This window comes from Bombyx mandarina, chromosome 25 (genome assembly GCF_030267445.1).
Source record: "Bombyx mandarina strain Sakado chromosome 25, ASM3026744v2".
Taxonomy (NCBI): Eukaryota; Metazoa; Arthropoda; class Insecta; order Lepidoptera; family Bombycidae; genus Bombyx; species Bombyx mandarina.
The window spans coordinates 7,225,742-7,369,920 of NC_143231.1; the positions used below are offsets into that span (position 1 = coordinate 7,225,742).

Here is a 144,179-nt window from a genome sequence, read left to right on the forward strand (position 1 = left end):
GCACCTTTTTCGGTAGATTCTGCCATTCAAATGCCTTTCTAATTTTATCAACTTGACCTCTCTAGTAATTGAACTTCTTCTGGTGAATGTAGATGAGGATGTGGATGATGCAGGTGAAGGTGATGCCAGTGATATTCCACGTGAAGGCCCTGGTTCCTCGATTCCCAATAGCAGTTTTGTAATAATTTCATGCCCCCTCAAAACTGTTAATTTGTTGTTTTCATTTATGTCATTGAAAATAAGTAGCGAATTTATAACTGCTATCGAAATAAGCTCAGCTGCAATCTTCGTATACCAGATGCATGTTTTACAAACTAGTGAGTTACAGATAGCTAACTGATCAGCAATATCTATACCCTTTTTGCTTTGATTATTCCAACCCAAAATGACCCGCAGGTGGGTCATGGGCAGTGAACGTGTTAACATTCTAACAGAAGATACCTATATGAAAAAAAAAATATTTTCACCTTCTACGTAGTCGTGGATAAAATTTAGCATTACCAAAGTATTCCACGCAGACGAAGTCGCGGGCAAAAGCTAAATCACTACATAGTATAAAACAAAGTCGCTTTCTCTGTCCTTATATCTGTCTGTCCATATGTATGCTTAAATCTTTAAAACTACGCAACGGATTTTGATGCGGTTGTTTTTAATAGATAGAGTGATTGAATAGGAAGGTTTATATGTACAATAACATCCATTAAATAGTGGAGAAATTAATAATAAATTACAGTTTGCGAAGCGAGGGCGGGTCGCTAGTACGTTTAAAACTTGTGGTCCTTTGAATTTATGACACAGAACTATATAGTCGACACTTGTGTTGTGGTTAACGTTATTTGCATTGAGCATTTTTTATTATTTTTCCTATCTATTTTAGTAACCTCGAGGGGCTATTCTAGATTCACCGAGCCAGTAGGTGAGCTCACGGGGCTCAAACTGGGGGTGTTACATACGGTACAAAATACAGAGAGAAGTGAAATCCCTCCGCGGACTCAGAGGTTCCAAACGATCCGTGAGAATGGGGTTATCGACAATCCGAAAGGCCTTCTTCTGTATGGAGTCAAATGGAAGTAGCTTGTATTTAGGAGCCCCGGCCCAAAGGTGGGAGCAGTACTCCACACGAGGCCGGACTTGTGCTTTATAAAGAAAAAGTCTTTGTCCAGGCGTGAAGTACCGCTTCGCTCTGTTGAGGACTCCCAGCATTTTGGACGCCAACTTAGCTTTGCCTTCCAAATGACTCCGAAACTGGACATCGCTCGAAATGTCTAACCCAAGTATCCCGATACTCGTGGAATGTTTTATTTCTTTATTTTTATTGCTTAGGTGGGTGAACGAGCTCACAGCCCACCTGGTGTTAAGTGGTTACTGGAGCCCATAGACATCTACAACGTAAATAATGCGCCACCCACCTTGAGATATAAGTTCTAAGGTCTCAAGTTTAGTTACAGCGGCTGCCCCACCCTTCAAACCGAAACATCTTACCGCTTCACGGCAGAAATAGGCGAGGCGGTGGTACCTATTCGTGCGGACTCACAAGATGCAGGGATACTCCTTGGAATTGCGGCACCATGATAAAGGGGTCTTTCTTTCCCAATTGAACTCATCCCACCCCAGTCGGAGACTCGCCCCAGAGAGTTCTCCATTTCAGACACAAGTTTTGATCGTCTCCGTTGCACCACGCTTCGAGATAAACTCTGATGGCCGATATATCGCGCATCCCCCGTGCTGTCATCCGCATAGCAATGCACGCCATCAAAAGACAGCATATCATCCAATTCAGTTACTGTAGGATAGCCGTCGGAGCATCGTGGTACGTGAGGAATATTGATCTTCACGACGGTCTAAGGTTAGAACCGATACGTAAGTATCGTAAGGTAGCATGAGGTACACGATAGCCCTCTTATCGTGGCTGTCGCTAATTACATATCCGACCCAGGCGACGGGGCAAAGCAAAGCCACAGTCGCCTGAAACATGTCAGATCCTCAAATCCTCTCTCAAAGCTTTTAGGCTCTTCAAGCACCGGTCACTCTCCTTGTCGAACTAAGCCATAGATACCCTCTGATTCCACGACCAGTAAGATTGTTGTCTTGGTCTTAGTCTGTGTCTTGGTTGAAAACGCACGTTTCGGACTTCATCAGAGCTGAAGACTGGCCGTCGTCTAGTCCCGATCTTAATCCGCTGGATTATGATTTATGGTCAGTTTTAGAGAGTACGGATTGCTCTAAACGCCATGATAATTTGGAGTCCCTAAAACAATCCGTACGATTGGCAGTGAAAAATTTTCCCATGGAAAGAGTGCGTGCTTCTGTTGATAACTGGCCTCAACGTTTAAAGGACTGTATTGCAGCCAATGGAGACCACTTCGAATAACCTTTTTATACTTTAAATTGTTTTATATTTATGTATTAAACTAACAGACTGTCAAAGTAATAAATGTTATTTGCAATAGATTTTTTTTTATTTTTAATTGTTACAGTATTTATGGCCAGACTAAATATATATGTCCACCAGACAACTATTTTAAAGCCTCTTACAAAAAGACAGACCGATCCAAGGGGCCAATCATCCCCTAAATTCAATTTAATATCTCTGTGGGTAAGAGCGCGAGGGCATTATCCACGCGCATGAGACTGAGTGAGACATGTACTAGGATATATTGACTTCTCTGTATCTCTGTCTCTCTATCTCCCTCTTACACTTGACTCAAATCAATTAATTATTAATATTAAAGAAAATCAGTTAAAAATTGAATAATTAGGTAAATAATTAATCAAATTATATATTACGCGCTTACCCACAGAGGTATTAAATTGAATTTAGGGGATTTTGTTATAAATTTGTTTATATGTGTAGTAAATAAAAGTCTGAAATAAATACCACTTACATTTATTTAGTAATTAGATCCCAAATACAATGACAAAAAATTACAACAATATCAATGAAATTCAGAGCTTTTCAGTTCGTAGTTTAATTAAGCCTAGCAAATTAATTTCATATAGGTTATCTGCGGTCGTCAACATCTGCAACAAACCAAATTAGACAATGAATAACAAATCGAGATCTCTAAAATCATATAGTACCTAAATAACACTACAACTTTTTTGACGTGACAACGTCTTATAATTCGATGGAGCCGGCTGCACGCACGAAAAAACATGACTCATGCGGCGTTACCTCGCTCTGAGGCGCTCCATTTAAGGCTTAAAATGCAAGCGAGAGCGCGCAACGAGCGACAAAGAGGCACAAGCGGCCTCCGCGTTCGGCAGCGTTCGACATCTGTCTCTCTCCTACTTGAGTGAGCGATGCATCCGCGTGGACAGCTGCTATACAATAACACATATTTTACATGTTTTCGTCCAGTATGAAGTTCAGTGAAAAGTGAATGACAATGTGGTGTCAATTGTTTATAGCAACGATAATGGCGGCGTAAAGGTAATGATACTTTCGATATTAAATATATTATGTTCAGTGATATATTTGTCGAATATTTGTGCTTTCATCATTAAAATAAATAGCATCCGTCCGCTCGTGCAGCGATTGTAGGTTATGCTATAATTGACAAAACTATAACAATAAGTTAACAGAACTATTTCACGATGAGTAAAAAACCATTACATCAGTATTTTCTTATGACGTTGTCACGTTCAACTATCGTCAGTAAACCGACTTTACAGATAACCGATTTTTTTTCCTTCAAAAAGCAAACGAGCTTATGTACATTGCCCGTTATTATGCACTGGGGACTGGGGTATTAAATCTGTAGCACTTTTCTGTAATGAGATTCATGTGTTTGTTTGGTTCACTAGACCCTTTGTATTTTATAAGGCCAGCCTGTTGCTGCGGAATTTGTCATTCTGTATATGGCTATTAAGGATGTACCGCATAATTTTACTTGAATAGTGTTGTCAGATTCTGGAGCCTTATACAACAGTACAGTTCCTTGCAATACTCTTTCCAACGCTCTACTACCTTTCCAAGATCATTGATCGGATTCCCCTTTCCGCCGCCCAATAGTGTGGTTTAAAATGGCGAGTTATTCTGCGGATCTTGTAAAAGAAAAGATCTTTTTTTTTTATTCCTTTGTAGGCAGACGAGCATACGGCCCACCTGATGGTGAGTGGTTACCGTCGCCCATGGACTTCAGCAATGCCAAGGGCAGAGCCAAGCCGCTGCCTACCGCTCTTGAAAGAGCTTGGTATTTTTGGGAATGCCTCTCCACAGTTATTTTCTATAAAGAGGTTTTTGTCCTTCCCACACTCTGTTGTTATCAATTTGAGCAGTTACAAGTTTTGTTGTTGTGCCTCCGTCGTATTTTGGATCTTCAGTTCTTTTCTCTTGGTTATCCCATGTCTGGTCAGATATAAACTATTTTCTCATAGCAGATTTTTTGTCTAAGATATGAATGACTCTGATTCAACTGTGAGAACAACAGATATGATGGGATCATCTCAAACAATTCTTTAAAACATTTCCCATGGTACATCAGTTCAAAATACAGAGGGCACCATAGCGTTTACGATTAATGACAATCTAAATTGCGCCATTTTATGTCAAATAGGAGTAGACGGTGGTACATTAGAGCCAAAGTCCACAGAGAGGCAGTACTACACTCAAAGTTGGGCCTCTGCAATGTAGTGCTTAACTTTTTGCTTACACTTGAAATACTGCATTGAGCTGTTGAAGATTCATCCTTTTATAAACAAACTAGCGACCCGCCCACGCTTCGCTTCGGAAACATTAAAACACACATGAAACCAAAAATAAAAAATAAAAAAATAAATTAAAAAAGTAGCCTATGTTCATCAGGGACAATGTCGGCTTCTAATGGAAAAATAATTTTTCAAATCGGTCCAGTAGTTTCAGAGCCTATTCGAAACAAACAAACAAACAAATCTTTCCTCTTTATAATATTAGTATAGATTTATTTTCCATTTTATTTTTTTTCGTTCCGGGGCCGAAACTTCTACGAGTTCCACGCGCCTATGGGGCACGCGGGGTATATGGGATTGGTCCGCGACTGCGAACCACGAACCCAAGGATGTTTTTAGGGCCCTACCGCACTAAACGGCTCCCCTGCACTCTTACACCCGACGTCCGGTCTCCGTTCGGGGGGTTTCCGCGGTCCATCCATGATTTTATGGATCCCACGTGGCCATGACGGGGAGGAGACTGCGTCCTCACAGGGGCCGGGGCTGGACGAACGCCCTCCTCCGAGCTCCCGACTCGGCGACGGCAACACGGCATCTAGAGGGAAGAAGAGCTTTCCCTCTCCCGTTCTGCCTTGCAAAGGTCGAACATCGCCTACCAGGACTCGTCGCTGCCGAGCATCGTAGGCACGACGATCGGAAGCGACAAGTCCGGTATTTTTGTAACGAGGACGTGGCGCTGCTCCGCGAAATCGGAACAGTACTCGAACGTGTGCTCCGCCGTGTCCTCGTTACATTCACTGCAGTGGCTGCACATCCGCGTCGGCTGCCTCCGGGCGGCGAGATGCAGGTAGAGACCGAAACAGCCGCGTCCCGTATGCACCTGCGTCGCTCGGAAGGTGAGATGTCCTCCATCGCGATTCACCTAGTCCGAAAGGACCGGGGGGATCGCCTCGACGGCCAGTCGCCCGTAGACGGGTCCGCTAGGCGGCGAGGTCATACCTCGAGCATGGCGCACTGAGACTGAAGCTTCCGCGCTCGAACTTCCGCCGTGCCGGGACGCGGCTATCCCCCTGGAGCGAAGATCGCATCGCCACACATCGCAGCGAGCGCCTCTGCTTCCATGTCCTAGGGAGGCGTCCCGACGCGCACGCACGCCGCCTCGAACGAGACGGTACGGTACTCGCGAACTGCCCTGACCGCAATCGCGCGCAGCGGACGCCACAACGCCACGACGTTCTCACGGGTCACGGCGTGGCACCACACTGGAGCCCCGTAGAGTGCCATCGACCACACAGAGATTCCATATGACCCAAGTTGAACACCACTCAAGATATTGACCCCAACAATCCCAACACTCTTGAACAATTGGAGTATAACTCCTGGTTATAAAAGGAACAATTAAAAAATATGTAGTAGTACTTGTACCAAATCAAGGACATCTTAGTTTTCTGTTTAAAGTTAGGATGTTTTTTAATTAGGTGGAAGTGACTGTCAACTTGTAGGTGCTGTCAACTCTATCTTTAGAGTACTGTTGTAGTGACTTTGAGGTCAAGCCTGAAAGGAGACTGAAACGATTACATACATTTTTGGTCCCGAATGTAACGTGATGAAACTAATATGAATTAATAGATTCAGATTTATCAGTACCTTGCTGAAAACTATAAAAGTTTTCTCAATCTGAGAGCCGAGTTAATAAAGATTTAGTAAAAGTTAGGTTATGTTACAATCTCTTTAAAAGAGCTGAATAATAACTTATTTAAGCATAAGTAAATGTTTATTATATCCATTGGATAATCTTTTAAATGTCATATTATGAATGAATATCAATGATATATATCAGGTATGGAATATGACATTGCTATCCCACAATTCGCACAGCGATCCATAATTTCAACAGTATCCAATGCAACAATTTCAAGTCAAACGTGTGAGCGATCTTCGGTGTCCAGTGTAGAAGCAATTGTCGTACAAGGCTGGCAGAGTTGGAATCCGTAATAATAAAGCAGTGATCATTGAAAATATAAAAACAGCCTGACAGATACACACTCAAAATGCGTCGAAGATACAAAACGAGTAGAGCATAAAAAACCAACAAGCGCCAAAAAATAATAGTATAATCTATGAACAAACGTCATGTCAGCTTACTGTCAGAGCTGTCATCAAAAATACAATCGATTTTAATCGATTTGAAATCGATAATTATATTACTTTGCTAAGTAATAATAGACTTTTTCTTCATTTATGTATATAATCGCAATTAAATCCGGCGCATACCGCACTTGTATACAACAAGTATAAATCGCTCATTTAATTACTTTGCATTAATTACCTAGTGCAATGTTTTTCTTTTTATAATCCTGTAATCGATTAATTAAATCGATCACACCGTTATACCGACAAAAACTAACTTTCTCATTTTTCTCCGGTCCCAGAAAGAGGATTGAGGTGATTTTTTATATTCTTATATAAAAAAATATGACAAATTTTTTAGACTACATTCCAAGTTATTACATTTTTGGCCCACGATTTTCCGTCTCCTTTGGGCAGTAGGCACAGTGAACTTTGAGCAGATATCAATAGTGAACGAGTCAGTTAGGATAAGTAATTTTATTTGTAATTATAAGACACCAGAAGGAAGTTAGTGCAGTTTTTTTTTAATTAAGCGATATGTCAATTAATTGCTCCTTAAATTAGAATCCGTAATTGTTCCACATTTAACACAATTAGTTAATTTAAAAAAAAAAATTTTCTATAAAACCTAAAATATCCATATCCATCCATATTAAAAAAAACATAATTTGGCAATATTTATAATAATTAATACAAAAAAAATATTTGCATGTAAATTGTTGCACTATGACGTCATCAGTGGTAATTGAATCCACTTTACACAATTTAATTAAAAATTAAGTAATAGTGATAAACGTGGAGCAATTGGGTATTCTAATAGAGCATTTAAAGAGCAATTAATTGGCATATCGTTTAATTAAAAAAAAAAAACTACGCTAACTTCCTTCTGGACTATAAGACTGCAGTTTTTTTACAAACACAAAATTGTAATTTCAGATCGATTATTTTCCATTAATCAACACTTCTGATTTTTTCTGTAGATAGATGTTGATGAGGATATCATTCATAGGAATGAAAGATCTAAGATGTTTTGTTAAAGTTCAAGTTCCATCCACACTACTTATAATGCAACAATACCCTAAATATCAATTAATTGTGCAGCCAGTTTTTCTTCACTTTGCTAACAGCATAGAGCTCTACTTTGCAAGTGCAGAAACTCAGAACAATAGCTTACCATTGCTCAATGTATAGACAAACAGATACATCACATAGATCTGTTTTTCTGTCCTCTGAGCACTTATGGTTCTATTGAACAGCCTAATAATTTTCCCTCCTATTTAAATATTATATCAAAAAACCCTAATTTCATTTGCTTTAATTAAATTTTGATAACATACTCACTTTTACCATCACATGCTACTATTTTAACTTTTTCCACCTTGGCCAATTCTTGTACTTCTCGAAATTCAACATCATTCAACATAAAAGTCCATACATTATCACAAAACCTGCAATAATTAGTAAGAGAATGAATAAAATAATTACCACCCAATTAAAATTAAACCTGGTTTTTTTTTTAAATCTAATAATGAGATCCAATACCGAATTGTACTCTTCATAAGATTAAGATCCATGTTAATGTGATTTAAATTTGGCATAAACTTGTTTCATTTGGTTTCTTTTTTTAATGCCATAAATATTCTGATCATAAATGCAATCTTGCACTTATTTGGTTGCACAATCTAATCATATTAAGGAATTTAACTGGTTATATTTAGAGTAAATCTAACTACCCTATAACTGGTTGAATATTATGATCCAAATAACTAACAATTTGAGTTGTGACTTTTAAAACTGTAAAATTTATGAAAAGAAGTCATCTATTGAAAATGCTTTTATATTTAGATAGTTAGGTACGGTAAAAAAATTTAAACTTACCTGTATGTGTTAAGTTTTCCTGCTTTAAAGGTTAGCCTAGACTTTACTCTATTGGACAGAGCCTGATTTATAGATTTGTCGAATTGCAGCAAAACTTTTACTGCTAGTGCTGGTGTTATTTGTCCATACTGAAAATTAAATATAATTATGGAAACTCATTAGATCACAAACTTACAAGTGGTCACACAAATGATCTCACTTGGATCAGCTCGTCTAGGCTTTCTTGAAGTGTATTACCAATAGTGGTATTTCTGTATAATTGATATGACATCACTGTTTAAATTACACTGCAGTTAAATAAAAAATAAAAGTATTTCGTATGTTTTAATACACGAAAAAGTAACAAATTAATGAAATTAATAAATAATCACTGTTGTCAATCAAAGAAGCCATAGATTATTATTTTTAGAGATTTTATGACCTGGTAACTAAGACCTTTAAGTCATGTGTTAGGACTTTTTGGCGGGAACGCGAGGAGTGAAGTTGTGTGATTTTGTTTTATTTTGTCTAATTAGTGTTTCTTCAGGTTTAAATGTGTGATAACGGTGGTTTATTAACCGTTTAATATCTGTGAAAGTGCACAAATGTGGGAAAATGAAACAAAGTTGCTGAACGTAACTTCTCGGGATCTTCCAAAAAGTCCATTGAAAAAGTCTCAGTAAATGACCACCATTTTACTGAAATTATACTTCATCTCATATCATCTCATTTCATTTCGTTTTGTTTCGTTTTCATTTCATTTCATGCCATTTTTCATAATAATCAAATTCATTTCATTTCATAATATCATATTTCATATAAAAAGTTATCATTAAAATTAAAATAAGACTTGACCTAAAGGTCTTAGTTACCAGGTCATAAAATCCCTTAAAAAAAAAAGTCATGTCTTATTTTAATTTATGTTCTTATTTTTATGAAAAATGATAATATGGAGTGAAATGAAATGAAACGAAGACAATTAATTATTATTTGTGACATTAATCAACTGGGATGAAATTAAATGAAATGAGATGATATGGAATGAAATATAATCTTAGTAAAATGGTGGTCATTTACTAAAATTTTTTCAGTGGACTTTTTGGAGGATCCCGAGAAGTTGCGTCCAGCGGCTTTGTTTCATTTCCCCACATTTGTGCACTTTCACAGATATTAAACAGTTAATAAACCACCGTTATTACACATTTAAACCTGAAGAAACACTAAATAGACAAAATAAAACAAATCACAAAACTTCACTCCTCGCCTTCCCGCCAAAAAGTCCCGTTCCCGCCAAAAAGTCCTCGTACGGCATAGATAATACATAGTATATGTATGTAGAGTATAAACATGACTAGACAGAATGACCTACAGACTAACTGCTGATATAAACACGAAGATACAAATTTAAAATCTCAAACCATGCTTGTTAAATATAATTTCCAAAATATTTGTTAATCATAGAGCATTTTTATAAATTTTAACTTAAACCAATATCTGAATGTCAATTAAAAAAAACAATTGTGGGAAAATTGTAGAATTTCAATGTTAGCAGCCGAATCACTTTTTTCTTTGCAAATGTAAGGACATCACCTCTCTAACCCACTTCTTTGACTCAAGGAAGTTCTCCCCCCGGCTTCCATGGCCGAGTCTGGAGTTAGACCTTGGGTACAGATTTTCGAGATCCGCACGAGTAGGTATAATTTCCGACCCAACGGAATACTGAGAGACTTGCCTTGCTGAGAACGAAGAGGTGTCGCGTAGTATCGCTCCATCGTGTTGCTGAACGAGGGTGAAAGGTAGTTGAACCGAGTCGTCACCGCCCGCATCGTCTAGTATCTGACCCGGACTGGGCCTGATCGGTTTGCTGAACAGCACGGCTTCAGAGAGGGTCATTCTATCTTCGATGCGAACATATGAGTACCGCGTATGTACTTTCTTAGGCGAAATGAATCGCCTGGCGCGGAGTGGCTCTTACTGTATCCTTGGACATTGCCAACGTATTCAACACACTGCCCTGGTCGATAGTTGTGGGGGAATTCCAGTATTACGGCTTACACGCGTATTTCCGCTGGCTAAATGAGTCCTCTCTAGATAGCAGGTCGGTAATTTCCACTGGTGACGGTGGTGTGACTGGCCGCTTTCCGGCCGAGCGTGGTGTTCCACAGGGGTCGATCCTTAGACCTCTGTTGTGGGACATTGCCTACAACTGGATCCTGCAGAATGCCCTTTACGGACCTACGTGAATCGTTATGCAGAAACGGTGGTCTTGGCGATAGAGTATAGGTATCAAAAAACTTTTATTACCAATAGCTTTTAGCGACATCTACACAATGCTTAATCAGTCATTACCAATTGTCATTATGACGTATCATACCGTACCTATACCTACATACTACATAATCTCGTCAATTCTCGTCGAGTAATTTTGGTTTTACTTATATATAATCTTACTCTATGGTTTTACTTCTGTGGAGTGAATTGAATTTCCATTTGTGCGTAAATTATAATATGATGACTAGTAAAATAAGGTTTCAATCCGCTATTAATGAATCGAGAGTACTGTAAATTTAACATAAGAAAGAGTTCTCTATTTTTCTATTTTGTGCTTTTTTTAAAACGGATGACTTAAATCTGCGCAGTGACTTGTACTTTTTATAAAAAAAACAGTGGGAAAATAATTCACAAAATGATACAGGACGATGAATATGAACTTCTGGTAACTACCCCAGAGCGAATTAAAGCCCTGGGGTTCAAACCTCAGAAGGAATTTTTGACGAATCACTTATTGCCATATGCCAGTGAGCTTGACGAAGAATCGACCAGATTTTTAGAACAAGTGAAGATAAACTTGGCGAAGTCTGTTATGTTACGAGAGATGAAGCCAGCATGTGGAGTTTGGCTTTCTAGATTAATGAAGTATGTATGTTTTTTATATTACTGTTAGTGTATGTTAGCCTGCACTGGTAGTTGCCACCGCTATGCCCATTCTTACCGCGAAGCAGCTACAGTTCCAAATTGCAGAGAAACCTAAACCTTAAGTCTCAAGTGGGCTAGCGATAATCACATTGTGATGTTTATAGGCTCTGGTAACTTAAAACCAGGTTGGCCGTGAGCTTGTTCACCCTTATATGCAAAAATTCTTGTAGGTTAAACTCGTAATAACTCGTCTTGTTTGTAGACGAAATCACATTCAATATATTACAAAAAATGAGTTTAGTTCAAAGATAAAATTATTGCATTCGTTGTTTTGGTGTTTGCGCAAGACTTTAATATATTGTCTGATAAGCAGTATTGGTGACAATTTTTTATTCTATTTATTTAAATGCATGTACTTAAGAGTATAAAAAAAAACATAGAAGCTCCTTGACTGCTGAGCTAAGGCTCTTGGCCTTGACACTCACATCTGGGAAAAAATATGTGACAAATAAGTTTTTTGTACTGTTTCTGGGTGTCTTACTTCTGGTGGTAGGACCTCTTGTAAGCCTGTGCGGGTGGGTACCACCGCCCTGCCTATTTCTGCCGTGAAGCAGTGATGCGTTTCAGTTTGAAGGGTGGGGCAGCCGTTGTAACTATACTGAGACCTTAGAACTTATATCTCAAGGTGGATGGCGCATTTACGTTGTGGATGTCTATGGGCTCCAGTAACCACTTAACACCAGGTGGGCTGTGAGCTCGTCCACCATCTAAGCAATAAAAAAATATATATTTATATATATAATTATAAACAAACATTCTCTCCTCCTCGCGTCGTCCTCACTGCTGAGAGTCGTGACCATCAGGTTTAGACAGGATTTAAATTTCCTAATAACTTTCCAGCAATTCCAATCATTATGTTAACTGATTAAAAAACAATTTAACTGTGTCAATTAAGATAGCCTTTATGGAATATGTCTATTGTAATAAAAGAGGACTTTTATTGTAAGTCCTAAATGTAACCTACTAATAGTAAATTTTTTAAAACAATTATATATTTTTCATAGGTAGCAAAGTTTTCAACAGAAATACCTGTCTATGTAAATTCATTAGTGTATTGAGGTCAATTGTTAGAATATAAAGTTTGTATTTAGGAAGCTCTGGGTAACAGCCAACATGTTGACACTCAAAGAGTTGCCAAAGGTTAAGTCATACCAATAAACTATTGCGTGGTTACAAGCAAATTAACAAATTTTTTGTTCTAAATTATTTTATATCATTGCACAAATAGATAACAACATTATAGCTTACTTTGCGTTAGAGGGTTCGTGCCAGTTTGATAACTTTGTGCTGTTTACTTCATGGAAAACATAACAAAATGAATGCTGCCAATCTTCTAGAGACATAGGATGAAAAAAATCATAATATTGTAAAATTGCTACCGAACTCTTCAAACCGGTACAAATGACTGCTCCGCAGAAGAAATAGGCAGGATGACGGTGCCTACATTTGAGTTGTTGATGGTCCAATGGATAAGGAGCCTGGTGCATTATATGATATTCATAAGCAGGCATAATTTTTTCTAATAAAATACATACTTAATACATGTTCTCGAGCCACTTTCTTAATATTTTTTTTTTTATGATGAAGATGAAGTGTTTTGTAACCAAATTATACCTGCAAAAATTATAAATTGCATACTTACTGATGGTAGGGCGTCCAGTGGGCCGTTATGGGTATGCTCTTCCGCTCTGTTCATTTCTGTTTTCGTGGAGCAGCTATTGTTCCAGATTGAAGGGTGGGACTATGCTTATACAAAACAATATAATTGAAACTTCAATCTTAAGTCTCATGGTGGGTGGCGACTATCACTATTGTGATATCAATAGGCTTTGATATGCTATAAATAACTAGTCCTAATAATAAAAAACTGTAGTCCAATATATATACATATATATTTTTATGATTGAAGGCTTACTTTTGGCCCTGAGGCCTTTCCAGTTTGACTAGGACAGTTAGGCGAGCAACGGCTCAGTCAGGAGTCTAACCTTTGTAAACTTCATAAATAATAGCCTATTCAAAAATTCAGCACAAATGGTTCTATTTTCATTAATATAAAGTTTGCTAGTGAGAGCTCTCAGCCAGTTGTGTGTTTGAAAAAGCGCAAATTTTTAATAATTATTGTGTATTTTTGTGTGTCATTGTAGTTTGTGGTTGTTGTAATTTCCACAAACTCAACAAAAAAACTCATTACGAAATAATAATGTACAAGGTGGGCCAAAAGAAATCATCCTATTGGAAGATACTCTTATTTTTGCAATTGGCTGCCAATGTCAAATCTGTTTTGATATTTGTGGACTAGACAGGTGCAGAATACAAGTGAACAAGTCATGAGCTGTACACTTCCCAAGAATGCAGAATAATCGTGTCTATTTTTTTGCGTAACAATTCGTGCCTCGAAATTAGCCATCAGTCGGTCGTCACTAAGGCGAATTTTCCTGTACAAAGTCCAGTCCGTGCATCAGCTGCTGGTTGTCGACCGCCAAACGCGTGTAATCTACGCCCAAGCCATCCTCAATCTCGAGGACGAAGTGGACGATTTTTCGCCCAAAATCATATTGAGCGATGAGTGACAGTGCGTGCTATAGGGCCAATTAGGACTGGAGGACATGTGATTCCAACAGAACGGAGTAATGGCACACACTGCGTGAGCCACAACCGATATTCTGAAGGCGGCGTTCCCGGGTCGCCTCATCTCTCATTTTGGCGATTTGCACTGGCCCGCAAGATCGCCAGATTTAACCATTCTAGACTCTTTTTGTGGGGTTTTTTGAAATCCCGCTTTTACGTGAACAAGCTCGAGACCCTCAAGAACAACATTCGACACGAGTGCGAGAATCTGTCGCCCGAAGTACTTGCCGAAGTGATGAAAAATATCATAAAACGAGCCCATAAGGCAATCAATTGTGACGGCGTCCGTTTGGCCGATATCATGTTCTCGACTTGACCAATCAAATTCTAAAGGTTCAAATAAAGATAATCAAAAAACAGAATCGAAGTTTTTCATTTAGAAAAAAAAAAGAGAGTCAAACAATATCGGATGACTTCTTTTGGCCCACCTTGTACATACCACTTTTATTTATAGTTAATCTGTATATTGTGTAGTTAAATAATTAAGTTAATTAGTTTATAATTAAGAATAAATTACTGTCTTTTTTTTTATAGGTACATAAGAATTTATGGACTAAAGTTCAGTAAAGCTGACCACATAGACCTCATCAAATTGGCATATGAGCTTATTATCATTCCAGATCTTGAACCTAGCAAAGTTCATAAGTTTAGTACAATGTTCATTATGCTCACAAAGTAAGTAAATAAAACATAGTGTATAAATACGAAATAGGAAAAGAGTATCTTTATTTAAAAATAAATATAATCAATAAAAATCAAATTATTATCAATATTTTATTAAAGGCATACAAGCTATATTTAGTGATGGTTGCCTACGCCTATAGATACCGGCAATGGCAGGGCGACATGATTTCTTAGGTTCCTTTTCTGTTTATTAGCAAATTGTTTATCCAATGGAGCTTAAGCTAAATAATTTTTAGGATTACAGATATTCTGCCTAAGTATGCACCATGAATTTTTGACAGGGCATGTAAGAAATTTAAACAACTTTGTATTTAATGCTTGGCCAGATTAATCAATATAATACAAATATAACACTTGAAAGATATATGAAAAATCATTCAGAATGATAAAAAAGGACTAATAAGTATGGACGTCGCGAATCGTAAATGTATCACAAATAGCCTAAATAAAGAAATTTGAGTAGTTATTCTAAAACTCCTTTGTTTAGTCAGAACAAAAAAATAATTGTCACCTTTTTTTTACCTATACTCAGAAAGAGACAACTGATTTCACCAGAAGAACTGAAACTTCCCTGGAGACCTCTATATGACTTAGGACAAAGAATATTTGATAAGAATGCGCTTCATGTTGGAATGTTTCATTATATTAGGTAAGAATTTAGCAAATATGTGACCACTTTAAATTAAAAACTCCAGAAACACATGACAATATAAAACATAAATATTTTATTAACATTTTACGAAAGGATACATAATACTAAAAATTCTAGTGTTATGCTACAGTTTTATGTTTGGCGTCTGATATTAATTAATTTAAAACCTCAAATTACTTCAAAATAAACCTGAAATTCCCATATCATGCATTTGAATTATTTGCGAGAACTTTAACCGATTATTAATCAATCAATATATGAGAATAGATCAATAATATGTCACAGCATTAATTATTATTTAAGAAATATATGTGAGAGAGTGTTTATTAATCGAATTAGTCTCTGGCTTCTACCTCATATTATTATTGTGTATTTAACATACAACTTAACTGTATATTATATTCAGGCCTGACCGTAGTGGCAAACAAGGATTCGATGTTTTCGATTTGATTCGCAAACTCCTGTCGGGACATGGGGTTGAAGATGCACTACATTTGTTTGGTCTCTCAATCTCGGACAAAAGTGAACTGCCTACGTAAATACCGTATTTATGTCTTTTTGTAAGAACTAGCAGGACCAAACGTTCATAAAAATATATGTTTATATAAATGTCTATAAAAATAAAACATATAAATATATGTCTATAAAAATAAAACATAATATCGTCTTTTCGCATTAAAAGTGTACAATTTCCAAAAATATTCGAAATAAAGTTAACATGCGGAATCATTTGGTATCACCAGTATTTTTCTCATAAATACTATCGAAAGAGCGTAGTTTAGTTTTTTTTTTTGACTACTATTAACAAAATTAATACATAATTTTATCTTACTTTAAAATACAGATAATGTAACTGGTAAAAAATAAAAAATAAAAAATAAATCTTGCCAAGATGATTAATATTAAAAATATCACATGTTAAACCTTTAAAACGCTCTCCTGTAAAATTAGTGAGTTTTAAAATTATACAGTTTTAATGCGAGAAGACGATGTGTCTAATACTATTAAAATGTGAATTTGCTGAAAAGGAATGTGTTAGTTCTTATGGGAAGAATTAAATGGTCTCTGGAAGCTTGATCAAACCATTTGGTGGCAGATGGTGTGGGTTCATTTTTCATGGGTCCCATGTGTTCATATCAATAGACCAGGTTGCAGGGGTTTCTTACTCGTTTTACAATTGTTTTCATTTTGGATAATTTAAATTTAATTTGTTTTCCCACTTTCAGTTCTCTGGAAAGTTCATACGTTGCATTGGTGAAGTGCGCAAGACCGTAAGTGTCCGAAATAAAATCTAAAAATTAATAAAAAATATAAAATCTAGAATATAAACAAAAACCCGCTCATTTAAATTGGAATTTAAGAGTAAGCTACCTGTTTTTTTTATGTTCTAACCAAAATTAATGTTAAGTAAGCTTCGTTCTCGTCGAACCCGTCGCTTGCGACGAAGGCCTCTGCGAGTAAATTAGCCCATTGAGTTTCTCGCCGGATCTTCTCAGTGGGCCGCGTTTCCAATCCGGTGGTAGGTTCTGCGAAGCACTGCTCTTGCTAGGGCCAGTGTTAGCAACGTCGTCAGGTTTGAGCCCTGCAAGCTCACCTACTAATTCGGTGAATCTAGAATAACCCCCCGTGGTTACTAGAAAAGGTAGGAAAAAGTTTAGTAATATATTTTATTTTATTTAGTTTGAAATATCTAAAAGCAGTTTATCTATCTCCGAGAAGGATTAATTTTATAAATATGGGTTGATATCATGTCCTTTTCAGATATTTCGAATTGAGCGCAACAAAGGAGATATTAGACTTGTTACTACCTCGAATCAACCCCTGGACCGCGGACTCGTATGTATTGAGTCAACTGGTAGTATTTCTTCCTGTTGCATTACATCCCCGGCACTCGGCGTTAGGTCACGAACTTTGGTTTGAGAAGCTGATGGTTTTATGGGACACTTGCTACAATGCTCAGTGTGGAGTTTGGGTTAGTATAATCTTATCTTACTAAAGAATTTATAATATTTCGATATTATGGTATTATATAGTACGTATTTATATTATTATTTTTCTAAAGATTTTTTTTTTCTTTTCAGGATCTGATGATAATATTTACTGGTCTGGCAAAGAGAAATCCCGGTGTGATAAACTGGTCACAGTATGCTCCTAGAATATTCTCGAGATTCCTTCATGCATTAAATCTTCCCGTCAGTTATAAAGATATGCAAATTAACAATCACTACACTCTTGGTAAGTTTTATTTAATTTTATTCTTCTTCGTTGTCGGTAACACTCTTGACAGAGTAGTCATTATTACAGTGTGCTTACTGCGAGTTTTTTAACGTTCTCGATAGCGTAAAAGTTAACTCAACAGTTGGAGCAGCGCCCCTAGCGGCACACGTAGGTGAACATTCCAACTCCATACAGCTACGAGTTAACTTTTACACTATCGAGAATGTTAAAAAACTCGCACACAGGTATCAGTGGCAAACATCACAAACACGCCGCCACTCTTCTACGACGGCCGTCCTCTTCGAGCATTCATGTAGTGATGATGAGCTATTTATTTACTGCCGCTTTTATCTGGTCAGTCCACATCATAGCCGATATTCTTTGTGGCCTCGTACCTTACCCTAGACCACAAGTTGCTCAATAGCCACCTTCTGATTGTATTAAACAGTGATAATTGTTTTAATGAATAAGATAATAATTAGGTCTGTTACTACACATTATTAAACGAGGTTCGATACACGAACACCTATATATACAGTCGTGGTCAACTAATTAGGGACATTCAAGATAGTGAAGGGCTATAACCGGTTATGTACATTTAAATATAAAACCCTATTGATTTCTCAGCACCTATTATTTGCATAATGTGGTCCGATTATTATGCTATAAATGGCTGTAAATAAAAGATTTAATAAATAGAAAAAGTATTTAATATCAAAGATTAAACATGTATTAAATATTAAGGTACAATTCTGTAGTGGACATTTAATTAAGGACAGTAAAGTATAATGAAAAATACATTTACACAAAACTTATAATCTTCAGTGTTATAATATCTTTAACAGCTCATTTTATTACGTGTAAAATCAGTACCCAGTAGCAAAACCTTTGTTAGTAATTACCGCTTGACACCGATGTGGCATATACATTATCAGTTTCTGACATGTTTCGACAGGAATGTTTGCCCATGCCTCACAAAAAGCTTCATAAAGTTCATCCAAATTTGTATTACGATAAGTGGTAAGTTTTTTCTTGATTTCGTGCCAAAGGTGCTCAATTGGGTTGAGGTCCGGGCTATTTGCTGGCCAATCTAGCACCGATACAAACTGGCTGGTAAGAAACGACTTGACTGAATGGGCGGTATGTTTCGGGTCGTTATCCTGCTGAAACGTCCATATAATAGGGAGATGCTCCTCAGCATAGGGAAGCATAGTTTCTTCCAATATTGCCTTGTATTGATGTTGGTCTAAGTTACCCTGAACTTTTCTCACAGGTCCCACTCCACGTCCAGAAAATGAACCCCATATTTTAATGTTTCCACCCCCATGTTTCACCTGTTTTTTTGTGAATCTTGGATTCATTTCCGCTTTTACAGGACGCCGTACATATTGCCTTCCATCTGAAGAAATCAAATTAACCTTGGTCTCGTCAGAGAAAAGTACATGTTGCCATTGGGCGTAGGTTCAATGTCCATATTTACGTGCAAATGCCAAACGAGCATTTCTATGTTCTTTCTTCAACAACGGTACTTTGCGAGCCACTCTTCCGAACAACCCTGCTTCTACCAAACGTCGTCGAACGGTCCTCGCAGACACACCGGCTCTTTCGTTTGCCCCAAACACTTCGTGTTTAATTAAAATAGAGCCTAGAAACGGATCTTTCTTAGCTAACCTGGTTATCATTCTATCTTCTTGCGGAGTCGTTTTTCTCGATATTTTTGTTCTGGACACATTTAAAGCTGTGTTATAGCGCTTGAAATGTTGCACTGCATTGCATACCATAGTTTTTGAACAATTTAAATGTTGTGCTATCCTTCGATATGACCAACCACGCTCGACAAACCTCATGATAATTTTTCGTAGTGTTGGATCGCAACTTTTATTTTTGCCCATTTTTCTTCAAAATAATTCTCAAAACTTAAAATAAAAAATCTGGATTGCCGCTAAAACGACCACTAAACAATAAGAAAAGAAACAAAAAAGTATTAAAATTCCAATTTTGAAATTAGAACGCAATACCTCAGTGTCCCTAATTAAATGGCCAGCCAGCATTCTTTGAACCAATAGCACTATGATATTGTATCAGCTATACTGTAAAGAGGTTTAATGTTTAAGAAGTTGTTATTGTTTGTATAATCGCGCACATAAATGACTAATTACACTTACATCTAAAAGATATGGAATATTGCTAAGACTCGTTGGAAAAAAAAAAAATCACAATTTGGCTTAACTAGAGATTGTCCCTAATTAGTTGACCACGACTGTATATGAGACAAAGTAAAAGCAACTGACAATTTTTTTTAACAGATACAAAACACATGGCCTCGTGGATTGTATGGAGTATCTGCCCCGATGGAGTGGTTCTTAAACACCTGCGTTGTTTTATGGGAGGCGTAGAAAGTTACTTGCACAGTGCAAACTCGGGTCGATGGTCATATAAACTTAGGGACTTTCTAAAAAAGCTTACCAAAGAATTCCTAAACAGGTATTTTTACAGCTTATATTTAATTCAATAAAAAATTAAATTTGCAGAAGAATATGTACATACATAAGATGATAGTATAATAATTAAGTAAAGGCACATTTATTTTAAAATACTGAAAGTCCTCGGGGGTCATACATAAATAGTCCCTTTTTAAGATTGAGTACTGTATGTTATGTCATGTTGGTTAAATTTAATTTCACTTAAATTTGTCAGGTACCGTCGAGAAACTGAGCACAAATTTAAAGAGAGCTGGGAGAATCAAGTACCTGAACATTACAAACTGAGAGAAGAAGATATAACTGAGTTCATAAACATAGTTTTAGAACCTACATTGCAAGCTTTGTATAATCGAGTCGACAGTCTTGAAGTATCATTTGCCTTACAAAATTTAGCTACACTGCGACCTGCTATCGTTATTCCACCACTGCTGGAAAAATTTAAGACTTCCTTGAATTCCCTGACCGAGCCCCACAGAGTCACGGCCGCCATGTCCGGCCTGGCCGCGGTCGCCAGGCCGATGGTGCGAGGTCCCGACGCCGGCTATTCGGAAGGTCCCACTCATATCGTCCACATCCTGATGGCCGTGCTCCCAGGTCTCGATCCGAACGATATCAAGAAAACATTGGTTTCCCTTCATTTTATTTTGTTCTTCAGTTGGATGGTGCCGTTGATAGATTGTAGTTCGGCTCACGAATACTGGCCAGATCTGACAGAGGAGGAATTGCTGACGTGCGAGTCGACCGCGCAGATTGAAGACTTCGTTTTAGTTTTCTTTGAGAAGATTTTCTCGATCGTAGAATCCAGTGTACTAGAACACGTGCGCTTGGACACCAAAGAGTCAGACGGGAAGCGAAGTAAGGCTGATGCGGTCATGGAGGCAGCGTTGTCTTCTGCTACAACTGCTGTGCTAATGCAGTGCTCTCCTAAAATATTTAAGGAGGCTCTGAGGAAGTTCAAATCGTTCGCCACGCAGACCACGTTTGAGACAAATGTGTCCGGTAGTATGGTCGGGGTGTTGCTCCGTGTGTTTGCTCGAGTCGACTCCGAATCGACATTAGCCGCATTCCTGCCTCTTCTTTGTGATGAACTCGACGAGTTATTAGCGAGCGACGATGCTCTCAAGGAAGAGAATCTCCCACGAGACCTGATGTACAGACTAGTTCTATTGATGCATTTAGTAGAATGCGATGGGACGGTTCTATTAAGGTATGTCCCCAGAATTATTCCTGTACTGGATCGGGCACTTAAAATTCAAACGTATTACGCATTGAATCGGGCCTCCGAAATCCTCGCCCACATGCTGATTTCGTTCAACTGCATTGAGCTGAAAGAATGGAAGAGTTCGACTAAAGATTACAGTGCAGCGCCTCAAACGTGGCTGCCGGTCAGGGAATGGGGCCACGGCTGCAAGCTCAAGGACCTTAGTTTCAAATGGCACGTCCCCTGCAAGGAGGAGGCCGAATGCGCCCAAATGCTTTTAGATAGATATATGAAGCCCGAGATATCGAAGTTAAAGCAGTGGGTAAACGGTGACTGCGAAATGAGCCGCGAGGAGAGATGCAGGTGTTTCTATGTTCTGGTGGCTGTGTTATCATGCGGGAATTTCTTACCGCAACCCAACGAAGAGCCAGTGTTGTTGTAAGCATCAGTTTCATGAGTTTTATTATTTGAATAATTTATTAGTGCACTAGACGAATTCACAGCCCGCGTAGTGTGAGTAAGATTATAAGAGGGGTGAAAAGCTATTTGGTTTTAACCTTCATTTCGCTTAATACGCTGCATTTATCTTTGTATTTAAAGGTCCGTTTTATTTGGTATTAGCATAACAATTTGATGTTTTAAATCGAACTTCAATTAGGTTTAAACAATTAAAATAGCTGAAGAAGTTGTTTTTTTCATGATATTTTTTCTAATTTGTAAACTTTAAATAGCTCTCCTGTAAAGTTGTTCACCCCTCGATTTAATATTATATGAATAGTTCAATTCGACGCTTGAAAGGTAAACGTGGCTAAGCGACAATAACTGCTTTGTACATAAATAATAGGCAATAATATATTCGATACGCAAAAATAATATATTTCTAGGTCCATTAAAATCATTTCAATCCTACAGCTAGATTCGTTAATATATAATTTTTTTCAGGTATTTCAACTTTAAATTGAGTCGTCTATTATCAAAGGTGGCAATCTGTGCATTTGGACAAAATTTTTTTATTGATATGTCAATACAGATTGATTTGAATATAATCGTCTCCTTCAAAGAATACGGTTCAAAACCTGCATTAAATAAAGGTTAATAGTTAACCTGTTATTTATCTAAGATGTCGTTCCGAAGAGTTTTGTGACTGCCAATGGAATACAAAGTCAATAATTCGTTTTTCTGATTTACCAATCATTGTCCAAAAGTCAGATTGTCGGCTTTGATAATAGTCGACTCAATTAGTCTACTTTAAAGTTCACGCATTGTCGCTTAGCCACGTATGCCTTTCAAGCGTCGAATTGTATGTAAACTGATAGTTGATTGAATAACGATTTTAGATTGGAAACTCAAGTGCCGTCGACGAGTATACCGTACACGAACGGAGTTAAGTTTTCTATAACACTGGACGGCGAGAACGTTCGCGTCGCCGTCACGCGGCTGCTAGTCCGAGTGCAGGAGCGGATGCTGGCCGACAAGTCGGACGACACGCGCGGCCTCGAGCTACTCACGAAGGTACCTCCAATACTCCAGCAGAGGCCTAGCCATCCAACCACCAGCCACCCGAATCTATCGTCCATGTATCCTCACATTGTTACTGACACAGAAATTGACACATGAAATAGAATTCTCAATTGTACTGCATAAGAGATCTTTCATCGTTCAGCGTTTTTCACTGCAGAAATAGGTAGAACAGTGGTACCTACCCACGCTCAGAATACGCCCTACCAGCGTTAAAGGACCTTTGAATGACATTTATGAAAGTCTTCGACTTTGTCTTTATTAAGTTTACCTTAACGAGTACATTTTTAATTTAAACAAATAACTCAGAAGCTTAAATTTCCCCCTGACATTCACTGGAGAAATAGGTAGGACAATGATGTAGAGTAGATGGTAGAGCGTATTGTGAGCATAGGTAGGTCTATGCTCACAATACGCTCTACCAGCGTTAAAGAACCTTTGAATGGGTTTTTTTATTTATTGCTTAGATGGGTGGACGAGCTGACAGCCCACCTGGTGTGAAGTGATTACTGGAGCCCATAGACATCTACGACGTAAATGCGCCACCCACCTCGAGATATAAGTTCTAAAGTCTCAATTATAGTTACAACGGCTGCCCCGCTCTTCAAACCGAAACGTATTACTGCTTCACGGCAGAAATAGACAGGGTGGTAGTACCTACCCGCGCTTACTCAGAAGAGGTCCTACTACCAGTAAAAAATCAATCAAAATGCCTTTATAAAGTTTATCTTAACGAGTAGTCCCGCAGTGTACATTTTTAATTTAAAAATAAACAAATAATGCAGTAGCTTGAATTTCTAATTGACAGTTATTTATTTTTAAAGGTATGGGAACGTGTGGTGGTGATGAAGGGTTCCAGAGTCGGTCCCAGTCTAGAAGAGCGTCTGATATCGTATGGCGCGCTGGACCGCGTGCTGGACGGACGCGGAGGGCCCACTAATCGGTTCGGAGGCGCCGGGACCTCCAGACTGCGGATGTTGACGGCCGAAGCGGCCAGGATACACGACGAGTCGAGAGTGAACCTGGTGTGCGAGGCGGGGATCACGCCCATAGCCCTGAAGGCGCTGCACGCACTGGCAGAGTTGTCCGTCAACACGTACACTTCTGTGAGTAGCTATGATCTCGTGAATGCGCTTTGTCATCGTTCTCATCGAACCCGAAGGGAAGGAATTTCTCGCCGGATCTTCTCAGTGGGTCGCGTTTCCAATCTGGTGGTAGATTTTTCGAAGCACTGCTCTTGCTAGGGCCAGTGATAGCAACGTCGTCACGTTTGAGCCCCGTGAGCTCGCCTACTTGTTAGGTTACGCTGACATAGCCCTCTCAAGGCTATCAGCTTAGGTAGGAAAATAAAGTGAATGCGCATTATTTTGTATTTTCCAGGCTTCCGAGGATGTATAAAGCGAAATGTTAAGTTATGTTGTTTACGGGAGGTAGCGGCTTGGTTCTGCCCCTAGCTAAAGTCCATGGGTGACGGTAACCACTTAACATAAGTTGGGCCGTATGCTCGTCTGCCTGCAAGGGCAATAAAAAATAATCTCGGATTGATTTTAACGAATTTTTATTGGTTGACTTCAGGCACAATACGATTTTCATGAACGATTTTAAATCGGAATTCGTAAACATAATACCGAAATGAAAACAGTTTAAAAAAATTTAAATTTCTTGCCAAGAATTCTCGAGAGCATTTATCACCCGTAATAAATACTCGAGATCTACCAGAATTCAGCTCAGCAATTTTGTATAATGTTTGGCTCGCCGTATATATGCGAAGTTAAACTTTAATCTTTATCACTAGACATTACCGTGTCAAACATTTCCCTTACAGTCTTATATAGTTTTAAATATATGTTGTATAGATGCTTGGACTAGAGAAACGTTTATTGTCAGTATTCAGAGTCATAAAAGGGTTCACAGAATGTCGTTCCGTACTGACTAATATCCAATACGCTATTCCACTGATGTCATACACTATCGTCGTATCGTTTATCTCGCTATTACTTACTTACCCCCCTAATCTCCGGATCTGGAACCCAGTCGGATCTTCCTGAATGTTTCTCGATGCGATTTCCAGTAAGTTCTGGATCGTTCTACGTCAAGATCTGCACAATAGTTTATTACATATCAATGAGTTCCAAACATCTATTGACAGGTTCGAATGCTCTCCCAAATCAGACTGTACTGGATGCTCAATCATTATCCTTACTCCTACCGCACTCTGGTGCCAAAGTTGGCTGAATTGTTGATCAAAGGCGGCGAAGGCGACGAATGGCACGCCCGTCACAAAGGGACATTGTACATGATGCTCGGTCCGAGGAACGCACCGTTGATCGCTAAACAGGACTGGGAAGTGGCCAGAACGTTGTGGCCTGCCATACTGAAGGCCCCCCTCAGCGAGAAACCAAGTATACTAAAGTGAGTTTTTAATAGAGGTCGTCCAAGTTTTTTTCTCAACCTTAGTCTTTTAACACATTGACTGCCATGTAGGTCACCGGTGCCCTACGCGGCGCCCTGAAGTAATTATGTCGATTTATGTCTTCGATCTTCTCACTAAGACGCCGGAATATCTAGTAGACTCTGGGAAAGACGAATCGAACGAATAGAATGAATCTATTTCTAAGAGACCTAAATGACCAATACATACGTTAACAAACAATAGAAGGCAAAATTAGGCAATCCAGGCTCTTAGTAACAGAAAACGACATCATACAGTATCGAATTCAATTACACTATAATTAATTGTTGTGCAGTGATTAATGCATTCATTAAAAACGGAGGCGTCATAACGCATAAGTAATTATACAAACATCAGAACGTGAAGTTCAGATCATTCATTATCGAATTTCGTTTGTTTGATTGAAGAAAAAGAAAAGTTTGAATTCTCTTCTGTAGATATAATTACTTCAGGGCGCCGCGTAGGGCATCGGTGACCTACATGGAAAAGTTCAAAGTGTTAAAACTTTTTTTTTGCGTTAAAGGTTAGAACAAGCATTCGGCGATACCATACATCGTAACTTCCCAGCGGTCAACACGCGTTTGGTGATACCGCAATCGGCAATAGATGCGGCTGCCCGCCTCCTCACTGAGGAACAACTCAACGATGCCGAGTTTGTCGAAATGCTGAAGGAGGCCAAACAAAACGAAACAGCGTTTTCCGACCGAAATGAAAGATTGTACAATGAATTAATATTGGAACTGGTCGATTTAGCGGAGACGCCTAACATGTGAGTTTTTTTACTATATTTGCTACTAGTGTTAATGGCGTATTGTGAGCGCGGGTAGGTCTTAATAGTGTTACGCGCTGGGGTTCGGGATAAATAAAATTTCACCAAAGTATAACTAAAAACTGTATTCAATTCAACAAATACTTTCAAAACACTCAAGAAACACTTTAAAACTCTCAATTCGCTTGTTCTGCTTCGCTTCAGGTGATCCGTCCGCTGTTTCGCATCGAGTAGTTCCGATTACTGACTGACTGCGTACCATCCCTGCAGCGCTTTTATAGCCGATACCCGTCCCTAGAATTATGAGAATATTTCACACATCTCTAGTATTGTTTCCGCTATCTGACAATAGATAGCGTTGTACTTCACTAGCGTTCTGAGTTCTACTGATCCTTCGATATTTGTTCGACTGTTTGGCGATAGATGGCGTTACTTACGTTACCGGCGTAACAATAGCTTGCCTAAATCTATTTGAAGTTGAGGGCAAGTGTTCAGTAGAGATCGGTGGCGGAATCGGCCTAGTAAATGTGTTTGTGCAAGTTAGTATGGTGAATGATCTGTTTGTCCGCGCAGACCGTGGCGGCGGCTGGAGCTGGCGTTCAACATGGCGGTGTACTGCCCGTCGCTGCAGACGGCGTACCCGGCGCGCGCGGTGCGGCTGGCGGCGCGCGGGCTGCTGCACGACGACGTGGCGGTGCGCAGGTCGGCGCAGCGGCTCGCGCACTACGCGCTCAAGCAGCGCAAGCGCCCGCTGCACAAGATACACGTCGACCCGTACGAGCTGGCCGGCCTGCCGCGCCCCGCACAGCACATACCCGGTATCCTCACTTTCTAATCGATTTACACGTGTGGTCACTATCACGAGGTTCCATACGTCCAGTGTCGGTTGCGGATTTAACTGCATTGCTACTTTTTTCTCCAGCTGGTGGTTGTCTGGAACTGATCGCTCTTGGCTAGAAGACCGCCAATTGTACTTTTTTGTTTTTGTATTTCGCATTTTTTGTTTATTTTGCGTACAGGAAAGCATACTCTCTCTTTCTCTTTCTTTTTCTCTATCTCTATCTCCCTCTATTTTGACGCAATTATGAGAAAGACTGCGACATTATCCAGCAAAAATACAGTTAAATGAAATAAATCTATTCATTATTATACAGGTTACAGAAAAGATGTGGAGTGGGTCATGTGGTCTGAAGATAGGATACCAAAGAACGATGAAGAATGGGATAGACCGTGGCTGAGAAGTCCTTCTTTTGGATTTTATCAGTGGCCCGAGAAATTGGTGGTAATGTCTTATGTTAATTACGTAATGATACTCAATGATTCTCTTCATGATCGTTGTAAAGAGCGAATATTCCAGATGGGCAGCAAGGAAAGTGTTAATTTCTTTTTTTCCTTTCTTTCATTCTTCATTAGAGCCATACACCTATTAGGTTAAGTTGGCATAATTGATGTTTGACTTTTGCTGCCATGAAAAAGTATTATAACAGAATTTTCGGTTTTTTTAAGATTATTAATCCCAAAAGAAATTAACAACCAAAACCTTTTTAATGCTGTTCAATCCTATTTCTGACTTACCCTACTACATTTACCTGTCTACTACAAACGAGTCTAAGAACTTCTAATAGTCATAAGAAAATACTGCTCAATTCAAAAATAAAGTTAAAATTTTGTTGGGGAATTGCAAATAATATTCCTAACTTGGTTATGAGTGCCAAATGATATGCGAGTGGAACATGTCGATGACTGTCCTGCACTACGCTTTAATGATGACCTCATGAAACTCATTACGAACTTTTTTAAGGTTACCTAGTTACCATATTCTATAAAAAAAGGCATTTTTCATGAATAAAATAACATTTTTCTACTACCTACGCTGAAAGTTCGGTTTTCGTCCCACTGTACAGGTAAGAAAGTGTAACTTTTTCTCCCTGGGTACTGACAAGTGCGCATGCGCGTTAGTGTCTACGTCTGCTCTCACGCACCTAAATTTCTCCGCCATTGTTGTGCTCGGGTAATTTGCAATATTGTGTTTAGTGTAAAAGTAAAATAAACAAAGGCATTAAAATTTAATAGTGAAGTATTAAACAAAGATGACTTAGTTCATCAGACAGTTCTCATTCAATTACTAGTGGTTTATTTAAAAATTCAAAAACAGATAAATTGATTTTTTTATCGGCTCGGGTGGCAATTTTACACGCGGGAGGAAATGTCCAACTTTTCTCCCTTGGTGCACAATGTACTATTTTACATTTTGGCATATTTTTAGGTAGCCGCTCCGATAAGTCAACAGACGTGCTGTAAATTCCCTCCTCCTGAATGTATGGAGGAGGGCGAACGCTACCTTTTCGAGTTCTTCGATGACGACGAAAACGTTAACAAACTGGTCTCGTTCCTGACCGTCGAGGAGAAAAAGGGCAAGGACAAGTTCAGCGGCGTTCGATTCTTGTTCTTCAAGGTTGGTCCTTAAATAAATTATTATACTTTAGTTATCGATGGTAGGACGAAGAGTGGGGCAGTTGTTATACTATACAATTAAGATATTGACTTCTCCTCTCAAGATGGATGTGGCATTGACGTTATAATGCCGATGAACTCCGAGTATCACTGCAGATGAGTCGGGCCGTAAACTCGTTCCCACATCTATCCAATTAGTATGCGATTTGTAACGTCATAACGAGATATATATTAAATATGGAAACGTAGTCTTTTGTTACTTTTTGTAGTGAAACTTCTAATGCGACTACCAACAAGGTTGCGTTAAACATTTAACGCTACCATGGAATAGAAAGAGACAGAGCGAGAGTGAATGCGCGGCACTCGGACGCATGCGCGTAGTATACCCGTTATAGGCCAGCGCGAGCGTTAGCAACGACTAGCGTCCAGTATTTTAATGAAGTATTTAAAAAATATATATATGTACTTATTTTTCTATCTATAATTTAAAATATATAAATGTTGAAGATGTCGCATCTATTATACAAAGCATTTACTATTATAAGAGAAATCTGATTTAAGGAGGAAAAATGAAGAAAACCTCAATACTACATATTTATTTATTTATATATTTATTACACTTCATGTAAAATTTACATTGGCGGACTTAATGCCTAAGGCATTCTCTACCAGTCAACCAAAGGTAGTGCAGAGTGAATATATCGAAAAAGAAGTTTCACTTCATTCACGTGCACCAAGTTGTAAGCGCATCGTTTATTCTTGTAGTTTCTTTTCGATCATTTTATATTAATTATATTTATAACTAGCGACCCGCTCTCGCTTCGCTTCGGAACATCGATATATTACCACTAGATAACGCATCATATACAAAAACCAAACACAAATATGGCATCGACTAACTGATCTGACTACACCATCAAGTGGACAAAAACGATGTATAATATAATAATTGTAACCTAAAGTATGTCTTTTCCCCAAGCAATAGAGTGCAGTTTAGATTATTTTAACATTCACTTACAACCTTACGCCATGAATGACAGAAAAATATAGTTTTTTACAATAACTTTTATTCCAAATTTAACCTTATCTCCTTAAAAATAAAGCAAAAATTTACACGCATAGCATTTTACTTGCGCCCTTTTAAACTTACGATATTAAGACTTTACTGCTCCGAACAGAGTATTACGGAGTCGCACTTTATACTTTTTTTGTAAGAATATTTTGAGTAATTTATTTTTTATTGTTTTTTTAATTTATATTCATTCATTTTTTTCAATTTAATTCCTTATGATTAACAACAAATATTGTATAACTATAGATAATTATACCTGAGTTAGCTATATTGTACCTTGCACATCGATGGGGAAAATGGATAAGAGCTTTTTAAATCACAACAACACAATCCCCATCAAATTGTTTTATTTATTAAATACATGTCAGATTCGGTAAAATGGTCTGCACAAACCACACTGGAGCAATTAGGTTTGAAATAATTGTCGCTTCTTTTTTCTTTTATTACTCTGTTATTAAATTTGTAAAAATGTAAAAACAAATTCCAGTTTACAGATTTCACTTCGCCGTCCGTTGTACAGACGTTTGTTGCATTCGTATCTGATCTAGCGATACACGGGGTGTTCGAATCCCAGGCGGGTACCAATTTTTCTAATGAAATACGTACTTAACAAATGTTCACAATTGACTTCCACGGTGAACGAATAACATCGTGTAATAAAAATCAAACCCGCAAAATAATTTGCGTAATTACTGGTTGTAGGACCTCTTGTGAGTCCGCACGAGTAGGTATCACCACCCCACCTATTTCTGCCGTGAAGCAGTAATGCGTTTTGGTTTGAAGGGTGGGGCAGCCGTTGTAACTATACTTGAGACCTTAGAAGTTACATCTCAAGGTTGGTGGCGCAAATGCGCTGGTAGCGTAAATACGCTGTAGATGTCTATGGGCTCCAGTATAACCATTTAACTCCAGGTGGGCTACGAGCTCGTCCACCCATCTAAGCAATAAAAAATAATAAAAAAATAAAAAATTATGTGACTCCACTACACTTGTTCTCAAATAGCCCTATTTTATCCTTGTCTTGCATGTAACCGTTATTATGTGTGCGAAAGAAATAACTGCGAAGCAAAATAATAGGATTTAATTTCTTTAAGTACTAATTTGGTAAGAAAAACTGATTTATTTCAAATATTTATCACTATCTGTTAATAAAAATTATAAAACTTACCAAAAATACTAAATTTCATGTTGTTTTCTCTTTATAAGCGTGTTTTTTACATCTTTTTACAGCGCATTTTAGGATCGTTCCACTCGACGGTTGGCGTGACACTGACGGCAAAACAGTGCTTAATATGAATCTAAGCACTGTTTTGTTTGGTTAATTTTGACGCCTTTACGCGGGATCTAGTGGTAATATATCGATGCTTCGGAAACATTAAATTTTATCATTGATTGATAGGCGAAGCCCGCCATGTTGCGCGCGGTACGACAATAACTGCGGGTGACGCCGCGGGGAGAAGCTAGTCTAAAAAAAGTAGCCTAAGTTACTCCTTATATCATCAGCTACCTATTAGTGAAAGTCTCATCAAAATCGGTCCAGTCGTTCCAGAGATTAGTCGGAACAAACAGACAGACAGAAAAATTGTAAAAAATGTTATTTTAGTGTATGTACCGTATGTATATTCATATGCATGTAGTAAAAAGAGTTAATTTCAATACTACAAACAGACACTCTAATTTTATTTATATTTATAGATAGAATTAAAATAAAGACTTTCTATAATGCACGAAGAATTAATAATATTTTCGTTATTATTATTTTTTAGTTTCTTTTCGCTCATTACGGACCTCGTATAGCGGACAAGTTCACGGCGCACGCGCTGCGGTGTGCGGCGGAGACGCGCGAGGCGCCGCAGCGGTTCGCGGCGGAGGTCGCTTCCGCCGCGCTGCGGGCCGCGCGCTACTGGACCAGAGATGACGCTCTGAAGATGTACAGCGACACACTAGAGATATTTAAAGCGGGTCAGTAAACGTTAATTAAACTCAATACATTAAATTTTTTTATCAATTATCATATTCATTAATATATCTATATATTAATACGTGAAGCAAAAACTTTGCCGCAAATTAACCCTCAGACACAGCCCACTGAGTTTCTCGCCGGATCTTCTCAGTGGGTCGCGTTTCCGATCCGGTGGTAGATTCTGCGAAGCACGGCTCTTGTTAGAGTTCGTGTTAGCAACGTCGTCAGGTTTGAGCCCCGTGAGCTCACCTACTAGTTAAGGTTCCGCTGAAATAGTCTCTCAAGGCTATCAGCTTAGGTAGGGAAAAAAATCGACAACTAGTTTGAATAAATACGCTGTAATGGATTTATCTATTGAGTGTGTCGTGTCTAATATGTAGCAGCAGCCTTTGTTGTGTAATTAACAGTAATTAAAAAAAATTGATCAAAGTCATTCCTACTGGTTTCAATGTTCAATAAAGTTGCTATTCCAATGCAACAGGCAATTTCACCTTCTATCCTTCTATCCCTAAATGCGTTCTGGCATTTATGTTGTTACGTCTATGAGCTTCGATAACTGATTAATAATGCTTGGTCTGCAAGTATTATGTAAATAAGACTATAGTAGATTTATTTTGTCCGTGCAGTTTGGGTCATAAAAAATCAGACCGGTGAAGCGAGTATTTCGCTCTCTCTTCCACTCACGAGCCTTATGGACGGGCATAGTGATGCGCATTATTGTTGTCGACAAGTGTTATCGATAGTGTATTTAGTTTTGTCATTTTGTGGGTTAGTGATAAAAATGAATGAAAAAATCACTAATCGAACACTTACACCACATATCGCCGCAGCAAGTTAACGAGAACGGCAGAAATTAACACTTTGTAACTTTTCGGGAACTATTCTTATTTCAGTTAACTTTTTTAACACGTTGTTGATAACAACACGTGCAATTATTATTTTGAATAAATTCTACCGTTTTGATACAAAATAAAGGAGTAGCCATTGTGTCACTAAAGAAATTCAGAGAACGAATGCATAAAAACACATTACTCTTCGACATAATGTACTATAATTTGCAGGTAAGTACAAATGACTCTTAACATAACAATGTTTCACCACTCTTCGTATGCCACCCCGCCGCCGTGTACTTGTCTTCGATGACTAATTTGTTTTTATCGATAATGACGTTGCGCTCGCGCAACATGCTAACCGCCCTAGCCAGGCTATGTTTTGTGACCCAAACTTCACGGACAAAATAATTCTACTATAGTAAGTGTATTTTTATTATGTAAGAATTTTATTTAACAAAATATGCTAATAACCTTTGCTGCTAAATGCTACTAAGCTAAACAAAATTTAACATACTTTTCAGGTCTAACATCAGTGACTCCAGAGACGATGAATGATTGGGGCACGGCTTTGGCGACCGGTATGGAGAAGATGGATCCGCTGCGGGGCGCCACTGTGGTGCAGGGGATCGTGGACCTCGCCATTCCGCCACCAGCGCCAGCTAATGCTGACCCTGATCAGAAGGCATCCTTCGTTGTGTGTGCCCGATTGCACGCATTACAGGTTAGATTATGAGCAGTGACATCTATTGATCAATATGTGAAACTGTAAGGCAATTAATTCCTTATATTCCCTCGATTGCAAAAGAGTTAATGTTTAAAGTTTAAAATAATTTAAATAAATATGAAAATGCTCGGAATCAAATAAAAATAACACTTTTGTTTTTCCTTTGATGTGTCCCCCGTCGGACGGATTTCTTTTGTTTGTTTTAAGTTTATTTTTATTTATGGATTGAGGCACTACGAAGTCTGCCGGGTCAGCTAGTAGATAATAAATAGGACATCTAACTCACAAGCTACAATATAGTTGTGAACTTATGTGCAAAATAATAATTGCACTACACAAACGAAATTTTAAATGTGTTAATACTGAGCATGCCTAGAATAAAAGTTTTTTTTTTTTAGGGAGCCATCGGGTCACTGAAATGGCGAACTGCACCGCTGTCCCAGATCCTGCTGAAGAAACTCGATGCTGCGAACTTTATACAGCATCCTTACCAGAATGTGCGGGAAAGTGTCGGAAGGTTCGATATCAAACTTACTTGGAATTCTAGATTAATTTCCTTTTACAAGAGATCTAGTGTCGCTCTCACACACAGGTCGTTGGTATTAACAACTATGAAAACAATGTTTGGCTTTGATTGACGAACAATAGAGTCTGTAATGAGAGCAAAGTTTTAATTGAGATATTTCACGGGAACATGAAAAGTCGTGTCCTGTAATATGTTTCTATTTTTTAAATACTATTCAGTCCGGCAAATTTTCAAAGGTTGTGTAATTAAGCGTGAACAAAAAGCGTGATGTTAAATAACTTTTCACAATATAGCAATATACATACTAACTGACAATAGATGGCAGCACTTTGTCAGTAGTAAACTCCAGTTATGCGTCGAACCTAAATAATTGTGTATTATCTATGGTCAGACCTGCTACGCGCCGTTTTTGTTGACCACAAATAATAACAATCAGTATACATGTTATATTTCAGTTTGCTAGCGACAATGTTCGACACGGAAGTGTTGTTCCCCGGCGGGCCGACTGGTTACTCTCTGTCTCTTGGCGACTTCATAGAATCGATTCAGCCAAGACTGGCCCCGTTATATGATGAGAATGGAGACATTGGTATGTATAGTGTTCAATAATGTATGGCTTAAAATATAATGTTATTCGTCATTTCATTTTGATTCGTTGTGTAAGTTAAAAAAATTGCGGGCTAGAAAGAAATAATACATAGTTATTTATTGTTCAATATTTTGAGATTTTTTTGATTTTTTTGTTTAATTAGACCACTGAATATTGGATGTCGTTATCGCCTCTTGCGTAGAGACCGTACTGCAGAAACGGCAAATATAACAATCGAAAGTAGAAGAACAACATCACACATAGAAACTTGGTTCTAATTATCTCTGAAGCAAAATAGCAAAATGTTTTTTTTAACAAAGCACGCAATGCTTCAAAAAATAAATTATGCTGACTGCCCGGTGAACGTACTCTAGCGACAGAAGAAGGTTGCTGATCGGTTGGCATAGTCGCTAGTTCCTGTCTATAATGACGGTAGCAGTCAAATATTCGGATGCTACTGCGATGTGTAAGTTCACAGTAATGTCTGATCTAAATATGTTATTTCGCAGTGATATCGCTGACGTCGACTACGTCACCGCTACAAGCGACGGCCGCCGAGGAGGCTCCGCAGTCGGCCGCTTCCACGTCCAGAACCAGGAACTCGTTAAGCGGACAGATACCGGTGCGCGTCGCCAGACTGTCGCCCGACTCCGCCGAAGCTTCCGTCAGCGACGACGCAGCGCAGGTTAGAGGAACACGACTGATAATGACGTCACCAGACACAGACGGCGCTACGGATGACGATTTAAAATTTAAATTGTTATTGTACCTTTGATGTTGTCGACTAGAGACAAGCTCGTTTGCTAGCTTTGGACAGGTTTCAGGTCGTCATTTTAATTGAATCGCAATATTATATATTTATATATATAAAAATGAATTGCTGTTCGTTAGTCTCGCTAAAATTCGAGAACGGCTGGACTGATTTGGCTAATTTTGGTCTTGAACTATTCGTGGAAGTCTAGAGAAGGTTTAGGAGGTGAATAAATATTGAAATGCTCGGAATTATATAAAAATAACAATTTTGTTTTTCCTTCGATGTGTCCCCCGTCGGACGGATTCCTTTTGTTTGTTTTAAGTTTGAGGCAAAAGGAAGTCTGCCGGGTCAGCTAGTTAACTTATAATTCATCGGCCGTCTTGTGTAGTGGTAAGTGACATGGTCACTACACAAGGGGGTCGAGGGTCCGACTCCCGCCAAGGGAAGATATTTGTATGATAAATATAAAATGTCTTTTCCAGGGCTATGGATGTATATTATATATATGTATGTGTATAATAAAAATCTTACATTTATTTCCGTTATCTGGTACATGTAAAACAAGTTCTTTACGAACTTAGCACGGGTCCAGTTAACGTGGCGTGATTGTTAGTAAAATATTTATTTATTTATTATTATTTAATAACTGTAGTAGAAAATCTGTTGTGTATTGCCTTAAGTTTTGTCAACATTCTATTTAAAAAAAAAAATTTTTTTTCACGATGTAGTCTGAAGCGATTGAAGGTGAAGAAGAATCGATAGGCCGTAGTCGTTTAGAGAAGCAGCTGGTGGATCGGCTCGACGCGGCGCTCAGTCTGTCCGGGGATGCGCCTGTCGTCGCGCCCCAGCCCAAGGATCACGCCCGGGCTCTGAGTCTACTCACTACCGGTAAGCAAAAGCTCGTGGCGCTCTGTTTAATATGTCATCGGTCTCACAAATAATTTAGGCATATACAGAGACACAGTTAAGCAATGCAGTAACACCAAAGATTATGTTAAAAAGCAATTCTTAAAATTTTAATTAATTAAATTTAATTAAATTCTTAAAATTAAATTAAAAAGGCTAATATTTTGAAATAAAATATTTTTGTACTTTAAGACGCTGTTTGTAATAAAATCATCTGATTATTGTGATAATTATTGAAGAAACGACAGGAACAGACTATGAATATAAATAAGCAAAACTTTTTATTTTTTATCATTGACACAATGTGGAAAGGCAAGACTACTGTTACGCCGGTAAAAGTAACGCCATCTATCGCCGAATAGCACAAAACGAATATCAAAGAAACCAGTAACATCGAGAACGCTCGATAAGTAACAACGCCATCTATTGTCAGATACCGGAAACACATCGAACCTACTTGCCCAGAATGTTGTCGATAATGTCGTATCATAAAAGCGTTGCAGAGATGGCACGAAGGTAGTCAGTAATCGAAACTACTTGAAGCGAAACAGCGAACGGATCACCTGAAGCAAAACGGAAGAAGTGAATTAAGAATTTTAAAGTGGTCATTAAGAGTTTTAAGTGTTTAATAGAGTCTTAATTTGTACTTCGGCAGGATTTTTATTTATCACGTAACACTACAATTAATGCGTTTTGCCCACATTAACGTGGTGTAGAAAAATAGATTCTTACTCGTGAGATCATATACAGAATCGGCATTGCACAACGAGCGATGGACCGCTCTATGTTGGGCTTCAATACCCAATACCCAATACCCATACCCAGATTAGACGCCAAACAAAAGTTACAAGTGCTGGTAAGAAATTAGTAGCACATCTGAAATGTAGTTAGGCTTGGACACTTAGCAGGACGAAATGGCAAAAAGTAGGTCTCACGATGGATGATTTAATCGAAACAGCGGAGAGGACGTGGATGAGAATGATGGCGATCAAAAACTAAGGCATAAAAAAAGGAAGACCCATGCTCAGTATTGGCTATTAAAGGGCTGAAGATGATGATTATTATTGTGATCAATAACAAAGGAATGAAGATAGAAAATGAAGATTTAATACATACATTTTACTAATTAAATCTTAAAGTGTCAGTGATTTTGATAAAATTTCGTTCATTGGTCGTAAAGTGATTTAATGAACGAAGCATTCGATTCATAAGAAGAAATCGTGTCAGAGAAGAAATCGTGTGAGGTACATAGGCGGCACTGAAAATTTCGGCAATTAACGAAGTGACGAAGACAACATTACTATTTAAAAATGTATTTATTGCTTTTCGAAGTATTCTCCGTGAAATTTGACACATTTTTCCATACGATGGAACCAATAATTGAAGCAACCATTGCATTCGGAAGTTGGGGTCTCCAAAATGGCCGTTTTGTAGGCGTCCACAGCTTCTTCAGGTGATGAAAATCTCTGTCCACGCAATTTATTCTTTATTTTAGGGAAAGTATAGAAATCATTAGGGCTTAGGTTGGGGCTGTACGGCGGATGGTCTAATAAGTCTATGTTTTCTTGCTCTAAAAACTCTTTTGTTCTGTGCGCGGTGTGAGAACTCGCATTGTCGTGATGGAGGATGATGCGGCGGTTGCAGTTATCTTTACGGAGTTCAGAAACGACCTGTGGCAAACAAATGCTAGCATACCATTCTGCATTAACCGTTCTTTGTCCCTCAAGAGGAGTTATGGAGACAAACGTGGCCTCCATTTTTTTTGCAACACTCCGTGAACGAACAATTTTTGTTGGCTTTAACTCATTTTCGAACACCCAAACTCGTGACTGGTTTTTTGTTTCGGGTTCTTACGCGTATATCCAGGATTCGTCACCTGATACAATGTTGTATACAGCATTTGAGGATCCTGCGTGGAATCTTTCGAGAGTTCTGACGCACCAAGTAACGCGAGCCGCTTTTTGCTCTTCACGTTCAGCATCAACGTTTTCTTGGGTGACTGCAGTTTTTGGACGACCTTGACGGGGATCATCACTGAGCTTGACACGTCCACGTTGAAACTCAGCAAACCAGCGATAAATTGTGGTTTTGGATGGGGCTTCATCACCAAATGCAGAAATCATCCGGTCAACACACTGTTTTTTTGTTAAACCACTTCGAAAGTCATAATAATTCATCGCTCTTGAATTTTCTCGAGTCAATTCCATTTTCTCAACGACTAAACAAGTTTGACAAAACCTCGTGACAAGACCGAGATTTTTTTTAAAAATAAATAAATGGTATTCGATTTTTAAAACCAAGGAGTTTTCAATTAAAAATATTTTAATATGACAGGAACAGTGGAAATATTCCATTCCCAATACTTTTAGTGCAGCCCTCGTAGTTCGTATACTTAGTTAAAATTGTATATGTATCTCTTTATGTGCTGCGTCTTGCGACCTGCGGGTCCACATACAACTGTGCTTAGTGCGTGTTTTTTAACGTTCTCGATTTTGCGTTTGCCTACGTTTGCCGCTAGGGGCGCTGTTCCACCTGCTTACAAAATTGGATTAACTTTCACGCTATCGAGAACGTTAAAAAACTCGCACTAAGCACACTGAGCTTCATATAAGTACAACTTGTCGTTACGGCAGTGATCCGCGCGAGCACGGGCGTGTGCGTGCGCGGCGTGAGCGCGGGCGGCGTGGGCGGGGGCGTGGTGCGCGCGGCGTGTCGGTGCGCGGCGCGCGGGCCCACGCAGCCGCACGACGAGCTGCCGCGCGCCGCCGCCGCGCTGCTCGCCGCGCTCGCCGTGCAGACGCGCACCGCCGCCGGCTTCGACCGCACCTGCGACGAACTAGACCTGCTCGCCACAGGTACGCACCCATCTACCTACCAGCTATTATCTCTGTGATTAGTAGGCTGCAGAGCTTACAATAAACAATATATTATGTATGATATAAGTAAAAAAAAGCCTTTTGTTTTTTATTGCATAGATGGGTGGACGAGCTCACAGCCCACCTGGTGTTAAGTGGTTACTGGGGCCCATAGACATCTACAACGTAAATGTGCCCCCCATCTTGAGATAAAGTTCTAAGGTCTCAGAATAGTTACAACGGCTGCCTCACCCTCCAAACCGAAACGCATTACTGTTTCACGGCAGAAATAGGCGGGGTGGTGGTACCTACCCGTGCGGACTTATAAGAGGTCCTACCACCAGTAATACACCTTGGGTTATATTATTATAAGAGGTCCTACCACCAGTAATTATGCAAATTATAATTTTGCGGATTTAGATTTTTATTACACGATGCTATTCCTTCACCATGGAAGTCAATCGTGAACATTTGTTAAGTACGTATTTCATTAGAAAAATTTGGTGCCCGCCTGCGGGATTCGAACACTGGTGCATCGTTCAACACGAATGCACCGGTTGTCTTATCCTTTAGGCCACGACGACTTCAAATTTTAAATAAACTCAGACAAAAATCGCTTTTGCATGACCGATTTAACGTTGTTTCTGTTTTCTCTTGCGCTGCGTAGGTAACTCGTGGTGGGCTCGACTGGCGTGCTTAGACTTTGCTCAGCCGTTCCTGTTTTACGGGCTCCCGTTTCTCTGCGATAGTCCGGACAGAGCTGTTCGAGCCGAACAGTTCGCTTTGAAACTCATGCGGGACTCGCGACTCGAGGTGATGACATTTTGAATTCATTAATCAATCGTGTGAAATTATTAAAGGGAAATAATCATCTACTGTAGCCGGTAACCGTTCTCCAAACCGTAGATTGGTGGATATGTAATTAGTGTACCAAAACTATTAGAGCAGATGAATGATACGCGGGCCTCTGGTTCGTGTCCGTCGCATAGATGGCACTTGCGTGGGATTCAAAAACAAATCCGCGGTAAACATCCAGCAGTTTATTGAAAGGCGGACAGACAGTACAATAATACCAAAGATATATTATTATAGAGGAACTTAAAGTACGGCGTGCAGACTGTGCGACGGTACCGAGATAAAAGGGGAGAGCGAACCATAGACAGCTACATTTATAAACAGTGCAGGGAATTGAATTACAAGCCAAGATTAATTGCGTAACATTTTTAATAAAAACAACAAATTCGCTACATTATAAATGTTAAAAAAAGTTGCAATTGGAAAATATTGTTGCTGTTCATTGCGCTTAAATATCAGTTGACGCTCGGGGTCAACGCTCTTATGCGATCTGAAAACTACCTTCGTTTCATATTAAAGGTTCATAAGTCGATGTAAAGATAAAAAAAAACTATTCATTAAATATTTGTGTTTGGGCTTGGTTCTCTAATCTTTTATTTTTAAATTTAGTGCGAAATCGATATGATACTTGGTAATTTGTTAGAAACTCACCGTAGGTCTGTGTCTTTGTAGTTATAATAATATTTTCTAGCACTACCTTCCTGGAGTGGCCACTCCTGTCTTCCTTCATTTTATCTTGATGAACACTTTCAGTTGTTTAAGTAATTAATTAGCTTCACTCAATATTCACTAATATTTTTCGCGATCGCACAATTTTGATGCGCACGATTCAAACCCGACTTTATATATGACATTGATATAAAAGGGGAAAGGGATGGGACTATATCGATGCGCTCTCAATTACGTTCAAAAATATTACTGCGATGTATTCATTGCAGATAGCGTAAACAATTTGTCTGCCTATTATGTTAAGGTTTTCAATGTCATTTGCAAAATCACGTAAAATATTTTCACAGGTTCGACAGTCGGCTGCTAAGCTGTTGACAGGATTGATGCACTGTCGCGCTCTACCCGACGAACAGAGGACGTTGCGTTTGTTGATTCGCAGCGCTCGATCGAAGCAACTGGTGGAGAGACATTTCGGGGTGCTCGGCATGTGCGCCTACCTGTCCTCTCGACCGTACAGCATCGGGTCCAAGTTCGGCGACGTGCTGTCCGAGCTGTCCCGGCACACGAACGCGCCGGACCCGGTCCCCGCGACCATACGACGCGCATTAGCCGACTTCAGGAGGACCCACCAAGACGACTGGCCGAAACATAGAGATCAACTCTCCGAAGACGAACTGGACATGTTGGCGGATCTCACTTCCCCCCCTTCGTACTTCGCTTAGCTTGCCAACGTCAGCTACGTAAATCAGGACCTCCCATTTATATTGTATATTGTTCAGGTTTCGTTTTAGGCTGGCGACAGGCAGATCTGTGCAATGTAATCACAATCCGAGCTTTTTTATTTTTGCCAGAACAACGGAGCCAATTGTGGATGCAAATATCCGTAAATTTCGTTGATAAAATGTTTTTAAGTCAGTTGCCAGCTTAAAATAAATAAAAGCCGATATATGTAGGTAGTTTAAAGATTTGAATTGTTTGTAGAAATGTAGCAGAATTTAATCTTGATAAAAAAAACGCAAGAAAGCACAACAGACATGTGAGAAATGACATTTGGCTACATTGGTAGCTCGCTGTTTCTTCTACGGTATTCTGCTCGTTATAACGGGTTGCGGCATAAATAATAATTCTATTGGACGTTGATATATTTGTTTCTGTGGGATGTTTTGGGTGAAGACATTTTTATTGGGATTGGATTTTTTTTATTAACCATCACCAAAATTAAGTTAAGATTCATAAAGTAAACAATTCATTTCGTGACTGACCCGAAAATTATTTTGTATGATTAATGCATATAGGACGAAAAGTTGCTTTAGTAATAAACTTATTTCGTATACAGAAAATGTAATGTTTGGAAATTACATTTTTAGAACGGTCATAATTAATAGTTTTTCATTATTTAAATTGGGAATAAATCGTAATTATGTGGAATATTCGGTGCACTGTTGGTTTATTGTGCAGGGTTTTATTGAAATGTAAATTTTTAGCTCAATATTCTTGAAAGGTCATTGGGAAATCATAATCATTATATATATTTAAAGTTTCTAATTTTGTGTCGATCAACTGTAAAGAAAATTAATTGTTATTTTTTTGTTATATTTATATAAATATGTACCTTATATGTTTGGAATATTCGTCGCTTTGTATAGATAATTTCAGTAATAGTGAAAATGATGCCTGAACATTTTGACATGACATTTTATCTACTGTAAATAAATAAATGAACAAACACAAGTGTACATTAACATGTACAAAGCAGTAAATTCATTGACAGAAATCATCACCGAGCCTAAATTAAAGAAGTACCTTGATTCAGAAGGTTGGGGAACTGCCGTAGAACTAATCTGACGATATTCTGTGTAAATAGATGTTGTTAAAATTTTATATTTTAGGAAAATAGCTCAATTTTTTGGCCTCTACTAATTTATAAGATATGTATTTTTTGCAACACACAATTTATGTATAGCACTGCAATTAATTATGAAAAGTAAATTTTATTAAATCAAAGAAGTACACTCTTTGTGACGCAATAATCTTCAATTTTGTCTATGGTTGAACCGCAATTAATAACGTACGTTTTTTTTGGGAAGCCCTATCTTCGATAGATTCAATAATTTTCATAAATATAATTATTTACTGCAACTAACTACAAATTTCTGCATTGCGAAAAATTAAAAAAACAATGATCTGTAGAATATTCCCTTGTAAATTTTGTTTATTTATTTATGTATAATTGTGTATCCATTTTACATAGATCTGGTAAAGGAAGGTGATGAGACTGTAATTAATGTATCATTAAAAAAATTAATGAAACAAAGCTTCATATTTGTGTTTTATTATTCAAATGTAAAAATAAAAAATAATTTATCGCTACATAAAATTTAATATAGCGGCAGTATGGTCGATTATGGTTATAAAAATCACAAATTAAAGTTGTACAAAATATGTTTTGTATTTAAAGGTCTGATTATTTGCTATATACATTTGAAAGCGTTTACTATTTGAAATTAACATCCCTATATCTTTAAATATTTTATGGTATAGTCTCAACTGAATTTGCTGTGTAACTGTGTTTGATGAGCCGAGACTAATATTGTAATCATAATTTTTTTGGTTTTCTACTCATTTCATAGTTGCAATTCCACAATAGGAGATCGGACAGCAATAACAATAAAAAAAAATCAATATAAAGTTTTGTGAATTATGAATTTTAATTTACGAAAACTGCATAAATAAGCCAATTTTCGTTTGAGTACCCACGCATGACTATCAGGCTTGAAATATTATTCTGCATGGTTTTATTTAGTTTCATGCCATGTTGTCCGATTTCCTATTTCAATTTTAGAGTTTTACAATTAAAAGCATTTAAAAAAGGTATTTAAATTCATTAGTTTTTATTACGTATTCAATGCTTCTTTCTGGGTTGTATACAAACTGGCAGCGAACACGATATCTCTCTTTATAGATGTAGAAGCTTCCATCATTTTCGACTGAAGTTTCGGATCACCGATCGCCACGGATGCGTCTTTCACGTCTACCAGTAACTGTAATATTTTATAAATAGTTTATTTTATAATTACTGGTGGTAGGGCGTCTTGTGAGTCCTCACGGGTTGTACTGTTAAAAGTGAGATCTTACAAGGTCTACCTCAAGATGGGTGGCGGAATTTACGTTGTAGATGTATGTATATGGGCTCCGGTAACCACTTATCACCAGGTGGGCCGTGAACGGGTCCATCCATCTAAGCAACAAATTAAAAAATTCAACACGTTTAAAATTAAATTTACTGTAACACGATTGCGAAATAAAAAGCATTCTGAGGCTACATAAAAATATTGTATTCAGTTTAGTTGCTTTAAAATACTAACATATAAGTACATCTAAACGATTTAGCCTGCGAAAGAATGAGACAATCCTTATGAAGGTTTCATTTTTAATAGTTGTGAATTGTACACGGTTTTATTTTTTAATTCGAGTAAATGTTCGTAAGGGCGTCAGTTCAATGCAGGTATTAATTAGGAACCAGAGTATAGTAACCGGCAAACATCTTGAGCAAATGACCTTGACTGCACAGAACCGAATTTTAGATCACTTTGGTGGTGAGGGTGAGGCGCGACGGCAGGGGAAATCGTATCGAGCGCGTTATTGGTAGATCAGTCGAACCTTGCGTCCCGCACCGCGCCCTCTTTCCGCTTGCTCCCAAAAGTACGCTTGCGTACAGTGGAAAGTCTATCGTTATTAATCGTTTTAGTTATTTTTTATAATTGCTTGTTGATTTTGTTGCCATTGCTATTTGTTGAGTGTTTGTTGATTTTTTATAAAAAATACACTATGCAGTGACAAACTGGTGTAGTATTCAAAAGAAAGGGTAGAAAATTTGTGTACGACGTATATTGCTTCATTATAAAACAGGGGAAGAATGATATGGTAAAAGTAAAACAGACTTCGGAAGCAACAAAAACATCAGTGAGTACTGTTAGGTGCATTATTAACGAAGCTAAAGGCTCTGGCTTGCTCGCCGTGTTTCGGACTCCGGGTAAGAAAAGATCAGGGAAGAAGAAAGTTACCGGAATGGATAGTTTCATTCAATCTGTAATAAAAAGATGTAATCATAATAACTACATAACAAGCAGCGAAACTCCGTACCGTAGAAAGGTTTCGAAAAATTTAAAGAAGATATAAATTTTAATGGCTCGGAATGAAGTTTACGACGAATTATGAAAGAGCTAGGCTTCAGATGGAAAAAAAAAACAGAAAATAATCGGAACCTGGTAATTGAAAAAAGTTACATTCGATTACTACGAATCGAATATCTTCAAAAAATAATTAATTATAGACAAAAAAGAAGACCGAACCGACCGAGTTATAAACTACACCGATGAGCCCTATGTCGACTCATCACGATGATAGCGACTGGGGTGATGAAAACAGTGATGATGATGATGGTCAAGATTAAGATAACGAAAAAAAAATTACAAATACCAACTTCGCTTCAACTGAACCAAGACCTGGCAACAGCTCTAGTTTTTACTTAATAGAAGGAATATCTATTTTACCCCAAGATTCAATTATTAAAATTATTAACCTATATTTTTTGTTGATGTTCTAATAAATATATAAATAAAGACATATGTTGATTTTAATAATTTAATTGCATTATGACGCAGAGTAAATAATGTTTTTGCACGTGAGTGTACCATGCGCGAACTTACCCCCACTACGTCAACAAATGCTCAAGAAGTTTGCCGGCTATTATACCATCAATATCATTGATGCCACTTATTATTTCGCGACGTAGGGCTTGAGTATCAATTATATATTTAAATTATTGCTATATAAATAATAGGGGCTGTTCTAGTTACCATACTAAAATCAAAATAGTCATCAAAACCTCAGCACGTTGAGTTTTTTTTTCTGATAATCGAAGTAACATTTCGTATAAAAATTCAATTACACTTACCTCATGCAACTGCTGTATACATCTGACAATGATCCCTTCTTGAACATCCGTTAGGTCCATAATCTCTGCGAAAGGTTTCTCCAAAGCCCATTCATACACTACCCTTACAAGGCCAAAGTTCAACCTCTCTGCTTGCCCTTCGAAGTGACTTACCTGAAATCAATGTTAGTTTATCAATGTTAGTTTCGTTGTGGAAACGCCAAATATTATTACTAATATTATTTGCACTCCATCGTCGTACGTCGATGGTACTATATCCGGAATGGACCCTGAAGTACCAATAATTATAAAGTAATCTAATTGGACCAACATACAAACAAACAATCATCAAGTAATATAAGTCAAAGGAAAATATATTGAAGTTTTCTTTATCTTATTGTTTAGATTGGTGGACGAGCTCACAGCCCATCTGGTGTTAACTGGTTACTGGAACCCATAGACATCTACAAGGTAAATGCGCCACTCACCTTGAGATATAAGTTCTAAGGTCTCAGACGAGAGGCTATTTAAAACGGCTGCCCTGCCCTTCAAACCGAAACGCATTACTGCTTCACGGCAGAAATAGGCAGGGTGGTGGTACCTACCCGCGCGGACTCACAAGAGGTCCTACCACCAGTAAGGAATTTGTTAATTCGACTACAGAAAATTTAATATATTTCAAACGGTCAGCAGTGACGATCATTCATATAGTATTTTTATTAAATTAAAGTCATAAAAATTACCTAATATCAAAACTATTGTTTTTCCTTTTTCATGTTTTTTAAAATAAATCACTATGTTTATGTTTAGTGGAATTGTTTATTAGTAATATAATCTATAGCATGTCGTTTATTTGCTCCCAAATGACGTGGAGTGTAATAAAGTTGTGTTTAGGTAAGTTTTGTAAAGTGGCCGTAGTAATTTTGAAGAATCAGCGCTATCGGTTTGCCTATTGGCTACAAAAAATACTCACTAAATATTTAGCCTCTATAGACGCGATTTCGGCATCGATCTCCTCAATGGCTTTGACGCCTTCAGTCAGTTTCTCTGTGAGCGGGTTCGTGATCTGGGTCCTGGCTTGGAACACGAAGCAGCTGAGCAGCGCGGCAATTTCTGCCGGGGTCTTGTCGGCGAACACGTTCCGGAATATCAGCTCCGATATGATCAGTTCGTTTGTTCCCATTCCGCACGCCACGCGACCTGAATTATAGTGAAGTAATGGTAGTATATATACTGGGTGTTAGGAGATCGCTTCCCAAAACGAAGACAGACGATAGTACCGTTATGCCGGTAGGAGTAACGCCATCTATCGTCGAATAGTCGAACGAATATCGGAGGATCTAATAGCACCTAGAACGCTCGAGAAGTACAACGCCATCTATTGTCAGATAGCGGGAACACAATACTCGACTTGTGTGGAATGTTCTCGATAATTCTAGGGAAGCGAATTGAGAATTTAAGTGTTCTGTTTGTGTTCTAAGTGATAAATACAGTTTTAATTTATACTTCGGTGGAATTTTATTTATCCTGAGCCTCAGCGCGTAACATTACTATCATCTGTCTTCGTTTTCGGAAGCGGTCTCCTAGCACCTAGTATAGTTGTAGTAACTTTAACTAACCGATTAGACCGATTTAGATTATTCTTCATACCTTTCAGTATAACGCTATCGTGTTCGTCGATGTAGCTCAGCTCCCTGAGGACTAGCAGTCTCCGTTGGTAGTCGGGGTAGAGAGACAAGTTTTCGAACGACAGTAGACGTTTATATTTATCTCGCTTCCTCTCAGCTTGTTTGCGTTCGTATACCACAGCGAATTCAGACTTGAAGTTCGCTATATCGGTAAATTTCTTGTGGGCCTCGAGTTCAGTCTGAAATATATAATATTATAATATGTACCTACACGTTTAAACAGTCATGCGTTTTGATCAAAAGGGTAGGTAAACGCCTTTTTTTTTACTGGGACGGTTTTTTCTAATATCTTCTTTGCCACTAGAACTAAAAAAAAACATAATAATCTTAAGGTTTGGTTTTTCATTTATTTCTATCATATTCCAAAATGCAATTTTAAGATTGCATTCAAGTGTAATAAGGTTCAACATAACGTCTTTTCTTTTATTAATTTTTTCCTACCTATTCTAGGAACCTCGAGGGGTAATTGTAGATTCGCCGAATTAGTAGATGAGCTCGCGGGGCTCAAACCTGACGACGTTGCTATGACTAACCCTAGCTAGAGCAGTGCTTCGCAGAATCTACTACCGGATTGGAAACGCGACTCACTGAGAAGATCCGGCAAGAAACTCCACTTAACACCAGGTGGACTGTGAGTTCGTCTACCCATAAAATTTTTTTTGTCTAGTTAAGGTGTATACATACGGCTAGTGTTTTTAGCTTGTCTAGTGCCTGCAGTATCTCGCCGGTGGAGATGGCGAGGGAGTGCGTGAGGTTGATGCGCTCGAGCTGGACGGCGCCGGCGCGGGCGGCGTGCGACATGCGGGACAGCTCCTGCACCGTGCTGGCGCAGCTCGCCCCCACCGGAGCGTCCTTGAACCTGACCAGTCAAGCACACTTTACGGTACGCCTTAACCGTAGATCGGAGGGAATAGGGACTAGGGGTAGAATAAGGAAAAATCAGGGTTGTCACAACGCTTTTGTGAGATTTCATTTTGTTGAAACTAAATTTTAAATTTATTAAAATGAATATTGAAACATGAGAAGAAGGAACATTAGCAATATTAAAACGTTTTTGAATATTGAAATATAAACAAAACATACAAATCTGGGTTGTCACAATGACTTTGTGAGATTTAAATTTGTTAAATTAAACATAACTTTTATTTAGTCTTTAAGAATATTAAATAGTTTAATTCAGTCGTCAGAGTTTTGTAACTGATTAAAGATATTGAATAGTTAATTACCTAAAGGTAAGTCCCTACTTAACAACTAAACAGTGCCAGCCCTCTCGAAAAACTCTATTTTCCCCATATGTGACCCGATTCACCCCAAAAGCCAAGGTGGATCAGGTCAAGCTAGTTTTTTAAGTTTTTATGTATATTTTTCAATGAAATATGAAAATTTAAACCTCGGGAATCTTCATTTTATTGGTATTACCCTAAGAAAAACCGCTGAGAATTTGTGTTGGAATTGGAAAGTGTTCCAATTCCCCTCCAATCTACTGTACTTCAAATATATCTTGACATTAGTTACGTGTGAACCCACCGCGGTATCTGCCGCTGTTCCCAATCTTGTATAATGCGAGTGACGTCGATTTTTAGGTTCATTTTCGTTACCGCAACTATGTTCCTTGGCGCGATACACAATACTTTATGATCCATCGTGCTTTCCTCTGTACCTGAAATAATCAAATGTTCCGTCGGGGTCACCAGCGTTGAGTCTCTATATCGGGCAAGGATTAATAAGACACGTATTCGGTTAAGTGACTAACGTATGTTGGGATTACAATCTAACGTGCTATCGACAGCCCGACAATCCCGAGAGTCGGGATGGCCTAAAGAATAAGACGTCCGGTGCATTCGTATATAGCGATGCACCGGTGTTCGAATCCCGCAGGCGGGTACCAATTTTTCTAATGAAATACGTACTCAACAAATGTTCACGATTGACTTCCACGGTGGAGGAATAACATCGTGTAATAAAAATCAAACCCGCAAAATTATAATTTGCGTAATTACTGGTGGTAGGACCTCTTGTGAGTCTGCGCGGGTAGGTACCACCGCCCTGCCTATTTCTGCCGTGAAGCAGTAATGCGTTTCGGTTTGAAGGGTGAGGCAGCCGTTGTAACTATACTGAGACCTTAGAACTTATATCTCAAGGTGTGTGGCGCATTTACATTGTAGATGTCTATGGGTTCCAGTAACCACTTAACACCAGGTGGGCTGTGAGCTCGTCCACACATCTAGGCAATAAAATAAAAAAAAGACTGACGTAGCATCACTGCAATATAATTATCGCGAACACGTACATATAATTATTAGTTGCTATGGGGTCATTTGTGGTCCCTGCAATGTATTTATAATGAATAGGCAAATTGATGACCTCGCTCTACTTGGAGAAAGAAAGCAGCACGTTATAGACGCACTCAACTGCCTTCAACAAGAAGCCTCTCGGATTGGCCTTCGCGTGAGCCACGAGAAGACAGAATATCTTCACATGCGTCGATATAAAAACATAAGACGGAAGCGAGAAGACCTAGTGGTGGGAAATACGAGGTTCAAAGGAGTGGCTAAATTCCGGTACCTTGGCTGCACTGTGACAGACACCAATGACAGGGAAGATGAAATCGAAATTCGTATACAAAATACCCTACGATGCAGTGCAGCCCTACACCCGGTTCTCTCTTCGAAGCTACTAAGCAGGCGCACCAAGATTCGGATATACAAGACTCTAGTCAGACCGATCCTATTGTATGGATGCGAAGCATGGACGCTCACACAGAAAGAAGAGGCAAAACTTCTCGTGACGGAGCGAAAGGTATTGAGAAAAATACTAGGACCAGTTCGGAAAGAAGACGGTTCTTGGCACGTCCGGAAAAATAAGGACGTGGAGAGGCTTTTTGGTGAGCCAAATATTCTGGGGGAGATGAAGGCACGGAGGCTCGGATGGCTCGGACATGTAGTACGTATGGAGCAGGATCGGGCTGTGAAACGGGTGTACACGGGTGTACCGGAGGGACGCCGCCCCGTAGGGAGGCCCAAGTACCGCTGGTGTGACGCTGTGGAAGGAAATTTACGGGAGCTCCAAGTGTCGGACTGGCAAGGTGTTGCGCAGCGCCGGGATGAATGGCAAAGTTTATTGTCGGAGGCCAAGACCCACTTCGGGGTCATAGCGCCAGCTCAGTAGTAGTAGTAGTAAATTGATTGTCAATGGTAATGACATAGTTTCTTAGCGTTTATCAATTACGTCTATACCTTAATAGTATCAATAAACTGCAACTATTTATTAACCTTTACATGTCAGATTAAAAAGGAAAATTCGGTTTTTTTTATTGGCATCTTAAGTCAATGTTTTCATAGCTCACTTCACCAAATGTGGTAGATACTTCTGTGAGCAATGCTGAGCAAACATCAGACGGCACTCGCGTTGTTTTTTTGGCTCATTAAGCTTTCATACTGTAGTGTATTTATTTAATATCGAATAAGTATAGTTACATTACGTACCTATGGCATCGTATGTAGCAGAGAAACTGAGCATCCGGTACCAATTTTCGTCGATTTCGAAGTTATAACGCGACGAGTCTTGGATCGGCGTGTTCAGTACTAAAACCTTATACGGAGTTTGTCGTGGACCTAAAAAAAACATATTTTAAAATTAAAAAATTAACAATTTAGTTGTTCAACCCAATAAAGAATACAAGTTTAGGACGCTGGATTTTACGCAATTTAAGTCTTTTTTTTTTTATTGGCCTTGTAGGCAGACTAGCATACAGCCCACCTGATGGTGAGTGGTTACCGTCGCCCATGGACTTCAGCAATGCCAGGGGCAGAGCCAAGCCGTTGCCTATATGCTGTATAATATGTTTTTGTTACATTATTAAACATTAAAGACTCACCAGTGCTATTCAAATACACGGCCAGCTGATTGATATAAGGCCCGGCGGAGACGATCAGTATCTTCCCTGCGTCCAATTCCTTTGCCACCTTCGATTGGTTCAGCAGTATGGGCATTATCTCGTTGAGCACGTCGAGGTGGGCGGCCGCGGTCTCGTAGAAGGCGGCGAGGGGGGCGAGGTGCGCCGCGAGGGGGGCGCTGCACTTCTCGGAGTACTCCTTCTCGGCGACCTCGAGCTGCCTGCGGTAGTTGTCCGCCTGACAGATCTGGTTGAACTCGCAAAACGAGCGCTGCATCATGCCCTCGACGGAAACCGTGGCCGCTCTGTGGGACAATAATTCGTCTTCTCGCATTAAAACTGTACTAGTGGTCCCTTGGTAATCAAAATTTGACTTTTTATTTTTTATTGCTTAGATGGGTGGACGAGCTCACAGCCCACCTGGTGTTAAGTGGTTACCGGAGCCCATAGACATCTACAGCGTAAATGCGCCACCCACCTTGAGATATAAGTTCTAACGTCTCAGTATAGTTACAACGGCTGCCCCACCCTTCAAACCGAAACGCATTACTGCTTCACGGCAGAAAGGCAGAAATAGGCGGGGTAGTGGTACCTACCCGTGCGGTCTCATAAGAGGTCCTACCACCAGTGAAAAACGACTATAATTAATTGAAATTATAAGTTTGTATACCACTATTCTGATTCTATTGTCAAAAACTATTATACTTCTATAATCATAGACTTTGCCAAAAATAGACTTTAGAAAAATATTAATAAAGACAAACAATATTTAATCTATTCTCAATTTGACCACAGACCTTACGCTATAAGAAAAGTTTGACATTAAACAAATAGTATGCATGCGTGTGTGTGTCAAATACATGGTATGTAGTGTGTGTAATGATTTTTTATTGATTTAATGTATTTTTTATGCATATTTTAAAAAACTATTATCATTCTGCACTCCTTCCCTATATCTATATATTAATACGTGAAGCAAAAACTTTGTATCCCTTTTTACGAAAATTGCGCGGACGGAGGAGTATGAAATTTTCCTCACTTATAGAGAATATAGAGAAGAAGTGCACAATGCTAATATTTTTATAAAAGAATGCATAAAAGATATATTAAATCAATAAAAAAAACATTACACACAATACATATCATGTATTTCACGCACACACGAATGCATACTATATATTGTCAAACTTTTGTTCTTGACGTCTGTGGTCAAATTGAGAATAGATTAAATATTGTTTGTCTTTATTAATATTTTTTTATAGTGTAGCCTTGGCAAACTTTATGATTATAGAAATATAAAATACAATCATAATAGTGTACAAACTTACAATTCCAATTAATTATAGTCGAATTTCGACTACTGCGGGACCTCTAGTTCTCTATAAGTGTGGGAAATTTCATACTCCTACGTCCGCGCAATTTTCGTAAAATGGGGGTACAAAGTTAATATATAGATTTTCCAATGACACACGATAAAGACTGACATAACCAAATTGTAAAGGTTTCGATCGACCTAAAAACGAGCGCACGTACCGTAGTAAGCTTAGGATCATGGCATATGTAAGTCTGAACTGGGAGGAGAGCTTCTGCGGTGTTCCCAATAACATTCCTTTTAGCGTCACCAAATCCGGAACACTTTCTTTGCAAAGTATTATCACTGTGCCGGTGTCGTCCAGACCTGTACCAAAAAATATTACTTTAAATTATCGCATCGATGGTATTTTCATGGCAAAATTTTCTCTTAGAGGCGATTGACTTAACCGTTATGAGGTTCGTTCAGTTCAACTTTGAGAATAAAAAAAACACGTATAGCACTCGGGGACTGCCGCGGTAAAGCTATTGCATAACATTTTTTATCATCTTATGCAACTATATAATAATTAAACAATTATAATTTAATATTAAAACAATAATGAAATAAGACCATGCTATATTTATAAACATTAACAAAAGCAAAACATTAACTGTCCCCTTTACACTCATAAGCTAGACCGCGCGAGAGAGAGATGGGCAGACTTTTCATGATGCGCATGCAGTGCGACGTCACGCCGCGCGCTTATTCACAAACACTACACAATCGCAACGCGTGAATGTGTTGAACGCGAGCTACATGGTAGGCGGAGTGGAGGGTGTTAGGTTTTATTTTCGTTACAGAATTTCTTGATTCGGTTGCCACGCTCAAAGCTATGCAATAGCTTAATATTTTAATAATAATTAATAAAAAAATAATGTTTATTGCTTGTTCCGACAATATACATTTAAAGCGTTACAGTATTGATGACCAATAACAGGTTTTCATATACAGGCCATACGCAGGAAGGATTCTCATCTCATTAAAGGTTGACCGTATTTTCTCGAAACATCGCTTTGATTTAGATTTTTGTGTTATTTTTATTATAGGAGTTACCGAGATACACTTCAGCATTTGTTAGTTAAATAAATATTATTCTCCAAATGTTGCTAGAGCGAGTTATATGGTTTATTGAATATGGATACTCGGCGGCCATCCTCGTTGGCGCGGGTTACCTCTCCGTCCAGCCCTTCCCGCCATTTGTATGTATTCGGCCGGAGCGAGGGTCCTGCGCTCGACCCCGTCAAACTTGGTGATCTCGTCGAAGACTACCGTCCTCGCCGGCATGTTCACGCCCATCGCGAACGTTTCAGTCGCGAACAATATTTTAACCTGGAACATAGTAAATTAATCAATTTACGCTGCTAAAAGTCCTTAATTAATTTTTCGAGTTTGGACGATTTTCATTTTTTATTGCTTTGATGCCCATAGGCATCTACAACGTTAATGGGCCACCCACCTTGAGATATAAGTTCGAAGGTCTCAAGTATAGTTACAACGGCTGCCCCACCCTTCAAACCGAAACGCATTACTGCTTCACGGCAGAAATAGTCAGGGTGGTGGTACCTACCCGCGCGGACTCACAAGAGGTCCAACTACCAGTGAATTTTGCTTAAAGACATGCTTGAAGTCAATTATACTTGGAATTCTGACTCTAGCTCAATCTGTCGCTCGACAATATCATTTCCAAACATTAATGCGGTAGGTGAGGTAAGTTATAAGGCAACATGACGCTCCCGCTTCAGATAACGGGATCTGATAGTGGCACCGGAAGGTCGGTACGTTATAATAATTTTGTGCAATTCTTTTTCGTGCAAATGGCAACACTGAAATTCCATAGCTGTCAATTATGACTTTGTCGATTGTTATGAGAGCGCTAAACAAAAAAAACAACAAAGCGTTATAATTTTAACGATCCATTACGAAATAGGGGAAAATTACATCGAGACAACATCTATCAAGAACTTGGCATTCACACTTCAAGAGTCCCTGATTTTTCGGGATGTTGCAAGCGCGAAAAAATCAGTTGACCCTATTTCTAGTCCATTTTTGGGCGTTATCACTGCAAATCGATGGCTAGAATAAAAATCGATATGATATCGACAATTGGCTATTTTTAGAGCGAACAATTAAAATGTTTGAGGAACTTACGAAACCGGTCTGAAATAACATTTCAACGATTTCCTTCAGCAACGGCAATATACCGCTGTGATGCACGCCGATACCGTTTTCTAAAACTCTTTGTAATCTTAAAACCTGAAAATATAGTAAGTTAATACAAATGAACATGCATATTATACCTTCTAATGTTTTTTTATTAAAGAGACTAAGAAGGCTCTCGATTCCGTATGCCTTCAAGATTATTTTTTCGCAATTTTTACATTAATTTGACCTAAATGATTGATATTATATATGTATTAGATATTATGAGTCACTCAAGTTTTAAATTTTAAAACTAAATGTTGATCTAAATCAAATCAGAACAACTGAAATGGATTTGTACATATATCGGCTGTGGTATTATTCATAGATCGTCACGGCTCTAACGATATGACGGGAGTTAACATCTCCCTAGCAGCTACCAATGATTTTAAGTAAAAACAAGTGATCACAAATTACTTTGATTGGTGAAGGACATCTTGTGAGTCCGTAAGGGTAGATACCGCCTTTTTATTTTTATATTGGGGACCCCAGTTTACGGATACCCGACCCGTGGGAATCAGGCCGGGTTATATGGGGCTCCAAACTGACTACCGACTAAACTCCATTGATCACTCTCTCCTAGTCTAAGACGGAACTCTTTCAGGGTAGGTAGGGGGGATCTCACGGTCAACGTGCGGAATTATTAAGGTCCAGAACATATTTTTTTGTTTTTTTTTTTTCAAATTAAAGAATGGTCATTATTCAAATGCACATTGGGCAGCCACAACCTTGGTGTCTATGGTCAGCAGTGGCCGCTCTATCTATTTATCGATTCTATCTATCGTCTATATGCTATGTGAGCCACTAAAAAGATGTACCCATGCAGGTTTAACACGCATTTAATTGTGGGCTATATATTTCACATTTACCTCCCCTTCATGAGTCTGTGTAATGTTTTTTTCAAACGAGGTTCGAGGAGAGTGGTCAGAGATAAGCTGTGCCCACAGTATTGCTGACAACAAGAGCGAGCAAGAGGGAAGAGTGACCAGTTCGTAGGCACTAAGGCAATAAATAAATAAAAAAGATGTGCGGTGTCGTGGGACACTGGATAGGAACGATGTTCCTTATTAAAAAAATATTAATTTTAAGATCTTTAAGGTATAAAGAAAATAAAACTGGAGGTTTCGCAACAACCTACGGTCATTCGGTAACGTGCGAACTTATTGTGGTACACTTCTTTCACGTTTGTTTGCATAAGAGTTAGTGTATTGCGCAAATGAACGCTCTGAGATCGTGGTCAATGAATTATAAAAAAATATTTTATCTTTTGTACGTTATTACAAAGTTAAGTCGTACACTAATAAATAATAATAAATAAATAAATCCGTATCGTCTCATAAAGAACTTCGTTCCAAAAACTGTACTTTAATAGCTGTTCCGACAGCATAGATGGTAAAAATACATTACTTGCGGCAATTTACGGTCAGGCTCCTTCAATCGCTGCAGGCACCTCTGAAAGAATGATCTAATGTGACTTTTCTCTTTCGCCGTCGTCAAATCGACGGACATCAAATTTTCCGCGTTCTGGTCACACCTAAAAAAAGTGTTCAAATTAATTTAATTATTACAGACTTTTTATTGAAAATTAATTTAAAAAAATCACTGTATTATTTATAGAGCAATGCGAATGTACAAAAGACAACGGGGTTAATGTCCGATTTTAAAGACAAGCTTACCTGTTGCGTGATAAAGTGAAAGCCACAATTGGAAGTTTGTCGTTTTGCTTCAAGTGATCAATGAAGGCGACCCACATCGTCTGTTCAGCTTTGGGGTTCATGTATTGTTTCCCACCTTAAAACATATTATTTAAAGCTTAAATGGGTGCACGAGCTCACGGCCCATTAGGTGTGATGTGATTACCGGATCCCATAGACATCAGAAGGTGAAAGATGTCGCCCACTTTCAAACATGAGGTCTCAATTGTTATTGTGTGACGCTCATTCCCATCCTTTGAACGTATGTATGATTCGCAGAAACAGGCAGTCTAATGGTGCACAATACCAGTGAATATTGTTTATCTGTCACAATACAACGGTACAATACTTCGAGAATGTTATTGTCCGTTCTTCAGTATATCCCTCAGTCGATATTCACGGGAAGAGATAGAGTTTTTATTGCCCTTGTAGGCAGACGAGCAAACTGATGGTGGGTGGTTATCTTCGCTGATGTACTGTTACGGGGTGGGCCCAGGAACTCTTTTTAAAAAAGGAAACTGTGACTGACACTGAATTTATTTTATAAAAGAAATAGTACAAACGATGTGTGTTTTCGCGCTCAAGTCAATTCTGTTCTGCGGCGGTTTTTTTTCCTACCTATGTTGATAACCTTGAGAGGCTATTTCAGCTTCGCCTTAACGTGTAGGTGAGCCCACAGGGTTCAAGCCGAAGTGTTGCTAGCACTGGCCCTAGCAAGAGCAGTGCTTCGCAGAATCTATCACCGGATCGGAAACGCGACCCACTGAGAAGATCCGGCGAGAAACTCAGTGGGCTGTGTCTGTGGGTTAATGCCGCGCTTTAGCAATAAATCTTCTTTATATAGAGATGATGCATTCAGGAATGTCTTAGTCTGCATTATTATTTATATTGCGTTATTATTGAGGGGCATATGTAACACAGTATGTCGGAAATGACAGGGTCACAGCCATGTCGATGACTACTATGGCAACCCTGACCGACACCATCTATGCTAAACTGTGATTAATAATAATAACAAAAGAATAGCTGAAGAAGATGGGTGGGCGATGACAAGACAGTACAGGCAATCTTTAAGCAGAAATAGGCATAGTTTATGCTGTAAGCCATTGAGAATCGATGACTGGTAGTCGTTAATAAATAGTTTTTCCAAATTAATTCATAATACTTTTTTATTGATTTATTAAGGTGTTTCTTTGATAAACATTATGAGTAGTGAACTGGTCTATGTACCGGTCTCGAACTGATAAATACTGTTTTTAAAATTAAATAATAACGAATAATCACACAGACCTTTCGGGCCAAAGTTTTTCTTGTAATCGTTCTCCCTGGACTTCTTAGCAGCGAGGGCCTCATTGTATCCACGGAGCAGGAAGTTCCCTTCTTGATCTACCACTTTGAATCTCTCATTCTTTGATTTACCACCGCTGCCTACCAAAATACAGTTTTATAAATGATATTAAGACAATATTGTACGGGGTTTAGAGTATCTCGTGTATTTGGTCTAAGCGATATTTATCATTGCAGTTAAAGGTGTGTTTTATTTAATATTAGCATCAACGCAAGCGCGTAACCATATTAGCGCTGAGGTTCGGGGGAAATAAGAATTCTACCGAAGTACAAATTGGAACTGTATTAACATTTAGAACGCTTAACGAGCACTTTAAAATTCTCAATTCGCTTTTTCCGTTTCGCATTAGGGGAACCGTTCGCTCTTTGTTGAAGTTCCGATTACTGACCGACTCGTGCCATCTCTGCAATGCTTTTTTAGTAGAGACGACATCTCTAGATTTATGGAGAACGTTCTGGGCAAGTCGAGTAGTTTCGATGTGTGTTTCTGCTATCTGACAAAAGATGGCGTTGTACATCTCGATTTTATTACGTTTCTGCTATTTGGTGATAGATGGCGTTACTCTTTATCGGCGTAATTATATTAATACCTGTGTACAAATAATGGCACAGCGGCACCGGTCGTTTGGGAGTTGATACGACGAACACCTTCCGTTTTTTCGTTCGTCCGACCCAGTCCGCGAACTGCAGCGTGTTCGGTACGGTCGCGCTCAGCATCACTATCCTCACGTGGGACGGCAGGAGGATCAACACCTCTTCCCATACGTAGCCGCGCTGTGGATTAATTATGAAACTGAATTAAAGTTAATCGTGGATTTAAGCGGATCGGTTCCCTTGTTCAGTGCGTATTGGAAAATGAGCTTCATTAGACTATTATGAGACCCTTTGAACTGTCGAAGTCTGCCGGCATGCCCAAGTGCTTTAGGAATTATTAATTTAGGTAGACATATAGTTGAGGATACAACTGTTACCGAGTGATGTTTGGTGCACAATAGCTGTAGCTTGAGATGGCTAGGATTACAAGCCCGTATGTGTTTATTAATGACCAGACTAGCGTCATTAGAAATCTTTTGATCTTTAAAAACTTTGACATAAAATTATGTCACTGTCACAATGATATTTCATAGCCAAGCTATGAAATCTTCTGCTGAAAGTTATTTACGGACATTTTGGCGGGAACGCGAAGAGTGAAGTTAACTGATTTGTCTTATTTTGTCTATTTAGTGTTTCTTCAGGTTTAAATGGGTAGTAACGGTGGTCTATTAACTATTTAGTCTCTGTGAAAGTGCACAAATGTGGGAAAATGAAACAAAGCCGCTGAATATAACTGCTCGGGATTCACCAAAAAGTCCACTGAAAAAATCTTAGTAAATGACCACCTTTTTACTGAGATTATATTTCATCCCATCCCATTTAATTTAATTTCATCGCAGTTGATTAATGTCTCAAATTAATCATCTTCATTTCATTTCACTCCATATTATAATTTTTCATAAAAAAAAGAATATAAATTAAAATAAGACATGACCTAAAGGTCTTAGATAACAGGTCACAAAATCCCTTAAAACAAAATTGTATCATCGTGGTACTACTTATTAACCAGTCGACTGTTTGTATTCAAACAGCGATAAACGCCTCACCTCGACATTATTGATATAATGTACTTCGTCGAATATTACAAACTCCAGATCTCTGACAACATCGGAGCCGCAGTACAGCATCGAGCGGAGGATCTCGGTCGTCATCACGAGACAGGATGCGGTGGCGTTGATTTGCAGGTCTCCGGTCAGCAAGCCGACATCGCCAAACAACTTGTTGAAATCGTTGTACTTCTGGTTCGATAAAGCTTTAATTGGAGACGTGTAGATGGCCCTTGAATTTGTTAAAGATATATTTATATATTGTATAAAGTTGTTATAAAGAAAATAAAAATCCTAATAAGATCCCAAGAAGATTTGGAATACTTGAGGAAATGTTGCCAGCTTCTTGAAATGGTAAAGCTGCTTTGGACCTATTTTTGTTACACACTCTCATACTCTTTTTTATTTTCTTCTATAAGATTTTTTATTTCTTACCTATATTACTGAATAGTTTCACTGAACAGCCATTTTTTCAAGTGCTTTAAGTTTATATATTTTTTTTTGTGAATTTAATTTAGTATTAAATGAATGTGCATTATAATTCAAACTTAATATAATACATTACCGACGATTCAAATTGGCTATGACGTTGTAGCGAGTATAGACAGGCATTGTCATATAACAATGTGTGGAATGAAATTAACTACACAAATACTTAAATTATTAAAATTAAGCTGAGTGAAAGATAGATGGGCCATAGTATTCATGTACAAAGAAATTCTGTCCACATTCCTTTCATGAAGATGGTATAGGTACCTTGTGTAATTTCTTCTTGACATCGCAATTGCATATTCTGCGACCACCGTTTTACCAGCAGATGTGTGAGCAGCGACAAATACATGATGACCTTCTTCTAATTTTAATATTGCCTAAAACAATCATAATATATTTAAAAAAATGTGTACTTTTTTTTTAAGTGAAACTTTTGAAGTGAAACTTCTTTAGATTCGTTGTGATTTCAAACTCGATGAAATGAAAAAATAAGTCCATAGAGACACAAACACATAAATGTATAGGATTCAGACGGCGAGAGAATGAGATAGAACACATTAGCTTAGACGTTCTCAGTGTAGTGTTTTTTTAATACAGCGCCATCTATGAGATTTTTTAATACTAACGTGTGTATGAAACCACTTGTAGTGAATTTTAATTTAGGATTATATAATACGTGAAATATCAATTCACATAGGGTGCTACCTCATACTATAAAAGATGATTTACAATTATTTACTAATGACATGATTTTACATATACTTAGACATTTAGGATAGTTGTATTTTAATTTTTGAAGGTTTCTACCACGCATGTTTTTTTTATTAATTTTGAAAACATGTAACATAATATTAAGATTTACTAACTTGCTTCTGGAAATTATCCAATTCAAAAGGATATGAATGAGCCATGTCTTTAATCTTGTCTCTAAATTCTGGTACAGGCTTCGAAACATCAATCATCTCGGCCCATTCTGTGGAAGTCACTCCTAATTTTCCCACAGAACTGGTTATGTCCAATACTGGTATTTCTGGCAGTTCTACAGGAGGTTTGACGACAGTTTCTTCCAGGAAATTTTCGTTTTCTATTTCATCTGTTGCTACTTCAATATGACTTGGTGTTTTAGGTTTTTGAGGTTGTTCACTATCATCTTTCCATAGATCTGTAATTTTATATATTATAAAAAAAATACATAAATTTCATTTATTAGGAAAGTTCTCTTTTGTAATAATAATAGCTAGGTAAATAACCAGATTCGATTCCTTTTTTATTCTTTTTTTAGTTGTAGCAAAATGACAGTTGAGAGTTGGGACAATTTTCTAACGTAATTTAATGTAGGCTGTTGGTTTTTTATCATGTCATGATTACTCATGATCAAAAAAGATAAGTCATCACAGCATGTCAACTGATAAATTAAAAAACGTCATGAAACCACTAATGTGTTACATTATGTCTAGCGTGGGTAGATCTTCCCAAAAGATGGACCAACTACCTATTGAAGTTCGCGGGGATCTGCTGGATACAATTACTGCAGGGTCGATCCTTGTGGCGAGGCTTGGGGGAGGCCTATGTTCAACAGTGAACGTCTGTGGGCTGATAGAATAGAATGTCTAAAATTTTTTGACTATAACGAAAGAAACTTTACCTACTAAATGTATATTGTTTTCCACTATCTCTTCCAAATTAATCTTGATATTGATGTCGACATCCTCAATGTCATCAGGTTTGTCTTCAGGTTTGCCCTCATTGAGCAATGTAAAACCATCCTCAGCAAACAATACACTGTCCTTACAGCCTGGTGCTACAGTTAATATATCTGTAATGACAGGAACAGTTGACTCATGTTTTAAATTTTGTCCTAAACAGCAAAATGATTACAAAATTATAGTTTCTAACAGATTGTTTATTTATTTACAAAGTAAGTTTCCAAGCAGAGCAGTGTTTTATAAACTCTATTTAAATTTACTCAATTTTACTTGCCTGACTTTTTAGACTGTCTGCTTTAGCATTTAATATCAAGGATACTATGTACATGGTGATTTTCATGTAAAATCTATACCAGCGGTTCTCAACCTTTTAACTCAGTGATGCACTATCATACAAATTTGTGACACTCTTTCTTACATACAAAATTGTGTATAGTTGAAGTGAAGGTTGGAAGATGGGTAATTATGAGGGATAGGTATACTAGTGATAGGTGTACTAAAGTATACATCATTAATCTATTAAACTTAGTTGTACAATTAACATCTAGTAAGCAGCTATGTATTTACCCCATATGTAACATAGAGACGAAATTCCTTTGGGATACCTTAGATATAAATATAGTACCTATTCGTAAATTTGTAGTCCACGTGATAGGGGCTTGTGACTCATCTGACACATCAACGCATAGTGAGACAGTGGTTGAGAGCCACTGATTAATACAACTGAACAAAATTGAAAAGTCTGGTAATAAATTAAAGGTTAGAGTATGTCATATCTTCAAATCACACCTTCACCCAAAAATTTTCCAGGTACATCATTCTCTGTATTAAGGTTGATTTCTATCTGTTTTTGCTGCTCTTCTATCATCTTTTGAAGATCTTCTTCAAAACCAGCTGGTAAAAATGGACTCTGTGTTGTAGTACCACGGGTGGCAAGGCTTGGAGGCAGTGGTGCTCGAGCCATTGATAAGTTTTCCTCGTCATCCTCTGTTGGTATGCAGATTTCTTCCACTCCTATAATCTCACCTGTTAAAGGATCTCTAACTACCTAAAATGACACATTTAAGAGAAGTGTTACAATTTGCATATTATTTTCGAAATTTGAGAGAATTTTAAGAGAATTTGTGTTGTTAATTTATATTTGCTTGATGAGTTTTCTTACACTTGTTGGTTGAAGGTTGAAGTCTAAATTTTTTTGTTTGACTGGCTACACTTCAAACCTGAATGCATATTTAAGGAGGGATAAACACGAAAACATTTCTACATCTACATACTGTATATATTGCTAGTAGTGGTTGTTTTACTTGTTCTGCAGCTTTATAAAATAAGTTTTGAAAGAACAAATTTTCAAATTTCACAAAATCTATTAAATGAACAATATTATTATATAGCTTAAAGCAGAATAATAATAAATCCTAGTTTAAGTGTTTTGTTCAGATTTCGTGAGTCGTAGGCTCTATTGAAACCATATTTACGGTGGTCACGGATGAAAACTGTCAAATGAAAATAATAACGCAAGATTAAGCTGTAAAATTTTAATTAAAAACTACTTTAGTGGTAAGGCAACCTTAGGTAGGTCTTACTTAGTCAATTATCAAAGAGTAAAATGATCTCAGTAAAGTTACATATGTAACAAGTCAACTACTGCCTAATTTAGTAGCCATCTGATTTTCTTCAACATAATTACCTCAAGGGTTGTGTCCGGTTCGTTCTCATCATCATCATCTAGCAAAAATAAGGAATCTATATTGGGTTTTCTATGCCAATGCGTTTGAGAACGTTCCCATTTATGTATTTTTAATTTTTCTGGCTGTAGCAAATAATCTTGCACCCAACTATTCACATCTTCTAATATAGGAGGAATCTGGAACATATTGTAACGTGAAAATTTTATTGAAATTTCTCAATTAATTTATTTTATCTGGAATCTAAATTACTGAAACATCGGAGAATTCGTCTTTGGTATCTTGCGACATTATTGGTTATTATTAAATAAATTCTGAGCAATATAAAAAAAATACACAACTTTAATGTGTTTTGAAAAATTTGAACATTTTGAAGTTTTGAACTCTCAATTTTTAATGTTTGATTTTTCTATCGAGCGGGCAAAGGGAACATAGCCCATACAGTCAAGTATTTTGTAGAAGAAGTCATGAGTGTTGTATAAAAGGTATAATGGAACGTTTAAGATAACAACATAGCTGTTGGGTGAGACGAAGTGGAAAATCCTTTGAGAAAAATGGACACTTCATGGATTTTTTCGTAGAGTTACTGAACAACTTTCCCAGATGCTATAAGATTAATATCAATCAACAATAAACAACAATCCACACAACTTAACTCCTCGCGCTACCTCCAAAAAGTCTCTCATAATTTACACATTACAATTATTAACTTTTACCTGATGTGTGGACGAGCTCACAGCCCACCTGGTGTTAAGTGGTTACTGGAGCCCATAGACATCTACAACGTAAATACGCCACACACCTTGAGATATAAGTTGTAAGGTCTCAGTATAGTCACAACGGCTGCCCCACCCTTCAAACCGAAACGCATTACTGCTTCACGGCAGAAATAGGCGGGGCGGTGGTACCTACCCGTGCGAACTCACAAGAGGTCCTACCACTAGTAATTACGCAAATTATAATTTTGCGGGTTTGATTTTCATTACACGATGTTATTCCTTCACCGTGGAAATCGATCGTGAACATTTACTAAGTACGTATTTCATTACAAAAATTGGTACCCGCCTGCGGGATTCGAACACCGCTGCATCGCTAGATACGAATGCACCGGACGTCTTATCCTTGAGGCCACGACGACTTAAATTTTTATAAATATTAAAATATTTCAATATTAATAATAAAATATTTCAATTGTGAACAGGGAGGATGAAAAAGGGAAACAAATACTCAGTATGTTAATGCTTTATTATCATCAACTAACGCATTTTTTCACTGACAAGAAATAATAATTACTAATTTTAACACATGGTAGGTAATAATTGTTTGCGAAAGTCTAATCTAATCAGTTGACAATAAATGTCGACCTACAAAATATGTGGAAATGAAATTGTCATTGACATGACTAGGTAATCGAGAAAACTGCTATAAATACTTATAAATTCTTATTTTATTTACTTTAGAGTAATATTAGGTATATATGTAAGCTCGACTCGTGTGACACAACAATCCTTTTATAATGGCCGTCCCAAACTATATGTCTGATGCAGACGACCAAAGGATAAATAGTCGCCATCGCCCTAAATACGTCATTTCGGATCCTCCCGATCCACTCTCGATGCTTGTAAGTAGACATTCCAAGCACTGGACACCGTTCCCGTTGAACCCGTCGAATGCGGCAAAGGATTTGTCGCACTTAACCCACAGCCCACTGTGTTTCTCGCCGGACCTTTTCAGTGGTTCTTGATTCCAATCCGGTTATAGCGTCAGCGAAGCACTGTTCTTATTAGGGCAGATGTTAACAAAGTCTGCCAGATTGAGACCCACGAGGTCGCCTACACATTCAGTGAAGCTAGCATCATAAGCTTCACTGAATGTGTAGGCGAGCTCGTGGGGTCGTCTCAAGGTTACTAGCAGTAAGTAAACAAAAAAATAACGGACTCATTCTCAGTTTGGCTTAAATAGCCATAGATGAGTAGAAGCTTACGGCACACCTGATTTGAAGCGATTACCACAGCTCATTGATATGTACGAAGTGAATCTCAGTGCATGAATTTCCAACAATAAGAGGTACAAAGTTTTAACTCAATGCAAATACTTTATTTAGATACGTTCAGCCACGGAGAACTAAAAGCAACTAAAGAAACAAAGCCTTTTTTATATTTGAAAGAGTCCTCACTGTTATTTATTTAGAACGTAGTTTTCTCTTCCATGCTTAGAAAGTAACAGATAAACGGTTCCTATTTAACTCACTTAGTATACATAATATAAATATATGTTAACAATTGTTTTCTGGTGGTAGCCTAGGTGGTGGTAGTACGCTTTGTTCATACCACCTTATTTATTTCTGGCGTGAAGCAATCATGGATTTTGGTTTGAAGGGTGCAAATATAATTGAGACTTGGATTTCATATTTTATAGTGGGCAATGCTATTCACGTTGTGATATTTAGTTTGGACTCAGGTATCAACTCGGCTGTTAGTGCAGGAACATCCAGTCTGGACAATAAAATATAAACTAAATGTAGACTTAAAAAATCCTGATCTCCGTAATATAAGAGAGATTAGAGTATTTAAGGTAAGGTTTTATTAAGTATAATTAACGATATTTAATTTGTCAATTAAGCTTACGAATTTCTTTAGACTTCACAAGATATATGCATATTTAATGTATGCAACGATATGATACGTATGTGAGTCAGTGAGCCGCGATGGTCAAGGCTAGAAGTGGTCCCTTCCAGGTCCTCATGCGGATCAGTGTGCACTCTCAGTTCATTGAGTTGCCGGCCGACAAGTAATACACTCGTTTAATTTATATATTTTTTTAATAAAATATTTAATGGTGTTATGGACAGTGAACTTAAGAACACAATGTATTATTACGTGACTCTATTATGCATGTTCAATATTCTCTTTGTCAATGTGAACGGATTGACTCTGGTATGTTGTTATCCTTGTTTTTTTTTGCTTATTTTTTTTTTTTAGGTAGGTTAGGTTTGAGGTTTTCTTTTCAGCGCGCTGGCAACTACAATTTTATATGATTCTGTATTTAGTTTCAAATGTATACATACCAATTGGGAATAGTACATACTTTTGTTCTTTTGTTGGTGATGTTGGACCGATTGGTTAATACTAATTTAATTGTAGAAAGCTTTTAAAAACTTCGTCAATTACGTGTTTAAAAGAGTTATTATAATTTTCGCGGCATTCTTTTTTTATTCTTTAAGCGAATAACTTGTTTTTCTTTTTTAGGATTACTTTAGTTATATATGATAATTTTGGTCATTTTCCTGTTATCGCAAATAGTAGATGTTAATATATTAAAGCACACACATAATAGATACAGAAGCAACCACTTTTTTGATAGATTTGTTTATATTGTGTTTGATTTTTTCTGTTGTTTTATTTTGACATATTATAAAGTTTTCACCTATTTACCGAAACAATAAAACGAATAACTGTCGCGATCAAAAGTGCTCTAAGTTGTTTTTGTTTCTGTCATAATAAAATCACAATGTTTATCCGAGATACGTGCTGTTTTTCTTCAGTAACTTTGTTAGTAAAAAAGTGATATAAACAAGGAAATACTTAACAATTCTGCTCTTATTTTATTCATAAAGGCCAGCAGTGCTTCAAATTAGGTCATGAAAATGTTGAAGGCAGTAGAGTTTATTATTGATCATTTAATATCAATAAAATGATAAATAGATTGAATTGGAAGTCGATAGAGTATAAATAGGAATAGAGAGTAAATTATTAGTTACGTAAAGTATATGTGAATATCGATTGATAGATAGATTTTTAGCAAGGAAGAAAAGCTTGAAGAAAGAGAAGACGTCTTCTAAAATTGGCACAGATATGACATACTATGTTAACAATATTTCTCAGTCGGCATATTTTAAAAAGATTATTATCGTTCTGCATTACTGTACTTCAAAGCTGGTTAGACCGTCTATTATTTCATTTGTAGTTTACACTCGACTGTCATTTAGATGGGATTTAATGAAAGCAAAATAGTTTAAAGTCCTTGTTTTTTTTTTGTGCAGTTGGATTTTTATCCTTGCACTATTCCAAGTCTTGCGCATTAACTACAGGATTTTTTTGGTTAGTAATGTCTTGACCATGTGAAGTGTTCCTTCACAAAAAAAACGACTTTTTTTAATTAAGTTTGATATTTTTATTGCACAGATGCGTGAAGTAGTTCGCGATCCAACTTGAGTTAATTGGCTGTCGGAGTCCATAGGTAACACAACGTGGATACCGCATTTTAGCTTGAGAACTAAGGTTGAAGTTTCAAATGTATAGTATAAGTATTGGTACGCATTGCTTAAGTCGTGTGCTTAGACATTATGGGGTGGCGCCTACCACTGGTGTGCTTATAACACGCTCTCTTACTAGTCTCAAATATACCTGTGGAAACAAATTGCTAAACTTGTTCATAGTAAATTTCAAAAGTATATACATATATATCTTCAAAATGCATTCAATGAATCTCGAAGAACTCTAAGTGGTACTCAGAGTTCTTCATGACCGTAACATGAATAATTTAAAAAACAAAAATATTCTATGACTTGTTCGTTACTAAGCTAACTAGTTTAAAACAGAAAATAATTAAGTTCTCGTTAGTTAAATAAGAACGAGATATGTAGGAAACTATAATTAGTGATTGCATAACAAGTTGTGCTTTTAAGTAGGTACTTATAAAAAATACCTTGACGACTTTAAAACAAATGAGAAATCTGATTTGTTTTCTCTTCTCACTTGTTAATCTATCATGTATTCGCGTGTGCTTACATTTGAAGGCATCGGATAGAGGTGACAGAATGAAGACCCATCTTTTTTTGCCCTTATAGGCAGACGAGCATACGGCCCACCTGATGGTGAGTGGTTTCCGTCGCCCATAGACTTCAGCAATGCCAGGGGCAGAGCCAAGCCGCTGCCTAAAAGATTACTCTCTACAAGATCTCCACGCTTAGTGTATTTTTTTTAAGGGAAAATAATATAGATATTCGAGAACACGTTACACTTCATCATCTGGCCCTAAGACATGAGTCCTTCTACTATGGGAAACAGAGACTGATATATAGAGACCTATAAGTAGATAGAATCAATATGCGGGTCAAATGTATAAAGATAAGGGATATAATTATTTTGTTCTTAGGTATTCCCGATTCATCATTTCGTTCTTATTATGTTTATTTTATAATTTCAGATTGATATTAAAATTTCAATGAAAAACATGCGTCATTGATATTTGAATATAATATAAGAATATTATTTGAATAGAATATAATGTAAGCGTTCTGTGTCTTCTTAATGGGGGACTTTCACATGCACACTGTGTAATGCATCCAAGTAGGTACTCGAATACAAACGCAGACTTTCGTAACCAACCGGCCACCGCTTAGTACTGATATACCTCTGTATAACTTAAGATTAAGTTGATGTGCCATTCATTGAATTCAGTTATTCTTAATGTACTTTACGTGCCCACGGCTGATTCTCTAAGCATCGGCACGTCCGACAGTATCTAGGGTAATTTATTTATAAACATTAAAACAGAGTGAAAAAATAAATAAATACTTGTTTTATTGAAGCTTCGTGAAAACGATTTGTTGTTTATAAATAAATTTAGCTTTGAATTAAATTATATTAAAAACTAGCTGACCCGGCAGACTTCGTAGTGCCTCAATCGATAAATAAAATAAAATAGACTTAAAACAAACAAAAGGAATCCGTTCGACGGGGGACATATCAAAGGAAAAACAAAATTGTTATTTTTATTTAATTCCGAGCATTTTCATATTTATTTTAAACCTTTTAAACCTTCTCTGGACTTCCACAAATAAATCAAGATCAAAATCAGCCAAATCGGTCCAGCCGTTCTCGAGTTTTAGCGAGACTAACGAACAGCAATTCATTTTTATATATATAGAAGATAAGCATTGCAATGTCTAGTTAGAAAAATTAGAACCTGCCTCATAAGCGCGTAATAAGAATTTCATCGAGTAACTTATCTATTAGGCCACGGACGTTTCTTTTTGTTGTTTAATTAACAGATAGTATTTACCTCGTCTTGACTTGCTATCTTGTGTGTTCGGGTGGTGTTTTGTAATTGAAAGCTGCTTTCCCGAATATTCTGAATACAGCTCAGACTGGAGATCTTAGATAGCGACGTAAATGGCGCCGTCTACCATGAGATATGAGGTCGAGGTGTCAGCTGTGTTATAAAATTGTCTTCAAACCGGAATGCAAATTGCTTAGCGGCAGAAATAGGCAGGAACATCTACTTCTGCGGACTTCACGATATTACAGTACATTTTTAAAGCTATTATCTATACTTATATAATATTATAAAGCTGAAGAGTTTGTTTGTTTGAACGCGCTAATCTCAGGAACTCCAGGTCCGATTTGAAAAAATTTTTCAGGGTTAGATAGCCCATTTATTGAGGAAGGCTATAGGTTTTATATATAAAATCACGCTAAGACCAATACAAACGAACACCAATAAAGAATGTTTCATAATCGGAGTTTTTTTCCCTTTTGAGGGTAGAGAAAATAATGTATGAATTATCAGAATCGGTTCGAGCATTCTCGAGAAATCGGAGAACATACATAGATAAAAAATGGTGGTCGAATTGATAGCGTCCTCTTTTGAAGTCGGTTAAAAAGCGTGATTTTGGCTAAATAGGTCCTTAACATTCTATTATTCAAAAATATTTTCACTTTCTACGTAAATGAAGTCGCGGGTAAAATTTCGCGTTATGCCCAATTAACTATTCCACGCGGACGAAGTCGCGGCCAAAAACTAGTATAATTATAAAACATTGTAATGGTAATCGAAGCTGTACTGGCGAGTCGTGTCATGGACGAGCGATTACTTAGCGGCATTGAAGCACGGCTTCATGGGAAGATGATCACAAGTGACATGATAATACCTTTGTATTCTTATTAGGTAATTTTCTCCATCATATACAATTAAGATGCTTAAACGAAAGGTTGGCTTATGTCCTGGGCTGAGGCCTCCTCAACGTCTTTGTCAATGACCTGATAAAGTGAAGGGATCATTAACTCTAAAAGCTTTATTTTAGCTGACGATATAATAGCATTCTAAATTAGATCAACGTTTGATTGACATAGCCGATAAAAAGATATAGGTCAATTGTTTCAAATTTAGACAGCAGAGGATGATAAAGGATCTTTAGTGGTGTGAGGGGGTCTTGTGAAGCATTGCGTGGGCGTCTTGGAATCATCACCCTGCCTATTTGTGCGGGAAAGGAGTAATGCGTTTCGGTTTGAATGATTGGGTAGACTTTGTACTATAAAACTGAGATTTAGAACCCATGTATCAAGTTGGGAAGCGGCATTTACGTTGTTGATATGCCGTGAACAAAAAAATTTACAAACAATTAACTAGGTATACAACCAGATTACCCAATACAAAAAAATAATATCTCTATCAATTCCTATTTAAGCAATAATCCATAAGGTTTCTAAATGTGGGGTTCGAGATTGCAAAATTGTTTCTTATTAGCTTTGTGTTTGATTTGGTTTTGTAAACCTTTTTTTCATTTTCGCACGCTGTAATTATTTATAAATAGAAGTTCATGCAATCAATGACATATATTATCGATATAACATTACCAAATATTGGAATATAAATTGGACATTGTAAGTAAATTAATAAAAACATCATGTATTCCATTATCGACTAAACCAATTATTTAACGGCTTCGACTTAATCAAGTTATTGCCCAACAACAAAACTATTCGCGGATTCGTTGTGTGAATATGTTAACAAATCTATAGGTTGTGCTTGGAAATCTAATCGGCCTGTTCACTTGAATTCGTACGCAAAATTGTACCTTACAAGGCTATTGCGTTCTCCTGATTTGAATACGAAAATTCAATTATTAAATGTATTTGAATGGCTATGGTTTTTTTTTTGTTACCAATTCATGAATTTTCGCTAACCAATTATAAAGCAAATGACTGAATTGTTATCTAACAATGTGCGAATCGAATTAATTAATCGCCAAGAGTGACGTGTGGATCAGGCCGTTATTGATTGTAGTCGTCATCTAGGAAACGAATTAATTGAAGAATGCTGTTAATGTGAACGTAGCTTCTTCCGCCCTTTGTTCACTTGGTTTTACCTTACTTCTATTAGCCGTTGCGAGATTTATGACCTTAATCCATAAATAAAAAATACCAGAATTGTTCTAGAAAAAATTTAAAAACTCGCATAGTTATGTAATTAGCATTTATATATTATTCATTTATATATTTGAAAAGTAAGTCTTATTTTAGCGCCAAGAATCAAAGTATCACTGCTAATGTTTAGTCACCTTGATGTCCCGCATTGATCTAGATGAAAACCAGGCTAAGCCACCGTGGAAAAGCTGTTTTGCATGTTAATAAATTTAATACGAACCTTACCTTATTGGAGATTAAATACAACCTTTGTTGTTGTGTAAATGCAGGTTATGGAACCTATTTTTTTGGTAATCAATTATTTATTTCTGGTATTTCAATATTTGTTTTTTGTTGGATACTATTTTAATGCTTTTTGTATAGGATATGATAACGAAATAAGTGAACCAATAATGGATTACAGTCGAGCTGATTTAATAATCGTAGATAAAAATTGAGACCCCACCAAGTTCGCGTTACTGTTGCGTTACTTCTTCTATAATACTATCCACAGTAGCAATATCATCACTTATTTTCCTACCTAGCTTCCTAATTCATAGCGTCCTAAAAGAGCTCATGTTTATAATTTAACTGACTCGGTGGTGCAATAGTTATAGTGCCTTTAACTGCTAGACTGCAAATATTCGTGTGAAGAGCATGATTATTTGTTCTTTGTCTGAATGCTTACGATATATCCCATAGTATAAGAAATCCTAGGGACTACATGTCCGTGTGTGGGTTTTTATTTTATTGCTTAGATGGGTGGACGAGCTCATAGTCCACCTGATATTAAGTGGTTACTGGAACCAATAGACATCTACGACGTCAATGCGCCACCTACCTTGAGATATACCTACGTTCTAACGTCTTAGTATAGTTACATTATTATTACCGGGTTATTATTATTATAACACATACTTGCAGTGGTGGTTACCAATATAAGTGGAACCTCATTTTTGCCTTAAAAAATATGATGCGAAGTCGTCGACAATTGAATGAGACCCAAAATAAAGGTTAAAAAAAATTTGGATTCTATGCGTCAAAATAAAAAAAATCAAAATTCAAAGTATGTTAAAGAACTACTTTTAAGTCTTGTGCAATGCAAAAAGTACTTGAGAAATTGTATTCCATCGAGATCTAGTTATCGTATTCGGAATTACAAGCAATACTTTAATTACTACAATATTATTTGTTTTCGGCATGTTCTCCATATTTACATTTACGGCAACGTAATTTTAATTTTTTCATTGTTTTTTTAATTTCACGACTCACTTTTATTTGATAAATACAAAATCATTCTCAATTACGCATCCAAAAATTCCAATGTTCCTTTTTCTTTTTGAATTTAATGAACAGTTTACACATAAAACAACAACATGTATTTAGATATCAAAGGAGTTCGTTACTTCCGATTCTATTAAGTAAATTCTAATGAAGTTAGTACCTACTAGTGAAAGCCTATAAATATTAAATGGTTGTTGCAGAAAACTTCGCGAGCGTGCATCATCGGCGCTGGATATTCAGGTTTGGGTGCAGCCCGCTATATGAAACAGTATCACGTCAACTTCACAGTTTTCGAAGCGACTAGAAACTTCGGCGGCACTTGGCATTTTGATCCTCACGTTGGTACAGATGAAGACGGCCTGCCAGTCTTTTCTAGCATGTACAATGACTTAAGGTAAATGGTTTTTGAAATTACTTTTCTGCGACATTTTCAAATTCGCATAACTGGTAAATAGTTCTTGATTAAAATAGGTTTAATCAAAGTTAAGTCTATTACGCGTGCTGGTTTATTTTATGGAAAGCATATCGTATCCTAGAGAGTTTTCCCAGCCAATGACAGCAATGAATAATTAAGCAGGGCTTTATTTAATCTATATTATACTATTACTTAAATATTTTTCGGGACTCGTCGAAATAAACTACTTTTACGATACGATATTGCATATTTTATTTTCAATATATTATTTGCTGTACACGTGCAGCTTTTGGGCTACAAAACTCAAGGCTCGTACCGCGCCTTCAGGGTTCAGTATAGTATCGCTTTCAGGGGATTCGTGGGCTTGCCTCATTTCTGTAGCGCTTATGGTATGTTCGCGGATGCACGTGTCTTCCACTCTACTATGAGAAAGAGGTATGCAGCCCAAACGCCCTATTGAAATGATTGCCAGTAGGTGTTTAGTGTGTTATAAATAGTGTTTATGTGAATCGCCACTGCACCGTTTCTCATGGGATAGTGTAGTATTGAATCGTATATATTTTTATTTAAACGATTTATCTAGTATACATAATTCTTATTTTGATACGAATTTAGTTTTACGAGATATACTAACATAACGAGTCCTGGCTACTTTAATAAATGTTACTAACATTATTAATATTTCCGACCTTTCGAATAATTTCCAGTTTTCGTGGGCGCGACCGATTGATCAGTAAAAGTAGTTGTAATTATGTTACTTAATAATAGCTTATCTGGTTTGTTAATTAAAAAGTATAACGGATTAGCGGCCCCGAGATGACGGACTACCTAAAACTCCAACTACTGTATTTTTGTTACATAACTTAGCTTACGTCTTATAACGATTTAGTGGGCTTTGAGTTTCGTAAACTTTATCTATGTCTGGGAGTAAGTATGTAACTATGTTTGGGAGTGGTTGTAGCCGCAAGTCGCGTGGGAGTAAATTGATATTATAGCGGTTTTTTATTGCTTATATGGGTGGATGAGCACACGGCCCACCTGGTTTTAAGTGTATACCAGAGTCTATAGACACCGACAACTTAAATACCGCCACCCACATTGAGTCATGAGTTCTAATGTCTTAGTTTTCACAGTACAATTACTACCTCACTGAAATAGGCAAGGTGGTAGTACCTACCCGTGCGAACTCACAAGACGTCCTACCACAATAAATATTTATATTTTATCAAACGTGAATATTTTAACCCTCAATTTCAGGATTTCCTTGCCTATATGTTGTGCCTGCTTACAAAGTGGAGTAATCTAAATAATGTTTTTTTTCTTTCTTCGCAGCCAACGTTATACTATTGTTATATTATTATATTACGATAATATGTTTTTGTAGTTTATGTTTAAATGCTAAAGTCAAAGTGTGTTCCGATGCAATACTAGGGAAGGTGTTAAATTGACGCCAAACATAACAGCGACGTTATTTTAATATTGACTTAGCGAAACCGTCTCTTAGATAATAATAAATAATGTATAATATTTAGACTTGTATCGTCACTTGTCCTAGTTTGCAGTAGTCAATCTTATTCGATTACGAAATAAAAGAAATTCCAACATCATATGCGGTATGTGCATGTTTGTCATTCATCTTAAATGAAATGTTCGACATTATTACGGAACGATCATGAATCATATGATAGGTTCACAAGATGATGACCGAGCTTTGCTCGTTTTTTTTTGATAACGCCATCTTGTTGTGTCTTTAAAGCGGTTAGTTGCCCTCAATTAAGAAAAATAGTATTGTTACTCGCCAATAGATGTCGGGAAGAGTTGATTATTGAAAACATGAATGAAACAACATTTTCTGAAAATAAATCGTAGCTAGATCGATTTATCGACCCCGAAATCCCCTGTATACTAAATTTTATGAAAATCGTGGAAGCCGTTTCCGAGATTCAGATTATATACATATATATTAATATACAAGAATTGCTCGTTTAAAGGTATAAGATAAGATTAGGAAAATCAAAAGTTTCGTAAGCTGTCGTCGTCCGTATGCGACCACAAAAACTACGAAATATCCGAAGCGTAGAAAACAATATAATAACAACAAAAAACGTGAGATTAATTCGCAGAAGTTGAGTCAGTTAATATTAAAATCATTTATTATTCTCATATAGCTCTTCACAGGCGCTTTCAAATCCTAATGACCTCAGTACCTACCGATTCCAAAATTATAATTTGCGTAATTACTAGTGGTAGGATCTCTTGTGAGTCCGAGTAGGTACCACCACCCTACCTATTTCTGCCGTGAAGCAGAATGCGTTTCGGTTTGAAGGTTAGGGCAGCCGATGTAACTATACTGAGACCTTAGAACTTATATCTCAAGGTGTGTGGCACATTTACGTTGTAGATGTCTATGGGTTCCAGTAACCACTTAACAAAGGTGGGCTGTGAGCTCGTCCATTCATCTAAGCAATAAAAAAAACAAAAAAAACCTACCGATTCAAAATGGGATTTTACCACTTGTCTAGTCATCACCTTGAATTTTACTTTTGCAATTTACACTGGTAAACGTGCTTATCTCACTCACACGCTTGCAACGTTTGTCATTTCATTTCCAATACCTGGAATCGTTCATCTGTAGTGCGTTTCAGAGATAATTTTAGCATCTATCATCGAGCTCTATAATGAACCTCAGTACTCGTTGTGCCCAGAATGGTATCGCTCCTGACTTCTCATCTGATGAGCGGTAGTCGGCGTCAATTGTAACTAGAAATAATAAATTCAGGCATAATAATATTCATAATAAAGGCACGTGCGGTGTGCAGGGCTGTCGTAATCACCTATTAAACGACTTTCCTATATCCTCGTCCTAACGTCCTATCTCCACCCGAGACAGAACCCAGCAGAGGTAGGAAATGTGACCGTGGTCAATATTGATATCAGAAGTGCAACCCTCTCGAGAACGCCTGGTTAGGGGAGTCGTCGGTAAACAATGACCTTACGACTGCCTTTTCGGTTGGTGGCCAATCCGCCCAAGCGGCACTGTTGGTGTTTCGGTATATCCCGCTGGACTGGAACCAGGCTCCTGAATACGATGCGTCAGAATGTGATATACCTTAAATCAGTCGTACTTCTTTTATGTCAACAAGGGGGCGCGCCGGACCCCCTACAGCGGGCCTTACTGCTCACACAGCGATTTTTCATTGCCTAATCTGAAACAGACCATGGCTAAACAAATTTTAGGTAGTTATCGGACCTCAAAGAAATGATAACGTAATGCCACATGAAAAAGGTCAAGTCTATCTATCTATATATATAAAAATGAATTACTGTTCCTTAGTCTCGCTAAAACTCGAGAACGGCTGCACCGATTTGGCTAATTTTGGTCTTGAATTATTCGTGGAAGTCTAAAGAAGGTTTAAAAGGTGAATAAATATGAAAATGCTCGGAATTAAATAACAATTGTGTTTTTCCTTTGTTGTGTCGGACGGATTCCTTTTGTTTTTTTTAAGTTATAATTAAGTTTATACAAAAGTTTAGGTCTTTTATTTATTGATTGAGGCACTACGAAGTCTGCCGGATCCGCTAGTCTATACTAATATTATAAAGAGGAAAGATTTGTTTGTTTGTTTGTTTCGAATAGGCTCCGAAACTACTGGACCGATTTGAAAAATTATTTTTCCATTAGAAGCCGACATTGTCCCTGATGAACATAGGCTACTTTTTTTTATTTATTTTTTGGTTTCATGTGTGTTTTAATGTTTCCGAAGCGAAGCGAGGGCGGGTCGCTAGTATATTATAATTTTAAAAGCTGTCCCACTTTTCAAATAGATCGCATTACTGATTCACGGCAAAAATAGGCAGGGTGGTAGGATCTACCCGTGCACCTTCATAAGACTTCTTATAATCGGTGATATGTCAGATGAGCTACCTGGGAAAAGATACCTACCTACCTTAACTTCGAAACTTTGAAAACTCAAAAATATTTTTCGAAGTGCTTTTGCTGCTCGAACGTGTATAACAACGTTTGTTATTTAGTTTAGTTTATTTCGTTTTTGTGGCTTATTAAGTATACGTATGTAATGTTGAATCATAACAGATCGATGTGGATCTGTTTCAGCAACCATACTATCCTATCCACAATACTATATGGATTCACTAGCACTTAAGAAAATTTTCTTTTTTCTTTGTATTCACATCGCAAAATCAGACTACGTGTGATTTTTGCAATATATCACTGTAGTATCAATCAAAATAACTATGCAATGAAATAATTACAAAATCTATTCTCATTACCTCCCGTTTTTTCTTTACCGTGATTACCGAGCTACGTTGACCAAAAGTATAGATAAAATACATATCGTGCTTTTATTTTTTTATGCCGAGACTCAAATTTTAATTGTAAATTTTCGCGGTCACGTCTACAACATCTGAAGGTTATGTATATCAACACAATAACTAGCTATGTTTGGCTGTTTCACTTTTTTTTTTTTTCTTCGGAAAGGGGCCTTACGAGGTAGCCGCGCCTACTTTACGCACGGGATATGCTAGACTTGACGGTCTGCAGATTTTGAAAGCAGACCGTAGGCCCAAGGATGTCTAAGGGCCCTCCCTACCCACCAAACGACTCCCTTTGGACTCTCCCACCAAACATCCAATCTCCGCCCGGGGTCAGAACCCAGGAAGAGTATGGGGTTTCCCGCGGTCAGCACTTAGCGTTTCACCTGCGTTGATTTCGTCATAAGTATTTCGAATAAGCTGAACAACCTTAAATTGCTTGCAAACTTAAGCTTTCAAACTCAAACATGATTATCGATATTGGTCCAGTAATTTGTTATATGTTTCTGACCATACCCCAATAGGGTTGCCCCAAAAAACATTCGTGGATATAATTGATTTAAAAAAAGACTGACTTGGTAAACAAATCAAATTCTAATGGAAAGCTTACAAGGTATACAATATGGAGCAGTATGCAATATGCAGTGAGCAAATGTTTGAAGTTCGGCTTACTACGGATTTTACATTATTAGTAGTATTATTCGAAATTATCTTTAAGAAAGGACTGTGGATGAGCCCAATTTGTGTGTCCAGGTAGTTAAAATGAACTCTGCTTTTGTAGTGTATGGGAAACAATTAAACATATTATATCAAATTTTAGTGTGAAAATCTATGGATACCTCCGTAATATTTTGGCATTCTATATATCTTCAATATATGTAATATGGGCGAAATCTGTAACTGTTTAATTTAAATAAGATAAAAATAACAGTTAGGTACCTATATTATTGCTTTTATTAAATTAGGATTTTTACATATTTTGCCAATAAATGTAAATCAAACCACAAAAAACATTGGACTCTATACTGACAGTTTTATGGACTACTTTGTATGGCAGGCAGTTTGGTAAAATTTCCTTCTTTTTAAAAGTCCTCGGTCATTATTCGACTTTTATATCGAAACCAATCTCTTGGTATCGTTTAAATATACAGTTAATACAAAGTTGTTTATTTGAATTGATTTTTATCTATCTAATTTATTTCGTTTTAAAAATGTTACTAGAAATCAATGCTTCAAAATCGTCTTTGTCTTCATAGCTGTAGAGTAGGACTAGGAATGTCAGCATACGTTTTTGAATGGGTACAGATTAACAATTGTTTTGAAGTTTAAGACTGTAACGACACAAAAGGTTATTTTATCAACGTGCTTGTGAAAACGTGTCTACGCTGTCATTCATGCAAAATCGTTTGAAATACGCTAACTAATTGAAGCAAATTACACGTCACATATATGTACCTATTTCGTTGATCCTATGCTAGATCTTTTCAATGAGCATCAACAATAGCTGTACAATATGTAATACATAATAATAATGCATAGATTTTTTTATTTCTTTTATGATTCAAGGATTACTGGTGGCCCGAAGGCCTTTCCAATTTCACCAGGACAGGTGGGCGAGCAAAGGCTCGGCCAAGAGGGGTGGGATTTGCTAACAACTGCCCGAGCACCTCCGAAGGAGACCTAACAACTCAAGAGCAATTGCTTCGCGAATGAATCTACTACCGGATCGGAATCGCAACCCGCTGAGAAGATCCGGCGAGAAACTCAACGGGCTGATGCATGGGTTAGGTTGCACGTCGACATCTTTCGAAGTCGACATCGAAATGCATAAAATACGAAAAATCATAAACTATATATACGTAAATTCATTTTTTAAATATTTACGCGCATGGAGAGAAAATCTTAATAAAGTTGGCTCAGTTTGAATTGTTTGTTACAGGACGAATACGCCACGTCAAACCATGGAATATTACGACTTTCCATTTCCCGAGGGAACCCCGTCGTATCCATCGGCAACGTGCTTCCTCGATTACTTAAAATCATTTGTGAAGCATTTCGATTTACTCAGTCATATTCAAGTAAGTTGCTGGATCATTTTTTCTTAGGACGTTTATCTGAATTATCCTGAACTGACTTGCGAATGCACCTCTTGATTATGAACGGACTGGGATAATATTATAATATTAACCGTATAATAATTTTATTTAGTCTAAAATAGGATAGTTTACTGTGGACGTTTACTGTTTTATTCAAGTATATTGAAAACTTTTTTGATTACATGTCATTGAAATGTTTACAAAGATATTTTTTAATTATATCAAAATGGTACGTTTGGCTTACCTAGAAACTCTTCTAGATTTGTCCTTGAAACCAATTTACCATTTTTATCAAATCAAGGATTTTTGCTTTGGAGCAAGCCTATGACGGTCCATCTGGCGTTGAATTAGAGCGGAGCGTATATATCAAAAGGTGAATGCGGCGACTATCTGCCTTAAAACTTAAGGTTGAAATTTCAATTGTATTGTAACGGCCCCTACCTATTAGGTAGGTAGGATTAACTACACGTGTGGCAAGTTGGCAACTAGAAAAAAAAAATCACTCTGACGAACAACAATTAATTAAAAGTAATTACCGGTAATTTTGCGAATTTGGTTCTTTTAATGAGATTTTATTTCTTCGTCTTTTAAGTTATTTTAGAGCATGTATTTAATATTATATTTAGAAAACTGTCTCCGACATACTACTCTGAGAAAACATACTACTCTGAGAAAATAACGTTTTTTATTTGAAGTCTCAATAGATTCTACATTGGTATGACATCGTGCGATAAAAAGGTTATAACAATGCATTGAAATGCACACCAAAGGAAACGCACTTTGGAAAGCTAATAAGTCTGAAAAGTTAATTCTTAACACGTTTTGCTTTAGCTATAATAAATAAAGTGCATATTGCGTTTGTCGTATTTCGAAAGAATGCGTGTTTTAACAATAAATGAAGTTTCTTTATGCGACATTTTAAAATAATTATAGTAGTTATTTATGCGTATTTTCTGTAAATACAATAAGTAAATCAATTAATTATATAGTTAATTTAAAGTATATTTAATTTAAATAGCTAATTATTTTTGATGAGAATCATAACTAGTTTATTGTAAATATAATTAATTATTAGAATATTATAACTGATTTAGTAATTAATTTGTAATTAGGTTTAACGATTCTTTTTTTTATGTAGTTGGTTACCTTAGGGCCCCTAAGTATTTAACAGGTTACAGAAGTTCATAGATTTCACGCCGTGAACGCTGCCCACTCTAACATACCTACATAAGTTTTTTTTTCAATCTATTCGCTGGTAGCCTAACGGGCTATTCTAGCTACATACTGGTAGGTGAGCTCACGGGCTCAACTTGAGAATGCTGTTAACACTGGCCCTAGCAAGAGCAGTGCCTCGCAGAATCTACCAACGGATCGGAATCGTATCCCACTGAGAAGATCCAGCGAGAAATTCAGTTGGCTACGTCTATGGGTTAGTTCGCAGGTCGAACTCAAATGACGAATTCGACGGGTTCAAAGGGAACGGTGTCCGGTGCTTGGAATGCCTAAAAGCAATAAGAGTGAATCGGGAGGACCCGAAATAACATGTTTTGGGCGATGGCGACTTTACGTTGCCCCGTCACCTGGTCCAATAAGAGGATTGTGTCGCGCCGGTTTTTCCAAGTAGCTTTCAACGCTTCCTTAAGATACTTACGTAACGGAGAGAGTTAATGTGTGTACGGACCACGAAAGAGAAGACTACGCTTCCATAGGTCTCAAATTAAGTAATAACTTGCTTTAAAACCGCTACTAAGCCATATGAGGTCGTCTATTCAGCAAAACAAAAAAAACGAAGACTTTCAAGATTTATTCCCTTAGTGATCTTGAAATAAATCGTTACAATGCAAACAAAAAGGTTTTTGTTGAGTTTTTTTGCCTTTGCGATGTATGTCGTGATATGCTTTGACTTCGATTGCAATCAGGGTTACTGTGTTATGCTGAACTACATAACAGGAATTTTGAATGTAATACCTATATTATTTTTCCTATATTTATTTATTGAATTTCATGCTTCGTCTATTTAAAATCCTTCACAAGTAACTAGCTTCCCATATAAACTTACAACATACTTATATGAAATTTCGCACATCATTCAAAATTCGGTCACCGTCTTCGTCAAACCCGTCGCTTGCGACGCAGGGCTCGACGAGCGAATTAACCCCTATTGGGTTATACACAGCCCACTAAGTTTCTCGCCGAATCTTCTCAGTGGGTCGCGTTTCCGATCCGGTACTAGATTCTGCGAAGCACGGCTCTTGCTAGGGCCAGTGTTAGCAACACACTCGGTTTGAGCCCCGTAAGCTCACCTACACGCCAAGGAGAGGCTGATATAGCCTCTCAAGGCTATCATCAGCATAGGTAGGAAAAAAAAAACATTTCAAAATATGTTTTACATCCACACAACCTTTGTCGTTTCAATTCTTAAAATATGACGCTTGTAGCCTCGGTGGTTTGGGCTCTGCGTTGATCTGTTGAATCAGACAGTGCGTCAGTCAGAACAATTGATTATATATGGTACGTAATTGATAAAACATAAACAAAAACAATAATATTACAAACGACACAGTCACGACTTAATGTATTGTGTCGTTGTTATATGGCTTAAAGTATAAAAGCAACATTTATCGAAGAATCACGATTCATTATGTATTTAAAATCAACCCATGACTTTTAAGGAAACCTGCTCATGGCTGTCGAGTAATATTACAAAAGATTCATCTTAATTTTCCGATTTCAAGAATTCTCATTGTCATTTATTTTTGTGGGTCGACACCGAACTTTACCTTATGGGGAAAGCCCACACGCGTCTGATTACGACAATGATGGTTTAAAAGGTGCATAGTATAATTAATGTAGTATGAAGAAGACAGCCATGGTTGCTTGTTACGTAACACCGTCGCTTCAATGCGGTAGGTGTATAGACAAACAATAATTATTGTATACGTAGTTGGTGGTGGATTTTTTTTCATTTTCAATGGTAAACGAATACCTAGTTATTATTAAATCTGAGTTCAGTGACATATTCAGCGTTCGTCCATTTGATAAGATTAAAATAATATAATTACGAATGGGTATTTCGAATATATTGAATTGAACTAATATTTTTCTAACACACATATCTGGGAGATTATGCAGGAGACCTAACCAGGAGCCGATGTTAACTTATGAAACTTATGTTGACACATGGAAGTTTTTTCTTATTCCGAAAATGCTTTGACTTTTCATAAAATAATAATCATAAAATTATAATTAAAGAACTTTAGGTCTGAAGTTCTTAAGCCTGAAGATGGGTGGCAGCAATCACGCTTATCTATTTATTTAACAGCAGATGAGTCGTAAGCTGTTCGGTCGTCTATGCAATAAAAAAAAAAGATGAAAAATTTAAATCACTAGATACTACTGGTGGTAGGACCTCTTATGAGTCCGTGCGGGAAGGTACTACCACCCTGCCTATTTCTGCCGTGAAGCAGTAATGCGTTTCGGTTTGAAGGGCGAGGCAGCCGCTGTAACTATACTTGAGATCTTAGAACTTATATCTCAAGGTGGGTGTCGCAATTACGTTGTCTATGGGCTCCAGTAACCATTTAACACCAAGTGGGCTGTGAGCTCGTCCACCTAAGCAATAAAACAAAAAATACTAAACTAAAACAACTTTTAGTCTAATGTTCAAGCTAAAAAATAATAATAAAAGTATTCGAAACATCATTGAGAACTACTTACTCAAAATAAATTCATTAATGTCTCTGTAAATGTCCAGTTTTAGCATCGATATATTACCACATGAGTTTTAGTATCGATTTTTTTTCAGTTGCGCAGCTTGGTCACATCAGTGAAGTGGGCGGGCAATCACTGGAATCTTACTTACACAAAGACGGACACCAAGGAAAATGTAACTGAGACGTGTGACTTCATTGTGGTAGCAAATGGCCCTTATAATACTCCTGTGTGGCCCAAGTACGACGGAATAGAAACATTTGAAGGTAAGGTATTATATTCGAAGGTATTATATTATATAATGTATTATAATATATATTATATAAGATATTATAATTATTATATTCGAAGGTATTCGAAGGTAAATTGTTAGTCAGTACAACACTAATTTCAATCGAAGTTTAAATGTTTTAATACGCTACATTAGCTATGAGCGTCGTTAAACAAACATGAGACGATATCAAAGTCTCAATTACATAGAAGTGGGATAATCTACTCTCACGTACCTATTTCTGCCGCGAAGGATTAATGCGTTCCGATTTGAAGGGTGGGTCAGCGGTTGTATTATGGAGCTAAGAATTAATGTTGTTGATGTCTATGGGCTCTGATAGTTACTTAGCACTAGTTGGGCCGTGCAATCGTCTACCCCTCTAAGCAATTAAACAAAATCATTAAACTGATACTTTATGTAAGGTTTCTCGCTCATCTTATTGTTCCAGATTTATTCGGACCTTTTTTTATTAAAAAGTACTTTTATAATATTATCAGCACAATCTTCTTGCGATTGAGGTTTATCAGTTCGAAACATACGCATCGTAAAAAAAACAAATGAGGAAACAAGTTGCACAAGTAATTCCATCCATTTATGGGCATCGTACGATTGCAAACTTCTACTACGAGTAGCTTTGGTTGTGAAATACTGTTTAGCGTGTAGAGCCATAAAGTTTGAGAAGTAGAAAGAACACTTTTCTAATTACGTAGCGATCTGTCTACATAAATATCTAATGGGGGGAAATTGGCATTTGCGACGTAAAATATTAGTATTGGTTATTAAGTCTAATCACAAGTCAATCCAGTTTCGTAGTCGTTTGAAGGGCAAAGCCAAGTTGGCGTCCAAAATGCTGGGAGTCCTCAACAGAGGGAAGCAGTTCTTCACGCCTGGACAACGACTTATGCTTTATAAAGCACAAGTCCGGCCTCGTGTGAAGTACTGCTCCCATCTCTGGGCTGGGGCACCCAAATACCAGCTACTTCCATTTGACTCCATACAGAAGAGGACCGCTCGGATTGTCGATAATTCCATTGTCACGGATCGTTTGGAACCTCTGGGTTTACGGAGGGACTTCTATTCACTCTGTGTTTTGTACCGTATGTTCCATAGGGAGTGCTCTAAGGAATTGCTTGAGATGATCCCATCATCTCGTTTCTACCATCGCACCGCCCGCCACTGGAATAGAATTCATTCATACTACCTGGAGCCACTGCGTTTATCCACAGTGCTTTTCCAGAGATCTTTTTTGCCACGTACTATTTGGCTTTGGAATAAGCTCCCCTCTACGATGTTTCTCGAGGGCTACATTTTTTTTGTTGCCGTTCTCGTCTACCTAAAAATACTAACTCGTAAAATGAAATAGTTGTTGAACGTCTTTCTTTTTTTTTGTTACTTTTTATATCTTAAATATGCAAAAAATATGTGCTTATTTGTAGAACTTGTTCGTGTCTTGTTCTTAACACGTTCTTTTTTTTTGATTGGCAGTGCAGTGCATTCTGTGAGGTTATGCTTTTTTTTGATTGCGATAAACGCGAAGAGTAGGCTCGGTAGGTATTTTTAGTGATGACCGAAGACCATAGCATACAATCTTGAGACATGCTTTCGCCCTCCCCTCCGATTAAGAACGCATGACTGCTTCGCAATAGAAATATTTATGTACATATGTAAATATTATCGGTGGTAGAGCGTGTTGTACCAATGTTTTTTTTATTGCCCTTGTAGGCAGACGAGCATACGGCCCACCTGATAGTGAGTGGTTACCGTCGCCCATGAACTTCAGCAATGCCAGGAGCAGAGCCAAGCCGCTGCCTACCGTTAAGTACTCTCCACAAGCTTCGTTTGAAGAAGGATATGTCATAGCGCTCGGAAAACACCGACTGAATGGTTGGAAACCATAATTTTTCCTATTTCCGGATCAGAAAAGGGGATCGATCAAAAATAACGAGAGTCAATACAAGTGTTTATGTTTCAATTCCGATTTTCAGGCAACATGATCCACAGTCATGATTACAAAGATCGGAAGGCGTACAAAAACAGAAAGGTGCTTATAGTAGGAGCTGGAGCTTCAGGCTTGGATCTCGCGATACAGTTGTCCAACGTGACCGCCAAATTAGTTCACAGCCACCACTTGGTGTATAACGAACCGAAATTTTTCGATGGTTACGTGAAGAAACCAGACATAATGGCGTTTACTCCTAAAGGTGTTATTTTCAGAGACGAATCATTTGAGGAATTGGATGATGTAATTTTTTGCACAGGTAGAAGGATGTTTAATTTTAATATATAAGTTAATTTGCTCCATGTTTGTCCAAACAAGTATGGAATTGTCAATACAATTTGAGTGCCTATTAGGCTTCGGTAACTGCCTCAAACAACCGGCGGGCTGTTGTGAGATAATTTGAAAATTTGCTTTATCTTGCGTTGTAGGTTATGACTTCAACCACCCGTTTCTAGACGAGAGCTGCGGTGTTACCTCAACTGCGAAATTTGTACTGCCTCTCCATAAGCAGCTTGTCAATATAAAACATCCCAGCATGGTATTTATTGGAATCGCCAAGAAGATTATAACAAGAGTTTTGGATGCTCAGGTATTTTTTAACGTGCTTACTAATTAAATGTTGACGGAATCTTACCGTATACTTTGCCTGAAATGTCAACTACGTAAAGGCTATTGTCTGTCTTGTGACGTCACTAGATAGTAAAATCCCTTTATCATCTGTGCACTTAATCTTATAAACAACACGCAAGTGTGTAAATTTCACAAACTATTCAATAAAATTAGCTTTTAAACAACATAAATTTACAAATGTATATAAATAGATTGTTTTTTGTTCAAGCTTTATATTTGTAGTATAATCAGACTACTTACTACAAGTTTGAGGAATTGTTCAAGAGAAATAACAAGCATTCATTCTAAATAAATTCCTTTATAGATTTTGTACATTTTCTTAATATAAATATTTAGGGCGTGTTCTCTTCATTTGTTTTAGGCTGAATACGCAGCACTACTAGCTTCGGGTAAATTGAAGCTTCCATCACAGGAGGAAATGTTGAACTCTTGGCTGAAACACATCTCTGCCCTACAGGTTAAGGGCATGAAAATTATCGACCTAAACGTAGTCGGTTCGGAAATGGTAAGAGTCAAATTATTTATCAAAGAAATAATATGTATTATTCGCTTATTTATTGCATAAGCATCTTTCTTAGTTTATAGTTAACTATAAATCATCAATTATCAGGTTTTAAATGATCGACTCAGTAAACAAAATTTTAAATTTGTTTGCCTTAAAGTGAAGATATAATGCGTTCATAGTATAGTTAGGAACACCAGTTTCATTATTGAAGAAACAGGTTATTCTTAAAACTGGATCGTGTTGTTTACCGGCAAACTCGGAGTATTAGTGATGACATCTGGTTTGAGCATGACGGAATAGCTTGAGGCGTTGCTTAGTGACAGAAAATACTAATTGAAATTGCCTATGTATAGGCTTTTTTATTGCACTAGATGGGAAAGTGCTAGCCGTCTCCGTGGTTTTAGGTGATTACCGGAGCCCACGGAAATGCTACGCTAATGCTCATGCTGACATCCACATTGAGACGAGATCGAATTGTCAGTTTTATTGCATAATGTTTGTCCCACCACTTAAACCGGAACGTTCGACTATTTATTGATAGATTCTATATATTTAAAACAGGTAGGATGGTGGTACCCAACCACGAGGGTTCGCAATGTGCGCTAACATCAGTAATTACGCAAATTTATAGATTTTATGAGTTTGTTTTTTATTACTCGATATTATTCCTTCATCTTCGTGAAATCCCTCGTGAGCATTTCATTTCAATAATTGATACCTACCTGAGGGATTTGAGCACCGGTGCAATCCCATGGCTTGGTACCAGTACACAGGACGTCTTATCCTTTAGGTTACCATCGATTATTATCTGATTCATATCACTAAATACTATAGACTGAGTAATAAATAAATAAGAACATTTATCCGCCTTTAGGGTACAATCGATTACTATGTGATTCATATCACTAAATACTATAGACTGAGTAATAAATAAATAAGAACATTTATCCGCCTTTAGGGTACAATCGATTACTATGTGATTCATGTCACTAAATACTATAGACTGAGTAATAAATAAATAAGAACATTTATCCGCCTTTAGGGTACAATCGATTACTATGTGATTCATATCACTAAATACTATAGACTGAGTAATAAATAAATAAGAACATTTATCCGCCTTTAGGGTACAATCGATTACTATGTGATTCATGTCACTAAATACTATAGACTGAGTAATAAATGAATAAGAACATTTATCCGCCTTTAGGGTACAATCGATTACTATGTGATTCATATCACTAAATACTATAGACTGAGTAATAAATAAATAAGAACATTTATCCGCCTTTAGGGTACAATCGATTACTATGTGATTCATGTCACTAAATACTATAGACTGAGTAATAAATGAATAAGAACATTTATCCGGAATTAACTCAACTATGTTTTTTTTTGTTTTATTGCCCTTGTAGGCAGACGAGCATATGGCCCACCTGATGGTGAGTGGTTACCGTTGCCCATGGACTTCAGCAATTCCAGGGGCAGAGCCAAGCCGCTGCCTACCGACTACGTCTGCTTGTTTATGATAAATTTATACATTTTAAGGATCAATATTTCGGCAATTTAACTGAAGAAGCTGGTGTGGTGAGAGTGCCCCCGGTACTCACGGAGATCAGGGACTTCAACGGCGTCAACCGTTTGGATGATTTGCTCAACTACCGCGAATATGACTATAGCATTATTGATAATTTCCATTACGAAAGAAAATATAATCCAAGGCAGAACATGCCTTGCCCTGTCGAAGTGTGATATTAACTTTTTAAGTACTCTAATATGTAATTATAGTTAGCCGAAAATATTACAAAGTTGCTTCAATAATGGAGTTGGGAAATGAACGGAAAGGTTTAGTACATTCTAAGTTTACAATTGACGCGTCAATTATTCTGGTTGTGCGAGTTTTTTTAAATAATAATAAAAAAAACGACTTGTTTATTTAGTAATAATTAAAATTATTTGTTGGAAATGTGTATTTTGACATTCATTGTTAAAAATATAAATGCAAAGTAAAAAGCAATTAATTTGAATGAAATAAGTTCAACGCTAAAATCCGCATTTCAACGCTTTGACAACTTAGTACTTAATTTTAAAAAACAAATAAATTTTCGAACAAACAATTTTATTTCTTCTCAACGTTAGCATAGAGTTTAATTTTATTTTTGTAACCACATGAATGATTAAATTATACCGTTATCGTATGTAGCTGCCGATATGTATCCAAGTAAATTAATTTCGTTCCGATAATTGCCATATTGTTACGTTGAGATACACTATTTGCGTATTAGAAGCGATCGTGATTTTCTTAAAATAATTCAAGAATTTATTATGGCTAGTGGTCGCCGAGCAGTCGAAATTTAAATATAATTATTAATTTAAATTACAAGTTTGAACATTATTATGGTTCTATTGTCATTACTTCTTTAATCACAGATTTCGCCAAGGCTACATACACTATAGACAAGTAATATTAAAGACAAACAATATTAATCTATTCTCAATTTAACTACAGACTTTAACAATAAACAAAAGAGTATACACATATGCGTGTGTGTGTGTCAAATACATGGTACTGTATGAAATGTTTTTTTTATTGACATAATGTATAGTTTACGCACAATTAAAAAAAAAATTAGCATTCTGCACTCCTTTATATTCTCTATAAGTGTGGGAAATTTCATACTCCTCCGTCCGCGCAATTTTTATAAAAAGGGATACAAACTTTGTGCTTCACGTATTAATTAAAAAATTTAGCTTAATGTAGATTTAGTATAATACTTCATTTTAATAGTTGGTTCAATTATTATTGAGTAAATGTATAAGCCTGGTACCCGTACATAAGAATTGGTCTAGTTTTATAGACTCGAATCTTAGGTGGAGAATAAGCGAATCTTAGCTTGTGCGTATACAAAATATATGTGGTGTGTATGCTATGTAAGAATCTGGTCTCCAAACTTCTCAGCAGAATTAAGTAGTCCTCAAAAATTGAAATGAAAAAAAAAAACACGTGTGGCAATCGGGGACTGCCGCGGTAAAGCTATTGCATAGCATTTTTTATCAACTTATGCAATTATAATTAGACAATGATAATTGAATATTAAAAAAATAATAAAATAAGACCACGCTATATTTATAAACATGAACAAAAGCAAAACATTAACTGTCCCCTTCAGACTCATAAGCTAGACCGCGCCAGAGAGAGATGGGCAGACTTTTCATGATGCGCATGCAGTGCGACGTCACGGCGCGCGCTTATTCACAAACACTACACAAGTGCAACGTGTGAATGTGTTGAACGCGAGCTACATGGTAGGCGGAATGGGGGTGTTAGGTTTTTATTTTCGTTACGGAATTTCTTGATTCGGTCGCCGCGCTCAAAGACGGCGCTAAAAGCTATGCAATAGCTTAAAACATATTGCCTATGGTTTATAGGAAAGTTTTAATAGATTTGGATCTATGTTTTGATCATACCACACATTTCAGGAATACAAAATTAAATTCAGGCATTTTAATTTAATAATAAACAGAAAAGTCATTGTTTTTTTATTACGACGCAAGCCGTCTTCCTCTTCCTTGCGTCGATAATCCTTAATGCCGAAGGTCGTGGTCTCTCTAAATAACTTTCTCCTGGATTATCCTGCGTCAACTGTGTCTTATCTTCTGCTGCGTAGATAGGCATCGTGACTTGAGGTGTTAAGAGTCGAGCATGTCTGGTTCGATCATCGCAGTGGTTTTCTGTTCAAGCGCATACAATTAATTCTAGAGCAATTCTTCCCTTGCCAGAAAGAGACGGAGCATTCCACTCGATTTCCATCACAAACGTTAAATGCTCTATGTTTGAAAACTTCTTATACTCCGATCTTCTTCTTACAAAACCGATCTCAATAATTTCTTATATTCATTATGGGTTTTAGTTTTTTATTAACTAAATACTTATGGAAACTACAATTAAAACGCAGTCGGTTCCAAGGAACATCATTTCGGTTCGTAAATGTATTATTTTAACTTTTATTAGAGAGACATCGAACACGAATGTTATTTTAAGAAAACTAAATTATAATTTTAGGATGACATTTATTTTATTTACTTCAACGTTACCATTAATTATAGTTTTTTGTTTACAACAAAATATTGTATAGTAATAAGTACAAATAAAATCAATTAATATTTTTCTGTGTTTAATTTTAATACCACCATAGAATAAATGTTGTTGATGTTATAATGGAAGCAAATAATGTTGATGAGAAGATATTGAACAAATTCATTATGACTGTGTTATTTATAACATGAATAAATACTAGGCTATACAGGCACATAACACTGTGTTATATTTTTTTGCGTTTCTTAATCCTTAAGTAATTGAAATATTATTTAATGGCCTTCACTGAATTTCGAACTTAATTTAATAACTGTAAATTGAAATATTATATGTATTGTAAAAACTGTAACTCTAAAACAAAATTGTAAAAACTAAAACTGTAACTTGTAAAACTCAGTTCTAGAGTTTTGTAATTGTTTTGTAATTTCTTCTTTCTCTAAATATTAAGTTAACAGAAACCCTATAAACTGTTTTGTATTTGATTTAGCAGAATACATTTATACATAGTAGCTCCTACTCATTGACAGCAAGAGATAAGAACAAAAATCTCAGTGTATTTTTTAGTTATAATAAATATCATTATAATAAAACGCAAGCAACAAAGAACCGGTTTTAATTGAGTTTTTTTTTTGATCTCAACGTTTCACATTTTGGTATCACAATATAAATTTTAAATTTACCGTGTTTGTAAAGAAACAATGTAAGCACGATATTAAAATCGTTTATAGAGTTTGAAAGGCCAATTTAAACGAAGAATAAATTGTAGTTGACGTAATTTACTAAGAGTATTCGTGATATTTGAATGAAATAAAATCAAATTTGTATTCATTCTGGTAAGGTTATCCCCAATATTTGTTCAAACAATATAGCGCACTAGCATGAGATATTATTAAAATTAAATTTTAAATGACGTTAAGCGCATTCCATTCGTACGTGTGTATTAATTATACTACATATTTCCATTTCTTTATTTTCTCGATGACAATTGTAATTTGATAGTTGTAGTGTTGTGACCAAATAAGTAATGATATCGATCGCATATATTTATTACGTTTTGAACAAAGACAAATACTACAAAAAAAATAAAATATATTTTTTCAAGCTAGGAACACTCAATGGCCTACCGCCATTTTGTGTTTGTTTTAATCTGTCACTCGTAAGAAGACGGTCGTGCTATATATTCACTACATTTCTGTTCGCTGAGTTTTTTCACATTATCCATACGTTACGCTGTGTATTTTGTGTTCTTCCGTGTTGATTGTGAGAAATTGTGAGACGAACCCAAAACATTATAGCGTTGTATTGGGAAATTCATGTGGCATTCGATAATATAGAAGTGCAGGAACTTATAATAAATGTTGAGGAGAGCTCATCGAGTGACAGTGACGATTCATCAGATTTTAATTAAAATAAATAAATAAAGAATTAACATAATATAATTACATCTTGTAATGAAATGTAATATTAGTACAAAATTATCTGGCAATAGTTAAGTTTCTTACACTTTGTAAAAAAATATCTGATCTGTTATCGTGTTACGTTTATCGATAGCTCCATCCCTATCAGTTTCTCCGACTGTGCTATGAGGCTATGTCCTTGTACATGCGTAAGCGTCATATTTTTATTAAATAATGTATTCATAATGTAAAAAAGACGCTCGTTCAAGTTTCCACAGGGGCTGTCATCAAGAAAATAGAGAAACGGAAATAGTATAGAAGCGTAATGAATATTTATTTCGTGACGATAACTTTCGATTTATCTCTAAATCACCAAAGTATCGTTGATCTGTTCTTTTTCCTGGGTCCTAACGAACGTGTTGTCGTCAATGACTTTGTACACGTAGTGCCTGTACGTGTACAGGTTTTCAAGTTTAGCTTCAATGTCCATGGCGCGTATCTTGAACATGACCGGTGGAACTCTTTCTATTCCAGATTGCTCCGATAGTTCAGCGTAATATTCGTCCTGGAAATTGACGTAACTATAGATATCTTTAAACAATAGCCCAAAGTCATCGACATGACTTCGTAGTTCAAATTTAATTTGTATATTCCAATAGTCGGTGTAGAGTAGTAGCCTTTAGCGCCGCCGCTTTTTATTTTGAAATCTAACTACGAGTAGGCTCGAGAAGCTATTCTGGCTTCGCCTTGGTTAATGCACGAGTTCACGGAGCCCAACCTGAGATTTGCTAACATCTGCCCTAGCAGAAGTAGTGCTTCATTGAATCTGCCAAACAGATCGGAGTTGCAACTGAGAAGATTTAGTAAGAAACTCAACGGGCTGTGTCTATGGGCTGGTTCGCACGTTGAACCCAAACGACTAATTGGACGGGTTCAACGGGAACGGTGTCCGGTGCTTAGAATGTCTAAAAGCATCGACAGTGGTTTAGCAGGATCCGATAGGACATGTAAAGGGCGACGACGGCTTTTTGCGATGCGCCGTCATCTGGTTTGGATATAATTCGAGGCAACCACGATAAGATCTTGTCGTGCCGCTTTATTGAAGAAGCGTTCTGACGCTCTCTTCAAGTCATGTCAAAGGTGACGGCGGCTGTACCTTGTCCCGTCGTGTGGATGGAGAATGTGACTTACAGACGAGAAACAGCACAGATACTACAGACCGATATATTACAATACAACTCTATCCCTGTAAATATGTATATTAATATTAAATAATAAACAAAAATCGAGCAGAGATGATTTATGAATGAGATCTCTAGTCTAATCTACGTCAGTCGATTCATCACTATCTGAAGTTTATAAAAAAATTCTAATGTATCTCATTAAAAACCTCCAACACCGTCAGTCTTAGATCCCCAAATTTTCATATAATAGACTTACTTCTTTTTCTGCAAGGGTGTGTATGTGAGACATTCTTAGTCCTTTAGATCGGATCGCATCAGCTCGTCTCTGCCATTCGTCCATCATTTCTGCTTCGCTCGGCAAAGTGAAATTTCCTTTTATTAAGGCCGTTGCATACCGTGCCTGATTTCATAAATAAAATAAAGTGTTTCAAGTAGGTACTTTCTTGTACAGATTAACATAAATAGTATAAAATTTTTATGTGATACTAGCTGACCCGGCAGACTTCGTAGTGCCTCAATCGATAAATAAAAGACCTAAACTTTTGTATAAAATAAACTTAAAACAAACAAAAGGAGTCCGTCCGACGGGGGACGCATCAAAGGCAAAACAAAATTGTTATTTTTATTTAATTCCGAGCATTTTCATATTTATCTACCTTTTAAACCTTCTTTGGACTTCCACAAATAATTCAATACCAAAATTAGCCAAATCGGTCCAGCCGTTCTGGAGTTTTAGCGAGACTAACGAACAGCAATTCATTTTTATATATGTAGAAGAAGAAGATAGAAGAAGAAGAAGAAGATAGAAGAAAAAGAAGAAGATAGAAGAAGAAGAAGAAGATAGAAGATATATAGATTACGAAAGTTCACCTGGGCGTCTAGAGCTACGACGAGACAAGCGCGAACAACTAAGCCCAAAATGATCATGCTCGGCTGACGGATGTTCACCATGTATTTGTACAGGGGGACCACGCTGTGCGGGTCTATATCTAGACCACAGGTCTTGTCTAGGAATGGATAGTCGTATTGAAAACCTGTGAATTAATAATGTGTTATACATTGTCTGCGGCAAATACAGATGACGGTCGCCACTGCAGCAAGAAAAAATGGCAAAATTGACTGATTGTAGTAAAGTTTCGATACCATTAGTGCTATAATTTAGGGTACGTATAAGAAACACTTATAATATCGATGTCGTCGTGGCCTAAAGGATAAGACGCCCGGTATTAAGCGATGCAAATGTACCGGTGTTCGAATCCCGCAGGCAGGTAACAATTTTTCTAATGAAATACGTACTTACCTATTGTTCACGATTGAATTCCACGGTGAAGGAATAACATCGTGTAATAAAAATCAGACCCGCAAAATTATAATTATCGTTATTATTGGTGGTAGAACTGGTATGAGTCCGCAGAGGTATGTACCATCTCCCTGTCCATTTCTGCCGTGAAGCAGCAATGCGTTTCGGTTTGAAGGGTTGGGTAGCCGTTGTAACTATACTAAGACCTTAGAACTCGTATCTCAAGGTGGGTGGCGGCGTTTACGTTGTAGATGTCTATGGGCTTCGGCAACCACTTAGCACCAGGTGGACCGTGAGCACGTCCGCTCATCAAGAAAAAAATACATTTTACGGTTAGCTCTTTCATCTCTTTTAACTGCAACCTACCAGTGCAGTAGATGACGTCATCGATTTCCTCATAAGTTCCATCCACAAAAATAACTCCAGTCTCATTGAATTCCTTTACGTCAGGCTTCCTCACGTAATGCGGTGGGAACGGTGTTCTGAAGTTCACTTTAGAATGGTGGCTGTGTAGGAGGCTCTTACTGCATTCAGCCACGTCAAGGCCTATGTCCATTCCGGATGGACCCGCCCCGACAACAAGCACCCTGCGATCTTTGTAAACGTCCGGTACTCGGTAGTCGTGACTGTGGATTATTGTTCCTGAAAATTCCAGAGCAAAACATTATGTAGCAACTGAATTATCTATAGTAGTATTTTTTTACTGGTGGTACCGTCTTCTGACCCGCAAGGTTGGGTAGTAATTACAATTCCACCAACGGTAAAACTCTTTCAGAATATATTCCAGATTAGAATTGTGGGAATCGGGAATTTCGACCTTATCTCTCGAGATTGATGGTCGCATTCTTATTAGGAAGTGAGTTTTAAGATCTAGTGCAAAATTATCGAATACGAAAACTAACAAAAATAGCGATGGAAATTTAAAAAATCACGATGTGTTTATGAAAATCAAGGTTATCGTATAATATATAAGATACAGGGTGATTTTACAACGGATACGATTTGTAGCTTGAAATTTATTCCAAGTTTTGTTTCCGTGTAATACTGAGCGACTAGGTCGACGTCGCCCTAAACAGATTAGGGATCCTCCTGATCCATTAACGGTGCTTTTAGGCACCTCAAGCAACGGTCACCGTCCTTGCCGAACCCGTCGCTTGTGATGAAGGGCTCGACGAGTAAATTAACCCATAGACACAGCCCACTGCGTTTCTCGCCGAATCTTCTTAGTGGGTCGCGTTTCCGATCCGGTGGTAGATCCGTGAGCTCACCTACACGTCAAGGAGAAGCTGAAATAGCCTCTCAAGGCTATCAGCATAGGTAGGTATTAAAAGCGTCTAGTGGGATTATAGATAACTAGCGACCCGCCCTCGCTTCGCTTCGGAAACATTAAAACACACATGAAACAAAAATTAAATTAATAAAAAATTTAAAAAATGTAGCCTATGTTCATCAGGGACAATGTCGGCTTCTAATGGAAAAAGAATTTTTCAAATCGGTCCAGTAGTTTCGGAGCCTATTCGAAACAAACAAACAAACAAATCTTTCCTCTTTATAATATTAGTATAGATAAGAACTAAACAAAAATACCTCTGAACAGTTTCTCTCCCCGTATGTTAGGCATGTTCGGTGTACTAAAATGCCCGTTACCGACTATGACGTAGTCATAATTTTCTTCAAACACCTCACCAGTGATGACGTGTTCGTATGTCACTTTCCAAACGCTATGTTCTCGTCTCACCAAAGTAACATTGTGTCGGAACTGTAGTTAAAAAGGGAATTGTGTGCTTAGTGCGAGTTTTTTAACGTTCTCGATAGCGTAAAAGTTAACTCAAATTTGTATAGAGTTGAAACGTTTGCCTACGTTTGCCGCTAGGGGCGCTGTGAGAACTCCATACCAATTTGAGTTAACTTTTACGCGATCGAGAAATAAAAAAACACGCAATAAGCACACCGATGATTTATTGCTTTTATTTGGTTGGTTTTCGATTAAAGATTCATCGATAATCACCTAGTAAGCTCGAGTTGTTGGATAGTACCTACAAGGGAGTGGAAACCACTAAAACCGTTGTTTTCCATGCATCCGAGTAAAAAAGTGAAAAACGTCTCTAATTAGACTATTTTGTATTTCGCCATTGCATGATTAAGGAAATAGTACCTATATCTATAGTAATTTTGGTGAGGCCAATACATTATACTAATTTCAATGAACACCAACTATACAGTTTTCTTTCGGTACTAGATATCTTTATTGCGATCCGATAATGTTTATCAATTTTATCATAGTTTTAGATTTGTACTACGTAATAAATAGATACCTGTATATATTTTTCTATGTCAAAATGCTTAGCGTAATCTTTCAAGTAATCATAATAAATTTTCCAACTAGGAAACGATGGTATTCCATCTGGTAATGGGAAACCTCTTAATTCCATCGTTGGTTTTGGTAAATTCGTGCTGAAAAATAAAGAGCATTTATCAACTTTTCGTTTTTAATTCTTCGTGGAAAAAAATCGGAACTTTTGTTACAGTGCCATCTGTCGGCGAGCATACGTAATAATCTTTTTTTAATTTTTTTTTTTTTTTTTTTTTTTTTTTTTTCTCTTATGTTTTAATGTCTCGTAGCAATCTGTTTTTCTCTAGTTAACAATGAGCTATTCCTCTGGCTGAATTTATTCTTAATAGATATATAAACAGAATCAGATGTCCAGTAACACCTTCATCTTTTATTGTTAGATTTAATTTCTGTTCTGTAAGGTAGGTATACTGTGCCTCCTTAATCTAGTAAACTGCACTGCTGCTGCTTTTTTTAATCAAGCAATAAATATTAAGGACATAAAGTGACAGCAGATGTCAGGGTAATCGTAAATTTTTGACACCGTTCTTTTTATCACTAAATATTGGAATATAATGACCAAATATTACAGAAAATAATTGAATGCATTTTTTTTTACAGCAAAATATAAATGATTGATTTAAAACATACATTTAAAACGAGATTCGTAAACGCCTTTGTAAGCAAACACAAAGATGAAGCACAACCCAAACATGTATGTAGGTAGGTACATATCATTTTTGATTTTATCATTTTAAACAATAAGTGTAACTGTTCAGATTAGATAACAAGTTACTTATTGGAATCACTCAAATTGTTGAGTAGACAATTCACTTTAATTTGTTTGTATGCCAATGGTAGACAATTTTAGTAATCGTTGAGACATTAATCTCTTATTAAATTAATAATGTACACTAACTTAACAGGCTTCCCAAATCCCAATTGGTTTCCCAAATCTTATATTTAAAAAAAATGACTCTAATTTCAAAGTAAGTAGTTGAGAGTATTTTAATATTTAAAATCCTTACCGCAAATGCTTGTACATGCTGGTGTGCAATGGTAGACCATTTTCATCGGTACCAACTCTTGGATCGTAGCGCCACGTTCCACCGATATACTTCGTGGCTTCGAATACAACGAAGTCGATCCCCTCTTCCTTTAAATACCTTGCTGATGAAAGACCAGCTACGCCGGCTCCGATAACACAAACCCGTTTCTGTAAAATAGATTTTAGATAAACATGAATTAGAAACGGACGATAGGTCGTAAGTAGTTTTTTTTTTTCCATACATAATCATTGGTCGCCTTAGGCGTTATTCCAGCTACGCCCGGTTTAGTGGGTGAGTCCACGGGGTTCAACCTGGAAGAGAGAGCCTAATACTAGCCCTAGCAAGAGCAGTGCTTGGCTGAATCTACCACAGCATAGGAATCGCACCCCACTGAGAAGATCGGGCGAGAAACTTATTGGGTTAATTTGTAGCTTATGTAGGAGGCACCTACTGTATTATAGAAGCAAAACTTCTTTAGGTGCGTTGAGAGTAAAATTTAACTCGCGACAGATTCGTTACGGTTAGAGAGAAAAGATACAATTTAAGGCGAGTGAAAGTGAGAAAATAGACGAGAACGGCTCGAGAACCACTTGACCTTGGAGAGAAACCTTGAAGAAAGCGAGCTAGGCAGATTCTCTTAAACACATTCTGTTTACGGGCGTCGGCCACTAGATGTCTTGTTATTAGTTTCTCATTGCTCCTGTAGATAGCAGTGACATATTAACTATCTTATATTTTATTTTTAATGAAGGATTTAAAAAAAATGTATTTTTCTTTAAATAATTTAAAATATATTATATATAAACGATGAAGACGTCGTTTCTCATATACACAGTATTCGTTCGTACCAATAAAAAGGAATGTATGGACTAAGATAGCAGACAACGTTTAACAAGTATTGAGTTATTGCGTTTTTCTGTTTAGCTCACTACTTAAACGCTTTAGATAACGTCAAACGTTTGTTAAATGTCAAATGTCAGAACGAGACATTTTCAATAATGTTCTTTAATTCTACTGATTAATCCTTCATTGTTATTTGCTATTGGTTTCATTGATTCATTAAGATTTTTATAGAAACACACAATTTTAATTTTTTTAAATCTATCTATGGCTGTAATTGTAATGTATTTAGATATTAATATGTATTTTAGTACATGCATAGCTTAGACTTTTTACAAATATGAATTAAATACGCAATTTTTAGTTCGCAATGTTTACGTACTTTGTTTAGGATTATTTTACTAGTTAAATATATTTATATTTTATATCAAATATCGTTACCTTCTTTTGTTTGGTACATACAACGCACACTCACCATTTTCGTCAATATAAATTAATAATCAAGTGTATTCCATGTGCACACGGAAAATAAGTTTTAATTGTTACACATTTTTAGATAATTAACGCACTGATTACATTGACCGATTCATGAAAACAAATGACAAGTCAATCCGATAGCGCTGCTTCATAACAACTATCAAGAGTATCAAGTATCAAGCGAGAAGCAAGAATTCAAGATCAACAATCGCGATTGATCCGTAACAAAAGGTCGTACAAACCATGTCAATTTTGACGTTATCACACAAAGTAAAGCGCACTTTTACATAAGTGTACGTAATGATAAGGAATGAATGTTTGCGAATCCATTGCATTGATAGTTGATGTAATAAAGTTTTTAATAAATAAATAAAAACTCAATAATTGAGAATCGATACCCATCTCGGCCATCTCATATTTGCATTGTGCGGTAGGTATAATCGATATTTCTGTTTTTATTACAACGATCAATATGTATTCTCTATTAGAGAATATTCGAATTCTATCTGAATATACGTCAAGAGAACAACTCTTCGAGTAAATCTTTCGGATTATCTATTGTAAATATGTACGCTGTTTGGTTATTGATGATTTCAAGATACACATGCACTCCTGTATCCACATTTGGCACGTGTTGGGTCTTGCTTATGTCTGACGTCATATCAATGCTATCGTGACTTCGACTTCGTATTTCCAGTTGTAAAGCGGTATTTTTAGTGTCTAGGGTTGCCCGGTACCATATAGCATCAAAATACAGAACTCGTGAAAATTTTTATGTTTGGTATTTCGGAAATTAAAGAATATATTTTAAATTTATAGACCTGTTCCATCCCTGAAACACACGTGTACAGAGCATGAAAGAGACAACAGAGGCACCGAAAACACCTATGTAAAGCTCAAATCATTGATTCGCAGTTCGCTGTTTCTTCTTCGAACACTGGTCGGATTTACATTTTTCCGAAATATTTTTTTTATTTATTTTTATTGCTCAGATATGTGGACGAGCTCACGCCTCGACCTGGTGTTAAAGTGGTTACCGGAGCTTAAAGACATCAACAACGTGAATGCCGCCACCTACCTTGAGATTTCGGTAGGCAGCGGCTTGGCTCTGCCCCTGGCATTGCTGAAGTCCATGGGCGACGGTAACCACTCACCATCAGGTGGGCCGTATGCCCGTCTGCCTACAAAGGCAATAAAAAAAAAAAAAAAAAAAAAAAGATAATATGAGTGCTAAGGTCTCAGTTTTTACAGTACAACGGCTGCCCCACCCTTCAAACCGAAACGTATTACTGCTTCATGCCAAAAATAGGCAGGGTGGTGGTATCTACCCGTGCTGTCTTACAATACGTCCGACCACCAGTAATTCAGGTTTTTTTTTTTCCTACCTTATCTGATAGCCTTGAGAGGCTATTTCAGCGTAACCGTGGCTAGTAGGTGAGCTCACGGGGCTCAAACCTGACGACGATGCTAACACGAACTCTAGCAAGGGCCGTGCTTCGCAGAATCTACCACCGGATCGGAAACGCGACCCACTGAGAAGATCCGGCGAGAAACTCAGTGGGTTGTGTCTGAGAGTTAATTTACTCGTCGAGCCCTTCGTCGCAAGCGACGGGTTCCGTATGTGCCGTAACAAAAAAAAGGTTGAGAATCACTGACCTAGAAGCACCGTTAGTGGATCGGGAGGATCCGAGATGACGTGTTTTGGGCGACGTCGACTGCTTTCCATTCTGTCCGCAGGATCGGGAATGTAGTTACCGGCGGCCACGATGAGAGGGTTCTCGTGTCGTGCCGCTTTATCGAAGTGGAGTAATTCAGATAATACTGGCTATGTTTCGCTTATATTTTATTTTGCACGAATAATAAAGTGCACACATACAATTTTATTATCACTAATTATTATTAATTAATGCGGTCCGCGCGTTGCTGGAATAGTCTCTTGGGCTACCGATGATTAGGTAGGGAAAAAAAGAATTAATGTAATAAAAACAAAATATCGAGATACAACAGTTGCATCTGTGAATCGTATGGTATCTGCTTTGATTTTACTGTCTAGGGAAGAAACATGAGAATCCAATATGGTCTAATATATTATTATGTAGTAAGTCCTTTATCTCACTTTTTCAATTTATCTCTCATTGAGAAGTATAATTTGCCTCGATATTAGTAATCAGATTTAAATGTATGTGCGCTACTAAGTACTTACAACTATTATTTACATGTACAACATATAAGATGTTGAACTAACTATGAAAATAAGGTATGTTGAAAATACCTTAAAGTTATATTTTCATGCCGTCATACGTATTTGAGTAAGAATTACGATTGAAATAGTGAATTTGAAATGAAGCATCTGTAGCAAGTATGTGTTTTCGACATACAGTCAAACCTGGATAAGCGAGAGTCCAAGGGAGCACAATCTCATTCTCGCTTATAGAGGTTTCTCACTAACCCGAGTTTCTCGCTAATGCTCCCTCTGAATTTCGATTCGCGATTTTCTGCATTCAAATGCATTCACTATTTTAAGTTTATGACTTTAATGACAATACTTTAATTTTCCGTTTTTACATGATGCAGAACAGAACTTTCCTTCGCAATTGATTAACGATAAACTGAGTAAGTCCGACAAACAGGACGGTACACAGGCACACGTGTCCATTCGAAAATAATGCGATAAAAGAATACGATAAAATAACAACGTTATTTAGTTCCACGAAATAGAATAGGTTCAATATTCACGAGAAAACCATACAAAAACAATGATAGGAAGTTCCACGAAAGTTAAAAATGAGTCATAAAATAGCAGATGTTAAATTTGTAATTTGTTTTGTCATTTGTTCCTCCTAAATAATATAAATAAATAAATAAAGCTCGGCTATCGCTTATAGAGGTATAGATAGGTAGCAGTCTCACTTACGGAGGTCCATGAGGAAAAAAAGACTCTCTCTTACAGAGGTTTCTGTTTCTCGCTAATAGAGGTTTTGGGAGCTTAAAATGACAGGTCCTTGCTATTACTCTCACTTATACGAGTAGAGTTTTCTTACTTATCCAGTTCTCACTTACCCAGGTTTGACTGTATATGTATATTTTATTTATTTAAAAAAAAAACATAAATATGACAATTGTATAGCACTAGCTGGCAAAAATTGAAGCGTCTGCCCTAGTTTTTTATTCCTACCTATGCTGATAGCCTTGAGAGGCTGTATCAGCGTTACCCTAGCGTGTAGGTGAGCTCACGGTGCTCAAACCGGGAGTGTTGCTAACACTGGCCCTAGCAAGAGCAGTGCTTCGCAGAATCTACCGCCGGATCGGAAACGCGACCCACTGCGAAGATCCGGCGAGAAACTCAGTGGGCTCTGCCCTAGTAGCATCACCCCGTCTTATCGTGTGCGTTCTGTAAAAGACGTCAAAGGAATTCCCAGAAAACGGGCAGCGAAGTTCTTTTTTTTTTTTTTTTTTTTTTATGATTGAAAGTTTACTGGTGTCCCGAAGGCCTTTCCAGTTTCACCAGGACAGGTGGGCGAGCAAAGGCTCAGCCAAGAGGGGCGGGATCCGCCAACAACTGCCCATCGAAGTTCTCTGAGTATTAGGGTAGTATTCCTAACCAAAATATAGTGGTGGTAATTCGTATTCTAAGCCGGCACGGATTGTTCCACCATCCTCCCTTTTTTTTTCGTAAACTCTTATAAATTCCCGTACGAAGGGTGGGACAGCCGTTTTATAAAAAATATATGAGAATTCGACATCATATTATCTTAAGGTAGGTCGTGGCATTTAAATACACTGTGATTTCTCGTTAAAAAAAACTGATAATAATTTCTCCTCTCTTATTCCAGAATAGGTTTTATTTTTAATATTTTTTGTTCTGTAACCCTTCGATGAAATTAAAGAATTGAAGTAATTGATGTAATAGGTGTTTTAGTGGTCAGCATTTATCGTTTCGGCACTTATAACAATGTTAAAGAATCTTATAGGTATGTAATGAATCTATTTATTTTGTCTACAAATGGAAATCAAAAGTCTAATGGAGTTGATGTTTGGGCAAAAAAAAAAAGGCACCAAATCCTGTCAGTTTTGCAAACTTTTAATAACTGTTAATAGTAATTAGAATTGATAAAGGGTGATATATACAACAAACAGAGTATCAAATACCTTTTCCCGTATTTTGTAGAAAAAACACATTTGAATACACAGAACGAAAATGAAAACGCGTGAATACATTTTAATTAAATAATTAATTGACTTGTTAAATTTATTGCTATAATTTAACCTTTAACGAACAAGACGTCATACTGTGTTCAATATGAAGACAATACTGTACTGAATGTCGACTGAGATTATACAGAGTGCGTATTGACATTAACCCAATTATATAAGAAAATTGTTATATTTATTGACGTTCGTCTAATTATCGAAATTCGACCGTAATTAGTGTAATCTCAAAAATCGGATTAATTGTATGTATTACATTTCCTTTTTTGTCTTTTTATCATTATTTGACATTGAAAACTTCTCAATAAACACTAAACGAAAAAATTAAATATATTAACCAAATAGAGGAGTAAAGGGTAGGAGGTACTTAGCTGTTTTTAGGTTAACAATGTAACTAGTCAAACTTTTCTTTTAGAATGCTGGCCACAAAAAAGTTTATTGAATTCGAATTTCGAATTGTTCACGAAAATAAAAATGTATACTTTTAGAATTTTACTCATTTTTAAATATGGAGTGGACGCTTAAAGAAGACCGTGTTGCAGTTATTGCGTTGCATCGTTGCGGTTACGCGCCAATTCAAATTTTTAACATACTGAAAAATTTGAATATAACCAAAAGATTCGTTTATCGTACCATCAAACGATATAATGAAGACTCTAGTGTCTCTAGGTCAAGAAGTGGTCGCCCTCGGTCTGTTAGGACTCCAGCAGTGATAAAAGCTGTGAAGGCGCGAATTCAAAGAAATCCCAAACGTAAGCAGAAACTGTTGGCCCTTCAGATGGGGTTAAGCAGAACCACGGTGAAAAGGGTGTTATATGAAGACTTAGGGCTTTGGGCATATCGAAGAAAAACAAGACATCGTTTGAATGCTCGTCTAATGGACCTGAGACTGAAGAGATGCCGCGCTTTGTTGAAGCGGTACGCGGGAAAAAAAGGATCTTGAAATTTTTTTTTCGGATGAAAAAATTTTTACCGTAGAAGAGAGCTACAACAAACAAAATGATAAGGTGTATGCACACAGTAGTGAAGAAGCGAGCAACCGTATTCCGCGTGTCCAACGAGGTCATTTTCCATCCTCGCTCATGGTATGGTTGGGAGTTTCTGTCTGTTCTGTTTGTTCAATAACAGGCACTGGGTATTCCAACAAGATTCGGCGCCAGCTCATAGAGCGAAGAGCACACAAGACTGGCTGGCGGCGCGTGAAATCGACTTCATCCGGCACGAAGATGGCCCTCCTCCAGTCCAGATTTGAATCCGTTAGATTACAAGATATGGCAACACTTGGAGGAAAAGGCGTGCTCAAAGCCTCATCCCAATTTGAAGTCACTCAAGACATCCTTGATTAAGGCAGCCGCCGATATTGACATGGACCTCGTTCGTGCTGCGATAGACGACTGGCCGCGCAGATTGATGGCCTGTATTCAAAATCACGGAGGTCATTTTGAATAAACTTTAGTGTCATAAGAATCTATGTTTTGTTAAGTTCATTTTGGTATATGAATGGTTACATAATGAATAAACTTGTTTCAATTATTTTACATTAAACATGTGACAGAATTTATGACCTGACTAGGTATATATTTAAATTGTTTTGTGTTAATATATGAAATACCCTCCCACGCGCGCATATGAAAAAAAATAAAAAAAATATAAAGCTAGACTAATATTTAGGCTTAGGTAACAAAACTGTATAGTGAAGTGAACTAAATGAATGCATGTTATTCCTGAAAAAATACTTATAATTGTTTACAAGAAGAATATTTAGCCGAATATTATGCTCGCCCATCGTCAAACAAAAAGCAGGTATCCAGCACATAACTATAGTATGCATAATATAATTTTGTTAGCCTGGAATCTGGACTATTCATTGTTATTGCATCATGCAAATTTTACTCCTTATATCTTCTATCTTCTTAAAAATGAATTGCTGTTCGTTAGTCTCGCTAAAACTCGAGAACGGCTGGACCGATTTGGCTAATTTTGGTCTTGAATTATATTTGTGGAAGTCCAGAGAAGACTTAAAAGGTGAGAAGGTGAAAAAATATGAAAATCCTCGGTATTATGTATATAAAAACAATCAGTTTTGTTTTTCCTTTGATGTGTCCCCCGTCGGACGGATTCCTTTTTTTTTTTTAAGTTAATATTATACAAAAGTTTAGGTCTTAAATTTATCGATTGAGGCACTACGAAGTCTGCCGGGTCAGCTAGTTTTATAATAGTTTTTACAATTATTTTATAATTAGTGACGTTTATATTAAATATGAAGCGTGATTATATATTTATGCATTTATTATGTACTTTGACTTATTCAATTATAAATATGTATGTTGTTGATGTAATCTATTAAATTACTAGCTAAATATTATCCATAATTTAGAAATATCAATTGCTTTTCACGCTTAAATTCATACGTTTTATTTCGTGTCTTATCAATATTAGCAGCATCTTTGTCAAAATGGAGTGTTTAAAAGAAAATGAGATGTACTGTAGACAACGAATATATTACAATAAAGAAAATTGTATATTCATAAATATATCGGCCTGACACACGATACTGACCTTTGTATTATTATCAATTAAATATTTGTTGCGGCTATCGGACGTTACAATAAAGCTTATTAATTGAGCTAGTTTTGTCGACCTGTGTTAAATATTAGTTAATTACCGCCGAAATTTAATGATGCATTGAGGGATGTTTGCGTTTTATGATTAGTAAGCTTATAAATATAAATTCCATGAAAGCTGACGGCGTTTTCTTATTGTTTGTATCGGCAAAAATTGCCATTATCTGTCGTCTTGTGTGGGTGTAATTTAGCAATAAATTAATTCGTATATCGATCTTATTTTGACTTAAATGCAAAGAGAATAGATAATTATTAAGTAAATGTGAGACTATCGTATAATTATGTATGTATTCATTACGTTAATATTCACTATGATATTTTTTTTAATTCTTTCTTTTATATGTGTCGCCTTGAAGCCAAAGAGATCGCTAAAGGATTTTTGAAAAAAAGAAATAGATACTTTACAAAAAAAATTAACTTAAAAAAATAACAAAAATGAACACATCGATTCAAAATAATTTTTAATGGTTATTAATAAATGTCATTAACTTTTTAAAAACGGTCTACATTCATATAGGTCGATACCTAATACCTAAAATCAAATTGCGCAAATAGTCGGTATTCCGACGCTCCGCACTTTATACGTATTATTAAAGAGTCGATGGATTGACTCACGACGGTTCGCGCTCAAAGGGTTAAATAGAATACATAATTAGATCAAATTATACACGCGTTTCAATTGTAAACATATCTTACGTTATAAAATTGGAGGTTGGGTTACCTCTTTTCTTGTAGCCCTTTTTTATTGTTAATAATATTGTTAATTCCTATGTTGGTAACATAGTGTAAAATAGATAACTCTTACTCGATTTTAAATCTTTTTTGTGAATACAGTCAAACCTGGGTAAGTGAGAACTGGATAAGTAAGAAAACTCTATAAGTGAGAGTAACAGCAAGGAACCGTTATTTTAAGCTCCCAAAACCTCTATTAGCGAGAAACAGAAACCTCTGTAAGAGAGAGTCGTTTTTTCCTCATGGACCTCCGTAAGTGAGACTGCTACATATCTATACCTCTATAAGCGACAGCCGAGCTTTATTTATTTATTTATCTTATTTAGGAGGAACAAATGACAAAACAAATTACAAATTTAACATCTGCTAATTTATGACTCATTTTTAACTTTCGTGGAACTTCTTATCATTGTCTTTGTATGGTTTTCCCGTGAATATTGAACCTATTCTATTTCGTGGAACTAAATAACGTTGTTATTTTATCGTATTCTTTTATCGCATTATTTTAGAATGGACACGTGTGCCTGTGTACCGTCCTGTTTGTCGAAATTACTCAGTTTATCGTTAATCAATTGCGAAGGAAAGTTCTGTTCTGCATCATGTAAAAACGGAAAATTAAAGTACTGTCATTAAAGTCATAAACTTAAAATAGTGAATGCATTTGAATGCGGAAAATCGCGAATCGAAATTCAGAGGGAGCATTAGCGAGAAACTCGGGTTAGTGAGAAACCTCTATAAGCGAGAATGAGATTGTGCTCCCTTGAACTCTCGCTTATCCAGGTTTGACTGTACTTCCAAAATTCGAACTTTTAGCTTATGGAGGGTACGATAAAATGAGTTTTATCTCATGTGACCTATGCTCTATGACCTATGCTCACGCGGCCCGCACTAATTTGAAACCCCTTCAAGTCATTCAATCCCGCAGGGTTTCAATTTTGCAGGATTGCTGTCGGAGCACCGTGGTTCTTAAGGAATGTGTGCTTAGATCGGTGGACGAGCTCACAGCCCACCTGGTGTTAAGTGGTTACTGGAGCCCATAGACATCTACAACGTAAATCCGCCACCTGCCTTGAAATATGAGTTCTAAGGTCTCAGTATAGTTACAACGGTTGCCCCGCCCTTCAAACCGAAACGCATTACTGCTTCACGGCAGAAATAGGCGGGGTGGTGGTACCTACCCGTGCGGACTCCCAAGAGGTTGGTAGGACCAGTAATTACGGAAATTATAATTTTGCGGGTTTGATTTTTATTACACGATGTTATTCCACCACCGTGGAACTCAATTGTGAACATTTGTTAAGTACACTTTTCATTAGAAAAATTATTATTGGTACCCGCCTGCGGGATTCGAACACAGTTGCATCGCTAGATAAGATTACACTGGACGTCTTATCCTTTCAGGCTACGACGACTTCAATGTAAAAATATACAAATATATATTTAAAAGATTAGGCTGTATGGTATGACATCTTTGCTTTCGAGTTGGAAAAATAAAACTACTATTACTACTAAATCAATATGATATTCTATTATGATATGATATTCTATGCATGTAGTTTACGATTATAGTGGTTTTTGTGAACTGTGAAAGTCATCGGACGAGGTGTCGCCTCGCGGTGACCGCTAGTGGGCAAAGGAACTTTTAACGATGTGGTCCTTTTGATAAAACTTTCGTGCTTACACGGTTCGATGTCATCGTTTTAATAATGCGCATGTTATTGTTTCGAAGGTGAGCGAGTTATTGAAGTATTTTAATGCTATTTATCATGAAATAACGGAGGTGTCTCTTCTTCAACACGTGTCCTCTAAATGCTGAGTTTTAGTTTCTTTTCGCATGCAGTCAATTACCCCAAGGAAGTGTCCAGAGAATCTTACCTTCAAAATAAAGGTTCTTTCTCATATTATTATATAGTATTTTTCTCTTTTTTTGGAACGAAGTTCCTTAGGGGACGATGCGGAGGGGTGCCCTAACCGGGAAAAACGTCCGTAACGTAAGATTTTTTATTAGTAATGCAGACAGTGTACGACTTAACTTTGTAATAACGTACAAAAAATAACATATTTTTTTTCATTCATTGACCACGATCTCAGAGCGTTCGTTTGAGCAAAACACTAACTCTTATGCAAACAACGGTGAATGAAGTGTACCACAGTAAGTTCGCACGTTACCGAATGACCGTGGGTCGTTGTGAAACATCCTGTTTTATTTTCTTTATACCTCGAATAGAACTAAAAATTAATATTTTTATAATAAGGAACTTCGCTCCTATCCGGTGTCCCACGACACCACACATCTTTTTTTTTTGCAGTTTTTGATATCTCTGGTCCATAAACTAGTAAATTTATATATAAACCAGTAAATTTGTAAAATAATTGCTAAGTAAAATCATGAGTTAGAGAAGAACACAGTCAATATGTTTTACAGCCAAAAATGTCATTAAACATTATGAAAAGCATCCCATATATTAATCCGGACTATCCAGAAATTATACCTACTGGGTTACTACTAGGACCTCTTTTGAGTCCGCGCGGGTAGGTAACACCACCCTGCCTATTTCTGCCGTGAAGCAGTAATGCGTTTCGGTTTGAAGGGTAGGGCAGCCGTTGTAACTATACTGAGATCTTAGAACTTATACCTCAAGGTGGGTGGCGCATTTACGTTGTAGATGTCTATGGGCTCCGGTAACCACTTAACACCAGGTGGGCTGTGAGCTCGTCCACCCACCTAAGAAATATAAAAAAAAAATATCTTTCTGCTATTTCATCTAAATTCATTTAGCTATTTTTGTCATTGTAATTATATTATTATAGATTAATGTGTAATAATATGTTTATTAAAACATTAATCTTATAACACCTATTTATTTATACTATTCGTATACATTAGATTATGTAACTTCGATTTCGAAGAAGCATCTTTTATGAATTTCCTCTTGCGATAGTGGTCACCTTTCACCCCATGCTCGGTACTCGATTATTCTGATTTTGAAATGTGTATACTAAAATATGCTCTATTTCTGTACGAATATGTTCGAAATCGCTGTAGCAAAGTAATCGTGTATGAACATTCGATTTCACACGCCGACGGTCAAGTATTTGTCAATTAAGACAAAATTTGGTAAAGCAGGCATTTCTGTCTACATGTTTCGAGGACATTCCATTTTAATCAAACACTTTGTAGCTATTAAATTGTTGAGTTATGACCCAAATGGAATATTCCCGAGGTTAATTATATAGTATGTTCACATTCAAAGACGTGTAATGTGTAATTTTATTGCATTCTCAAAATACGTTCAAAATGTTGTTGTTTGAAAAACGGATATAAAAAAATATTTTTAGTACAATATCTTTGAGGTTATACCCGCGAAAATGGAAATAAAATAAAATCGATTTTTTTGTATTGTATATACCTATTTTGACGAGAGTACAGCCAATTTGATGATGAGTGGCAACGGTCTCATGGACTTCAGTAAGGGGCGCAGTCAAGCTGCATACCGCAAATAGATGTAGGTACATATCATATAGAATTTAAAAAAAACTGTGCACAATATTCACGTATAATTTCTATGTGCCCAATATAACGTTGGTAACTAACTGTACATAAAACCTTAAAAAGAATCTCATACTTTTATGTCTATGTGTCTATGAAATAAAGCAGAGTATTATTCGGATTCTCGTTGGTTTCATTACAAATATATACCTCCGACGCAACACCTTATATGGCGACCCTGCCGACGGAGTCATCTTGCGCGCCGCGAATGTAAGATCATTAAAACTTTTGTTCAATATTGTGACAATGAACGCAGTGCAACTTTATTATTTTGTCATATCACACGTACGCATTATAATAAATAATTTTGACAATGGGTGCCCAAAATTCTAAAGAAGAGACACTGATCGTGCAAAACGCTGCTGCTGGGGACAACCAATCAACTATTAAAGAAATCCGAGGTCATATGAACACAACTAACATAATTCTAGTTGTAATCCTGTTCTTCATCCTGTTTGGTCTTTTGTACTGTGTATACAAGTTATATAAAAAATGCCATGTAAAATGGATTGGTGAAGAGATAAGCCGTTCAGCTACGAGAAGATCGATTTTTCGTCGTCAGTACCAACCACGAATTCCGAGACCAGAGGAAAAGTTCAAATTTGATCAAGAAGTTTAAGCATTAATGAATGAAATGATTTCGAGCGAAAAAAAAAAAAATACAATTGTGCGGTAAAAAAAAGTGCGTAAAATTAATAAAAGTGTAAAGTGAAAAAAAAAAAGTGCAAACTAAAAGTAAATGTGCAATAACAATATTTAAATAAATTAACTAAATCTGATATCGAAGTTGTAATAAAATATTGCATCGCGACCCATGATTATAAACTTTGAAGAATGCAATAAGAGATCATTGCTTTGGAAACCAACTTAAAACAACCTTGGGACTATAGTGATATTTCTGCGTATTATAATTTAAAACCGAAACTAATGTTTAATATGTATTACGGATACTTAGTTATTTTTATTATTGGCGTTATGGTGGTAAGTTATGGATATTATTTTAACACTTTATGAAGACTTAAAGAAAATAAGAATTTACTTAATTAAATTGGGACCACGGAGAAGGACCGAAAAAGTTAATTTAATTAAAAATAAATTAAAAGAGGTTGCTGTAATTTATAAGCAGTATGAAAATTGGTTAATTGATTTTAATAACGCAGTTAAAAATAAATATTATAAGAAAGAAGATATATTATTAATAGAAAATTATTGTCATTTATTTTTAGAATTGCATAAGGATATTATTTTATTGTGTGATTGCGCTCAGTCCGAAGCTGTTTCCGAAATGTCTTCGTTTGATTTAAAGACCGCTCTTAACTTGTTACCAGTTATGACTAATGAGGTGGAGAACACCAAACAATTAATTGATAATATTGAATATTATGATTGTATATTAAAGGATAATGCATGCAAACAAAATTTAATAAAATTTGTGTTGAAAAGTAGACTGTCTCAGGAAGCAAAATTAATGTTGAAATTAAACTATGGTTCAGTTAATGACTTAATTATTGACATGAAAAATGTTTTATTGTCAAAGAAATCTGCAACTGCGATACAAAATAATTTACAAACAATTAGACAAAATGGCATCTATTGAAGATTATGGGAGAGAAATCACAAAATTATTTGTGGACCTTACAATTTCTCAAGCCGATGGCAATGAACAGTGTTATAATATTTTAAAACCACATAATGAAAAAATAGCAATAAAACGATTTGCCGATGGCTTAAGAAATCGTAGGCTGAGTACAATTATGTCAGCTAGGAATTATAGCTCGCTTAAAGATGCCGTTCAAGCTGCTCAAGACGAGGAGACTTCAACAGCTGCGACTACTGGAGAAATTTTGGGTATGTTTAAAAAACCTTTTAATAATTTCAATCAGAGCAGAGTCCGTAGTTCTACCTACAGAGGACAACGTGGAGGTCGTGGCAGACCGTTCAGGGGACAGCCACGTAACCAAGGTTATACAAACTATTACAATACTCGAGGAACATGGTCTAGAGGCAGAGCTGATGGCTACAGACAACAAAGAGGTAATTTTCGTTTCAACAATACCAAATATCAAGGTCCGCGAAGTCACAACGTTAATATGATAAATGAGTCTGCGCAAAGTACTGAAACGGAACCCCAAGTATCATCATCTAATCAGTTTTTTCGTGACCAATAGAAATAATATGATTTTAGCTAGTGATAGTAACTGTTTCATTTCGTTAAATTCATCGTTAGGTCGTGGAAAAGTACATTATTTTCTAGTAGACTCGAGTTCGTCATTATCGGCGTACAATTACAGTGATGCGCTTGAATATAACATTCCAATCCATAAAGAGAACATAAACATAAATGGATTAGGAGGCACAGTCCAAGCAATAGGATACGTTTATTTACCTTTGACTGTGGGTGATCGAAATATAAGCCACAAGTTTTATTTATTTAATAGCCTTTAACGGCCGTCTGGTGTAGTGGTAAGTGACATGGTCACTACACAAGGGGGTCGCGGGTTCGAATCCCGCCAAGGGAAGATATTTGTATGATAAATATAAATGTCTTTTCCAGGGTTATGGATGTATATTAAATATATGTACGTGTATAATAAAAATCTTACATTTATTTCCGTTATCTGGTACCTGTAACACAAGTTCTTTACGAACTTATCACGGGACCAGTTAACGTGGCGTGATTGTTTAAAAAAAAAAAAAAAAAAAAAAAAAAAAAAAAAAAAAAAAAAAAAAAAAAAAAAAAAAAAAAAAAAAAAAAAAAAAAAAAAAAAAAATAGCCTACCAATTAAGGCGAGTGGAATTTTAGGTCGTGAATTTTTAAACAAATACAAAGCTCAATTAGACTTCTACAAAAACATTTTAACACTTTTCATCGGTCAAATACCTATTTCTTTGCCATTAGTAAATGAATGTAAAGTTGTTTTCAATATTCCTGCTAGATCAGAATCCGTATATTATATTCGTACAAATATGATAGAAGACTGCGTAGTTTCATTAAAAGAGATAAAAGAAGGCGTATAGTTAGCCAGCTCCATAGCTACTCCTAAAAATGGGTTAATACCAATTCGAATACTAAATGTCACAGAAAATAATGTATCATTAACGGATTTAGAAGCGAATATAAAAAAGGGTTTGTTATTTTGATATTTGTTCATTCAGTAAAACAAAAAATAATTCAGATAGAGTCAAAACATTATTACATTTAATGAAAATGACACATTTAAATAAAGAAGAACAAAATACGATCGAAAATATTTGTGCAAAGTATGCGGATATATTTCATTTACCGGGAGACAAACTCACTACTACAGATATTTATACACATACTATTTCTATTAAGTGTATACAAACTGTTCACGTCAATACTACAAAGCCGGCTGAGCCCGCAGATAGATAACTATCAGCCAGTAGAACAAGCAGGGTTTCGTTCTGGATTTTCTACAACGGATCATATACAAGTTTTACAACAAGTAATGGAGAAATACAAGGAATTCATCAAGCCACTTTACATTGCTTTCATTGACTACGCCAAAGTGATTGATACGATCTCTCATGATGCTATTTGGGAAGCGCTGAATAAATGCTACATAAACGAAAACTATGTAAGAGTACTGAAAGACATTTACGAAGGTAGCGTAAGCCAAGTCAAACTGGAGACGCGAGGTCCTGATATACCGATCCGTAGAGGCGTAAGACAAGGAGACCCTCTCTCACCTAAGCTGTTCATAATGGTACTACAACACGTTTTTGATAATCTTAACTGGCAGGCGGAAGGGATTAGAATTAACAAAGATCGGCTTACACACCTCAGATTCGCAGACGATATTGTCTTATTTTCTGAAACAAGCAAAGGATTAGAAAGAATGATAACAAGTTTAAATGAAGAAAGCGAAAAGGTGGGCCTCAAAATGAACGAAAATAAAACAAAAATAGTTACTAATGATTACATTAACGCCATATACTTGAAAGGAAAGCCGCTTGAATATGTGAGCAATTACATATACCTGGGAAAACAACTATCATTCGATGACAAAAATGAAGAACTAGAGGTGGAGCGGCGTATCAACATGAGTTGGAAAAAGTTTTGGTCCCTGAAGGAAATCTTGAAAGGGGAATTCCCCCTTTACCTAAAGAAAATTGTGTTGGATACCTGTGTCCTACCTACTCTTACATACGGATGCCAAACGTGGACATTCAGCACCAAAACAAAAAATAAACTAATAACATGTCAAAAAGCAATGGAAAGAAGCGTACTAAAAATAAGAAAAATACAAAAAGTAAAAAGCGAAAAAATTAGACAAAAAACTAAAGTTATAGATGCCTTACAATATGCTTTAAAACAGAAATGGCAGTGGGCAGGACATATAGCAAGACGCACAGACAAAAGATGGACATTACAGACAACTATGTGGAAAGGACCAAAAGGAAAAAGAAGAAGAGGGCGCCCTAGAAAAAGATGGATAGACGATATAAAAGCGATAGCAGGAAGCGATTGGATAAGGAAAGCCATGGACAAAGGGATTTGGAAGAAGCTGGAGGAGGCCTTTACCCGAGAAGGGGTTCCGATCATTGATACAGGAGAAAGCAACGTTAGCGAATAAAAGAAAATTAAAGAAATTCTACCCTAGTATATTTAGATATTAAATCGCATGTAATATGTTATCATTATGGATTGGAAATAAACAGGCTTTATTATTATTATTATTATTATTATTTCTATTAAACCTAATACGATTCCTATTTTTTCAAAACAATACCGTTTACCTATATCTCAAAAAGATGAGGTGAAATCTCAAATAGATAAAATGTTAAATGAAGGAATAATAGAGCCTAGCAAAAGCGATTGGTCGAGTCCGATATTACTAGTACCTAAAAAATCTAGTTCAATGCAAAATAGTGAATGGAGATTAGTAATTGACTATAGAAAACTGAATAATTGTATAGAAGATAATAAATTCCCATTACCTGATATTACAGACATTTTAGAATCCTTATCTGGTAGTATATATTTCACTCATTTAGATTTACATCAAGGCTACTATAATGTTAAATTAGAAGAGAATAGTCGAAAATTCACTTCATTTTATTCTGGACAATACCAAATGACTCGGATGCCTATGGGATTAAAAACGAGTCCAAGTTCCTTTTCTCGCATGATGAATATAGCTCTAGCGGGTCTCACTTACGACAAATGTTTAATTTATTGCGATGATTTAATTTGTTTTGGCAGAAATCTAGAAATACATAATAAAAATTTACAAGACGTTTTCGAAAGATTGCGGAACGTTAATTTGAAATTGAATCCTTCTAAATGTGATTTCTTAAGAAAACAGATTTTGTATCTAGGACACGTTATTTCAAGTGAAGGTATAAGGCCTGATCCTCAGAAAATAGAAACAGTAAAAAACTATCCATGTCCTAAAAGTACCGATGAAATAAAAAGATTCGTAGCTTTTACAAACTATTACAGAAAGTTTATTCCAAAATTTGCAGAAATTACATATCCTTTAAATATGTTAACAAGAAAAGGTGTGCCCTTTGAATGGAATAGTGAATGTCAGAAATCATTTGAAACATTAAAACAAAAATTAACATCCCCACCTGTTTTAGACTACCCTGATTTTTCTTTAAAAAATAAATTTATTGTACAAACTGATGCTTCAAAGAACGCATTGGGAATAATTTTATCAAATGAAAATGATCGACCAATAGCTTATGCTAGTAGAAGTTTAAATAAAGGAGAAAGAAATTACCCAATTATTGAGAAAGAACTACTCGCGATAGTTTGGGCTCTAAAATATTTTCGACCGTACTTGTATGGCCGACCTTTTAAGGTACGCACGGATCATAAACCTTTAGTTTATCTATTCAATATGAAAGATCCTTCAAGTAGGCTCATGAAATTTAGATTAACATTAGAAGAATATAATTTTGAGGTTGAATATGTTAAGGGATCTGACAATGTAGCTGCAGATGCGCTGTCAAGGATCACTATAGACGATTTAAAAGAAATGCATGAGAGTGTAGTAAACGTAATGACTAGAGCACAAGCGAAAAAACTAAATAAACCTGATTCTGCGGTAGATATAGTAAACACAGACTCGAGGCCTGATCAACCGAGAGCCGTGAAAACTCATATTAAACCAAAGGAATCAGTTGAATTAAGATTTTTTTAATGCAGGTAAATTAGATAAATTAAGGAAAATGGGAAAGATATCAAATGAAAATAAGATATTTTGTTATGTGGATAATGAGAAAACTATTTATGTAAAATTTCTAAACTCTCAATCGCAAATGACGCGAGACGCATTTGTGAGAGAATTAGATGCATTTTGCAATTCGTTAGAGTTAGAAGAGATATACATATTGAAAAATAAAGATAATAACATTTTTGTTAAGAAACTATTAGAAGAGATAAAAGAGAATAATAAAAGAGTAGGACCGCGGTTATGCATATTAAGTGATGTAGAAGGAGTTGATAATAAAGACGATAGACGAGTTATATTAAATGACTTTCATCTCTTACCGAGCAGTGGCCATGCTGGTATGAGACGTATGTCAAATAATATTAAAAAATATTATTATTGGCCTGCTATAGACGATGTTCAAAAATTTGTAAAATGTTGTGACAAATGTCAACGACAAAAATATTCAATACCAAAGAAAGAGCCAATGATTATAAGTAGCACAGCAAATACTGCTTTTGAAAAAATCTATTTAGATCTTGTTGGACCTTTACAGACCGATAGCAATAATTTTACGTACGTATTAACGTTGCAATGTGAATTAACAAAATATGTGGAAGCCTATCCATTAGTATCTAAAAAATCTGAGGAAGTGGCAAAAACATTTTTAATAATTTTATTCTTAGATATGGAGTTCCGACAGAAATTGCAACAGACAGGGGAAAAGAATTTTTACCAGAAATATTCCAGGAGGTTTGTAAAATACTTAATATTAAACAACTAAACTCTACAGCTTATCATCATCAGTCGCTAGGAGCACTGGAGGTGACACACAAAAACTTGAATGCATTTTTACGCATTCAAACTGATAACCATCCCGAATTATGGAGTAAGTGGATTTCTTTTTGGTCTTTCGCCTACAACACGACAGTTCACTCAGAAACAGGTTTTACCCCATATGAATTGGTATTCGGTAATAAATGTTCTCTACCCAGTAATTTATCAAAAGACTTAGAACCATTATATAATTTTGAAAATTATCCCTGTGAACTAAAATACCGGTTGGAACTTTCTCAAAAAGAGACAAGAAATAATTTATTAAATAGTAAAGTTAGTAGAAAAGTTAGATACGATCAAAATATTAATCCAATAACTTATAAGGAAAATGATTTAATACTTTTTAAAAATGAAATACCTAGCAACAAATTAGATAACGTGTATACTGGTCCATATATAGTAGTAAAAGATATACCACTAAACGTAGAAATTATAGACAAATATGGAAAAAAGACATAATTCATAAGAATCGCACAAAACCTTATTATAAAAATGCACTTATTTTGTATTTTTCTTATTAATTAATTAGTCATTTTTTCTTATTAATCACTAGACATGTAATTCCTAGATTAATTTTAAGTTCAATACATAAACAACAAAAAAAACACTGTAATTTTTTTTTTTCTCTTTAGGTACGGTGATGTGATGTATGAAACATTCCTTATAATCTATGTTAACCTACCTAATGTAATCCTATATAAACTAAGTGTCTATGAAATAAAGCATATATTATTATTCGGACTCGCGTTGGTTTCATTACAAATATATACCTCCGACGCAACACCTTATAATTTAAGTTCATACAAAATTTCATCAGCATTAAACTTTTTTATGGAAAATAAAATTGAACAACAAATTTCATATAACTAGGTACATATAAAAAATATGAGATACTAATTACACTAAATATTATCTTTACACATTAATTACACATACATTTAAGATTCGGTTGTTATTAATCATTTCAATCTCGTGTACATTATATTGTTATTTATTCTCGATGTTTCGATAACTTCACGGTTTTCCTTATCGTATACGAGACTTTTAGACCTAACGAAACACTATACGATATAATTTTATGTTGTTATAAATAACAAACCCTCGTTCTGAGACTCAATTACGGAGGCGAACCTGCAATTTGTTCCGTGTAATGGAAAAATTCCATGGAAATCTTCGGAAACTCCTTCCGTCGTCTGAACTCATATTCACAATGTGCGTTCTAATAAAAAAAGAGTATTAAGAAGTTTTATCGGAAATTCGCAGTTTAATAAATATTAAAATCGAAAATTTAATATTCAAATGCGGAACGTTCGCGCCTTTTAATAAATAAATACAGGGTTCTTAGATGAGAATTGTTGGTGTTAAGAAAGATTTTATTTAATTTAATTCAACTTGACATGAGAAACCGTGTATCGGGAACGCACTAGAATTTGACATCTGTCAAAAAACAGCCCCGCGTTTTTTCCTTCCTCTTCCTGTTCCTGCGGCGTCATTACATTCGTTTGTCGTGTAGGTACACAATTAATTTTCAAATAAAGGAGTTTTGTGCGGACCATTTAGTTTGATTAGTTAACAGCTGGATATAAAAATTAATGGAGATTAAGGCGTTATTAACGTTTCAATCAGCTCATCACCGAGTTTCGTATCAAGTAATTAGGTATATACGTTGACGGCCCAGGATTAAAAACTTGGTAGACAGTAGTTTGACTGTGCCACTAGCACTGCTAATTGTCATGAGCGAGGATGACCACTCATTATCAGATGAGTCGTATATTCGGTTGTCTTCAAAGGTAAATCAGTAAATAAAAAAGATTTGCTATAATTGTTCATTCTGCCTATTACGTCCTCGAGTCATTGATGCCTTCAAATTCTACTGAGTTTCTCGTCGGATCGTCTCAGTGGGTCGCGTTTGCGATCCGGTGGTAGATCCTGCGAAGCACGGATCTTGATAGGGTTCGTGTTAGCAACGTCATCAGGTTTGAGCCCCGTGAACTCACCTACTAATTCGGCGAATCTAGAATAACCCCTCAAGGTTACTAGAATAAGTAGGAAAAAAATCGCCTTCTAATTCGTTTATGTAATTTTTGCCCACCGTTAAGCTGAAATGCATAAACCCATCGTTCAAATCATCATCCCCAAATATTCAGGTTGGCCAAGTGTAGCTTATCTTTCAAATTATTTAAGACGAAGTCGACTCCAAAATATTGCGTTCCACAACATTCAGTATTCAAATTTTACAAATGATGAACCATTTGCTTAAATTTAAGTATTAAAACAGTTTCTTTTTTTTCCAAAGTCTTGTAGCCGTAAAAACGAAATTTAAACGAAAATCACAGAATGCCTCGGGATTCTTTAGCTGGACAAAACAAGCGTCAATAGACGGCTTGGCTAGGCGTGAGCTCTGTAAAGCCTCCTGGATTGAGAATCTGTCGCCGTGACCGGAAGAATAATTCCGCACGGTACCGGATTATTGGGACAAAGGCGGGCTTACCGCACACAAATGGACGCTGAGCTTAACTTATACGCTGCGGAAGCCTATAGACTGTATGAAAGGACTTATTTGATTTCGAAATCTATCTCTTTTGTTAGAGAGAGGACCGTGAAAATTTTATTGAGCTCTTCGACTCCAAATATTGATTGAAATAAAGTAAGAAGAGATGCACAATTACACAAGCAGATGCGGACAATATTCATCAATTTAATGATGGTTCTTGTATCGGAATTATTAAAACTCAGACTGATGCAAAGTTAAAAATAAAATGAGTAAAACCTGATGAAATTCTTTAAAGACGCAAACAGTATTTTGTTATTTTATTATTCGCTAAATAGTCGAAACCTTGCCAAAATTTTTAATTTAATTTTTTGACTATGAAAGATATTCAGTATTTTCTTTGAATGTGACTACATTCTTTCATTCTTTTCTCTCTCTCTCTCTCTCTCTGTGATAATTTATTATTGACATATTACATTAAGTACCTTTAACAAAAAATAATATTTAGGAGACAATATTGTGAATGTTTCACGTAATACACAATAACAAACAAGGCTGTTCATATTATCATAATATGTTATTGTCGGGAGCTTTGCGCTAATTCCTTGTAATTCTTAATAGAATCGTGTACAGGTGACCGAACAAACGGTTTCTGATATTTTCGAGACCTTGTTTGTCAAAGTTTATGGTTAGATAATATCTTTAAATGCAAAACTATTTGATACATTTAATTGAAATATCATTAGGAATTTTGTATAAAGTTCTACTTGCCATTGATAGAATAAGATTAACTCAAGAATAAATCTTTTGAATGAGGTTCGTGGATACGGTTCCCACATAGGGCAAATATTCATGTGATGAACAGATTTGTTTGCTCTTTGTCTGGGCATTTATTATCTATATATTTATGAATATGTTTAAACGTATATAAGTAAGTATGTATGTCAGTCTCTGGTACCCATGACTCAGGGAATTCTTATTTGCAGCCAGGTGATTGTTTTCATTGATTTGTTCCCAGTTATTTATTATATATTTAATAATTTAATTCCCTACATTAAAATCAGATGTAGGTATATCATTATATGGAGTACTTCAGAATGAATAAACAAACGAGGCTTGTGGAGAGTATTAAGCGGTAGGCAGCGGCTTGGCTCTGCCCCTGGCATTGCTGAAGTCCATGGGCGACGGTAACCACTCACTATCAGGTGGGTCGTATGTTCGTCTGCCTACAAGGGCAATAAAAAAAACAATATTTAAAGCCCTTAATTTCTTTTAAAATTAATATTTTAAACATTATTAATATACTAGCTGTACCCGTCTGCTTCGCTGGGCATTTAAAATTAACATTATTATGGCGGGCCACTAAGTTTAAGAAATTCTAGAGGAGGGCCAGAATTATAGAGAAAATGCATTTTGTATTAAAGCTTTTTAATAAACATTTTACTATTACTACTTGTTAGGCGTGTGAGAGGTGAGGCGTGTGATAGATACGTGAAAAGAATGTTTTTTTTTTTTAAATAAACTAATACCTGTGACAGACTGCTGAGATAATTATAATAGTGGCAAGTTAATTATGAGATAATGAAAGCTCAAAACACCCCTGACGAATTGGAGCTTCCAATTATAAACGTCAGATTTTATTTTACGCGCCAAAATGCTGACTAGAATATTTAGGATGGATGGACTCTCGGCGGGTCGGATTAAATACTTCCGTGGACCGGAGTTGGCCCGCGGGCCTTACTTTGCCCATGACTGGTATAGATTATACAAATCTGAACTTTCTTTCTCCACTGAATGACAGACTTCACTCCATGACACTAAATGACACTGAAGAAAAATCATTTTTTCTGCGATCAACAGGTACTATTGTTGATCGAAGCCTTTTTTTATTTATTTATTTATTGCGTAGATGAGTGGACGAGCTCACAGCCCACCTGATGTTAAGTGGTTACCGGAGCCCATAGACATCTACAACGTAAATGCCGCCACCCACCTAGACATATGAGTTCTAAGGTCTCAGTATAGTTACAACGACTACCCCACCCTTCAAACCGAAACGCATTACTGCTTCACGGCAGAAATAGACAGGGTAGTGGTACCTACCTCACAAGAGGTCCTACCACCAGTAAAACTAAAAGCTAGAACTTTAAATGATAAAGGTTTTTTTATAGGTATATGTATAATGTTAACATATATTTTTGTAGGCTAAAGCTAACAAAAATAAAACAATGTTTTTAAGGAAAAAAAACACAAATCGAATCTTTGATATTTTTTTTCGACCACAACTTTGAGTATCACACACATATAATCGCCTAATACCATAGCCTATTATCATTGTGCACATTATAAGAGGTTCCGACCGCGTCTAATACGCAAGATCGAATGATTCGATCGCATTATTAGCTAATACTGATGCCAGTTCAAAGGTGCCCTTCAGAAGAGGGCGAAAAAACGATGAATAGGGCTTACGGAATCTAATAAAGTAGGACATTCTTTGCCGAACGGCGACAGCTAATTCCGTATTACTGTTTATGGGACATCATATTTCCGCTTGAAAACATTCGTCTGGTATTAAGTCGTGAGTACGCGATTTTATAAACATTTTAGTGTTATTTAGACTTCTTAATTAAGTTTTAGCTTAGTTAAGTTTTTTATTTTAAATTATACATTTGAAAAATTGTCGTTTTTCAAATTACGCCTCACTCAAACAGTCGTTAATCTTCGAAATGAGTTTGATTTTGTGGCATGTATTATTTTAAATGAATAATGAACATAGTTTTGTACAACTGGCTGCGCGGGTCCGCATTAGTAAACAGCCAACATAGTGAGTGGCACCATTTAGCGGTGCCGACAATCCGCTTACTGCGGTACTGTACGCCGAGAGTCAACGTAGAACGTACAAAATGATAGAATTGAATAATTTTTATTTAAATTTACATAATTAACTTTAATTTGAACTGACCATAAATATATTATTATCTGTTGAGTTATTCGATATACAGTCAAACCTGGATAAGCGAGAGTTCAAGGGAGCACAATCTCATTCTCGCTTATAGAGGTTTCTCACTAACCCGAGTTTCTCGCTAATGCTCCCTCTGAATTTCGATTCGCGATTTTCCGCATTCAAATGCATTCACTATTTTAAGTTTATGACTTTAATGACAGTACTTTAATTTTCCGTTTTTACATGATGCAGAACAGAACTTTCCTTCGCAATTGATTAACGATAAACTGAGTAAGTCCGACAAACAGGACGGTACACAGGCACACGTGTCCATTCGAAAATAATGCGATAAAAGAATACGATAAAATAACAACGTTATTTAGTTCCACGAAATAGAATAGGTTCAATATTCACGGGAAAACCATACAAAGACAATGATAAGAAGTTCCACGAAAGTTAAAAATTAGTCATAAAATAGCAGATGTTAAATTTGTAATTTGTTTTGTCATTTGTTCCTCCTAAATAATATAAATAAATAAATAAAGCTCGGCTGTCGCTTATAGAGGTATAGATATGTAGCAGTCTCACTTACGGAGGTCCATGAGGAAAAAACGACTCTCTCTTACACAGGTTTCTGTTTCTCGCTAATAGAGGTTTTTGAGGACTGTATATATGTATATATATATATATATACGGTACATACACCACAATAACATTTTTTAAAATTTTTGTCTGTCTGTCTGTTTGTTCCGGCCAATCTCTGGAACGGTTGGACCGATTTTGACGGGACTTTCACTGATAGGTAGCTGATGATATAAGGAATAACTTAGGCTTCGCCCCGCGGCGTCAACCGTGGTACGATAATAACCGCGGGTAACATCGCGGGACTCAGCAATCTTAAATAAATGGGGAATCTTCTTCTAATATTTAGAAAAAAATATTTGAAGCCTTGTTTCCTCGTGTTCTATATATTTGGGTGTCGCTTATCCGATATAGCCGAAACTTGCTGAATACCAAATGGCTAGTAAATCTTCCTATTTATTATCTAAAACCTATTCTAGCTATTCCAAAGTATGTTCCAAAAAAGTTAGAATTTAAATTATAACATGCAACATAACATACAATGTAAATTATAACAACTATATTCTTTAACAGTCGACCGTGAAATGATGAAATGATAATTTTTTTTTCTGATTCCAAATTAGCAAAAACATGTGTTTATAAATCGAGATGCATCCGAACAAAGCGTCCGATTTCAACTAAATGTTAGGGGGATAAAATACTCGTAGAATCATTTATTACCATCTATTAACCATATATTAATGTATATTTGACATTTCTATAATTTCTCAAACCTATGACATTTGGCATTAAAACAAGCATAAAATATGCATGCGGCACTCTGTCGCGAGCACACACGAGTACGTCCCTCCCAAAGAGCCATTACGTATTTCACTACGACCGAAATACGAAAATCATTATTAATGTATTCTGTACAAAGAATAGCGGTGGAGTTAAGAATTTTCAGAAAATCTCGTCTCTGTTGCTACGCTTCGAAGTACTACAACGCAACTTAAAACATAATAAAATATAATATACCTCTGCATATTAAATACAAAACGAAGTGTGTTATTAAATCGGTTCTGCTACGGCGTAGGCTTTTTAATTAGTTGTGATAAAGTGTTACATTAAGTATTATAAAATATTATTATACTGGTGGTAGGACCTCTTGTGAGTCCGCGCGGGTAGGTAGATACCACCACCCTGCCTATTTCGGCCGTGAAGCGGTAATGCGTTTCGGTTTGAAGGGTGGAGCAGCCGTTGTAACTATATTTGAGAGCTTAGAACTTACATCTCAAGGTGGGTGGCGCATTTACGTAGTAGAATTCTATGGGCTCCAGTAAACACTTAACCCCAGGTGGGCTGTGAGCTCGTCCCCCCATCTGAGTAATAAATAATAAAATACGAGTCGCAGACGATCATACCTCAGCAATGCCAGAGACAGAGCCAAGCCGCTGCCTACTGTTTAATACTCTCCACAAGCCTCGTTTGAAGAAGGACATGTCATAGCGCTCGGGAAACACCGTGGAGGGAAGTTCATTCCATAGTCGGATGGTACGTGGCAAAAATGATCTCTGGAGACGCACTGTGGGTGAATGCAATGCCTTCAAGCAGTATGGATGAACTCTACTCCGGTGGTGGGCGTTGCGATGGTAAAAACGAGATTATGGTATCATCTCAAACAATTAATTCCTCAGGATACTCCCTATGGAATATACGGTACAATATACAATAGACCCAGAGATTCCAACTTCAAACTCCGACCTCATATGGCGGGTGACGGCACTGGTGATGTCTCTCGTGTCGGGTACATCACTAATGAAACCAGGATTAAAGATATTAGCTATAAAAAAAAACATATTATAAAAATCAAATCAAAAGCTTATTGTGTGTTTTATATAAGCTACAAAAGTACATAATGTGTGGTCGGTACAGAGCTGCCGTCGGCTAAGCTGCTTCTGGTAATGGGCGGGGCGGATCCGCGCGATCCTCCACTCACAGATTACGAGGGCGGACTGTGCATAGTTTATGAGCCGACTGATTCCGTCCTTTTGTGTCCTTTTCAATGCTAAAAACTTTGTTTGTACTAAGTTTTTTCTATATTAAGCCCATTTTGTAGTATTTATTTATCACTAGCTTTTGCCCGCGACTTCGTCCGCGTGGAATATTTATTTTGGCATAACGCTAAATTTTGCCCGCCTCTTCATTTACGTAGAATATCATCTTTATAAAAACACCTTCACAAATAATGCTTTATTTTAGAACAAATTTGTTTAACATAAAAAAGTCATAGTGAGCCAACCTTAATATATAGACATAATTATGCTGTGGCGCGCTTTTTTTAGATCTTTTAAAGGGGAACAATTCTCTCATACATAACTTTAGCGAAACTTTAACTGTTTCCGCAGCGCACGCAGTGGAAGCTCTCAAAAGGGATTAAAACCCCGATTTTGAAACATTCTTTATTGGTTCTCCGCTTGCATTGATCTTAGCGTGATGTTATAGCCCATAGCCTTCCTCGATAAATGAGCTATCTAATACTAAAAGAATTTCTCAAATCGGACCAGTAGTTCCTGAGATTAGCGCGTTCAAACAAACAAACTCTTCAGCTTTATAATATTAGTACAGATTAAAATAACAATAAATCAAGTTTAGCATATGCATGATTTACTACTAGTCGTTTGTTTAATTCAAGTTTTGATTAAATCCTCTGCACTCAGGCATACAAATGCACGCTAACAAATACTATTTAAAAGTTAATTTTAATTAAAATACTATATGAATATTTTTAAATTAGTACACGTACATATGGGTATGCATCGAAATCTGAATTGGACCAACAATTGGAGCCTTCAAGCCAGCATGCTTTGCTTCAGAAATAAGGGGGACGCTGATTCCCGTCATAAAATTCAAAACCTTATTATGCATTAGATTTATGAAATACCGAAAGAAGCAGATACAGGATTCAATAATAAAAATATTTTAAAAGCTAAAAGGAACGTTTAAATAGTAAACCGAATTAATATTTAATTTCATTTTTTTTATCCTCTTGCTACTGGTTAGGATATTAGCAGAGCTAAGTTATAAAATTATTGTTTAAAAGACAATAACATTTGATGACAATCATCGGTCACGATCGTCTTGAAGTAAGAGAAAATGACTTTCGAAGATTCCGTTACACCAACAAACATATGTAACAAGCTAATAAAAGCGTCTTAAAATTTAATAAGGTTCCAATAATAATAAAAAAAATAAGTGACTTTCCAAATTTATTCATGCAATAAAACTAGGAGCAAACAACGCTTAGTTGAATAAGCATCTCGCCAATTTTCATCCCTTGCCTCATTTGCATAATAGGCACGCTCCCTGAACAGATTTAAAATAAAAAACCGCCCGTAATGGCTTTATAAATAGATTTTGGATATCGAAAAGGAGTGTTCTCTCGCGGTTTTTCCTGTCACATTTTTTGATCAAGCAAGTCTTCAAGAAACTAATGCTTATATTTTTAGTTCTTGGAGTACCTAATCTTTAAGGGGTAGGTCAATGAAAATTCAGAAACAAATTTTAATATGATTTCATACAAAAGGAAAAGCTTCAGTATTTTTTCGGTCGTAGACATAATTAAAACTACTTTTACGATTTAATCTCCCGTTATAGCATAAACAATAAAAAATGCGAGATCAAACCGTAAAATTAGTAAAAAGTACAGTTTTTTTTACCTAATTACTTTACAAATTTAGACTTCATCAATTAGATATCTTTGCATGTTTTCTGAACTAGAAAAACCATTCACGGACAAATTTTATTTTCCATAATAATTCCATTTATATATTGAAAAGTTGACACGGCACGCTATGGAGCGAACGCTGTGTTCATATGAATAAATCATATCAAATAACTATCAGGGGAGATTCTAGAGCATTCTTCCCCGTTTTACTTCTAAACATTTCGTTTAGGGTTCATTGGATGCTCGAGCGACGGAAACAGATTTTTATTTATGTTTTTTTAATGGCCTCGATGTTTTTCATGTGTTTAGATGAAACTTTTGTTATTGCCCGTGTCTTATTTTTGTTTCACGTAAAATTAATTACGTAACTGGAGCGTAAAATTATCGCTATTTAGCATACATTTAACATACCGCAGAGGTGTAGACAACTTGGAACGATGGTCACTAGAAGAGTAGAAAGAAAACGTCCGTGGCCGGTGCCCCAAACGTTGGTCCGGCCAGATCTCCGAGCAAACCAGCGGACCACTTAGCGCTGCACTACACCAGGCAACTGACCGGAACCGATGGAGGCTGGCAGTCGACAAGCTGAAACGGACTCACGATCCTCAGCAATGAGGGAGCGATGGAGAAGAGAAAGAGCATACTTTTTGTCTCAACTTTATTTTATTGCTATTAAATTTTACAAAAAATAATAATTTGGTTCTGAAAAATTTAGTTATTCCTTGATCATTATTAGTACGAATGAATTTGACTTTTAGCACAGATGCTAGTTACAAATTTCGATTCCCTCAAACACACGAAATCCCTACACACATATTGATACAGACACACAAAAATCCATTACATCCATTGGGTAATAATGAGCTTTGCGTTTTCACCTGTGTCAAACGAATAGCTGGTACATTGAATTTTTCAAGTATAAGAGTGGAAACGATGTGGAATCCCTGAGGATACGGCGCGTTCGCGTACACGACGAGGACGTAAGCCTCTCAGTGTTACGGTCACGCTGATTGAATCGAGCCCGAGGTGACGCGGGCATATTCTGAAATATTCCTACGTTATTTCTTTTGAATATCCCTCATTTAGCACACATACGAGATGTGCTTACTGGTGGTAGGACCTCTTGTGAGTCCGCACGGGTAGGTACCACCACTCTTCTTTTTTTTTCCTACCTAAGCTGATAGCCTCGAGACGCTATTTCAGCGTAATCTTAACTAGTAGGTGAGCTCACGGGGCTCAAACTGGAGTGATGATAACACTGACCCTAGCAAGAGCAGTGCTTCGCAAATCTACCACCGCATCGGAAGCGCGACCCACTGAGAAGATCCAGCGAGAAACTCAGTGGGCTGTGTCTATGGGTTAATTCGCTCGTCGAGCCCTTCGTCGCAAGCGACGGGTTCGACGAGGACGGTGACCGGAGCCACCACTCTGTTTATTTCTGCCGTGAAGCAGTAATGGGTTTCGGTTTGAAGGGTGGGGCAGCCGTTGTAACTATACTTGAGACCTTAGAACTTATATCGCAAGAAGCATACGTTGTAGATGTTTATGGGCTCCAGTAACCACTTAACACCAGGTGAGCTGTGAGGCTCGTCCACTCATCAAAGCAATAAAAAAATGTGTTTGGTAAATATTAGTAAGCCAGATAACGATCCTTTACTACACATTTTCATGAGATGTTAACACTAAATAAACCTCAATAACTTACCATTTTTTCTAATTACTTGTATAAAGTTCACATGTATATACTTTATATATATATACTTGTAAATGGTTAAGAAATATTTGGTCGTTCGAATTATGAACAATGTAGGGATATTTCCGAAACTCTGGGACCACGGAGGGACTTCGGTTCACTTTGTGTTTTGTATCGTATGTTCTATGGGGAGTGTGCTCTGAGTTTATCGAGTCATCTGATCGAGGCTTTATGCTATCGTATCGACCACCGCCTGGACATAGTTTATCAATACTTTTTGCCGCGAACCATCCGGCCTTTGAATTAATCTCCCACCACGGTATTTCCGGGATGGTTTGGCGTCTTCAAACGTGGTTTGAGGAAAGCAGTAAACGGTAGGCTTACGTGAAATTACTGAGCCAAATGCGACCACTCACTATTAGGCGGACCGTATGATAATCTGTTTTCTAGGCAATAATATATGAAAAACTTAATTTAATCATTATATTCACAAAAAAAAACAGATGCTACGTATGTATATGAGCATTACCAGAGAACATATTGGTAAACGTTACTATTTGTTTTAATTCAAACACTTTTTTTCTTTCTTAGTTGTCGTAAAATATACCAGAATAAGTGTTTTTGTGTCTAGAGCCTTGCAGAGCTTCTTCGAAAGAGTATAACGTCGTTTGCACTGCACGATTTCACGAGCAGAATTGTTTTAAGAATATTTTTGTAAACATACATAAGCTTAGCGCGATAAAATTGAATCAGTATTTATCGAGTTAAACAACAAATTTTAATAGGTATAAGGTAGATATATATAGGTATATTTATTCGGTATATATTTTGCTCTTCCACAGATGATAAACAGTTAATAAACCACGGCTATTACACTTTTGAACATAAAGAAACGCAAAATTTAAAAAATTAAAGCAATTCACACAACGTCGCTCCTCGCGCTCCCGCCAAAATGTATCTACTTTTTTGTCACATTTTGATTTCTGGCATACATAAAAAATAATTCAGGAATAACATTTTATAATGACATGGAATGTTCTAAAATGATTAAATAATAATAAAAGACTTAATTGCGTTTTCTGTAACATATTAAGAAAACAACATCTAAAGCCTTTATTTTCCTTTTTAATTCTTTTTTTATTGCCCTTATAGGCAGATGAGCATACGCCCCACCTGATGGTGAGTGGTTACCGTCGCCCATGGACTTCAGCAATGCCAGGGGCAGAGCCAAGCCGCTGCCTACCAAAATATTTTACACAGTATTATTGAATTATGTAAAACCGCTGAAGTATGAAACCTATGTAAAACTAAACTCTTTTGTCTCAATGACAGACAGTTCTGTCAACCTATCTAAGAATATATTTTTTTAAACTAAAATGTTTCAACTCAAAATAAAAATGTTGTCAAATTCGGGTCACAGATCAACATTTTTTATGGATGCATTTAAATTTAAGAAAGGAATATTAGAAAATAGCGTCTCATTAGGGCGGCATTCGACTTCTGCTACTGACGTGTTTGCACTGCGCCATTGTCGCTACCGTCAAAACTCAAACTCCACCGTGATTAGTACTTTGCGGATGACAAGTCAACGATTATAAATATTGATCATTCTTAATAAGAAAAAAGGGGTGCGTTATTATAAACTAGTGGTCGCCCGGTAGTCGAAATTCGACTATAATTAATTGAAATTATAAGTTTGTACACTATTATGATTCTATCTTCAAAAACTATTACACTTCTATGATCACAAATTTCGCCAAGACTACACTATAGAAAAATATTAATAAAGACAAACAATATTTAATCTATTCTCAAATTGACCACAAACGTCAAGAACAAAAGTTTGACAATAAATAAATAGTATGCATGCGTGTGTGCATCAAATACATGGTAGTGTGCGTAATATTTTCTTTATTGATTTGTTGTATCTTTTATGCATTATTTAAAAAAATATATGCATTGTGCACTTCTTCTCTATATTCTCTATAAGTGTGGAAAATTTCATACTCCCCCGTCCGCGCAATTTTCGTAAAAAGGGATACAAAGTTTTTGCTTCACGTATTAATATATAGATACTTCGGTTTGTTTAATAGTATACATTTTTAGAGCATTCCAAGGATTTATACGTTAGATCGATTGTCTAGAATTACATACGCGATCCTGTAGACCGAATGATAAATAGTCGACATCGCCCAAAACACGTCATTACAGATCCTCCAGATCCATTAACGGTGCTTTTAGGTACTACAAGCACCGGTCACCGTCCTCCTCGAACCCGTCGCTTGCGACGAAGGGCTCGACGAGCGAATTAACCCATACAGCCCACTGAGTTTCTCGCCGGATCTTCTCAGTGGGTCGCGTTTCCGATCCGATGGCAGATTCTGCGAAGCACTACTCTTGCTAGTGCCAGCGTTAGCAACACTTTGGTTTGAGCCCCGTGAACTCACCTACATGTTAGGGCGAAGCTGAAATAGCCGCTCAAGGCTATCAGCATAGGTAGGAACAATTTTTTTTTTATCGATTACGCTATTGTATAATTTTGGTTTTTTTCCAAAGGTTCGACTTAAATTATATATCTAAAATCGTAACTAGATATCGTGATAAAAGTCTAGATAGTAAAAACTAATAATTGTTTTTCAGATTAGAATAAAAACCGCCCAAAAACTTTGAATAGATATTAACACGTGTCTCTATTAGAAATTGCATGACGAAATCAACTAAGTAATTCGAATATTGTGTGCATCTAGTCACAGCGAAATCGCATTATGACGCTCCCAATTTAGTTTGCATTCACTTCTGACCACTGTGACGCAGATTGAAAGGTCCTCAAATATTTTGCTTACGAAAAAAATTGCCTGCGAAGCATTTTGATTTTTATCACGGTGGGCTATGGAAGATATTTCTGTTACTTTAATTCTCGTATGAATAGGGTCCTTCGGGTTGAGGAGTGAGTGTCGATTTGTCGCGTCACGCCTCAGGGCACTCGGGCCAGTAATCTAGTTGTCGCTCCCGCTACGCAGTTAAAATCGGAAGGCTAATAAAATATTTTGACCCCTTTATGAGATGAATACGCCCACTTTGAAGTACAGTCACGGAGTTTGCTTCAAAATAAAGAATAATTCGGAAAACCATCTATCTATCGACGCTTGAAAGGCAAAGGTGACTAAGCGACTTTTTTTTTTTTTTTCTACCTATGCTGTTAGCCTTGAGAGGCTATTTCAGCTTCGCCCTAACGTTAGTAGGTGAGCTCGCGGGGCTCAACCGGAGGTTGCTAACACTGACCCTAGCAAGAGCAGTGCTTCGCAGAATCTACCACCGGATCGGAAACGCGACCACTGAGAAGATCCGGCGAGAAACTCAGTGGGCTGTGTCTATGGGTTAGTTCGCTCGTCGAGCCCTTCGTCGCAAGCGACGGGTTCGACGAGGACGGTGACGGGTGCTTGTGGTGCCTAAAAGCACCGTTAATGGATCAGGAGGATCCGTAATGACGTGCTTTGGGCGACGTCGACGGTTTACCATTCGGTCTACTGGGTCGGGTATGTAATTTCCAGCGGCTACGATGAGAGGGTTCTCATGTCGTGCCGCCTTCTCAAAATGGCGCAGCGATGCCGACTGCAGATACTTACTAACTGAATCGAGCTCCAGGTCATCGTGGAGATCCACGTTCCTAAGGAACCAAGGCGCTCCGACGGCTATCCTGCAGAATCGGGATTGAATAACCTGAAGGGATTTCAAGTGGGTGCGGGCTGCGTGAGCGAATACTACGCTTGCATACGTCATGACGGGGCGTATACAAGTTTTGTAGAGAGTTACCTTATTGCGGAGGGACAGTTTGCTTCGACTACAAAGCATTGGATAGAGTCGTCCTAGTATAAACGCGGCGCGGTCGCGTACCGTTTTTATATGGGGACGGAATGTCATCCCTCTGTCGAGGGTGACGCCTAGATATTTGACCTTCGAGATCCACGGTATGGGCTGGCCAAAGAGAGTGATGGGAAATGACTAAGCGACAATAACTGCTTTGTACATAAATGACAGGCAATTACCATATTCGATGCGCAAATAAAATTTATTTCTAGGTCTATTAAAATCATTTCAATCCTACAGCTAGATTCGCTAAAATAGAATTTTTTTCAGGTATTTCAACTTTAAATTAGTCTACTGTAAACTTCGCAGGTAATAGTGTTCTGTGACTGTAAAGTTCACGCATTGTCGCTTAGTCACGTTTGCCTTTCAAGCGTCGATATATAAAAATGAATTGCTGTTCGTTAGTTTCGCTAAAACTCGAGAACGGCTGGACCGATTTTGCTAATTTTGGTCTTGAATTAGTTGTGGAAGTCCAGAGAAGGTTTAAAAGGTAGATGAATATGTAAATGCTCGCAATTAAATAAAAATAACAATTTTGTTTTCCCTTTGATGTGTCCCCCGTCGGACGGATTCCTTTTGTTTGTTTTAAGTTTATTTTATACAAAAGTTTAGGTATTTTAATTATCGATTGAGGTACTACGAAGTCGGCCGGGTCAGCTAGTAAACTAGTAACTTGATAAATAACACTCTATATAACTCTATAATAGTTAAGTAATAAACATCTTTTTATTTTTCAAATATTAATGCGATCCCAATACTTTTCATTTTTATAAGATAACTAATTTTCCAGTTTAAAGTTTATTCTGAGTCCGACTGTCCGTGTTACGTCGTGGGACCCCTTCAGAACTATTCGGATGCGACAATAATTGAAATTTGTACCCGGAGGCATTCATGGTAAATAACTTTATTCACCATTTAGCTTTCAATTTGAGAGGCGTGTGTTTTGCGACGGAAAAGATCGCGCCTGTCTCAACGGAGCCGACGGAAATCTTTACCGGGCCTTCCCTTTAGTTATTGTTATTTCACTTGAATATTGTATATGAATTTCGTGCTGAGCTGAACAGATTTTTAGTACCTCGTATCGAGTCAAGCTGATTATCATCAGACAGAAGAAAGAAGTTTGCTTATTAAATAAACTCGCGTGCAATCTGTGTGACAGTTGTGCGTTAGTAGTAAAATGTCAAAAATCATTTCGTATCATCAAGCGTTGAGCAACAGTTGTACCAAAAGTCTTCGTGCAATAGAATCAAAGATAGACACACAATGATCACATTAAAAATTCAATTCAAATAAAATAGTTCTAAACTATATAATATATTTTTGATGCTAGGACCATAATTATGTTTAAACTAGGATTATATTATATTTATATAAAGAAATAAAAAAAATATACTAGAACAATGAGCCTAAAACTAAAAGCCTTCGAAAAAATATAATATAAAAACTACAATATATTATTAACAAGAGTCCCTTTAGGCTAGATTTCGAAGATACTGGCAGCGTTCCCCCATTAATTAGTTCTAAACTGTCTTATATGAAATATTGCGTGAATCTATATCTATGTATAACTATGTAAAAAAATATACAAAACAGCTTATTACCACTAGTTCCTTTGTTTGTCAACCGTTTTTTCTTTTATTATTTTTAGGTGTCTAGTGACCTTCCCTCAGGTTATATTTAAAAAAAAAATGATTTTCTTTTCACTATGATACATGAGAATTTCATTATTGTATTTCTCAATAGTACATATTATTGTTACTAAAGATAATCACAAATTGCTACTTGCAATGAGGTTAGTGCTTGAATTATTATCAATTAAAACCAAGTAAAGAATAGAATCATTCGTGCGGAAACTACACGACACAGTTTTCATATCTTGATAATAAATAAATTATCTTTGATGACGCTAATTTAATTACCTAGAACTAAATTGCTCGTTCACAAACAATTTTATAATTTTGTTTTTACTTTACCTACTTAAATACAAAAACAAAATTATATTCTACTTCTATTCTTTTACTTTTCTTAAATACAGTTTGTTACAAAAGTATTTTAGTCATTGGCGATTGGTTTTGTTTTATTTGAAGTTCATTACAATTTAAACATGAGACATATTGTTCGTAAATTTATTTTTGTAATGCAAAACATTTAATTATGTTAAGTTTAGAATCTATAATTAAAAAATGCGTAATAATTTTTACTGGTGGTAGGACCTCTTGTGAGTCTGCGCGGGTAGGTACCACCGCCCTGCCTATTTCTGCCGTGAAGCAGTAGTGCGTTTCGGCTTGAAGGGTGGGGCTGCCGTTGTAGCTATACTTGAGACCTTAGAACTTATATCTCAAGGTGGGTGGCGCATTTACGTCGTAGATGTCTATGGGCTCCAGTAACCACTTAACACCAGGTGGGCTGTGAGCTCGTCCCCCCAACAAAGCAATAAAAAAAAAATAATACGTTCCATTTGCCTGGTGACAAGTGGCTGGAGATAAAGCAAGCTACCTCCTAATGTCCAGTCTGTTCACCAATGCACCTAGACTTAGACCGAGGGTTGAGCTGTCACTGAGGGGCCAATCGAGAAATAGTTTTATTTATTTGCAAATACCAGTCTACCGTTCGCGCCCATTTCAATCTTCATAGGTAGGTATTTATTTTCCGTGTTTTATATTTCTCAAAGCCGCTGAAATGTTTTACTGGTTTCATCCTAGCTAGGTAAGGGTAGTAGCTATCCAAATATTTAAACTATAGTATGTACCTATTTAATACTATTATGGTATCAATTAATTAATATCTCCCTACATAGAAGTGAACTCAATCTAGTGATATAATAAATATTATTAATTTGCTCTACTAAAATAAATAAACATTCTTTTTCTACGTTACTAACTGAATAACTAATATACATGGTTTATGAGAAAATAAGCCCTCCTTTATACCATATTTCCACTCATCAATTCACTTATCATAATGACAAAGAAAAGTTCTGAAAAGGGATCCCTATAAATTTTGATGAAAACGTACATTTTTAGTTAATTGCCTCTTGTTTATTGGTTCCACATAATTGTGTCGATTATGAAACGTCGGCCGGCGTCCGCGCTCGTGCCTGTAATTATACTGCCTTCAAACTTCGACATTATCACCTCCGGATCGGACTAGGGCTGTAAAACATTTCGATAATTCTAATATTTCTGTAAATTATTGTACAATTTTTTTTTTAATTGCCCTTGTAGGCAGACGAGTATACGGCCCACCTGATGGTGAGTGGTTACCGTCGCCCATGGACTTCAGCAATTTCAGGGGCAGAGCCAAGCCGCTGCCTACCGCACCTACATCTTGTAGCTTTAAAAATCTCTCAAGAAGCGGATTATCTTTTGTAAAATCTGTGTAAATAAATATAGTAAAGTATATATTGTAAAAATGATAACTTTTTATTAAGTACAATGCAAGTATATACGATACGTACCTGCTTATCTAACTTTCAATCACTTTATCTAAATCATAATATATTTTTTTGCTTTTCTCTCTGTTTGTTTGTCCGAAAAGGCAGAATCGATTTAAACTAATTAGACGGAGACAGAAATTAATTAGGCAACTTTTAAAAAGTAAAAGTAATTTTTTTATTAAAATTCATTGTGCTCCAAATCTTATTCAATCAGGGAAGGATTATATCAAATAAATTCATAGCAAAGCGAAGGCGCGCTTAGCTAGTAGATAATAAAGAAAACTTCTAGTAAAAACTATTTAAATAAAGATAATAGGCCAATCGACTTAGGAACGCAAATAATAGTCATCAATGATAACAATGATGAAGTGTTCAAATAAAGAAACATCGATAGTTCTGCTGAAGTTCATGGACATCTCTAGCCGGACTCGCTTACTAGGGGCTCTTAATAAAAATATTAGTCGAGCGCCAGCGTCAAAGAAACTGCCTTAATTTAATTATCCACGCCTTTTAATAAACCGGGCCTCGACGTTTAAATAACAATTAATTTGAGTTAAACTCGCGCGGCAGTACTAGTAAAAAAATAAAAAAAATCTTTATTTAAAACGGTTTTTCTAAGGGAAAAAATATATCTAAAGATCAGAACCTGGGAAACCTGTCGTAGTAATAATTTCGCAAAACATATTACTAATCAAGGATAGGTTGACCTATGAATATGATTATGATATATGGATTATCCTGGGCCGGTAATTGACAACTGAGCAATCACTATTTTCAAGAGTGCGCTTGTATCACTACATAGTATAAAACAAGGTCGCTTTCTCTGCCCCTATATCTGTCTGTCCTTATGTATGCTTAAATCTTTAAAACTACGCAACGGATTTTGATGCGATTTTTTTTAATAGATAGAGTGATTGAAGAGGAAGTTTTATATATATAATAACATCCATTAAATAATGGAGAAATCAATAATAAATTACAGTTTCCGAAGCGAAGCGAGGGTGGGTCGCTAGTAAAAAATATAAAACTATCATATTCGCCCCAGAGGCTACATCATGCACCTAACACTATAATGCAATATGAAATTCAACACCCATTCGCTTGAAGCGAGTGCAGTGCGTCTGACTCGAGGTTTTAAGAGATGAAAAACGTACTAAATTATTCGATATTCATTTTTAATTCGACGGCGCAGATAGTGTGCTGTTTGTTCATTAATTAAAAAAAAAAACTTTAGAAATCGAGTGCTCCATACGTACTCTAACTTTACTTTTTATTGCTGTAAATAGATTCTTCCTAGTCGTACATACTTGACAGTGTGGTCGTGGTCGAATCCTGCGATACCGATGCGACGCCATGTGGCACGACGTTTCGCAGAGTGAGAGCAATCATTTATGTTGGAGTGAGTCACAGATTTTATGAGGTCGTTATGCTGGAGATCGTCCGCGAGATCTTTTGCCCTCGACTTTCCCTTGCACCACCAACCACTCAATGGAGTCCTCATTACGAGTGATGTGCCCGAAGAACTTCAGGATTCGTATTTGGACTTTTGAGGATAGTCTCTCCTCCGATAGTAAATAGATATATGACCTAAATACTAGGCGAGTATTAAGTGGTTATATATCTTATAAGTCGTCGTAGGTGGTCGCGATCCTCAGTAGTGAGGGAACGATATAGAAGAGAAGAATTAAGTAGTTACCGGAGCGAACAGATATCTTTTTCTTCTCAGTGATAAACTCCTAGTGGAGCAGTGCTTTGCTCTCTCTCTATTCGTGGCGGTCCATCTATTATTTCTTTTGGTGGAAGAGCCTATAGTGAGCCCACATGGGCAGGTAACATCATGTGTCATCATCAATTTAGCTTTATATCTTGAAATGGGTTATGCAGCATTTATGCTTTTAATATCTTTAGGGTCCAGTAACCATTTAACAACCGATTGGAAGATGGCTCGTTCATTCACATATGCTAAAACAGAAACCCAACCTGAGACACGGGATTGAAGTCGCAATTGCTTTGTAAAACAACTGTGCCACCGTCGGAACTCATCATTACTTCAGGGCAGAAATAGGCATGATGTTGGTATAGAGCGTGAGCTCACAACAGATCCTATCATTATTATTAGGTCACACTGCGCGGGAAAATTCTAGGGAGCGGAAGAGTATCCGTACTCTGTCTCTTCCGAAAACAGTCAATAGATATAACTATTTTATTGGCAGATTTTTCTTTATTTGACACATTACATGTGTATACTTTGTCCATATTATGTATATACCACGCCTATCGTTTTTAACGAATAAGATGCCAATCAATTTTTGCATGAGATCTTAAGTCGATTGTTGGGAAAAAAAATCGCAATAGCTACATACTAAGTTACGTTCAAGGATATCTATTATGAGGAACATAATATTACGTTGCTCTTTAATATAAATTTCATGTAAATTTCATGGAATGAATATAAATTTCGGTTTTCCAACAAGAAATGAAATGTCATCACAACTCACCTTTCAGGAAGCAATCATGCGTGCAAACTAGTCCACAACCATATCCACATCGGAACTACACGTTGATGTCACGCCGTTCACACCCCTACGATAAATATCACCACAAAAGCCGATAAACATCATAATGGTCCTAGAAATAGAGGATAAATTTCTGTAGCCCGATAAATTACTAATATTGTTTACTTGATACAGTTTGTTCTTAAAACGGTTTTTTTATGCCTAAAAACAGGGTGCGTGTGGCACTTTGCAGCTTGCGGCCTTTTCCAGGTGTGTGAATATTGTCACCTTGTGTGTTTTGGTTTCTATGGAGATCAACGGCCGAAGATTTTAATAGTTTTAACTGAATTAGGCGTTTTAGGGTTCGGCACCTAAAAAGAAAAAGTTTGGCCTAATTTGTCTGCTATGTCCCTTTTTCCAGAATATTTTTTGTCAATAACGGATTTAATTATTATTTCAAAAATCCCTTGAATTTCATACCTTACGTAGACCGTCGACCGAAAATCAGGCTTTTAAATCAACTCAAAAATTACGCCACTTCATATCTCATATTTTGCTATGCGCAAATGGGGTATTTTCCCAATGACAATCATGAAATTAGACAAGAAACAATGAGATTTTAAAGTGCTAGCCAAGAAAAGAATGTGTTAAATGTTAGTCTCTAGAACTTTCCATACCCTTCCTGTGGTATGAAGCAAATTCTACAGGTTCTGTAGGTAAATTTCTGCTATACGATTGTGTCTTTTAATCCATTTCAAATAAAAAGGAGGTTCTTTTGGGGCGGGTTTTAAAAAAAAAAACATAATTGAAGAAATAAATGAAGTCTGCAGCAAGAAATTTTAAATGATTTTTATTGGGTGGGTGTAAATTATTAATTATTATATGCCGTCGCATTGCATGCTAATACTTAAAACTCAAACAAGAAATTACAACGGATACATAAATTTAAAACGATTTAATAATTGTATTGGTAACGATAAAACCGTTTTAATCCTAAATACCATCAAAATAAGCTTTCTTGAAATATTTTTATTTCTATCTCATTCTTTCGTATGTTTTTATTGCACTTTAAGATTTCGCTTCACAATTGGAGAGAGGGAGACCTTGATATTTTTGAATCTAGACTCAGGGGATTTGTCAGACGCGTGAAGGATATCATATTTAACAATGGCTAGTTATCAATATAATGTTTGTGTTGGTAATATTGTAGTTTTCTACTTATGTGGATACATCGCTTTTCTTTTTTATTTCGTTTTTTTTCCTGGAACACGTAATTTTATTTTTAATTTTTATTTGTCATTTGTAATTTTGTTTTCAATAGCAAATTTGAAGACTCGCTCGCTACGTACATTCATAGGGGTTTGCTGAGTGCATGTAATATTATTTAGTAGATTGCAATCCAGAATAGACTCAGGTACTATTTGTACGATTTAGCTAATATGTAATGTACTGTAATTATTGTAATTTGTTTTGTGCGTCAATAATATATATGTCTAGCGCTTGGTTATTCGTGTCCGAGCCGTAGTACAGTACGGATCTTTCTGGAACGTTGTTACGTTCCTCGTGAAATATACGCAGCTCACTAAGTTCTCGAGAAGTTTTGTTTCGGAAGCCCAAACATGAGTCATCGTCAAGAAAGTAATAACTGTAACGTCAGCAATGCTGACGTCACACTTTTTAAAAACATTACGGAGGTTTCTCCTCCGTCATTGTCGCTCCTCCGTCATATATATTCCGAAGTTTTCCAAAATTAATTTTTATGTTTTATTATTACACGGCATGTTCAAGTGGCAGCAATCTTAAGACAAAGATTTTACTTTACAGACGTGCCTCAAGTTTCATGAGTGTCACCGAGGCTGGACAACACAACGTTACCGACTGTTGTGACGAAGATTTAAAAGTTTCTTGGGATATAATACTTACGTCATGGTAAACATAGATAGCGGTATCTATGCTCGTTTTTATTGTCCTACTAAATCCGCACCACGATGAATGCCACAGTCTATGAAGCTATATACACCACCGAGAACAGAGGAAGATGGCGAAATATCATCCAGAGAATGATAATGGGAGGAGATGGTCACGACCCTCAGACATGAGGAATGCGACTCAGGGATGAGGAAGGCAGACAAGCACACAGCCCACCTGATGATGATTGGTTACTCTAGCTCATGGATGTCAGCAATGTTGAGGACGCAGCCAAGCCGCTGCTAACCACTGAATACTTTCCGCAAACATAGTGTAAAGAAAGATATGTAGAAAGATATGTGATATGATGTAAAAAAAAAGATATTTGTTTGAAGGTATATACGACAAAGGGAAGATCTTCCACCGAGCGGATGATATTGCTCGGTAGACCGACGGTCCGAATATTGTTGTTCGGAACTTGTATATATGCGAGCTTATCTTGAAAATGTCGTAAGCGAGATTCAGGCATCTGTCAATTATCTTGCGTTATATAATGGCTACCCGCCACAATATCTTATAGCGCTTAGGAAATACCGTGGACGGACATTCATTACAAATTCATGGCATTTGGCAAAGAAGATCTCTGGAAACGCACTGTGAATGAGCGCAATGGTTCTGGATAGTATTAATGAACCACTTTCAAACTATGCGTGAGATTAGTGAAGATTTCATTAAAAAAAAAAAAATATTTAAATTGTCAAGTGTATTAGCAAATCACTAACGACATTTTCAAATTCGAGTATTCGCCCATATTCGAACATGTAAACTCGTTCACATTGTGCAAAACGAGGAAAATATAATGTTAACCCGTAAAAAAAAAAAACTTATGGTGTCACTATTGAGACACGGGGGACTTCGACTAATAGCTTCCGTAGTCGGTGGTCCGCCGTGCTATTTTCAATATAAGAATTCTGAACCTTATTCTCAAGATTATAAAATAGGATTTCCTATTATAAATCAAAAGCTTTGAGTGCTCCGCGTTTGTTGCTTTTGACATGTCGTTTCATCTTCAATGACTTTGAGTATATTTACTTTAAAAATTGTCTTTGATCAGGGATTGAGATGACCAATATAATGTTATGTTAGTACTTTAGGGTACAATAACTACATCGGAGATCGTATAGTTTTTACTCCCTACTTCTTTGTTATCAAATATTAAAAATACGTCATACCTACAGAAATTTTTAAACGCTGAGAATTTTGCGTTTATTCAGGGCTCTTATGACATATTTTCTCTTTGTCACATTAAAATTTTATGGTTCTTCTCAGATTTTTATGAGAATTACTTTTATGTGATTCATCCATTAGATATGCAAAGAAAACGTAGCCCATACAAAATATTTTGTGACGAAGTTCAAAGACATGTTGTATGAAAAATTGAAAATTGTAGACTCTTCGTAATAGCTGCTAAGTCACAAGCAGCGATTTTCGGAACATAGACAGTAATTATAAATTAAAATTTCTTTTACGATTTAATCTCACGTATTATATAATTTCCGAAATCACACGCCGGCGACTAACGTTATATATAATTAACTACTCATTTATTTATTTTATTTTATTTATTTCCTTTACTTTAGATATTGTATCCATATTACATTCATTAACAATAATATTTCACATAGAAAATATAAAACAAAACAATAACAACAAATGCTTAACTCCTCAAAGTTTAGTTTTAATTACGTCTACGACTCAAGAAAACTGTAAAAAATATTAAAGAAATTAATATAATATAAATAATAAGAACGATTGTCAATGACATACATTGCTGTTACATACAGTTTCCTCTCATCGTAAACTACTCAAAGGAATTATACTTATTATCAGAACAGAGGGATATCGGCTTAACTTTTTGAATGTAGAAAAACAATATATATTTGCTCACCCTGTCAATAATCCAAAAAAAATTATTAACCTTAAAAGCAATTAGAAGTGGCCTATGTCTATAAAGTTTCTTATAATTTTAAATTTATTATTATATTAAGAGGTGTTAATCTACTGTAATCGTTTGGAAAAGTATCGGATTTGTATTTTTTACTGCATCAAAAATGCTTACTCTTTTTTATCGAGTTTTTTATTCGATTAATTAAAAGCAGATGTTCATTAGTTGGCAAAATTTTAGAGCTATCAGAGTCTTGTATCTATTTGTCTATTCATTTCTAATTTTACATATGTAAATTTTATTTATTACATATAAAGTTTAGTTATATTATTATAATATTATTCATTATTTTATTATTCATTTAAAATATTTTTTCGGTCTGTCTCATATCTGTCGTCTGTCATTGATTAGTTAAGCTCCGCTTTCGTTTCCTTTTTTTGTATACTATAAAGAATAAATGTAAGTTTAAAGTGCATGTCTTGTCTACTTCTACATTTTTGGTTCGAGCCTAAATAAAGTTTTAGTCGGTTCTGTCCTATATATGCAAACCGATTGGTCGATAATTGTTTAATTTAATTAACGCGTAATTATGTCGTTCAATAGTTATGAACCCGAGAAAAATGTACTAAGCTAACTGCAACTACAACCCTATTCTAAGCTCTTATTCATTGCTATGCACTATAACCATTACATTTTTGTTCGTAATCTATATATATAAAAATGAATTGCTGTTCGTTAGTCTCGCTAAAACTCGAGAATGGCTGGACCGATTTGGCTATTTTTGATCTTGAATTATTTATGGAAGCCCAGAGAAGGTTTAAAATGTAGATAAATATGAAAATGCTCGGAATTAAATAAAAATAACCATTTTGTTTTCCTCTGATGTCTCCCCCGTCGGACGGATGCTTATGTTTGTTTTAAGTTTATTTTATATAAAAGTCTAGGTCTTTTATTTATCGATTGAGGCACTATAAAGTCTGCCGGGTCAGCTAGTCTTCAATAAAGAACTTTCTATTAACTATAATCTGCTGTTAAAACTGAACTATTATTATTTCGCCCTCTGACTCCAGATCTACCTGCGACAATACTCTAATCATTATATTAATAATATAATAACATGTTTCCTTCGAAAACATTGTATGTCAATAATTAGTAGAATTCCACGAGTTATTAGCACACGTGTTTTGTCGGGAACAACGTGGAAAATGGCTACTCCCCCGAATACCAGCTTTGATTTGCCCTATGAACATTTTTACCTCGCAGCCTAAATGTTACATTCACACCTGTTTCTGTATGTTAAATTCAACTTTAACTCCTAAAACGTAAAGTCTGATTTTGTGTTATTTTCAATCAAACATCCCCCTTTCTGTATTTGATACGGAAATTATTTTCAACTATTCGCATGTTTCACAGTCGAGTGACGTAATTATCTATTGGTTGTCATGCGGTGACGCTGTACCGCGGTGCGGTGGTCAGTCAAAATTGTGAATGTTTTTTTTTAGGTACCTAATCAATGAGAATAAAAGTTCATTAATTCCGGTAATTATGTCAAAATGTTTTTCTAGTGTTAATAGGCAAACGATATCACAACTTACTGTGTAAGGTAAGTGATTACCGGCATACATAGACGCCACAAGGGTAATCCTGAAGCCCGCCTTATGAATTGCGCTTGGGTCTCAATCTGATTGTATAGTCCTCTGAAATTGAAATATAAATTATAGGCTCTGCATTACATCTTTTTTTTTTATTGCAACATCGACGTTGTTTAGAATTGTTGTTTAGAATTTGTATAGTTGTGTTAGGATACTCCGGAAAGGT

The 144,179-nt window shown here is 36.7% G+C and overlaps 6 protein-coding genes and 1 pseudogene across 11 annotated transcripts; 4 read left to right on the top strand and 3 right to left on the bottom strand.

Moving 5' to 3' along the window:
* Nucleotides 1-2,871: 2,871 nt before the first annotated feature.
* Nucleotides 2,872-9,058, bottom strand: TfIIA-S (general transcription factor IIA subunit 2). The gene is made up of 4 exons (XM_028180837.2): nucleotides 8,858-9,058; nucleotides 8,659-8,786; nucleotides 8,122-8,228; nucleotides 2,872-3,021 (listed from the first exon to the last, which is right to left on the bottom strand). The coding sequence occupies exons 1-4, from the start codon at nucleotides 8,927-8,929 to the stop codon at nucleotides 3,002-3,004; spliced, it is 327 nt and encodes a 108-aa protein (XP_028036638.1). The 5' UTR covers nucleotides 8,930-9,058; the 3' UTR covers nucleotides 2,872-3,001.
* Nucleotides 9,059-11,035: 1,977 nt separating this feature from the next.
* LOC114247800 (proteasome activator complex subunit 4) lies at nucleotides 11,036-42,737 on the top strand. 2 transcript variants are annotated; one of them, XM_089738684.1, is made up of 25 exons: nucleotides 11,099-11,553; nucleotides 14,776-14,916; nucleotides 15,458-15,574; nucleotides 15,984-16,112; nucleotides 16,804-16,848; nucleotides 17,339-17,549; nucleotides 17,659-17,812; nucleotides 20,101-20,278; nucleotides 20,492-21,916; nucleotides 22,816-22,990; nucleotides 23,821-24,102; nucleotides 25,146-25,408; nucleotides 25,972-26,217; nucleotides 26,791-27,035; nucleotides 27,372-27,499; nucleotides 28,484-28,672; nucleotides 31,510-31,705; nucleotides 33,061-33,260; nucleotides 33,662-33,780; nucleotides 34,245-34,378; nucleotides 34,888-35,063; nucleotides 35,861-36,020; nucleotides 38,672-38,893; nucleotides 39,561-39,706; nucleotides 40,765-42,737. In XM_089738684.1, the coding sequence occupies exons 1-25, from the start codon at nucleotides 11,324-11,326 to the stop codon at nucleotides 41,137-41,139; spliced, it is 5,886 nt and encodes a 1,961-aa protein (XP_089594810.1). In that variant the 5' UTR covers nucleotides 11,099-11,323; the 3' UTR covers nucleotides 41,140-42,737. The 2 variants fall into 2 exon arrangements, with proteins under 2 accessions (XP_089594811.1, XP_089594810.1); XM_089738685.1 differs by lacking the exon at nucleotides 15,984-16,112 and having other exon boundaries at nucleotides 11,036-11,553.
* Nucleotides 42,734-63,437, bottom strand: tst (superkiller complex helicase subunit twister). Its single transcript, XM_089738686.1, has 22 exons — nucleotides 63,306-63,437; nucleotides 63,056-63,232; nucleotides 62,158-62,416; nucleotides 61,308-61,478; nucleotides 60,529-60,824; nucleotides 59,927-60,039; nucleotides 59,171-59,402; nucleotides 58,121-58,304; nucleotides 57,474-57,611; nucleotides 56,166-56,280; nucleotides 55,897-56,023; nucleotides 54,439-54,543; nucleotides 53,463-53,619; nucleotides 52,470-52,614; nucleotides 50,919-51,241; nucleotides 50,527-50,655; nucleotides 48,569-48,701; nucleotides 47,726-47,900; nucleotides 47,004-47,220; nucleotides 46,327-46,553; nucleotides 45,375-45,527; nucleotides 42,734-43,458 (listed from the first exon to the last, which is right to left on the bottom strand). The coding sequence occupies exons 1-22, from the start codon at nucleotides 63,342-63,344 to the stop codon at nucleotides 43,312-43,314; spliced, it is 3,762 nt and encodes a 1,253-aa protein (XP_089594812.1). The 5' UTR covers nucleotides 63,345-63,437; the 3' UTR covers nucleotides 42,734-43,311.
* A 2,326-nt stretch (nucleotides 63,438-65,763) lies between these two features.
* Nucleotides 65,764-92,247, top strand: FMO1 (flavin-dependent monooxygenase FMO1). Its single transcript, XM_028180831.2, has 8 exons — nucleotides 65,764-65,989; nucleotides 72,727-72,920; nucleotides 79,213-79,351; nucleotides 83,175-83,346; nucleotides 85,337-85,609; nucleotides 85,779-85,939; nucleotides 86,342-86,485; nucleotides 88,034-92,247. Exons 1-8 carry the CDS (start codon nucleotides 65,897-65,899, stop codon nucleotides 88,235-88,237), a joined length of 1,380 nt encoding a protein of 459 aa, XP_028036632.2. The 5' UTR covers nucleotides 65,764-65,896; the 3' UTR covers nucleotides 88,238-92,247.
* FMO2 (flavin-dependent monooxygenase FMO2) lies at nucleotides 90,542-103,447 on the bottom strand. Of its 4 annotated transcripts, none has more exons than XM_089738687.1 (8): nucleotides 103,310-103,447; nucleotides 97,823-98,010; nucleotides 96,778-96,916; nucleotides 96,050-96,221; nucleotides 94,829-95,104; nucleotides 94,033-94,196; nucleotides 93,419-93,562; nucleotides 90,542-92,543 (listed from the first exon to the last, which is right to left on the bottom strand). In XM_089738687.1, exons 1-8 carry the CDS (start codon nucleotides 103,376-103,378, stop codon nucleotides 92,343-92,345), a joined length of 1,353 nt encoding a protein of 450 aa, XP_089594813.1. In that variant the 5' UTR covers nucleotides 103,379-103,447; the 3' UTR covers nucleotides 90,542-92,342. The 4 variants fall into 4 exon arrangements, with proteins under 4 accessions (XP_089594813.1, XP_028036659.2, XP_089594814.1 ...); XM_028180858.2 differs by lacking the exon at nucleotides 103,310-103,447 and adding an exon at nucleotides 99,159-99,344; XM_089738688.1 differs by lacking the exon at nucleotides 103,310-103,447 and adding an exon at nucleotides 99,146-99,333.
* Nucleotides 103,448-110,378: 6,931 nt separating this feature from the next.
* On the top strand, nucleotides 110,379-112,722 carry LOC149499861 (uncharacterized; annotated as a pseudogene). The gene has a single exon (XR_016325362.1). The product of XR_016325362.1 is annotated as an uncharacterized LOC149499861 (transcript).
* Nucleotides 112,723-112,924: 202 nt separating this feature from the next.
* LOC149499862 (putative transposon-derived protein F52C9.6) lies at nucleotides 112,925-114,970 on the top strand. The gene has a single exon (XM_089738302.1). The coding sequence runs from the start codon at nucleotides 113,539-113,541 to the stop codon at nucleotides 114,871-114,873; it is 1,335 nt and encodes a 444-aa protein (XP_089594428.1). The 5' UTR covers nucleotides 112,925-113,538; the 3' UTR covers nucleotides 114,874-114,970.
* The last annotated feature ends 29,209 nt before the right edge of the window (nucleotides 114,971-144,179 follow it).

Bases quoted from the DNA above. Each gene is read 5' to 3' on its own strand.
- LOC149499862 (XM_089738302.1), top strand. From the start codon at position 113,539: ATGCGGATATATTTCATTTACCGGGAGACAAACTCACTACTACAGATA.
- LOC114247800 (XM_089738684.1), top strand. From the start codon at position 11,324: ATGATACAGGACGATGAATATGAACTTCTGGTAACTACCCCAGAGCGA. The intron at 11,554-14,775 runs GTATGTATGTTT...TTTTTTTTATAG, and splicing joins TGGCTTTCTAGATTAATGAA to GTACATAAGAATTTATGGAC. The intron at 39,707-40,764 runs GTGATGACATTT...ATATTTTCACAG, and splicing joins TGCGGGACTCGCGACTCGAG to GTTCGACAGTCGGCTGCTAA.
- tst (XM_089738686.1), bottom strand. From the start codon at position 63,344: ATGTCGCAAGATACCAAAGACGAATTCTCCGATGTTTCA. The intron at 57,612-58,120 runs GTATTAATATAA...GTATTTTGGTAG, and splicing joins GTGCCATTATTTGTACACAG to GCAGCGGTGGTAAATCAAAG. The intron at 45,528-46,326 runs GTGAGTATTTTT...CATTGATTTCAG, and splicing joins CTATAGAGGCTAAATATTTA to GTAAGTCACTTCGAAGGGCA.
- TfIIA-S (XM_028180837.2), bottom strand. From the start codon at position 8,929: ATGTCATATCAATTATACAGAAATACCACTATTGGTAATACACTTCAA. The intron at 8,787-8,857 runs GTGAGATCATTT...TTTAATTTTCAG, and splicing joins GCCTAGACGAGCTGATCCAA to TATGGACAAATAACACCAGC. The intron at 3,022-8,121 runs GTGAGTATGTTA...GGTTTGTTGCAG, and splicing joins AGTAGCATGTGATGGTAAAA to ATGTTGACGACCGCAGATAA.
- FMO1 (XM_028180831.2), top strand. From the start codon at position 65,897: ATGGACAGTGAACTTAAGAACACAATGTATTATTACGTGACTCTATTA. The intron at 79,352-83,174 runs GTAAGTTGCTGG...ATTTTTTTTCAG, and splicing joins ATTTACTCAGTCATATTCAA to TTGCGCAGCTTGGTCACATC. The intron at 85,940-86,341 runs GTATTTTTTAAC...CATTTGTTTTAG, and splicing joins CAAGAGTTTTGGATGCTCAG to GCTGAATACGCAGCACTACT.
- FMO2 (XM_089738687.1), bottom strand. From the start codon at position 103,378: ATGTATTCACGCGTTTTCATTTTCGTTCTGTGTATTCAAATGTGTTTT. The intron at 98,011-103,309 runs GTATTTGATACT...TCTATTTTACAG, and splicing joins TCTACAAAATACGGGAAAAG to AAACGGGTTTGTGTTATCGG. The intron at 94,197-94,828 runs GTAGGTTGCAGT...ATTAATTCACAG, and splicing joins TGACGTCATCTACTGCACTG to GTTTTCAATACGACTATCCA.